This window comes from Callithrix jacchus, chromosome 1, assembly GCF_049354715.1.
Source record: "Callithrix jacchus isolate 240 chromosome 1, calJac240_pri, whole genome shotgun sequence".
Taxonomy (NCBI): Eukaryota; Metazoa; Chordata; class Mammalia; order Primates; family Cebidae; genus Callithrix; species Callithrix jacchus.
The window spans coordinates 192,646,505-192,783,224 of NC_133502.1; the positions used below are offsets into that span (position 1 = coordinate 192,646,505).

The 136,720-nt window shown below is 51.4% G+C and overlaps 10 protein-coding genes across 42 annotated transcripts; 7 read left to right on the forward strand and 3 right to left on the reverse strand.

Annotated features, from left to right (window-relative positions):
- Positions 1-6,723: 6,723 nt before the first annotated feature.
- DERL3 (derlin 3) lies at positions 6,724-11,001 on the forward strand. 4 transcript variants are annotated; one of them, XM_002763482.5, is made up of 7 exons: positions 6,724-6,835; positions 6,953-7,018; positions 7,092-7,165; positions 7,282-7,375; positions 7,865-8,060; positions 8,590-8,680; positions 8,783-11,001. In XM_002763482.5, exons 1-7 carry the CDS (start codon positions 6,743-6,745, stop codon positions 8,874-8,876), a joined length of 708 nt encoding a protein of 235 aa, XP_002763528.1. In that variant the 5' UTR covers positions 6,724-6,742; the 3' UTR covers positions 8,877-11,001. The 4 variants fall into 4 exon arrangements, with proteins under 4 accessions (XP_002763528.1, XP_035161335.1, XP_008988449.1 ...); XM_035305444.3 differs by having other exon boundaries at positions 10,181-11,001; XM_008990201.5 differs by having other exon boundaries at positions 10,629-11,001.
- A 2-nt stretch (positions 11,002-11,003) lies between these two features.
- SMARCB1 (SWI/SNF related BAF chromatin remodeling complex subunit B1) lies at positions 11,004-55,027 on the reverse strand. 4 transcript variants are annotated; one of them, XM_078335379.1, is made up of 10 exons: positions 54,729-55,027; positions 52,966-53,158; positions 50,928-51,039; positions 49,072-49,201; positions 42,902-43,039; positions 41,410-41,537; positions 29,628-29,794; positions 19,309-19,499; positions 11,786-11,917; positions 11,004-11,352 (listed from the first exon to the last, which is right to left on the reverse strand). In XM_078335379.1, the coding sequence occupies exons 3-10, from the start codon at positions 51,019-51,021 to the stop codon at positions 11,313-11,315; spliced, it is 1,020 nt and encodes a 339-aa protein (XP_078191505.1). In that variant the 5' UTR covers positions 51,022-51,039; positions 52,966-53,158; positions 54,729-55,027; the 3' UTR covers positions 11,004-11,312. The 4 variants fall into 4 exon arrangements, with proteins under 4 accessions (XP_078191505.1, XP_078191499.1, XP_002763526.1 ...); XM_078335373.1 differs by having other exon boundaries at positions 50,901-51,039; XM_002763480.7 differs by lacking the exon at positions 52,966-53,158.
- LOC128929697 (uncharacterized) lies at positions 54,639-67,240 on the forward strand. 3 transcript variants are annotated; one of them, XM_078335769.1, is made up of 6 exons: positions 54,639-56,745; positions 58,218-58,861; positions 58,951-59,125; positions 59,940-60,061; positions 62,244-62,340; positions 63,508-65,763. In XM_078335769.1, the coding sequence occupies exons 3-6, from the start codon at positions 59,074-59,076 to the stop codon at positions 63,588-63,590; spliced, it is 354 nt and encodes a 117-aa protein (XP_078191895.1). In that variant the 5' UTR covers positions 54,639-56,745; positions 58,218-58,861; positions 58,951-59,073; the 3' UTR covers positions 63,591-65,763. The 3 variants fall into 3 exon arrangements, with proteins under 3 accessions (XP_078191895.1, XP_078191894.1, XP_078191893.1); XM_078335768.1 differs by adding an exon at positions 65,826-67,240 and having other exon boundaries at positions 54,639-59,125; positions 63,508-63,603; XM_078335767.1 differs by having other exon boundaries at positions 54,639-59,125.
- MMP11 (matrix metallopeptidase 11) lies at positions 56,599-67,375 on the reverse strand. Of its 3 annotated transcripts, XM_035301636.3 has the most exons (8): positions 67,234-67,375; positions 61,506-61,735; positions 60,660-60,803; positions 60,447-60,580; positions 59,748-59,989; positions 59,440-59,656; positions 58,383-58,640; positions 56,599-57,487 (listed from the first exon to the last, which is right to left on the reverse strand). In XM_035301636.3, exons 1-8 carry the CDS (start codon positions 67,351-67,353, stop codon positions 57,354-57,356), a joined length of 1,479 nt encoding a protein of 492 aa, XP_035157527.2. In that variant the 5' UTR covers positions 67,354-67,375; the 3' UTR covers positions 56,599-57,353. The 3 variants fall into 3 exon arrangements, with proteins under 3 accessions (XP_035157527.2, XP_035157564.2, XP_035157468.2); XM_035301673.3 differs by lacking the exon at positions 58,383-58,640; XM_035301577.3 differs by having other exon boundaries at positions 56,599-58,640.
- Positions 67,376-71,921: 4,546 nt separating this feature from the next.
- Positions 71,922-73,713, forward strand: CHCHD10 (coiled-coil-helix-coiled-coil-helix domain containing 10). The gene is made up of 4 exons (XM_002763479.7): positions 71,922-72,020; positions 72,262-72,481; positions 73,270-73,417; positions 73,520-73,713. The coding sequence occupies exons 1-4, from the start codon at positions 71,980-71,982 to the stop codon at positions 73,537-73,539; spliced, it is 429 nt and encodes a 142-aa protein (XP_002763525.1). The 5' UTR covers positions 71,922-71,979; the 3' UTR covers positions 73,540-73,713.
- On the forward strand, positions 73,553-83,916 carry VPREB3 (V-set pre-B cell surrogate light chain 3). The gene is made up of 2 exons (XM_054245360.2): positions 73,553-82,651; positions 83,461-83,916. Exons 1-2 carry the CDS (start codon positions 82,603-82,605, stop codon positions 83,781-83,783), a joined length of 372 nt encoding a protein of 123 aa, XP_054101335.1. The 5' UTR covers positions 73,553-82,602; the 3' UTR covers positions 83,784-83,916.
- Positions 73,684-76,652, reverse strand: C1H22orf15 (chromosome 1 C22orf15 homolog). 18 transcript variants are annotated; one of them, XM_035304805.3, is made up of 8 exons: positions 76,328-76,652; positions 75,993-76,028; positions 75,535-75,621; positions 75,314-75,472; positions 75,001-75,075; positions 74,812-74,921; positions 74,264-74,343; positions 73,684-73,939 (listed from the first exon to the last, which is right to left on the reverse strand). In XM_035304805.3, the coding sequence occupies exons 1-8, from the start codon at positions 76,350-76,352 to the stop codon at positions 73,819-73,821; spliced, it is 693 nt and encodes a 230-aa protein (XP_035160696.1). In that variant the 5' UTR covers positions 76,353-76,652; the 3' UTR covers positions 73,684-73,818. The 18 variants fall into 18 exon arrangements, with proteins under 18 accessions (XP_035160696.1, XP_035160892.1, XP_035160454.1 ...); XM_035305001.3 differs by lacking the exon at positions 75,993-76,028 and having other exon boundaries at positions 75,314-75,451; XM_035304563.3 differs by having other exon boundaries at positions 74,812-75,075; positions 75,309-75,451.
- A 1,385-nt stretch (positions 83,917-85,301) lies between the features above and the next one.
- On the forward strand, positions 85,302-97,200 carry ZNF70 (zinc finger protein 70). 6 transcript variants are annotated; one of them, XR_013521368.1, is made up of 4 exons: positions 85,302-85,419; positions 90,660-92,539; positions 93,333-93,548; positions 94,433-97,200. XR_013521368.1 is itself a non-coding variant. In XM_008990185.5 (2 exons), the coding sequence occupies exon 2, from the start codon at positions 90,736-90,738 to the stop codon at positions 92,071-92,073; it is 1,338 nt and encodes a 445-aa protein (XP_008988433.1). In that variant the 5' UTR covers positions 85,302-85,689; positions 90,660-90,735; the 3' UTR covers positions 92,074-97,200. The 6 variants fall into 6 exon arrangements, 3 of the variants coding, with proteins under 3 accessions (XP_008988433.1, XP_008988435.1, XP_008988434.1); XR_008476444.2 differs by having other exon boundaries at positions 90,660-93,548; XR_004743756.3 differs by having other exon boundaries at positions 93,333-97,200.
- A 15,502-nt stretch (positions 97,201-112,702) lies between these two features.
- On the forward strand, positions 112,703-113,425 carry LOC103794241 (eukaryotic translation initiation factor 1A, X-chromosomal-like). Its single transcript, XM_009000360.4, has one exon. The coding sequence runs from the start codon at positions 112,894-112,896 to the stop codon at positions 113,326-113,328; it is 435 nt and encodes a 144-aa protein (XP_008998608.1). The 5' UTR covers positions 112,703-112,893; the 3' UTR covers positions 113,329-113,425.
- Positions 113,426-116,518: 3,093 nt separating this feature from the next.
- Positions 116,519-125,539, forward strand: IGLL1 (immunoglobulin lambda like polypeptide 1). Its single transcript, XM_035251077.3, has 3 exons — positions 116,519-116,855; positions 123,573-123,691; positions 125,080-125,539. Exons 1-3 carry the CDS (start codon positions 116,650-116,652, stop codon positions 125,397-125,399), a joined length of 645 nt encoding a protein of 214 aa, XP_035106968.1. The 5' UTR covers positions 116,519-116,649; the 3' UTR covers positions 125,400-125,539.
- The last annotated feature ends 11,181 nt before the right edge of the window (positions 125,540-136,720 follow it).

A 136,720-nucleotide genomic window follows, 5' to 3' on the forward strand; every position in this document is an offset into this window, starting at 1 on the left:
GAGCTCCTGGCTGAGAGGAGACAGCGAGGAACAGATCCAGCACAGAGGACTGGCAGAGGCCCTCCAGGTTCCTCCGTTGGTGTGTTCTTGCTCGCAGGCATTCACGCATTTGTAGCAGAGATGGGCCTTGGATGGGGAAGCCAGCCGTGTCTGTTACAGGAAGGGGCTTCCACCCAGAAATCTCTGACACCCCTATCATAGATCAGAGTACAACCTCAGAGCTGAAAGAGACACTACACATGGACCCTTCTGACCCCCATCTCACAGACAAGGACACTGAGAACCGGAGAGGGAAGGGAGTGGCCAGGTCACAATGCCAGCCCCGAGGCTGCAGTTCCAGCCCTGGAGGCCAGGTCTCTGTCTTCACAAGTTTCCCTGTTTACCAAGCCCCCTGCCTGTGCCCACCCTGCAGCAGACACTAGAGCTAGCGGGCATTGTGTGGACAACTGCAGCCCTTCTGCACGAAGCAGGCATGGCCAGGGCCACGGAAGGGAAGGAGCTGGGAGGACTGGGCCAGAGAGGGCTTCCACCCCACAGCACTTCAAGCTCACCTCCCTCCCTTACCCAGTAAGGACTCACTGTCCCCCAAGCTGGGTAGGCCAGGAGTCCTCCTACCTTCACCCCCATTGCCAAGCATTCACTAAGGCCTGTGGCTTCAGCCATCCTGAACCTTCTGCTCCCTTGCTGTTACTGCGAGCCACTGCAGGCCACCGCCCTCCTCCTCTGCTCATTTAATTAGGACAGAGACCACAGCCAACACACCCCTGCCTGGCCTGGCCCCGCTCCTCCCTCCCGTCACAAGCAACTCTTCTTCCTTGCCCCCTTCACCTTCTCTCCTCTGCTCTCTCTGCCTCTCTCCTGCCTACCTCAGGGCCTTTGCACTTATCCTGGCCTGGCTAGTGCAATTCATCCTCTGCCGCAATCTGCTTCCTCCTTCCCCAGTCCCACCCAGAGACCGGCTTATTCCTGGAAAGTGCAGATTCTGCTACCAGGTTCGGAGGGCCAGGCCCAGGCCGCTCCCTCTGCAGCCTGACACGACCTACCTGGATGCTTTGTTGTTCTTGTGCTCCGGCCACAGCAGCTGCTGCTGTGTGGGTTCCCGATTCAGTGCTAAAAATAGCCCGTGGCCCAGACAGGAAGGGCCAAGGGGGACACAGCTGCTTCTGCGAGGGATTGGCTGGAAACCTACTCACAGCACTTGCAGGGTCCCTGTGCTGGAAGGGGGTGGGCCCCATGCTCACAGTCCCTGTGGAAAGTCCCCTGATGGACAAGTGCTCAGGGCCCACAAGAGGCACTGTGTGTCATCAAGAAGAAAATACAGCTGTACCAGCAGATTCCCAAACATTTCTGATTCTTGTGGTTAGTTATGACAGGCATGGACTTCCTTCAGAATAAAATATATTTAAAACATTAAGTGATCAGGATTCTGATAAAAGACAGGTGAGCTCTGTCCCTTTGAAGGTGATCAGGGAGGCTTCCTGGAGTAGGGGGCACTTTTGCCCTCTTCTCTTCCTCTTTTTTTTTTAAAAAATTTTTATTTGTTTTGCTTTTAAGAAACATATTTATTTTATTTTTTTATTTTTTAGAGACAGAGTATTGTTCTGTCACCCAGGCTGGAGTGCAATGGCTCGATCTTGGCTCACTGTAACCTCCACCCCTGGGGTTCAGGCGATTCTCCTGCCTCAGCCTCCTGAGTAGCTGGGATTACAGGCATGCTCCACCATGCCCAGCTAATTTTTTTTTTGTATTTTTAGTAGAGATGGGGTTTCACCATGTTGACCAGGATGGTCTGGATCTCTTGACCTCGTGACCTCTCTCTCTTTTTTTAAAGTATTTTATTTAATTTAATTAATTAATTAATTTATTTATTTTGAGACTCGAGTTTTGCTCTTGTTTCCCAGGCTGGAGTACAGTGGGTCAATCTCAGCTCACTGCAACCTCCACCTTCCGGTTTCAAGTGATTCTCCTGCCTAAGCCTACCAAGCAGCTGGGATTACAGAAGCCTGCCACCAGGCCTGGCTAATTTTTGTATTTTTAGTAGAGACAATGTTTCACCATGTTGGCCAGGCTAGTCTTAAACTCCTGACCTTGTGATCTGCCCACTTCAGCCTCCCAAGGTACTGGGATTACAAGCGTGAGCCACCTCGCCCAGGTTCAAGGGAGACTCCTGCCTCAGCCTCCGGAGTAGCTGGGACTACAGGTATGTGCCACCATGCCCAGCTAATTTTGTATTTTTAGTAGAGACAGGTTTTCTCCATGTTGTTCAGGCTGGTATCAAACTCCCAACCTCAGGTGATCCGCCTGCCTCAGCCTCCCAAAGTGCTGGAATTACATGCATGAGTCACCATGCCCGGTCTTCCTCTTTCTAACAGAATGAATAGTCCAGAGAGCTGGGACAATATTAGATGAGAGAACCTGAGGCCTGGATCAGAGTTAGTGGTGGTAGTGAGGCACAGGAGAAAAGGGAAAGGACGAGAGTTCCGTGGGAGCATCAAGTGTGGCACAGGGGGCCAGGCGCAGTGGCTCATGCCTGTAATCCCAGGGCTTTGGGAGTCCAAGGGAGGGTTGCTCTAGGACAGGAGTTTGAGACCAGCCTGGGCAACACAGTGAGACGCCATCTCTACAAAAAATTAATAATTAGTGGGGCGTGGTGGCATACGCCTGTCATCCCAGCTACTCAGGAGGCTGAGGTGGGAGGATCACTTGAGCCCAAGAGGTTGAGGCTGCAGTGAGCTGTGATCACACCACTACTCTGGGCAACAGAGCAAGACCCTGTCTCTAGGGCAAAAAAAAGTGCAACATGGGGCTGTGGGTACAGAGCCTGAGTCCAGGCTTGGGGGCTGAGGATGGCCCTCCTAGTGTGTGAGGCTGGTGAGGGGGAAAGCTCATGCCGAGGCTGCTATCCTGCCTACAGGCAAACAGATCTAGGGGTCCTCTGTCAGCTGCAAGGGTCACAATTCCAGGGAGGTGGCATGGGGAGCAGAGCCCATTGTCCCCTTCCTGAGGGACCACCGCCCACCCACTGTCCTCAACACAGGAGAAAGAAGGCTGGCTCAGCCGGTGGGTCTGCCACCCTGATGTTAGTGTAAGGCACAGCCTGCCTCTCTAGGACCTGGGAACTTGGGATGCCCAGGGCTTCTCTATAGAAAGAATTATCTGGAGGGGCTTAAGGGTCCAAGGAGAAGTGGACCTGGTGTTTCCAGGGCAACCTGTGCTGGGCCTCAGACTGAACAAGAAAGAATGGAGGTCTGCCCCAGGCACTGTTTTGTGTCCTTACGTGCCTCAGTTTCCCCATCTGAGGCTATCCTGGGGCGCTGGAAAGGGAGCCTCTGCAGTGGACCCAGCCGCTGCTCCCTGATTGTCCCGCCAGGCTCCCTCCCAGCACTGGCCTCCCAGGAATGTGCTTCTCAGCCCCCAATCTGGGCGCCTGCCTTATCGGCCCCCAATCGAAGGGGAGACAGACACCCCTGTCAACAGTGGCAGCCCCTCCTGTTAGCCCCAGCCTGACCCTGAGTTGAGGGCCAGCCAGCGCCTGCTAAGTGCCTGGAGGAGGAATACCTCCCCTTCCCCATGCTGACATGAAATCCGACCTCCTGCACTGGCTCCTTTGTGCCCGCCAGGCGCCCGCCCTGGCGTCAGAGGCCCTGAGTCCCCGCCCTGCTGCACACTGCGGCTGCCAGGGTGGGATCTGCTCTGCCTGGCCTGCTTCCAACATGACCTTAGCCTGCTTTGTTGGAAAATGTAGGCTGTCTGTGGGGGTCCACTCAGCCTGCCCCCAGCCCCCAACCCCTGAGCGTCTCGGCTCAACCCCTGCCGTATGAGGCCAGACCTTCTCCTCACTTCTGAAGGAAATGCCCATCCCTCCAGCACTCCAGGCTCTCCCCATCCCCGCCAGAGCAGGGAGGAAGGCTCCTGAACCCACTCTCATCAGGTGCTGGTCTCACCCCACTCCCTAGGGAACCCCTCTCCACGCCCTGTGGGACCCTCACACTCTTGGGATGCACCTGAGAACCTTTTCAGCCAGTCCTCCCTCTTGGCCAGTTCGTCTCCTCGGGGCACCTCAGGGCCCTGTCCAGAGCATCCCTTGGCCTCCACGCTTCCCTCCAAGGCTGCACTCCCCTTGCTTGTGAAGGCTCATCCATTTGCATGCCTGCCTCTCCCTCCTGCCTGCCATTATCCTGGTTACCAGGAGCCTTGGCATAGCTGCAACTCACAGTCCCTTCCCCGGCCATGTCTCCCTTGATTCTCACTGCCTGGTTCCTGAAGCCCTTTCCTGGCTCAGCCTCCCTGGGCCTCCCCAGCTGGGGCTGCCTTCTCTCCCTAGCTACTGCATCAGGCTACCCAGGCCTGGCCTCTTTTCTCCATTGGCCCTTGAGCATCTCACACATGCCCAAAGCTACAAATGCCATTGATCTACTACTGATTTGGACTGTCTGCTCCAACCTCTACCCCAGCATCACACTCAGATTTTTCCAAGCAATGGCATGCAGATGCCTCAAATTCAATGAGGCCATAACAGTACCCTCCATCCCCCTCACCTTCTCCCATGAGCTCAACTCAAAAAGACCACCACCATCCATCCACTCTGTGGCTCAGGCCTCTGAATCCACTTAGCCACCCCTCTCACAACCCTGTCCCATCTGTAGGCAAACCCACATCCCATCCCTCCTCATCCTGCAGGTTCTGCCCTCCCCAAGTCATCACTGTCCGTTGAAGCCTCCCCCTGCTCATGGAGTCTTCTGGCAATCTACCCTAACAGCAGACACAGACTTTTTTTTAAGTTTAGTAACATACACAACATAAAATTTGTCCAAACTATTTTTAAGTGTTCAGTTCAGTGGTATTAAACATTCTTATGCAACCATCGCCAACATCCACCTCCAGAACTTTTTCATTTTCTCAAACTGAAACTGCACTCATTAAACAGTAATTACCCTGTTCCCCTCTCATATACGTGGAGCCATACAGTATTTGTCTTTTTGTGACTTTTTTTTTCTTTTGAGACAGTCTCACTTGTCGCCCAGGATGGAATACAATGGCATGATCTCAGCTCACCGCAACCTCTGCCTCCCAGGTTCAAGTGATTCTCCTGCCTCAACTTCCCGTACATGGGAGAGGCCTTATGTAGTCCTCAGTAGCTGGGATTACAGGCGTACGCCACCACGTCTGGCTAATTTTTGTATTTTTAGTAGAGACGGGGTTTCACCATGTTAGCCAGACTGGTCTTGAACTTCCGACCTTGTGATCCACCCGCCTTGGCCTCCCAAAATGCTGGGATTACCGGTGCGAGCCACTGCGTACAGCCTTGTGACTGGTGTTGTCACTGAGCATAATGTCTTCAAGGGTCATCCATGCTGCATCATAGACCAGAATTTCACTCCTTTAAGGTTGATTAGTATTGTATTGCATGTATTCGCCACATTTTGCCTATCACATCAGCGGGTGAACATGTGAGCTGCTTCTGCCTTTTGGCTACTGTGAATAATGGGGCCATGAACATGGTTGTATGAATATCTGTCCAAGTCCCTGCTGTTTACTCTTTGGATATGTACCCACAGGTAGCATTGCTGGATCATACAATAATTGTATTTTTAACTTTTTGAGTAATGGTCATATTGTTTTGCACAGCAGATTAACCATCTTATATTCCCACCAACCGTGCACCAGGGTTCCAATTTCTCCATATCCTCACCAACACTTACTTTATTGTTTTGCTTTTCAGTCACCAGCCTAATGGCCACAGGGATCCTTGTAAAGGTACAAACTTCACATCTTCCCAGAGGCATCCCAGGTCGCCCCACCTAGCACTGCAGACCCCCACGTGGCCCCACCCCTCACTTGGGAATATTTTCATCTAGTGTCAGCACTAGCTCCTTGTATTGACTGCCTCCTGGCTGGACCCTAAGAGACAGTGACTTTTGCTGGATGCCGTATCCCCAGCATCTAGAACAGTGATGGACGTAGAGTTGTTTAGTAAACTGTTGAATAAATGAATGAAACTTCTCTTTCCCACGAAAATATTGAGGCCCTCTCCTGCCTGTCCACTTCCTCCGGTGCCTTTCAACCGTGGAGCCCCACCTGGGGTTTCAATTCCCCAGTCCAGCCTCTCCTTCCGTGGGCTTCCGGGAAGACCCCTGACAGGAGCCGGCACATTTGAGTGGGGCCTTGGACGTCTGGGGAGGTTTGGACACGTTCCCGAACGCCTCCCTGCTGTGGGTTAGGGGGAGCCTGTCTTGGGTTCGCAGCAAGGAGAACGTGGCTAGGTCGTTAGTGAGCTGGAGGTGGGCCAGCACTGTCAGCGCCGCGCCACTCCCTGCCCCGCCCCCGCCCCCGCCCCCGCCCCCACACCCAACCCTTCCGGTTTTGCCTCGCCTGCTCCGGTCTTTGCACCGTAGAATCTTAGCCCCGCCCCCAGGGTGTCGTGGATCCTCACTATTGGTCTTCTCCTAGAAAGCCGCGAAGCGACCAATTCCTCATTGGCCACACGTTCTCCCGCGCCGCCACCGCAGCCACAACAATCGCCACGTGCTCAATCTTGGCGCCTGCCCATTGGCCACCAGCCTTTACCCGCCCACTCTCCCTCTCCGCCCCTAACTTCCCTCTTCCTCCTTCCATTGGCTCAAGGGCTCTCTTTTCAGACTGAGGCACGCAGCGTTTTGGACGCGGATTGGCCGAAGGCGGGGCCGGGAGGCGGGTTAAAGACCGGGTTGCCGGCCAGACCACGCGTGCTTGAGAAGGTTCAATGGCGTGGCAGGGACTGGCGGCCGAGTTTCTACAGGTGCCGGCGGTGACGCGGGCCTACACAGCAGCCTGCGTCCTCACCACCGCTGCGGTGGTAAGCGGGCCGGGCGGACGGGACGTCGTCTTAGTTACAGCCTCTGGAGGGGGGTGAGGGTCGCCATGGTTACAGCGTGGCTCCCGGGCAGCTCTTGACTGACCCCTGGTTCCACAGCAACTGGAGCTCCTCAGCCCCTTCCAACTCTACTTCAACCCGCACCTCGTGTTTCGGAAGTTCCAGGTGAGACCGCCCCGCGCCGCGCACCTGTGGGCTCAGCCCGCCCACCCCGCACCTGACCGCCCATCCCACGCAGGTCTGGAGGCTCGTGACCAACTTCCTCTTCTTCGGGCCCCTGGGATTCAGTTTCTTCTTCAACATGCTCTTCGTGTATCCTGCGCCCCACGGACACGGGCTGGGTGGAGGGCAGGCAAGCCGGGCTGGGAGAGGCCGAGGCGGGGAAACTGAGGCCCCACCTGTTGCCACTTCCTATACCGACGCCGTAGTTTCCGCTACTGCCGCATGCTGGAAGAGGGGTCCTTCCGCGGCCGCACGGCCGACTTTGTCTTCATGTTTCTCTTCGGAGGCGTCGTTATGACCGTATCCTTCCTGCGGGCTCTGGAGCCTCGGGCCTCGAGGTTCCGGCCTGTGTTGGTCCTGGGGCCTGACATGAACAGCCATGCCAGGAAGGGACAGAGTCGCTTTCTCCAGCTTAGTATGCGTTGAGGGTCCACCGTGTGCTCAGCTGCAGCTGCCAGGGCTAGATCTTCAGAGCTGTATGCAAAATACAAGGCGATGCACAGACAGCCAAGTGGGGTGACAGCCATTAGCTGAGCCCTGAATGCGAGCAGCCAGAGAAACTGGGGCAGGTACAAGCAGTGGTTGAGCCCTGGGATGAGGCTGTAGGTGTGCAGGGCAGATATCGTGGGACCTGAAGCTGCAGAGTGTCGCCTTTATTGGGCAGGCTCATCTTGATGAGGGAATGGCACATAGGGGCAATGAGGAAGGGAATTCCAGGGGCTTCGGAAATCAGAGGGGACCCTGGGCATGGGCTGAGGCCTGCACTGGAGCACCTTGACTTTGGCCCAGCTGCTGGGACTCCTGGGCAGCCTGTTCTTCCTGGGCCAGGCCCTCGTGGCCATGCTGGTGTACGTGTGGAGCCGCCGCAGCCCTCGGGTGAGGGTCAACTTCTTCGGCCTGGTCACTTTCCAGGCACCGTTCCTGCCTTGGGCGCTCATGGGCTTCTCACTGCTGCTGGGCAACTCCATCCTCGTGGACCTGCTGGGTGAGCCTCCCTGTACATCCAGTCTGCCCCAGGCTGGCCACTCCCCTCAGGACACACTGCTTATGCCCTGGGGTCCCCTCTCCTTTCTGTGCTGGACCTCTCCTCACAGCTGAACCTCTCAGCCCCATCTTCCTGCCCTCGCAGCTGCTGTGCTCTTACAGCCCCTCAAACGGCCCACAGGATTTGCATCTTCAGGGCTGACCTGCTGATGACTGCCTGGACCTGATGGGGGTGGGGATGGGCGGGTCACGGCTCCTGCCCCATAGTTCCCACTCCGCCAACATTCTCAAGCCCTCCCTCCCCTGGGTCCTGACTGTTTCTGGGCCATTTAAGCTTGTCCTTCAGGGCCAACCCTGGCCGGCCCTGGGCTGGCACTCTGCAAGACTTTGGGGCATTCATGCTCTGGGGTCTGCAGGGCCTATGGGCCTGACAGGGCCTCCAGGCTGTGGATGAGGGCCTAGGGCAGGCTCTGCTGGTCTAGGACTCTGGGCTGTGGAGAGTGACCCCGCAGTCCATGGCTGTCTCACAGGGATTGCCGTGGGCCACATCTACTACTTCCTGGAGGATGTCTTCCCCAACCAGCCTGGAGGCAAGAGGCTCCTGCTGACCCCTGGTTTCCTGTGAGTGTTGAGAGCCCTCCCTCCCTCCCCCCACCCTCAGATGGTTCCCCCACCCATGGGGACCTCTGCTGGCCTCTGCTCAGCATGGGCCCCTCCCCACAGAAAGCTGCTCCTGGATGCCCCTGCGGAAGACCCCAATTACCTGCCCCTCCCTGAGGAACAGCCAGGACCCCATCTGCCACCCCCGCAGCAGTGACCCCACCCAGGGCCAGGCCTAAGAGGCTTCTGGCAGCTTCTATCCTACCTGTGACCCCTACTTGGGGCAGAAAACCCGTCCTAAAGGCTGGGCCCATTCAAGGACCCACCCGAATAAACAGAATGACCTGCAGCCTCTTGGCCCACGGCACTGGTTCCCCACCTCACCCAGCCACATCCTTCTATGCCTCCCGTCCTCACTCAGTGTGGCCTCTCAGCCCAACTGTAGGTGGTGGGATAGGGGTGCCCATGGTTGCTCGGCGGAGTTTTGAGCTCATAGGAGACAGGCTCATGGTTCTCGTTCTGGCCCAACCAGGGCCTTGGGGAAGTCCTGCCCACCACAGGTCTCTGCTCCCTGCCAGTCAGTGGGGAAGTTCACCAGATTTTGGCTGCCAGGACCAGGACAGGCCTCTCCTAGGTTGTGCTGAGCCAGCCTACAGGTGTCCCTGCCCATAGTGCCTTCAGGCTGATGCTGATCTAGCCTCTCCTGTCCCTCATCAGCCACCTGACAGGTGGGCCTATGCCTAATATTTCATCTGGTAACACCAAGACCCCAGAGTCAGGTGCAGAGGAGGGCCAGGACTGGGTCTTCTGCCCCTTCTATGACCCCAGAGCCTTGGTGTTTTCACCTTAGCAGAGTCCTGAGACTGGGTGAAGCAGGGACTTCTGGAAGGTTCTGTTCCTGCCCTTTTTAGCTGAGGACCTTTGTGAGCCTTATCCAAACCCTGCAGCTCACTTTTCTCTTCTGACCTGGCAGCTTTTCTTGTTACTCTAGGCCTGTCTGTATGGTTTATGTCTGGATGCTTGGTGGCATGGGGGCTCCTCTAGCTACAGGTTATCATTTTCATGGTAACAACACTGTTCTGTTGAGTCTGCCCTCCATGTTGTAGCCAGACCTTGTGGAGCAGCAGCTGACTCTGGCATTGTGCGCTGGCAGTCAGGGGTGAGGGCCCAGCCTCCCAGGCACCTCCCAGCCAGGTGGGCCTGCCTGACCTGTGGGGTGAAGCCACCAAGGTTCCTTCCATCCCATCAGTTGTGGGGACACAAGACTGCTTCACCCTTTCATTAACAAGGTTCCTGCCCCATGGACGAAAGGAATAAATATCTCAGCAATGAAACCTGTTCATGTCCATGGAAGATTCCCCTTTGTTCAAGGGCCTTCCAGTAAGACCCAGCTGTCCCTTGCTGGGGGCTCTGGGGAGTTCCATTCTTTGATGGAGGGCAGAGGCCCTGAGTGCAAACTTCCTGGGAAGAGTCCCATGCTAAGCCTTGCTCAAAGGAGCCCCCATCTTACCTACATTCCAGTGACCAAGAACCCCAATCCCTAATCGGAGCTGTTCCTGCCCCACATGGGCCCCACTTCCAAGGAGCACAGCAGTCTCTGACCCTAGCCCTGCCCTGGCAGCAAGGGACCTGCCAACAGCTGAGGGCGGCCTGTGCCCATTCTCTTCAGTAAGGCTGGAGCTGCGAGCCAGTTTGCTGCCCTCCTAGATCTTATGTCCATTTTAAAGAATGGGGACACCTCCATATTACAGATGAGAACACGGGGGACACGAACTCCTTGGAGACAGAGCTGGGAAGGGGCCCCAGGCTGTGTCTCCTCCCTGCACCCTGACAACCCCCAAGAGCTGGCACCAGGCCACAGCGCCTGCTGGGGTGGGGAAAGGGCCCCAGTACTATGGGCACCACTGGAGCTAGAACAGCCACCTGTACCCAGGCTGGCAACAGCCCAGCAGTGCTCACACAGGACCAGGCCTTCTGCCAGGGACTCCAGAACAGCAAGGCCCCAACTGGCAGCAGCCTGATCATCTGGACACAGCAGAAGAGCTCACAGCTCCTTCCTGAAGATGAGCAAGGGGAGCAGGGCTGTTGCTGAAAGGCAGGAAGCCCCTGCCCTGAGCCCCACAGCCATTCTTCTCAGCTTTCTGGGTCTGGAAGGAGAACATGCTGAGAGGACTGAGGTGCTACCAGGAGCCCCATTCACCCCCAACACCCCAACCTGGGAATCTGAGGCAGAGGGGAGAGAGGCCTGCCAGCCTATTCACATGCCACCTTTGTCCCTCCGGGCCCCAGCCCCACTCCTGGCTCTCATTATTTTTATGCTAAAACTTTAAAGAAATTGAACATGACCTGTTGTTGCCTTTTATTTAAAAACTGTAACTAGCCCTGCCTGGGGCTCCTATACAAAAACAAAACACAACCCAAAATCAGGTTTCCTCCAGACCCCAGGGACTGGGGAGGGGTGGGGGCACAGGACTGGGGCTCAGCAAATGGAATGTGTGCCGGGGAAGGCCACCTGGAAGCCCCCACTCCACCCCCGCCCCAATCCTCAGGATGGTGCTGGGCTGTCCCCTCGCCTCTGTCCTTGCCAGAAGATGGAGGAGAGGTGGCCCGGTCTTCTGAGATGCTCCGTGGGAGCCGCATGCCGATGGGCTGGTTACCAGGCCGGGGCCGTGTTGGCGAGACGCCTCATCCGCCTGGAGAAGGAGTTGGGGAGGGCAGTGAGCAGGGCCGGCTTCCAACCTGGGCACTGCCCTTCCTAAGGCTCTCCAGGGTAGCCAGGTGTGGGGGTAGGAACAGAGGCAGGATGTAGGCCCCCAGCAGGGTTGGACCCAGCCTTCTCTCAGCCTCACCTGTCTGCTGCTCAGACCCTACCCATCACTCCAGGGATCCTGAAGCCTGGATCTGGGCTGTGGTCAGATCCAGCCTGAGGAATTATGTTTATTCCCTGCAGGGAAACATACCCTGGGGCCTGGATGGGGCCTCATCACCCAGGAGACTGCCTGCCTCTAGCAACACTAGAGGTACTCTCTTCCAGAGACCATGGGAGACTGGGAAAGGCAATGGCCCTGTCCCTGGCAGGAAAGCCAGGTGACTATGGGCAGAGCCGGACCACAGTGCCAGGGGTACCTTGTGTTCCTGTCCTGGTCGCGGATCTTCTTCTCCATCTCAGCATCTGTCAGAGTCTCCAGCAGTGGGCACCACTGGTCTGCATCGCCCGTGTTCCGGATGGCAATCTCCACCGTGGGTAGAGGGTTCTCACTACAGGGAGGGGAGGCAGTGAGAGGAATAACTTTTCCAGCTATAGATGAAGAGTCCTCAGAAAGCTCTGGCCAGGGGACTCTGGCCCCTGTCTGTGCCCTGCCTCTCCCAGCAGCACTGCTGGCACCCAGGGATGCTCCTGTCACCTGAACCTCAAGGGAGCTGCTGGAGGTGCCAGGCTGTCCCCAGAACAGTGCTGCCACCATGACCCCATGGGCTTCCCTTCAAAGTGAACTTTCAACAGGCCCTTTGTGCCTAGCGTCTGTCTGTCTCTGAGATGGGGGAGGGGCCACTGGCTGTGGAGGAGGTCTTCCTTGACAGGACAGCACAGGCTGGGCCACGCTGATGGGCCAGGCTGATGCCACTGGGCCTCGGTCAGGAGGGCTGTCTGCTCCACCCAGTGTCCAGAGCCAGGGCCCGCTGATCAGAGAAAAGGGATGGATGGCAAATGGGAGCAAAAGAGTCTCCCATAAGTCCCCAGTGCCCCACTACTGAGGCCACTGCACAGCCTGCTCCTGCTTGTTCCACACGCTTGCCCCTCAGCCCACCTCCTGACCCAACCAAACCTCTGAGAGGCTGGTGTGTGCCTAGGGTCAGACAGCTGGCTGGCAGGGAGCTGGACTGAAGCCATATCTCTGGACCACACTCTGCCCTGGGTCTCACAAAGACCACCCAACTCTGCCCCCAGGTACCCTCCCCTTGCCAAGAGGACACAGCGGAGGAGGGGGGCAGCACGGGCAGAGGCTACACAGGCATGGGGTGGGCGCAGGAGCACTGGAGGGTGGCTGGCTGTCACCTTTGGGCCTTGATTTGCAAGTCAGTGTGACGGGATGCTAAGGAGACTACAGCTGTGGATGCCACAGCGCCCATGTGCCTCCCACGTGCAGTGGCTCCTGTCACTCCCACCTCTGAGAGAACAGCTTTGGGTGCTGTTTCCCAGTTGAGTGACACCAAACCCCTGGCCTGGCAGAAAGCCTCAATGTGAGGTCCTAATCACGACTCTCCTGCTTCCCCTCCCCTCTCGTGGTCCTTTCCTTTCTCCTCCACTTGGCACTTGCTCAGTTCCCTGGGAGAAGGCCACCCTGCTCTCCCTCAGCCTGCGACCCTGCAAAACACCGTGAGCTCGGAGGAGCAAGGGCAGGCTGGGTTCAGGGGAGGTGCCAGGCAGACACTGACGGAGTAGAAGACAGGTCCCTGCAGACCTCACCTGGAATATGGAAACATTTACTGCTGTGAAAGGCTGTTGAAGGATGTTACTAAAGAAGCCAATACACACCCACTGAGGGAGCTTTCTAGGGCCAGGGACCTCTCACAGCTTCCCTGTAGCCAGTGCTTGAGGTTGTGGGACCCATCAGCTGCAGAGGTCAGCCTGCAGAGCTCTGGCTCCCCACACCCACACCAGTGCACACACACCCAACACCAGAAGCCTCAAGCCCTTTCCAGGTCAGGCTCAGTGCTGCTCTCCTCAGCCTGAGGTCTCAGGGACTGTAAGCATGCAGGGCACTGGCTGCGGCTGGCTCTCCCTGCAGCAGGCCTGACCCTCACAGCTGAAGCTCAGACCACCAGGTCCAGGCCCATGAAGCCCAGAAGCTCGAGCTCATGCTGGTGACGCAGAGACCAGGACCAGAGACAGTGCTGGCGCCCCACCCCTGTGGCCCTCTGGGGCTGACCCATCATCAGCAGCTCCTGACAGCTGTTCCTCAGCCAGCACTGGGTGGTTTAGCAAGCTAGGGACTGCCCCAGCCTCAAACCCCAAACCTCATTCCTCACTGTGGGGGCTCCCAGCAGCGTTCCTTGGAAGGCAGACATGAAAGGCAGCAAGCCCACACCAAGGGGAGCAAAACGTTTTCCTCTTAACTTAAACAAGAGCTGACGAGTGGGTCCCAGAGGCCCCTTTGTTTACCTCCCCGTGGCTCTGGGAAGATTCCACTCCAATGGGTTTGTTCTAAAATAAGAACTGTTCGAACCAACCATGTAAGAATGAGCCTGGAGCCAGCACTAGCCTGCCTTGGGTTTTGGGGCATGTGGGCAGGGAGACGCCGTCCTGAGTCCCAAAGGGTGTTGGGGGCCCTGGGAGCCACCCTGCTCCTGCTCCCCACTCCTCCCAGTGAATTCTGATTCATGGGCTTCAAGGCCACCAGGGACTCTAGACCTTCCTACCACCCAAAGGGTCCAGGTGTGGACAAAGATACCTAGGCAGGGGATGGTCAAGTCTGAGGTGACAGGAAGCCAGGACTGATGCCAGTGGAGTATCTTGAGGTTTACTTTTTTTCTTTCTTTTTTTTTTTGAGATGGAGTCTTGCTCTGTCACCAGGCTGGAGTGCAGTGGTGCGATCTCAGCTCACTGCAACCTCCGTCTCCCAGGATCAAATGATTCCCCTGCCTCAGCCTCCTGAGTAACTGGGACTACAGGCACGTGCCACCATGCCTGGCTAATTTTTTGTATTTTAATAGAGATAGGGTTTCACTATGGCCAGGCTGGTCTCGATCTCCTGACCTCATGATCCTCCCACCTCCCAAAGTGCTGGGATTACAGGCTTGAATCACCTCACCCATCCGATGTTTACTTTCAATGTGATCTCACTTTCATAACCTCATGTGATACAACAGACAAGTATTATCACCATGTTACAAATGACAGAATGTAGACTTTGAGGGAAAACAACTTGCCCAAAGCCACTCAACCAGGAAGCGGGGATGCCAAAACTTGGTGTCACCTTATGTTTGCAATCAACACCTCTGAGGCTACAGGGAGCCTCAACTGATTTTTACAAGGGTGCCAAGTCCACTCAATGGAGAAAGAGCAGTTTTCATCATGGTGCTGGGACAACATGACTCTGGATTGACAATGGATTCTTAGGTATGAAACTAAAAGCACTAACAACAAACTCAAAAAAAAAACTTGGACTGCATCAAAATGAAAACTTTTGTGCTTCCAAAGGCACTATCAAGAAAGTGAAAAGGCAATCCCCCAAATAGGAGAAAATATCTGCAAATCATGTATCTGATGAGGGACTTGTAGCCAGAATATATAAAGAAGGAGAAAATATCTGCAAATCATATATCTGATGAGGGACTTGTAGCCAGAATATATAAAGAACAATTACAACTCAACAATAAAAAGACAACACAATTAAGAAACTGACAAAGCACTTTCTCCAAAGAAGATAAACAGCCAGAAATATATGCAAAGATGCCCAATATCATCAGTCATTAGAAAAATGCAAATCAAGCCAGGCATGGTGGCTCACACCTGTGATCCCAGCACTTTGGGAGGCCAAGGTGGGTGGATCACAAGGTCAGAAGTTCAAGACCAGCATGGCCAATACGATGAAACCCCCATCTCTATTAAATAGAGAAAAATTAGCTGGGCTTGGTGGTGGATGCCTGTAGTCCCTGCTACTCGGGAGGCTGAGGCAGGAGAATCGCTTGAACCCAGGAGGCGTAGGTTGCAGTGAGCTGAGATTGTGCCACTGCATTTCACCCTGGGTGACAGAGGGAGACTCTGTCTCAACAACAACAACAAAAGACCACATATTAGGTGGTTCCATTTCTATGAAGTACCCAGAATAGGCAAATCTACAGATACAAAGTGGGTGAGTGGATGCTTAGGGCTGAGAGGTGGCATGGAGCTTCCTTTTGAGGTGATGGAAAAGTCCTAATATTGACAGCGCTGACAGTTACACAGCTCTGTGAATATATCAGAAGCCGCCGAACTGTATACTTTACATATGTGAATTGTATGGTTTATTAATTATATTGCAATAAAGCTGTTAAAAAAATAAGTAAAACCTGGCATCAGGCCAGGGCTGGCAGGCAGAGCTTAGGGAGGAACCTCTGAGGTTCATACTCAACCAGCCCAATGTATCCCTGGTATACTCCAATTTAATTCCTGATGCTGTGCCATCAGAGGGACACTGCCTGTCTGTCCCTCACGCAGGCCCAGCTGCCAAGCTCCCTGACCCTTAGTCTCTCTTCATCCCCACCCCGTACATGTAGGGCTGCTGGTGTGCAGAGACCCCCAGGGCAGACACGCTGCCTGATCCACAGGCCATGCAGAAACGGGCAGGCCCCACCTTCCTTCTCGAGCACCTGCCTGTCCCTGGCCTCTCCTGGGTCCTTCCTGCTTGCTGCAGTCCCCCGTCAGCACCTGCCCTGGCTATCCTCACCCCAAGTTCTATGCCCCCCACTGCCCTTTCTCATGCCCACAGCCTCCAGTGCTTTCTGTGGTGATGGCACACTGATGGCTCTGCACATGAACCTGTCTCCTCTAGTCCCTGGCCAGGAACACAGGGTTGGCCCAGGGGAGGTGCCAGTAACTACAGGAGCAGCTCTCCTCAGAGGCTTCGCCTAGCCCAGGCTCCTTCCCTGTAAGCCGTCTTCCTCCTGTCACTGGCCCTCCATCCCATTCCACTGGCTCTGGGGCGTCTGTGTCATTCTGGTCCCAGTCTGTCCTCTAGGAGCCTCGGGCTTCTGAGTGAGTTTGTCACACGCCCCTGTTTCCTATTCATGCTTGTCTCCTGTCTGTCCCACTGCCAAAGGGAGCAGCCTATTCTCTCCCCTGGTTCCCCTGACGTGGGCATAGTGGCCTTGAGCACACGTGTCCCATGGCCAGCAGCTCGCCACTGTGCTGTGGATCCAGTGTCCCCATTGCGGAGGAGGGTATGGCAGCCAGGACTGGGCTCTGGCTGGGAGAGACGGAGGTACTGGCTTGGCTCTTGGGCAATCAAGAGTGCTTCCATTATGGGGTCACCTAGGCCTTTAGCTGAAAACCCTACTTGGGAAGTCATGTGACACAGCCGTTGCCAAGCTTTGTGCGTGGCACAGAGACCAGGCCAGGACTCCTGGTCTAGCTCTCTGTGGGCTGACTGGCCCCTGGCCCAGGGAACTGAGGCCCATCATTTCCCCAGGCAGGACTGACACTCGTCTCCCTGGGGACAGAGTTAAAAAAAAAAGTCCCTCCTAAGATCCCATGGGGTGGGGTGGTGCAGTGGAGGGAACGTGGATTGGAGTCAAGGATGAGCCAGCCCATCCCTAAGGTCCTGTCCTGTCCTGTCCTGTCCTTGCAGCTGTCTTCTAGTGCGGGGAGTGGGAAGACACACGCAGCCCTCCTAATGCTAAGAGGCCACTCAGGACACTTCCCAGGTCCCCAAGCCCCTCCCACCCGGCTGCTGTGATGGGGACATGTGCTCACCCTGGTCTCAGCAGGGTGGCCTTGCCTTCAACCTCAAAGATTTGAAAACTGCACAATCAGCATGAGAGACAACAGCGGGCAGGGTCTATGATGTCTTCAAGCTCCACAATTGGAACTCATTAGGTGGTAGCTAAGATAAAGAGGGCATCTGCCTATAAGTCCTGACCTGCCACCACCAGGGACTCCCCAAGGGACCTGCTCTGAAGCCATTCTGCAAACTGCAGAGGGCCTGGAGCTTGGCAAGGAATTTGGGCTCAGGGCACCTTCAGTTCAGAGCAGGAGGGATGGTGCTATGGTGGCTGAAGGAAAGAATGCTCTGAGGACCTGTCAAGAGGCCCTGGGGAATTCAGCTCCTGAGCCCACACTGTGGGCACTGTCTGCAGCTGCAGGGCTGGGTGAGGGTCGACACCGTCAGCGCCTGGATGCTGGGAGCTGCTAGTCTGCCACCCGCACCTTCGAGCCCAGAATGAGGGTTCCGACTGGATCGGCCTCTGGGGGAGGAGGTGCTCAGTGTCGACGTGGGCAACATCACTGTCTCCCGGGACCGCAGAGTCAACTCTCGTGGAGTGAGGCCACCCTACTGGCTCTCCGGCCACAGGGCATGGCTCCATGCAGGGTGAATGGACACTAAAGCTGTATTCCCAGGCGGCACCCAGAGGGAAGAGGGAGGTATCAGACACCAGCCCCCCAGCCGCCTCTCAGGGCTGCCCTATCTGTGAAACAGAACCATGTGATTGGCAGGGCTGCTGGGGGCAGGTCACAGGATCTCAAAACCACTGGCGCTTAGGCAGGGGCCCAGCTGTTTCTCAGGCCCAGGGCTCTTGAGCCTCGTGGGTGGCTCTCATTCCTTCTTCCTTGCTCAGATTTACAGGAAGTCACAGAAAGCTGTCTCTCGGGATGTCTGGGAAAACAAGCCAGACGCAATCCCAATAAGCCCCATTAATTGCCATGGCTTTGCAAAACAGACCTTCCTATTTGTTCCTCAGTGTAGCATTTTAAGCTGTCATCCCTACGTGGTGACTGCAGATGTGGATGATGATAGTCTGATGAGCGGACTAAATCTGAACATCCTGTTTTGATGTAGGGATACTCACTGCACCCCCAACCCAACACAGAGGACAGGGTTAGGAACCACAGGGCTTCCCAGTCCTGGAGTCCTGCTGAGCCAGGACAGCTCAGCTTTGCTTTTGTTTTGTTTTTTGAAGACTCAACCCTGTTACCCAGGCTTGAGTGCAGTGGCATGATCTTGGCTCACCGCAGCCTCGACCTACTGAGCTCAGGTGATCCCACCTCAGCCTCCTGAGTAGCTGACACTACAGGCATGCGCCAACATGCCTGGCTCATTCTGGTATTTTTTATATAGAGATGGGGTCTCACCATGTTTCCCAGGCTGGTCTTAAACTCCTGGGTTCTGGAGATCCACCTCAGCTCCCCAAAGTGCTGGGATTGCAAGTGTGAGTCACCGCAGTGGGCCTTGACCTCGCTTTTAACTCTGACTCCTACCTCCTACCAGGAACAGGAGGGCCTCCCCTGGGTCCATCCCCACCCTTGCACAGAGGACACTGGACTGGAATGTTCTGTCTGCACCTCCACCATCTCAGCCAGCCCAAATGCTACAGGCAGGGATCAAGGTGACCTGTCTCTATCTTCCAGGGCAGCCAGGATGGGGTCCAGTCCAGCATGGTACTCACCAAATGCTCTCTGACTGACCGAAGGCAGAGACACTGCAGTAAGAAGGAGCTGCTAGGGGACCCCTGACTCTCCAGAGCTGGGGCGGGCCTTTGTGTTTAAGATAGAATTCAAGTTCAACAGATGAAGAATCCTGGGCAGGGGCCATCCTGACCAAATAACAGTCTGGGCAAGAGCAGAGAGAGGGTGTGAGGCAGGATGGCTGAATGGTGGATGGCAAGGGTGGGCCCAGGGCTCCCTGGAGGTGAGGACTTGAGATTCACCCTGACAGAGCTTCAAGTCTTTGCCAGCTATTGTGTTAGGTGCTTCCAACCCTACTTGGCAGAGCAGAGTACTGGTGAGACACACAGGGTGACGGAGGACAGAGCAAACACACAGACCCCAGCAAGATGGTGCTGCAAAGCTTGAGAAAGCCTCGAAGGCGTCACCACTCACACAGACAAGTCCTTCTCAAAACACTTTTGCAGGGAGATGAGGGAGGGAAGGAGAGACTCGTGCATGATCCTACCTGAAGGCGTAGGTCTTCTGATGCCAACTCAGCTGTCCCCGGATGCTGTATGCGATGGTGGTGACAAACTCCCCACCCAACCCCAACTCCGAGCAGAGCTTCAGGGCAAACTTCTCCGGTGAGTTCTCCTTCTCTGACATGTCCCACTCAAACTGGTCCACCAGGGAAATGTTTCCCACATGGATGTTCAGCTGAGGCAACAACCAAAGGACACAAGTTAGAGCTTTCAGGACTGTCCCCAGCCCAGGGAGGCCACAAGGGTAGGGGAGCCTGCCAGACCAGGGATGTGCCCTGCCCACCAGGATCCACCAGCTGATAACTGCAGGTAGCCCTTGTCCTTCCAGTTCCTCACCCCCAAAACAGGGCTGACCCCACAGGCCTCCTGCCTGCCACAAGGGGCTCTGGCTTCAGGGCCCAGCATGGTCACCCTCGAGAGGCCCCAAAGTGGCCCCAGGAGCACCTGAGTCCCACCTTACCTTCATCCCATCCCCGCTGTGCCCCATGCTGGCGGGGACCTTCCTTTCTGCCCTTCACTCCTGCTGCCATCGGTCTTACATGACTACACTGGCCAAGCAGGGTTCAGCTAAGGCAATCCTAAGCCCTCTCTTAAGCCAAAGTCTATGCCCTTCACAGACCTTGCCCCTCTCAGAAAACCCTGCCTAGCATATTCACAGATGCACTCCACCCTGGGCCAACATGGTGAGGCAGCAGGGCAGCCTGCGGGGAGCGCAGTGCTGAGTCAGCTGCTCCCACACTCCCCAGAGGACTCCTGCGGCACATGACTCACAGCCAGAGGGCCCAGGCCCCGCATGTGCAGTCAGGGATTTTTCATAAGTGGACACCTGGGAAGCCAGCACCCAGCCAGAGAGAACAGACTGTACCCTAGGATCTCCCACCTACACCTGCCCCACTGAGGCAGCACCATCTTGACTTCGCTCCCCCTGAGTAAGTATGGCTGTTCTGAATAGGATGGACCCTGGGGTCCAGTTTCATTCCCTCTGTGTATGCCTGCAAAGCTCCTCCCATTAGAGTGTAGGGCTGGAGTCATCCCTCACTGCTGTCCAGTGCCCCACGGGGCAAGGAGGCCATGGTGCACCTTCCCATTCACTGTTGGCCCTTAGCTTTGAAGTCGAGGATCAGGGTGGGCAGTTGCATGGAGAACTCGCCACTGCCTCGGAGCCCAGCCCTTCTGAGGACTTCTGCCTCCTTTTAGAGAAATGAGGGCACCCCAATCCCCGATCATGTTCATAAAGCCCTGTGCCTCTGAGCCCTGAACACCACCACTTGCTAGAATGTTCTTCCCCTCACCTGGCAGGACCAGCCTCTTCTTAGCATCCTGGTCTAAGCCAAAGTGCCGGCTCCGGAGAACTCCCCTCTCACCAGCGCCTTTCCACACCCTTCTCTCCATTTTCTCCCCCGTTTGAAGAAAGGATCTCACTCTGTCACCCAGACTGGAGTGCAATGGCATGATCATGACTCACTAAAGCCCTGAACTCCTGGGTTCAAGAGACCCTTCCACCCCAGCCTCCTGAGTAGCTTGGACTATCATGTCCACACGCTACCATGTCCAGCTAATTTTTTTTTTTTTTTTTGGTAGAGACAAGGTTTCTGTAAGGCCCAGGCAATACATCAAGTGTTCTGCATGGAGAAAAGACCTGTGGCTGAGCCCTCTGCTCTCTGCTGCCTCTGTGTGTTGCCAGGACTGGCCTCAAAAGATCCTCCCTTGACGGTCTCCTGAGTAGTCTGGGACTATATGCTTGGGCCACCATGCATGGCCCCTCTCCTATTTTCTTCACAGCACTTAGGACTGTCTGTTTTGTTTTGATTTGAGACAGAGTCTTGCTCTGTCGCCCAGGCTGGAGCGCAGTGGTGTGATCTTGGTTCACTGTAACCTCTGCCTCCCAGGTTCAAGTGTTTTTCCTGCCTCAGCCTCCCAAGTAGCAGGGATTATACGCGTGCGCCACCATGCCCAGCTAGTTTTTTTGTATTTTTAGTAGAGACAAGGTTTCTCCATGTTGGTCAGGCTGGTCTCGAACTCCCGACCTCAAGTGATCCGCCCACCTCGGCCTCCCAAAGTGCTAAGATTACAGGCATGAGCCACCATGCCCAGCCAGTACTGTCCAAAACAATCTAAATCATTTGTCTCCAGGAATCCTAGCACAGGCAGGGTGGTATTTGTTCTGGGAATCAAGGAATCCTCACGCATAGGGAGGAAGCCAAGGGGCAGAGCTGCAGCACCCTGCACATGGCACACTGCCAGGCAATGGGGCTGCAGTCGAGCCCCCATGTCCTTTGTTGTCTCCACGTACACCCATGCCTGGTGATGAATGGAACTGGAGGCACTGGCCCTTCCAACTGGAATCTAATGCCAAGCAAACCACGTGGGTGCTGGGTTCAGAAAGAAAGCACAGCAGCCGACAGCCCACGGACACACCCACCAGGATCCCAGAGGACCATGGGCACATGGTTCCCACCCAGCAAGCCATTCCTACCCTGGGCTCATGCATGGGGTTGCCTGTCCCCTGCCATTCAGTCACTAACACATTTATTTATTCTAAAGTCTAGACTGTGTATCTACCAAGGAGAGCCACAGGAGAGACAAATCTTCAAAAGGCTGCTCTGAGAAAGCTGAGGTGGTGCAACGCCTGTAGTCTCAGTTACTCGGGAGGCTGAGGTGGGAGGATCACTGGAGCTCAGGTGTTCAAGTCCAGCCTGGGCAACACAGCGAGACTCTGTCTCAAAAAAAAAAAAAAGAAAGCCATGGTGGGGGCAGTGACAGACACTAAGCAGGTTAAGTGAGCACATGGGAGTCAGACAGCACGGGAGTGCCAGGGAGGAAAGGGAGGAAGGGATATAAAGTCCAGGCTGGCCCTAGAAGTCAGGAAGCCACGAAGGCTTCCAGAAAGGTGGTCTTTAGGAAGAAATGAATGTGCCCAGAGATCAGGAATGTGGCTGCCTGGGGGAGAACAGTCCCAGGTGGGGAACACAGTGATATAAAAGAAGCCAAGGTCTGGCACGTGGGTTGGCCCAGTGAGGGGAGAAAGGGAGATGAGGGTGGTGAGAAACTGCAGCAGAGGGCAGTTAGGCCCTGAAGCCTTTGGATGGGCCTGGCTTCCACAGAGGGATGTGGGAAGCTTCTGGAGTGTTTTAGTCAGAGAAGAGACACGCTGAGACCTCTACTGGAAGGCGAGGAGGGAGGGAGCCATCTGGCAGTGGCCTTGATGGGGTAGTGAGGAGCGCTGGACTCCAGGTGGACTCACAGAGCCAAGGCAGGGCCAGGACTCCCAAGCGGGCACACAGCAGGGCCAGGCCCCTGCCCACCTTCCCAGTCTCAACTCACATCTCACCCCAGGCACTCTCCGGACAGGGCCTGGACAGTGCCACAGGGTCTGATGGCTCAAATCTCAGCAGTGTCATGTCCCCAACTTCCTCCCTTGTCCCCAGCCCCTGCTGGAACTGGTCAAAGTCGACCTGGGCCAGGTCCTCTGGCAAGGGCAGCCAGACCTGGGCTTTGGTCCCAGCATTGCCAAGACTATCTGTAAGAAGCCGCTCCAACCGAAGGTGCTCTTTCTGAGCAGAGAGACACTCCTCACGTGCCATGGCTTCATAGACTCCTGTTTTCCTTCAGCTGTGTTCCAGACAAAGAAAGATGTCCTTACAGAAACACCCAGCTCTGGCCAGGCATGGCAGTTCATGTCTGTAATCCCAGCAGTTCGGAAGGCCAAGGTGGCAGGTTTGCTCGAGCCCAGGAGTTCGAGACCAGCCTGGGAAACATAGTGAGACTCCATTTTCTTTCTTTTTTTTTTTTTTGAGACAGATCAGTGGGATAGGAAGAGCCTGTCACCCAGACTGGAGTGCAGTGGCATGATCTTGGCTCACTGCAACCTCTACCTCCCTGGTTCAAGCAATTCTCATGCCTCAGCCTCTGGAGTAGCTGAGATTACAGGCACCCACCACTACACCCAGCCAATTTTTTGTATTTTCAGTAGAGATGGAGTTTCGACATGTTGCCCAGACTGGTCTCGAACTCCTGAGCTCTGCCCGCCTCAGCTCTCGAAAGTATTCGGATTACAGACGTGAGCCACAGCGCCTGGCCAAGACTCCATTTTCTACACAAAATTTAAAAATTAGTCAGGCATGGTGGTATGTGCTTATATTTCCAACTACTCAGGAGGCCAAGATGGGAGGATAACTTGAGTCTAGGAGATCAACGCATGGAAAAAAAAAGAAAGGTAGAAGAAAGAAATACCCAGCTCTTTTGAGTCCAAGTTATAGATGGGAAACCTTGGGTGTGACCTTCTGTTCTTCACAGGCAGGACAGGACACTGTTTTCAGGGTCATGGTACCCAGGATGCCTCTGGCCTGATACATGCAGACTGTCCCACATAACACAGGCTTTCCTGGGCCCGCTGTGTCCACGCTATGATACCTGGTCTGACCCAAAGGTCAGAGCAGGAAACCTGGCTGGGGACGGTCTCTCAACTTGCCAGCTGCCACCATCCCCCAGGTGGGAATCACAGGTAAGTCAGAGGGTCACTGAGGAAGCCTCTGCTGATGGAGCAAGGCACAGCCCCAGGAAAATTCCAGCTGCTAGGAACATCTTGCATGGCTCTTCCTCAGGCCCCGTCAAGATAACAACAAAAATGGCCTAAATTCTGAGAAAAACGTCAGGGAAGCTGCTGGTCAGGCTCATGAGGACCCTGTGTGTGGCCAATCCCAGTCATTTCAACCCACATGACGGGGTGGGTTAGCCCACATGGCCTCATCCTCACCATGTTCATGTTTACCAGACAAAGAGCAGCACAGAGCAGATCTCTCAGGGCTGCCCTCCAGAGCCAGCAGACCATACCCAGGACACAGGCCAGGTACCTGCTTCTGCTCCCACCCCCATCCCACTGCTCTCCTACCATCATCCCCTTCTTTTCCTGCTAGCTGGCCACAATGTGAAATTGAAACAGGTTATGGGGAACAAATTTGTATTCTTCTCAAAATGAAGGTATTAACAAGTAAAAAGACTGAATCAATAACCAAAAAATCTCCTGACAAAGAAAAGCCTTAGACCTGATGGCTTCACTGGTGAATTCTACCTTACATTTAAATAGGAGCTAACGCACCAATCCTTCTCAAACTACTCTTTTATTTTTTTTTTTTGAGATGGAGTCTTGTTCTGTCACCCAGGCTGGAGTGCAATGGCGTGATCTTGACTCACTGCAACCTCCGCCTCCTAAGATCAAGCGATTCTCCTGCCTCAGCCTCCCAAGTAGCTGGAACTACAGGCACATGACACCATGCCTGGCTAATTTTTTGTATTTTTAGTAGAGATGGGGTTCATCGTGTTAGCTAGAATGGTCTCCATTTCCTGACTTTGTGATCTGCCTGCCTCAGCCTCCGAAAGTGCTGGGATTACAGGTGTGAGCCACTGCGCCCAGCCTCAAACTATTCTTTAACTCACTGCCCTAATATTTAAGTCAGGCAAAAAATACTACAAGAAAGAAAACTAAAGACCAATACTCCTTATGAAGGTTGATGAAAAAAATCCTCAAAAAAATACTGGCAAACCAAATTCAGCAGCATATTCCATGGTATGGGATTCCATACCAGGACCAAGTGTGATTCACTCCTGCAGTGCAAGGTTCAATATACAAAAATTGATCAGTGTAATATACTACATTAACAGAATAAATGACAAAATCCAGGATCAAAAATAAAACAATCATCTTAATTGATACATAAAAAATATCTGACAGGCCAGGCACAGTGGCTCACATCTGTAATCCCACTTCGGGAGGCTGAGGCAGGTGGATCACCAGGTGACGAGTTTGAGACCAGCCTGGCCAGTATGGTGAAACCCCATCTCTATTAAAAATACAGAAATTAGCTGGGTGTGGTGGCAGGTGACTGTAGTCCCAGCTCCTCGGGAGGCTGAGGCAGGAGAATCGCTTGAACCTGGGAAGCAGAGGTTGTAGTGAGCCAAGATTGCGCCACTGAGCAAGACTCTGTCTTGAAAAAAAAAAAAGCATTTGACAAATTCATTACCTTTCTCATGACAAAAATACTCAACAAACTAAATAAATAAAAGCCAGAAATGGAAAACCCACAGTAACATCATACTTAGTGGTGAAAGGCTGAAATGAAAGCTTTTCGTCTAAGATAAGGAATAGACAAGGATGCCCTCTTATATATATTCAACATAGTATTGGACACTCTACCCAGTGCAATTAGAAAAGAAAAAGAAATCAAAGGCATTTAAATAGGAAATAAAAAAGTAAAGTTATCCCTAATCAGAGATGATATAAACTTATATGTAGAACCTCAAAGATTTCAAAAAAAACCTCTCAGAACTAATAAACAAATTCAGAAGAGTAGCAGGATACAAAATTAACACATAAAAATTAGTTGCATTTCTATATGCCAATAATGAACAATCTGGAAATTAATAAATAATCCAATTTAAAATAGCATCAAAAAGAATAAAACAGGCCAGGCACAGTGGCTCATGCCTGTAATCCCAGCACTCTGGGAGGCTGAGGCAGGACTCCTTAAAGCCAGGAGAGTTTGATACCAGCCTGGGCAACAAAGCGAGATTTATCTCTACAAAAAAAAAAAAAAGGAATAAAATACATAAGAACTAAGGAGATATGATACTTGTACAACTATAAAACATTGCTGAAAGAAATAAAAGAAGGCATAAATAAGAGATAACCCATGTTCATGGACTTGAAGACAATATTGTTAAGATACCAATACTAACCAAAGCAATCAACAGATACAACGCCAACACCTATCAAAATCTCAATAATGTATCTTGCATTATTTGCAAACACAAAAATCCATCCTAAAATTCATATGGAATTTCTTTTTTTTTTTTTTTTTTTGTCTCACTCCATCATCCAGGCTGGAGTACAGTGGCAGAATCCTGGTTCACTGAAGACTCCACCTCCTGGGCTCAACTAATCTTCCTGCCTCAGCCTCCTGAGTAGCTGCAACTACAAGCACACACCACCACACCCAGCTAATTTTTAAAATTTTTTGGCACAGATGGGGTGTCACTATGATGCCCAAGCTGGTCTTAAACTCCTGGCCTCGGGTGATCCTCCTGCTTCAGCCTCCCAAAATGCTGGGATTTTCAGTGTGACACCATGCCCAGTAGAATTTCAAGGAACCCCAAATAACCAAAGCAATCTTGGAATTTAGAAAAAAGTTGAGGTGGGGGAGTCTCACACTTCCTAATTTCAAAACTTACTACAAAGTTACAGTAATCAAAACAGTGTGGTGCTAGCATAAAGACAACATATAGACCAATGGAACAGAATACAGAGCCCAGGAATAAACCCTTGTACACATGAACAGATATTTCTCCAAAGAAGACATAAGTGGCCAATACACACATGAAAAGACATTCAATGTCACTAATGAATTAAGGAAATGCAAATCAAGAGTACAATGAGATACTACTTTATACCCATTAGAATATCTGTTATCCAAAAAAACAGAAAATAACAAAAGTTGGCTGAGCGTGGTGGCTCATATTTGTAATCCCAGGTTTAGGAAGCCAAGGTGGGTGGATCACTTGAGCTCAGGAGTTAGAGACCAGTCTGGCCAACATGGTGAGATTCTGTCTCTACCAAAAATACAAAACTTAGCCAGGTGTGGTGGCATGCACCTGTAGTCCCAGCTCTTACTCAAGAGGCTTCAGCAGGAGAATCACTTGAACCCAGGAGGTGGAGGTTGCAGGAAGCCAAGATCATACCACTGCACTCCAGCCTGGGTAACAGAGCAAGACTCTGTCTTCCAAAAAAAAGAAAAAGAAACCAACAAGTATCAGTGAGGATCAGGTGAAACTGGAATCTTGTGCTTTGCTGGTAGGAATACAAAAGGGTACAGCCACTGAGAAAAGCAGTATAGCGGTTCCTCAAGAAACTAAACGCAGAATTACCCTACGGTCCAGGAACTCCATCTCTGAGTATACACCCAAAAGAAATGAAACCAGAAGCCAGGTGTGGGGGCTCATGCCTATAATCCCAGAACTTTGGAGGCTGAGGCGGGAGCATCATTTGAGTTTGGGAGGTCAAGGCAGAGTTTGAGACCAGCCTGGCCAACATGGTGAAGCACCATCTCTATTAAAAATCCCAAAAATTTATCTGGGTGTGGTGGCGGGCACCTGTAATCAGCTATTTGGGAAGCTGAAGCAGGAGATCACTTAAACCCACGAGACAAAGGGTGTAGTGAGCCAAGATCGCGCCACTGCACTCCAGCCTGGGCAACAGAGCGAGCCTCCATTTAAATGAATGAATGAATGAAAGCAGGGATGCCAATAGATATTTGCCCACCCAAGTTCACAGCAGCATGGTTCACAATAGCCAAATGTGGAAGCAACCCAAGTGTTTGTCCTTTAGGAATGAATAAATAAAAATGTAATAGAGCCATACAATAGAATATTATTCAGCCTTCATAAGAAAGGAGGCTGGGCACGGTGGCTCACGCCTGTAATCACAGCACTTTGGGAGGCTGAGGTGGGCAGATGGCTTGAGCCCAGGAGTTTGAGACAAGCGTAGGCAACATGGCGAAACCCCATCTCCATAAAAAAACACAAAAAATTAGTGGGGCATGGTGGAATGTGCCTCTAGTCCTAGCTTCCCAACAACTCAGGAGGCTGAACTGGGAGGATTCCTTGAGCCCAGGAGGCAGAGGTTGCAGTGAGCCGTAACTGTGCCATTGCACTTCAGCCTGGGCAAGAGAGTAAGACTCTCTAAAAATACACACATTTTTAAAAGGGAAGGAAGGACATCCTGACATGGTACAACATAAATGAACCTTGAAGACACTCTGCTAAGTGAAATAAGCCAGTCACAAAAGGACAAATACTGCATGATTCCCTTAGGGAATGTACATGAGGCACCTGGAGTAGTCAAATTCATAGAGACAGCAGATGGTGCTTGCCAGGGACTGGGGGAAGGGAAATGGGGAGTTAGTTTTACACGATGATAGAATTCTGGAGATGGATGGTGATGATAACTACACAGCCATGGATGTGAATGTGCTGCCACTGAATTTACTTACACTGAAGTGGTTAAAATGGTAAATTTTATGTTATCAATGTTATCACAATTTTAAAATATTAATAAAGAAAACAAAGTATTTAGGCCAGGCACAGTGCCTCATGCCTATAATCCCAGCACTTTGGGAGGCCGAGCTGGGTGGATCACCTGAGGTCAGGAGTTTGAGACCAGCCTGACCAATATGGTGAAACCCCTATCTCTACTAAAAATACAAAAATTAGCCAGGCATGGTGGCAAGCACCATACTCCCAGCTACTTGGGAGGCTGAGACAGAAGAATTGCCTGAACCTGGAAGGTGGAGGTTAGCATATGTCAAGATCACACCACTGCACTCCAGCCTGGGCGACAGAGTGAGACTCTATCTATAAACAAGTAAGTAAGTAAATAAATAAAGATACGTGGTTGTTCTCTACTTGGGGAAGTTGCTGCTAATTCCCCCACCTTATTTTCCAAAATCTTTGTAAAGTATCACAGAGAAACACAATGGGATGTAGCAGGCCCAGGCTCCATCTGACGGACGGGGCAGAGGCATTCCTCCTCCCAAGGCTCTTCCACTCCAAAGACTATTTTCAGGAACCCTTTGTAACATGGCTTTTATTTTTATACATCAATGTTTTTCTAAAACTGAAACCAAAGGCTCGGCATCAAATCAAACCAAACCCCTGACCTTTTTAGGGTTATCACATGTGCCAATCTCACCTACTTCTCATGTCCTCCTGTTCTCAAAGCTCCCCTCACCCTCAAGACACAGTCCAGCAGTGGCAGCTCAGCACGGCGAGGATTATGCTGCAGGCTCTGCAGGAGGAAGGCCTGCGCCCAATCACCAGCCCTGCCACTTCTCAGCTGGCCAGTCTGTGACTTCAGCAGGTGATCTCAGCTCTCCATGTGCCCACCTCTTCACCTGTAATATGGCCGCTAAGGCAGCATCTTATTGGGTAACTGGACCACCCTGGAGTACTAAGCCTCGCTCAGCCAATCAGCTGCCTTCACCTCCTCTAGACCTCTGGGCTTTGCTCAGAGCCTGGCAGTGCCTCAGAGGCACCCCCTGAATGTGTCCAGAATATAACACTTTACTATGAGAAGTCAGCCTATGCCCTTCCTGGGGGATTGCAGGGAGCAGAACCATGTGCTATGACCTTCCAAAGGACACGGAACCCAAAGAGGGGCTTTTGCTGAGGCCTTGGTATACCCTCAGTGCCCCACGATAACACCCACCCCGAGGACCAGGAAGGCTCCAGTGCTGGGTAAGAAGTCACCCACCTTGATGATGACGCGTTGGTCTGACTGGTCCTCCAGGATGCTGTCCGTGGGGTAGGACTCGATCTGCTGTCTGATGGCAGAGGCGATGGCTGGCACAAATGTCAGCGGGTTCAAATCCAGATCGTCACAGAGGATTTCTGAAAACATCTCAGGCGTCATCAACTTCTCTGAAATCAAGAGAGGGAAGCGATGCCAACAGATTGTACCATGCTTGGGCATGGACCAGCCTCCCCCACCCCTTCTTCTTTGAAGCCAAACATCTCCGGATGCAGGAGACACAAGCAGGGCACTGAGGGTGGCCTTCCTGGAAACTGGAAATGGGAGGAGGAAGCACATGGCTAGCAGGCCCCCAGCCCTCATTCTGCACATACCTCCTGATCCATGCCCTGGGGGTGGTCATGGCCATAAACACTCCCCCGATTAGGGGAACTCACCGTTGGGTAGGCCCATAAGATTATCCAAACTAATGAGAAGCTCTGAGCGGGGCCAGCAAAGGCACCTGGAAGCTTGCGTGCCCATTTCTCTACTTCCCTCTGTGCTGAACTGCTGGCAACATGATGGCGCAGTGGCTGACCCAACACCAGGCCTCAGTGTAAGCAAAACACACTGTGCCAAGCCATAGTGACTTCCAGGCCTGCGACTGCAGTAGCAGCAGTAGGGCCTTAACAAGGTCACAAACATGGAGGTCCCTACAGATCCGGGATCCTGGAAAAGTAACTGCACCAGATGGGAGCTCACAGGGACCATCTGTGGCCAGGCAGACCTCAGCAAGGTCCTGCTCAGTTAACATTCTCTCTGTGCTCTGCCTGGATCTTACAGACAAGACACCTTGCTGGGGTAAGCTGAAAAACCAAAAAAAAAAAAAAAAAAGGAAAAGAAAAGAAAAAAAATCCTTTAGAGCTTTCAGCAGGATTCCAGGATTCCATCATCAAGAAGCATGTCTGCCTAACAGACCACAGCCTCACTATTTCCTCCCTCCCCTAAAGACACACTGGAGACCAGCATCCTAACAGCCCAAGAGGCAGCAACAGCTCCTTTGGCAAGCGAATGTGCTTCTCTGTGGAGACTGCAGCAGGAACCTCCAGTGCATGGGGTAAACACCCTGTGAATACACTGCCCAGAGCATTTTAAAATTAAGCTTTTTATTTTGAATTGTAGATTCCCGTGCAGTTGCAAGAAACAACACAGAGAAATTTCATGCACATTGCATCCAGTTTCCTCCAATAAAGTCAAGATACAGGACATTTCCACTACCACCAGGTCCCCTCCATTGCCTTTTTATGGCCACAGGCACTTCCCTCCCACTCCCATCACCCTCTCCAACCCCTGGAAACTACTAACCATCTCCCTTTCTATAATTTTACCATTTCAAGAATGTTCTAGGCCAGGCACAGTGGCTCACACCTGTCATCCCAGCACATGGGAGGATCATTTGAGCCCAGGAGTTCGAGACCAGCCTGGGTAACACAGTAAGACCTCATCTTTACAAAACAGATGAGCTCATGCCCATAATCCCAGCATTTTGGGAGGCCAAGGCGGGAGGATCATGAGGTCAAGAGATCGAGATCATGAGATCAAGAGATCAAGACCATCCTGGCCAACACAGTGAAACCCTGTCTCTACTAAAAGCACAAAAATTAGCTAGGGTTCACTTTTGCAGCAAAATTACCCAGGGATTCATCCAGTTTGTCACTTATTTTTATTGCCAAGTGACATTCTCTGGTGCAAAGAGGCCATACTTTATTCACCCACTGAAGGCTATCATGTCATCTGCAAATGGAATCTTATTTCTTCCTTTCCAATCCACACTTTTTTTTTGAGACAGAGTCTTGTTTTGTCGCTAGGGTGAGGCTAGATGGCATGATCTTGGCTCACTGCAACCTCTGCCTCCCAGATTGAAGCAATTCTCCTGCCTCAGCCTCCCGAGTAGCTAGGACTACAGGCTCACACCCACGCCAGCTAATTTTTGTATTTTAGTAGAGATGGGGTTTCACTATGTTAGCCAGGATGGTCTTGATCTCTTTACCTCATGATCCACCCGCCTTGGCCTCCCAAAGTGCTGGGATTACAGGCATGAGCCACTGCACCCGGCTCTGCATGTTTTTTATTTCCTTTTCTCGTCTTATTGGATTAGCTAGAACTTCCAGTACTATACTGAATAAGAATAGTGACAACAGACATATTTGGCTTGTTCCTGGTCTCTGGCAGAAAGCATGCAACCTTTCACTATTAAATGTTAGTGACAGGATTTTTTTGTACTAAATAGATGCTCTTTATTAAATGGAGGAAGTTTCCTGCTATCCTTCTTTTTCTGAGCGTTTTTATCATCAGGTGTTGAGTTCTACAAAATGCTTTTTCTTCATTAATCAAACTGATCCTGTGATTTTTCTTCATTAGTGTGTTAATATAGTGGATTACATTGATTGAGCATCAAATATTAACCCAGCCTTCCACCCCTGCAATAAATCCCGCTTTGTCACAGTGTATAATTATTTCTATATATTACTAAATTCTATTTCCCAATATTTTGCTAAGGATTTTGCATATATAAGGGATATTGGTCCATAAAAATTTTCTTTTTATTTTTTGAGAAGTCTCACTCTCTCCCAAGCTGGAGCACAGTGGCACGCTCTCAACTCACCGCAACCTCTGCCTTCCAGTTTCAAGTGATTCTCCTGCCTCAGCCTCCCAAGTAGCTGGGATTACAGGCGTGAGCTACCGTGCCCGGCCTGTATTTTTCCTTTTTTGGTACTGTCTTTAGGTTTGGTATCTGCGTAACACAAGCTTTATAAAACTGATTGGGAAGTGCGCTCTCCTCTTCCGATTTCTAGAAGAGACTGTGTAAGATTGGTGTTAATTCATTTTTCACCATTTGGTAGATAGAATTCTCCAGTGAAATCACCTGGGCCCGGATATATTTTTGGGAGGAATTTTTTTTCCTTTTTAGAACTAATTTTTTATATCTGAAAATTTAATTAGAGATGGGATCCTGCTATGTAGCCCAGGCTGTTCTTGAACTCCTGGCCTCAAGCTATTCTCCCACCTCGGCTTCCCAAAGACCTGGGATTACAGGTTTAAGAGCCACGATGACTGGACACTTTTTAGGGTTTTTAAATAACAAATTCTATTCCCTTAATAGTTATAGGGAAACCCAAATTAGCTATTTGATATTGGATGAGTTGTAGTAATTTGTGTTTTGCAAGGAATTCACTCATTTTGTGTAAGTTGTCAAACAAGTATAGAATTGTTTGCAGTATTCCTTTCCTTTTGATATTTGCAGGGTCTGTGGTGATACCCCATTTCATTCCTGATATTGATAATTTACGTTCTTTTTATCAGCCTTGCTAGAGACTGTCAGTTTTATTCATCTCTCAAAGAACCAGCTAGGTTTCATTAACTTTCTCTGTTGATTGATTTCTGTTTTCAATGTCATTGATTTCTGCTCTTCAAATGTCCTTCCTTCTGCTTGCTTTGGTTTCATTTTTTCTTTCTCTGGTTCTTGAAATAAGAGAGCTTAGATTATGGACTTGAGGAAAGCTTTTCCTGTTTTCTAATGTATGCACTAGTGCTACAGATAATCTGCATAGCACTATTTAGGTTTGTCCCACAAATTCTGATATGCTGCATTTTCATTTTCATTTAGGTCTGCGTATGTTTTTAAATTTCCCTATAGACTTCCTCTTTGAACCACAGAGAAGTCTATTATTTAGCTTACAAGGATTTGAGTCCATTGCAGTTGGAGAACACACTCTGTATGGTTTCAATTCTTTTATTTGTTGAGCCTTGTTTTATGATCCACTATATGGTTTATATGGTATATGTTCTACAGGCACTTGAAAAGAATGTGCATTCAGCTGTGCTGGAGTGTCCTATAAATGTGAACTGGATTCTGTTGATGGTGTTTTTGATCTTTTATCATGTAGCCAATTTTCTGTCCAGTTCCATCAGTTTTTGACAGGGGAATGCTGAGGTCTCCAATATGATTGTGAATTTGTGTATTTCTCCTTTCAGTTCTACCTGACATTGTTTCACCTATTTTCCAGCTCTGTTGTTTGCTACATACACAAATAGGATCGTTCTGTCTTCTTGGTGGATTTATCTTTTTATTATTATTTAATGTCCTTCTCTATCTCTGATCATTTTCTTTGAAGTCTGCCTTACTGATACTAATATTGCCACTCCTGCTTTCCTTTGATTAATGTTTCCTCTTTTTCCATCTTCTTACTTTCAACCTACTTTTTTCTTTTTTTTTTTTTTTAAAGAGACAAAAGACTTTATTACTGAAGACACAGATGACAACATTAGCTTTATAGTTATATCAATTCTCTTTGCTATCCAAGTCCCACGGAGGTTATCCAGAGCAGTTCAGGTAGCCTAGTCTGTGGGTTTGCATTACAAATGCAGAACAGTGTGCTTTGGAAACCGCTATCTTTTTTTTTTTTTTTTTTTGAGTCGGAGTTTCGCTCTTGTTACCCGGGCTGGAGTGCAATGGCGCGATCTCGGCTCACCACAACCTCCGCCCCCTGGGTTCAGGCAATTCTCCTGCCTCAGCCTCCCGAGTAGCCGGGACTACAGGCACACACCACCATGCCCAGCTAATTTTTTGTATTATTAGTAGAGACGGGGTTTCACCATGTTGACCAGGATGGTCTCGATCTCTTGACCTCGTGACCCACCCGCCTCGGCCTCCCAGTGTTGGGATTACAGGCTTGAGCCACCGCGCCCGGCCCAATCAGCCTACTTTTTTCATTATACTTCAAATGACTTTCTTGTAGGTAACACAGAGTTAGGCCTTTCCTTTTTTTTTGAGACAGAGTCTTGCTCTGTGGCCTAGGATGGAGTGCAGTAGTGCAGCAGTGCAGTGCAGTGCCTCAATGTCGGCTCACTGCAACCTCTGCCTCCTGGGTTCAAGCGATTCCTCTGCCTTAGCCTCCCAAGTAGCTGAGATTACAAGCGCATGCCACCATGCCTGGCTAATTTTTTGCATTTTTAGTAGAGACTGGGTTTCACTGCGGTAGCCAGGATGGTCTCAATCTTCTGACTTCGTGATCCGCCCGTCTCGGCCTCCAAAACTGCTGGGATTATAGGAGTGAGCCACTGCACCTCGCCTAGTTAGGTCATTTTTTAAAAACTCCATTCTGCCAATCTCTCTTTTAACTGGTAGTTATTCGCATGATGGAGCTGATGCCTGCCATTTTATTTTTGTTTTCAGGTTTCTTTTGTTTTCTTTTCCATCGTCTTTCTGTGGGTTACTTGAACATTTTTTGAATTCCATTTTTGCTTATCTATAGTATTTTTGAGGGTCACTGTACAGCATTTTTTAGTGGTTGTCAGAGTGTTATATTTTATATGTGTAACCTACTAGTCTATTAGGCTTTTTTATTTTACCAATTCAAGTGAAGATTAGAAACCTTACCAGAGTTTACATCCTTCACCCTTCCCCATTTAGAATATAATTGTCTTAAATCTTTCTATTTTTTAGATTTTTATTTTTATTTATTTATTTTTGAGATGGAGTTTTACTCTTGTCACCCAGGCTGGAGTGCAATGGTGCAATCTCAGCTCACTGCAACCTCCTCCTCCTGGGTTCTAGCAATTCTCCTGCCTCAGACTCTCAACTAGCTTCGATCACAGGTATACACCATTATGATTGGCTAATTTCTAGTTTTTTTAGTAGAGGTGGGGTTTCACCATGTTGCACAGGCAGGTCTCAAACTCCTGAGCTCATAATCAACCTGCTTTGGCCTCCCAAAGTTCTGGGATTACAGGCATGAGCCACCATGCCTGGCCTTCAATCTTTCTACATACATTTACAACCACATCAGACACTGTTACAATTTTTGCTTCAGCTGTCAAACATTTGTTAAACCCAAGAGGAAAGGAAAGTCTACTTTATTTGTCCACATTTTTTGTTTATCATGCTTTCTTTTCTTCCTTCCTGATGTCCCAAAGTTTCTTCTTTTATCATTTCCTTTCTTTTAGACACTCTTTTAGGGAAGCTCTGCAGGTGATAGTTTTCTTTCATCTAAGAATGTCTTAAGTCCCCTTCATTCCTGAATGCTATTTTCACTGGGTAGAGGATTCTAGATGAATAGTTCTTTTCTTTCAGTACTTGATAAATACCATGCTACTTCCTCTAGCCTCCAGTTTCTGATGAGAAATCTACCATCATTCTTACTGTCTTTTCCCTAGGAAGCTGTCCTTTTTCTCTGCTCTCAAGATTTTTTTCTTTGTGTTTAGTTTCCAAAAGTCTAATTATGATGTGTCTTTGCATGGATTGCTTTGGGTTAATCATGTTGGTTACTTGGCTTCTTGAATCTATCATTTGATTTTTTATTTTTAACTTAAAAAAAAAATTTTTCTGAGACAGGGTGTCACTGTTGCCCAGGCTGGAGTGCAGTGGCTCAATCACAGCTCACTGAAGCTTCAATCTCCCGGGCTCAAGTGACTGTCCCACCTCAGTCTCTCAAGCAGCTGGGACCACAGGCACACACCACAACATCTGGTGAATTTTTGTAGAAATGGGGTTTCACTGTGTCACCCAGGCTGATCTTAAATTCCTGGGCTAAAGTGATCTGCCTGCCTCAGCCTCAGGCATGAGCAACTGTGCCCTGCCTCATTTAATTTTTTAGAGGCCCAAACAAGCATGTGGATATAAATCTCTAAAAACTTGCGTCCTATAGCCAAGTATAGACACTCAGGGCCCTAATCACTCCTTTACCTGTGTGCCAAGGCAGATTCCAAACCTCTTCCTGAGGGGATTCCCTTGTTCCCCTTCTGGGCACAGGTGGCATCTATGTCCACATGTGTTCTGGTTAGGCAACTCATCTTTTGTGGAGGATTTTAATACTTCCCTCCCTCAGCTGTTAAGGCAGGTGATACCATACTTCGCCAGTGATTCAGAGAAGCCCTACTTCAAGTCCTCTTCAGAGACGATAACCTCAAACTCATCACAACACCTAGCAGAAAAATCCTGATTCTTCTTTTTTTTTTTGAGATGGAGTCTTGCTCTGTTGCCCAGTCTGGAGTGTAATGGCGGGATCTCAGCTCACTGCAACCTCCACCACCCAATTCAAGTGATTCTCCTGCCTCAGCCTCCTGAGTAGCTGGGATTACAGGCATGTGCCACCATACCTGGCTAATTTTGTATTTTTAGTAGAGATGGCTTTCACCATGTTGGCCAAGATGGTCTTGTACTCCTGACTTTGTGATCCACCCACCTCGGCCTCCCAAAGTGCTGGGATTACAGGTGTGAACCACCTGCCTGGCCTCCTTTTTTTTTGAGACAGTCTCACTCTGTCACCCAGGCTGAAGTGTAACGCCACCTGATCTCAGCTATTTGCAACCTCTGCCTCCTGGGTTCAAGCAATCCTTGTGCCTCAGGCTCCCAAGTTGCAGGGACTACAGGCATGCACGACCATACCCAATTAATTTTTATATTTTTAGTAGAGATGGGTTTCACCATGATGACCAGGCTGGTCTCAAACTCCCGGCCTCAAGTGATTCTCCCTCCTCAGCCTCCCAAAATGCTGGGATTACAGTCCTGAGCTACCGTGCCTGACCAATCCTGATTCCGAAGGTGGCCTGAAGAACATGCAGCTCCTTTTTGCTACTCAAGTAATGCTGCTTCACATACATAATCCCTCTGTATGGGACTCTCATGCCCACCTTTAAGATGATTTGAAATTTCAAAGCACATCAATAGTACTTTTGGCATGGCCTTCTAACCACCAGGTAAGAATCACAGCTCTTACAAACGCCAAATACCACCCAGAGCTGAGGAAGAGTTCACAGAACAACACTATTTTGGTTCTCCACCTGTTAAGACTTTGTTCTAACAGGACACAGTGCCTCACACCTATAATCCCAGCACTGTACGAGGCCGAGGCAGACAGATCGCGAGGTCAGGAGTTTGAGACCAGCCTGACCCGCATGGTAAAACTCTGTCTCTACTAAAAAACACAAAAGCTAGCCGGGCGTGGTGGTGTGTGCCTATAATCCCAGCTACTCAGAAGGCTGAGGCAGGAGAATCACTTGAACCCAGGAGGTGGGGGTTGCAGTGAGCTGAGATTGCAACACTGCACTCCAGAAGCCTAGGCAACAGAGTGAGACTCTGTCTCAAAAAAAAAAAAAGACTGTTCTAAATTACTTTCCATGGGCATTGTATTTTACATGAAGACTCCTAGGAGGAACAGCCCAGTGAAACCCACTGAGGAGTTCACTGGCAATCCTGGTCTTCCTTACTTACTGTAGTACCATGCCCTTTTCCTGAGGGCTGTAGGAAATCTCCGATCCACATGTGATTCTACTTCTTCGGAGCCATAGGGTGCAGCTAACCTAGACCACACTGAGTGTGCAAATGATCTTCGCGTTTCATTCTGCCTGGTTCTAAAAAGGCCCAGAGCAATGCCCAACTCCCAGCAATGTTCACCAAATAAAATCTGAGTTCAAGCTGCCTCTTATACCACCTAACTTCATTTTCCTCTTTATCCAGTTTTTCCTAACCACTCCATTTTCATTTGCTTTAGTCATTTGGGTCCAGTGTCCTTATTGTAAGCTTCCTTACATCCTTTCTGGAACAGGGCAGGGGTATAAACAGGAACTTTCTATGTGTCACTCAAAGAAAGGTAACAAGACAGGGCATGGACTGATCCAATTTGAACAACTAAGTACCTATGCTGGGCTAGATTCTACGCTAACAGAAAAGGCAGCCAGATGCAGTGGCTCACGCCTGTAATGCCAGACCTTTTTTGGAGGCTGAGGAGGGCAAAGCACCTGAGGTCAAGAGTTCGAGACCAGCTTGACCAACATGGTGAAACCCCATCTCTACTAAAAATACAAAATTAGCCAGTCATGGTGGCGCATGCCTGTAATCTCAGCTACTTGGAAGGCTGAGGCAGGAGAATCGCTTGAACCTGGGAGGTGGAGGCTGCAGTGAGCCAAGATTGCATCATTGCATTCCAGCCTGGGCAAAAAGAGCAAAACACCATCTGAAAAAGAAAAGAAAAATGGCAATAAAAAAAACAAGGCCCCTGACCTTAAAGAGTTGAAATGGAGAGGGAGAGACAAGAATTAACAAATAACTATAATGTGAGCCAGCAGAGATAAGTGAGGAGCTCTGCAGAGATAACAGGCGTTATGCAGCACTGGCAGTGGCCTGGTCCCCACGGGCTGTCCTGTCCCTGTGCTAGGGCATGACCAGTGAACTGTACCTGACCCCATCTACACTCAATACAACCTCCTGGAGTCTCTCACCAATGTCCTCTCTCACCCACAGCTCCTCCCACTGGCATCCCCCATCACCAGCTGGCCTGTAAGCCCTAGGGGACAGGCACCTGGGCACATGGCTCTCAGGCCTTCTTCTCAAGGCTGGACAGAAGCCTTTGGACTCAGGCCTAGCATGCTGAGTGCCTGCAGATAACCAAAGGAAGCAGCCTAATCCTTCCAGAAAGCTCAAGGCAGCCACATATCAACAACCACTCATACTCGCCTCCCTGAGGAAATCCCTTCTGAGAGAAAAATGCTGCAACTATGTCACCTGCTGTGGAGACATCCAGAGCAAGGGCCAAACCTCAACTCAAGAGAATATGCCACACCATTTGAAGACTAAAGAAATCAGAGAGAGGCTGGGCACGGTGGCTTACACCTATAATCCCAGCACTTTGGGAGGCCGAGGCAGGCAGATCAAGAGGTCAGGAGTTTGACAGCAGCCTAGCCAAGATGTCTCTACTAAAAATACAAAAAAAATTAGCTGGGGGCCGGGCGCAGTGGCCCAAGCCTGTAATCCCAGCACTTTGGCAGGCCGAGGCGGGTGGATCACGAGGTTGAGAGATCGAGCCAACCTGGTCAACATGGTGAAACCCCGTCTCTACTAAAAATACAAAAAATTAGCTGGGCATGGTGGCGCGTGCCTGTAATCCCAGCTACTCAGGAGGCTGAGGCAGGAGAATTGCCTGAACCCAGGAGGCAGAGGTTGCATGCTGTGAGCCAAGATCGCGCCACTGCACTCCATCCTGGGCAACAGAGTGAGACTCTGTCTCAAAAAAAAAAAAAAAAAAGTAAAATAAAATAAATAAAGATGATATTCACTGCATTTTGTCTGAACAGAAAGAATATGTTAACTATAAAAATGCTTGGCTGGGCGCGGTGGCTCAAGCCTGTAATCCCAGCACTTTGGGAGGCCGAGGCAGGTGGATCACGAGGTCAAGAGATCGAGACCATCCTGGTCAACATGGTGAAACGCTGTCTCTACTAAAAATACAAAAAATTAGCTGGGCATAGTGGCGCGTGCCTGTAATCCCAGCTACTCAGGAAGCTGAGGCAGGAGAATTGCCTGAACCCAGGAGGTGGAGGTTGCAGTGAGCCGAGATCGCGCCATTGCACTCCAGCCTGGGTAACAAGAGCGAAACTCCGTCTCAAAAAAAAAAAAATTATTTCAGGGCCAGGCACAGTGGCTCATGCCTATAATCCCAGCACTTTAGGAGGCCAAGGCGGGCAGATCACAATGTTCAGAGATTGATTCCATCCTGGCCAACATGATAAAACCCAGTCTCTACTAAAAATACAAAAATTAGCTGGGTGTGGTGGCGGGTGCCTGTAGTCCCAGCTACTTGGGAGGCTGAGGCAGGAGAATCGCTTCAACACAGGAGGTGAAGGTTACAATAAGCCAAGATCATGCCACTACAACACTCCAGCCAGGAGACAGAGCAAGATTCCGTCTCAAAAAAAAAAGTTTCAGAGCAGCAGGTGGTAAAAAGAAAAATATGTTCAGCACGATACAGATACTAAGTAAAAAAAAAAATTGGTATGCAGTAAGATCTAAAAAAAAAAAGTAATAATAGCCGGGCGTGGTGGCTCACATCTGTTAATCCTAGCACTTTGGGAGGCCAAGGCAGGAGGATCATGAAGTCAGGAGATTGAAACCCTCCTGGCCAGCATGGTGAAACCCCATCTCTACTAAAAATACAAAAATTAGCTGTGTGTGGTGGTGCTTGCCTGTAATCCCAGCTACTCAGGAGGCTGAGGCACAAGAATCGCTTGAACCCAGGAGGCAGAGGCTGCAGTGACCTGAGAATGTGCCACTGCACTCCATCCTGGCAACAGAGTAAGACTGTATTAAAAAAAAAAAAAAGTAATAAAATAAAATTTAAAAATACATTCTAACAGACTTAGAAAAAAATAGAGAAATAAATGCATGCACAATCCTCCCTCCCAGATGGGATAAGCACTCAAAACACCTGGGATACATATCCTTCTAATCTTGCTGTCCACATTTGCACAAAGACAGAGTTCTTCAGGCTTTGGAAGCTCAGGAAGAGCCAGAAGAGATGGCATTTGACCCAGGACTTAGAGTAAGGATGTCCAAAAAGATGACCAGTTTGGGGAGGAGAGGCACAGGAGCACACATGCAACCTCACACAGCAGAAGCAGGGTGGCAGATAGGACCCAAGGTGGGTGTGTGCAGGGCTTGGGGGCTGAACTGGGTATGAGTGGCACTGTCATCATCATCCATGCTATGCGGACCAAACCCCTCCCATGCCAGGCCCCCTGGGCTACCCAACCTCAACATGGGGAAAGGAGTCCAAGGCTCACATGCCCAATCCACAGTGAACAGCAGCAGAACCAGGACTGAACCCAGACCCCCAGACTCCAGAACTATGCCCTGATGTCCTACATGTCAGGTCCGGCATCTGCCTGACAGGCAGCTGGCAGGAAAGGGGACTGTTCCTATGTAACACACAGGGGCTGCGGCCAGCCCCAGCAGAGCCCGACTGCCTTGTACCATTCATGTTCCAGGTGAAGGCGTCTCGCAGCTTCTGCCCATCAATCTCCATATCCAGCCGGATGGGGACCAGCACCTCAGGCTGAGATGCGTTCTCATGGATCACAGCAGGGTCATGGTCATCAAAGCTGAAAGCAAAATGGCAGCAACAGTCAGTGAGGGTGTCGGGCTCCAGGGATGTGAGTTTTCAGCCTCCCTCTCTGCACAGCAGACCTCTGCAAACCCATCTGGAGAACAAGGCCACTTGTCAGCTAACAGCTGAGGTAGCAGACAAGCCCAACGGGAGTCCTGAGGCCACGGTCTAATGGGGACAGGTGGGACCATAAATGACAAGCACCAGTCTGTCTGCAATAGGATCGACTTGGGCAGTGTTGGAACAAAACCCAGACGTCCTGCGAAGGTATACTGAAGCCTGAAATTCAGTACGACTTTCATAGAAGGCTGTGGGAAAGGAGAAGAACATTTCCAGAGGAAATATTAAAGCAAGGCCAAGGCAGGTGAATGGAGGAACTGCTGAGGATGCACCAACAGACCACAGAGCGCAGATTCCCTGGGGAGCAGTGGTCGGGGATGCTGCAAAGCTAGCGGATGTTGAAGCACCCACAGTTCTCCTCTCAGGCTATGCAAACTGGTGACTGCCGTGAGGGAGTCCCAGGAGGATTCCAAGCAAGGGAGTTGGGTATTTTGGGACGATAAAGAGGGAAGAGTCCAGCAGGCAGGTTGGTAAGATGGAGCTGGAGGACAGAAGAAACCTAAGGGCGTCTGGAAGCATGGAGAAGGCCGAGAAGTGCCCCCAGGGATCTTGGGAAGCAGATGGAAGACACAGAGAGAAATGAGCTGAGGGCCAGGCATGAATGCACTGGGAAACAGACCGGGAAAGGGAGAAGGGTGCTGGAGAAAAGGGGTGGCCACTCTATTGGAGAAGGGGACAGTCAACTAGGGATGGGAAGAAGAGATGGAGGGAAGGAAGAGAGAAGGAAAAGAAGGAGAAAGGAGGATGGGAGGGGAGGAAGGAGGATGGGAGGGAAGGAAGGATGAATGATGGAAGGAAGGAAAGAGGAAAGGAAAGGGGAGGAGGGAGAACGGAGCTGAGCATCAGCAGAGGGAACTGCAGGGCAGGAGATCTAGGCGTTCTGACAGCAGTGAGGGTGTTCTAAGGTCTGAGGCAGGGTGAGAGTGGGGCAGAGTGCGGTGGTGGCAGCACCAGGCCGTGAGAAACTGAGAGCAGAGAAAGGGCCCAAGGACTGTGCCCCTAGAACTCCATTTGAGGGGCCAGGGAGGTGAGGAGGACACGGTAAGGTGACAGCAGGCAGAGCCAGGGAGACTGCAGATGGAAGTAAGGGAAACAGCAGTTCAAAGAGGAGGAGGTACTGCAGCATTATGGGGAGCACAAGGTCAAAGCACAGTGTTTTTCTGGGGAGGAGGGAACTGAAATCTGCTGGAAAACTAAGGTGGAATCAGTATGGAGAGTGAGCCAGCAACATATCCGCACCAAAGGGGGAAGGTTCTCTTCTTGTCCCGGCCCATGCGGTTCCTGTTGATGGTCGTGGAGCATGGCACGGCGTCCAGATGGTGGGAGCTATTGGGCAGGGTGGGCACCCACTGGCTGTTCCTCTTGGCCTTCTGTTCCCTGGGGAGATACAAGAAAAGTCCCCCTATCAGTCTAGGAGCCTGATCCTGCCTACAAGCATCAACTCACGCTCAGAGGATGCCCACTGTACCTCCGTCAGGCTCAAGGCTCCTGTGGGAGTTGTCTGTGCACCTGATTTTGCAGGGGCCTGCTCCCCAAGCTGTCATCAGATGATAGAGGTACATGGGCAAGGGTGAAGGTATGGAGGGGCACCAGACACAGCCCAACATGCAAGTCGGCTGCTACCCCACGACTGTGGTGTGCTGCACTATGAACCGGGCATGGCTCCATGGAAGCACTTCCTGGATGCAGGGAAGTGGCACAAGGAGGAGGCATCCCAGAGGGGTGGACAACAGAGCAGAGCCTTAGACACTGAGTCAGGGTTCCCTTGGGGGAGGGGCATGGGCAGCAGCAGGGAGAGACCGAGGGGCAGTACAGGGAGGAGGATCCCAGGGAGGGGGCCGATCACAGGTCTCACCTGCTCCATAAGATGACTTTACTCAGCAGGTGGCTGGGAATCCTCAGGGTTTTGAAGGAGGAGACGTGATCAGCCTGTGATTTTAGACATGCTGGCCAACCCAAAATACACTAGGCAAGGCCTCTGGCCTCTAAGCTTCCAGAGAAGTGAGAAGATGGGTTGATAAATACCTTCCAGAGGTGACATCCAAAGTAATTTAAATAATACATGTCCCATTAAGAGTTTGATCTTTTCTCCCAAATTCCAGGTTGCTTTTACTACTAAGTATCAAAAGCACCAGGCGCAGTGGCTCACACCAGTAACTCCAGCACTTTGGGAGGTCAAGGTGGGAGGATCACCTGAGATCAAGAGTTTAAAATGGGGCCACGCACGGTGGCTCACACTTGAAATCCCAGCTTTGGGAGCCTGAGGTCAGAAGATCAAAACCTGAGGTCAGAAGATCAAGACCAGCCTAGCCAACATGGTGAAACACCTGTCTCTACTAAAAATACAAAAATTAGCCAGGTGTGGTGGTAGGCACCTGTAATCTCAGCTACTCAGGAGGCTGAGGCAGGAGAATTGCTTGAACCAGGGAGGGGGAAGTTGCAGTGAGCCAAGATGACATCATTGCACTTCAGTGACAAGAGCTGGGTGACAAGAGCGAAACTCCATCTCAAAAAAAAACAAAACAAAACAAAAAAACACAGTTCAATAGCAGCCTGGCCAACATGGTGAAACCTCAACTCTACCAAAAATACAAAAATTAGCCAGGCATGGTGGCACATGTCTGTAATCCAGCTACTCAGGAGGCATGAGAATCACTTGAACCCAGGAGGCAGAGGGTACAGTGAGCCGAGATCATGACACTGCACTCTAACCTGGGAGAGAGAGCAACACCCTATCTTGGGGGCGGGGGGGGGGGGGGGAAGCTATTTTAAACTAAGGCTCCAGGGATGGCTGAGACAAATGAGAGCATTTGGTACCCGCTGTGCTCTGTGAGTTCCTGTTTTCCCTGGCAAGGCTGTGAGCAGGAGCAGGCAGCAACTGTGTATCACTTCCCTGTGTGGCCCCAACACCTGCGCAACCGCTTCTGCGACAACTACTCAACAGTTCAGAGCAAGCGATGACAAACGTTTGACGATGTCCTCTAAAGAGGAACCCCAGAAGACAGCATAAAGGTCCTTCCCCTTTCCAGGGGGTGGGGGAGGGCAGAAGCAATGGCCAAGACCTGCCTGGACTCTGGGCCCTCTGACTCTTTTCCCTTCTAAAGTGGGGGTCACTTACACATCTGATGCTAAGGCCGGGACTAATCATTGATTGCTGGTAGGGAGAGGGAGAGTTTTGTAGTACTCAATTTGGGGAACATGGAATCAGTTTGGGCAGGGACTAAGAGAGGGGACAGCAAGAAAAGGGTCCCCACTATAGCCTATCTGGGTCATGGTTCCTAATCCTGGCCACTCAGATTCAAAGAGCGCAATTTTTTTTTAAAGTTTAATTTTATAGAGATGGGGTCTCACTATGTTGCTCAGGCTGGTCTCAAACTCCTGGTCTCAAGCAATCCTCCCACCTTGGCCTCCCAAAGTGCTGAGAGTACAGGTGTGTGTCACCAAACCTGACCCCAGAATGCAAAAATTTAAGTAGCACATTCCTGAGCCCTACCCAGGTGGAGTGACTTCCCACCTCTGAGGAGGGGCCCAAGAAGACGGGTTCTTTGCTGTAATCCCAGCACTTTGGGAGGCCGAGCTGGGTGGATCACCTGAGGTCAGGAGTTCGAGACCAGCCTGGCCAACGTAGTAAAACCCATCTCTACTAAAACTACAAAAAATGAGCTAGCTGTGGTGGCAGGCATCTGTAATTCCAGCTACTTGGGAGGCTGATGCAGGGAAATGGCTTGAAACTGGGAGGCAGAGGTTGCAGTGAGCTGAGATCCCGCCACTGAACTCCAGCCTGGGTGACAGAGCAAAACTCCAACTAAAAAATTAAATAAATAAACTTTCCTTCCATTGCAATCCCAGGATCCCTGAGAGAGGGCGCCGAGCCTCTGCTCGAATTGCCCAGTGACAGGATGGGGAGGGTGCCAGTCCCCTTACCAGGCTGACTGAGTAGTGTGGAGCCAGCCAAAGCCACTTTCCTCAAACCTCTGCCAGGCCTCACCCGTGGAGACCTGACCTCCAGGGTAACAGGATTCCACTCCTGCAGCTGCTCCTCACATGACATGATCACCATGAAACTGTTTTATCGCCCCATAAAAGATTCCCAGCTGACGTGTGCAGAATTAAAGTGCCGTCCATATGTATACGATTTCCTTCTGCAACTTCCCTGGGAAGGTCAAGCCATTCTTATGTTCTTACCACATCCCTTGGGGGGAAAAAGAATCTGCAAAGCACACATCTATAACACTGGCAAGCCTGGAGGCATGCCACCTTTCTTTGGGGGAAATCATAAAAAAGAAATGATTTTCCATAGCCACATCACTCTGAACAATAATCCTTTTTCTCCCTTAATGCTCCTTCGGCTTTGTGCAGAGAAATGTGTACTTTCTTGAGAGCTGAATGCACAAGGTAGACGGGTACAATCTTGTTTTCTGCACGTCTCACCCACAGGAGCCCTGTCTCGGGTCACTGCAGAATCTACTTAATTACACCATGTATGGGTCACACCTTTGTCCATTGAAGTGGCTGACCATCACTTACCTAGGCTTTCCTTAAGTCTGGATACTTTAGCGACTCCATATTCTCCAGTTATTCACAATGCTACAAATAATCTCTGTATATATAGTGGGTTAATCTCTGTATATACAATCAAGAACCCTCCTGCCTTGACGTCCCAAAGTGCTGAGATTCATTTTGTTCTTTAAAAATGTTTCTTTGGGACAAATTCCCAAAGGTGATATTAATGGGCCATATAACAAAAAAGTTTGACATCAGGATGCTTTATAAAAAGAGCACCCCCGGCAGGGCACGGTGGCTCACACCTGTAATGCCAGCACTTTGGGAGGCTGAGGCAGGCGGGTCATCTGAGGTCTGGAGTTCAAGACCAGCCTAGGCAACATGGTGAAACCCCATCTCTACTAAAAATACAAAAAAATTAGCTGAGCATGGTGGTGTGCGCCTGTAATCCCAGCTTTTCAAGAGGCTGAGGCAGGAGAATTGCTTCAACCCAGGAGGCGGAGGTTGCAGTGAGCCAAGATCGTGCCATTGCACTCCAGCCTGGGTGACAAGAGTGAAAGCTCTGTCTCAAAAAAAAAAAAAAAAACACCCTCAGCACATATGGATGCAACTCTATCACACCTTCCCCAGTTTCTTACATTATCAGTTTTTTGAGTTTTTTTTTTTTTGTTGTTGTTGTTGTTTTTGAGACGCAGTCTTGCTCTGTTACCCAGGCTGAATTGCGGTGGTGCAATCTCAGCTCACTGCAACCTCCACCTCCCGGGTTCAAGCGATTCTTCTGCCTCAGCCTCCTGAGTAGCTGAGACTACAGGCGAGCACCACCAGGCCTGGCTAATTTTTGTATTTTTAGTAGAGATGGGGTTTCACTACATTATAGGCATGAGCTACTGCCTCCCAGCCAGTTTTTTGTTTTATGCTTGGAATTTTTATTTATTTATTTGAGAGACAGGGTGTCATTCTGTTATCCAGGCTAGAGTAGAGTGGTGTGGGCTGGGTACAGTGGATCACACCTGTAATCCCAGCACTTTGGGAGGCCAAGGTGGGCGGATTGTGAGGTCAGGAGTTCAAGACCAGCTGGCCAATATGGTGAAACCCTATCTCTACTAATAATACAAAAATTAGCCAGGCATGGTGGCAAGTGCCTGTAGTCCCAGCTACTCAGGAGGCTGAGGCAGGAAAATAGCTTGATCCGGGAAGTGGAGGCTGCAGTGAGCTGAGATTGCACCACTGCACTCCAGCCTGGGCAACAGAGCAAGATTCCATCTCAAAAAAAAAAAAGAGTAGAGTGGTGTGATCACCACAACCGGCTAGTTTTTTTAACTTTCAGTACAGACAAGGTCTCACTGTGTTGCTCAGGATTGCCTCCTAGGCAACATAGTTAACTCCTGGGTTCAAGTGACCCTCCTGCCTTGACTTCCAAAAGTGCTGAGATTACAGGCATAAGCCACCATGCCCAGTCTTATGCTTGAGATTTTTGATATTACACATGAATGCAAATTCCTCCCATGTTTGCTTGTACTTCAATGTATAGACCATCTTTTACCTCTTTGTTGGGATATCCAAGTTTGTTGCATAAATCGAGATGTACAGATACAACATCATAATTTTCCAATTACTTGTCTTTTTAATTTTTTTTTTTTTTAGATGAAGTTTCGCTGTTGTTACCCAGACTGGAGTGCAATGGTACGATCTTGGCTCACCGCAACCTCCGCCTCCTGGGTTCAGGCAATTCTCCTGCCTCAGCCTCCCGAGTAGCTGGGACTACAGGCATGCACCACCATGCCCAGCTAATTTTTATATTTTTAGTAGAGACGGGGTTTCACCTTGTTGACTAGGATGGTCTTGATCTCTTGACCTCGTGATCCACCCACCTCGGCCTCCCAAAGTGCTGGGATTATAGGCGTGAGCCACCTCGCCTGGCCTTCTCTTTTTAATTATTATGGTAAATACTCTTCTAAAGGTTCTAAGTTTTGTTTGTTGTTGGTGGTTGGTGCTTTGTTTGTTTCTGAGATGGAGTTTCACTCTTGTTGCCCAGGCTGAAGTGCAATGGCACGATCTAGAAGCTTACTGCAACCTCCACCTCCCGGTTTCAAGCGATTCTCCTGCCTCAGCCTCCCAAGTAGCTGGGATTACAGGCATATGCCACCATGCCCGGCTAATTCTGTATTTTTAGTAGAGACAGGGTTTCTTCATGTTGGTCAGGCTGGTCTCAAACTCCCAACCTCAGGTGATCCGCCCACCTTGGCCTCTCAGTGCTGGGATTATAGGCATGCACCAACGCGCCTGGCCAGGTTCTAAGTTTGTATACGTTCAAATCTATTATTTGTTTCTTTTGCGAGTTTATGCAAGCCACTAATTTTTCTGACAAATTATTCCCACTAATTTGTTTTTTAAGAGATGAGGTTTTGCTGTGTTGCCCCAGGCTTGTGAACTCCTGGCCTCAAGCAATGCCTCAGCCTTCCAAAGAGCTGGGATCACAAGCGTGAGCCACTGTGCCCCACGAGTCTCACTTTCCAAGCATTCATAACTGTTTCCAGAATCCAGGACTTGGCTTACATTTCTTAGAAATTTCAATGATACTGAAGAAGCTTATAAACCTGGCTAAGAAAATGCATGAGCACAGAGGAAACTGTTAAAAAGTGTTTCAATACAAAAATTAGCCAGGCATGGTGGCAGGTGCCTGTAATCCCAGCTACTCAGGAGGTTGAAGCAGGAGAACTGCTTGAAGTTGGGATGCAGAAGTGAGCCAAGATCGTGCCACTGCACTCCAGAGACTCCGTCTCAAAAAAAAAAAAAAAAAAAAAAAAAAAAAGGTGTTTTGATTAAACTTCAACCCGAGCAGTTCTTGAGTCTGAGAAAAGACCTCACAGGTGTCCCCAGAGATGCCCTGGCCAGGAACGCATTACCTGAGGTAGGTGGGGGGCTCCGTGCTGATAGACACAGCCTTGTACTTCTCATCGTTGCCATCCAGAATCTCTTCCACTTCCGAGGCTTTTAACAGGGTCACACTGGTGGCTAGGGTTGTGTATCCGTGATCTGTAACAGAGAGACGTCACTGGGTCACTCTGCTGGTGGCGGTGGCACGCAGCAGCCAGCCAAGTGGACGCAGCACATCAAGGTCCTCGCATGCGGGAGGTGGGAAAAGCAAGGTGTCAAACTTACTACTGCCAAATGCGGGCCTCTTCCAAAAGGGCAATCTGGACTGAGTGCTTTACTTCCAAGTCCTACTGGGTAGAGCCTTCAATGGGACTGATCTGGACTAATCTGCCCCAGGACCACTGGCTCAGGGGCATAGGGAAGTGCTCAGGGCAGCACCAACTACTACAATACAGCACAGCCAGCAGGGACACTCGACTCCAGAACATATTCTCTTGGTCCTCACTCAGAGGAAAAGAAAAGCCCCAGAGTAACACCCCAGTGGGAAGAGGTCTGACACCACCACAATCCACAACACGATGCAAGGTGGGGAGATGGAATGGAAGATGGAAGAATACTTTTCTTTTAAAACAAGAGCCCAGAGAGTTGGAAAGAGCTGCTTCACACCAAACACGAATTTCCATCCCCAAGCCGGTCCAGACGTGCTGCCTGGAAAGCAGGACAGATTCTAGGTGGCTAGACCCCTGGCTCTTCTGGGGATCCTCCATCAAGAATTGCTACCTGTTTGCGGACCCAGCCTGGCTTCTCCTGGAGAAATCAATCACTTATGGAGAAGGTATCTCCCAAGACTTAGCCCAGGGACTTGCAGAGGGAGAATCAAAGCTGGGGACTCACTGTTAGCAACTGATGCTCTGCTGGGGGAGGAGGGGGAACAAAAAGGAAACTGTTTTAAGCAAGTGAGTGGAAATGGCATAGCAGCAGATCAAAAAGAAGCTCCGGCTCCTGCATTAAAAGAACCACTACTTTCCCACAGTGGAGAAAACCACAGCAGCACCTACAGACACAAACACACAGGACAGGACAGACTAGGAAGCACTGCACCTACGAAGCATTGCTCACGTGCTCACAGACACACCCAGGTCCAAGGCAGCTCTCTACAAGGTGCCATTGCCATGTGGGAGGCAGTTTCGCCACCTGGCAAAGGGCGTGCTGTGTCCATGCCCCAATGTCTCCATGGGAGTATCTCCCATGGAGCCCCCAGAGTGTCTGAAGCACCCTTTTACCCTGCACAGAGCTGCCGTGACCCAAAGCCCACTTGTTTCACTAGTGTCGGGTGGCTCAACTAGCAAGCCCCAGGCACACGCGGGCCACCAGGAGCAGGGACATGCACATGAGCTCTAGCACACTGGCTGCCAGGATGAAGTGCTATGGGATGGATGTGCTCTAGGGTGCAAGCGTGAAAGCCCCAGAGGGGAGTGGGAGCTGGGGCCACCACCCGCCACTTGGGCTGCATGGAAGATGATTATGGCGACACACCCACGGCAGATGGCAGAGCATCGCAGCATTCCTAAAACGTTTTGAGACCAATATGTCTTCACAGCACCTGCTAGTGTCCTGGCCCCGGCCCACTCACGTACCCACTGGCCCTGCTGGAAATACCTGATGGTGGACCACCAGCAATGGCTCCCTGGAGCTGCTTCCTCACCTGGAGTGCTCACAGGGCGGCCCGCCCCTGGGATGCTCCCTGCCCGACTAAGGCCAAAGCTGCAGTGAAGACACTCTGGAGTGAAAACGTTTTATCTTCATGACATAAGCGAGTGGTTTTGAAACAGGTTTACAAACCCTCGTGAAGACGCACCCTTAGTGTTAGGTTTTGTTTTTTTACCATGTGACGATGCAACTATTTTCTTCCTCTCCTCCACAGTGGCTAGTCGCCTCCAGAGTGAGGGGTATCTCTTGTACAGAGAACCTCGGAACATACGGAGGTAGTTTCCCACCTATGAGTAAAGCAAGAAGGCTCATTATGAGGGTCACAGCGCCACAGGGAAGGGGAGGGTCCTGGCACAGACTGCATCAAGCAACAGACAAACAGGCCTCGAGGTGGCCCCCAGGCGCCAAGTTTTTGGCGGCATTAAACATATTCTGCTGAAGCCTAGGGTTCAAGAGCAGTGCACAGCTGGCCAGCATGTGTGAGCATCCTGACAACAGAACCAAGCTCTGAAAGGTCTGGCCAGATGCCTGAGAGGGAGACCCCCAGAGCTTAGCAAGAAGCCCATAGTGATTTTGATTTTGGACTAAGGATCTCTGGCATTTTCCAGAAATGCAAGGCCTCTGTGACCTTCTTTTATCTTAAGGATGAGACTTTGATATTTTTACAATGTAATAAACACCAAAAGGTCTTTTAATTTTAGACAGATGCCAGATAATTTCCCCCATGGCCTGTGTTGCTTTGTTTAGTAACAAAACCCAAACCAGGGACACCAAAGGAATTTTCCAAAGGGTTTACAAAGCACTTATTGGCAATCACCAGACTGCTATATAAATCATCACTGACCCAAACAATGGCTTCAGTTCGCTTGTACCAATACTGAAAGTGTGACTTCCTTAAGGAAAATAAATCTAGTCCTCAAGTTATTATGAGGGCACCCTATTGTCTCACTGACTTTTCAAGTATGATCACTGCAGAGTCACAGTACAGGGGGGTGACCAGTAGACAGGGTGCCAGGTGCTGGCTCCATCTTTAACCAGGGATCACTTCCTGTTTTCTGGGTCTCTTTACTCATCTGCGAAATGCTCGGCAACCCTGATTTACACCCCATGAAGGACCACTTCTATTATTTTTCCCATTTTATCTACCCAACATAGTATATATTTTTAATTTTTAAATTTATTTTTAACTATCATTATTATTTTCGAGATAGGGTCTTGCTCTGTCACCCAGGCTGGAGTACAGTGGTGCGATCATAGCTCACTGCAGCCTTGAACTCCCCAGCTCAAGCAATCCTCCTGTCTCAGCCTCCTGAGTAGCTGGGACTATAGCTGCGCACCACCATGACCGGCTAATTTTGTACTTTTTGTAGACATGGGGTTTTACCATGTTGCCCAGGCTGGTCTTGAACTCCTGGGCTCATCCTTAGCTTCTTGCTAAGCTCTGGGGGCCATCCATCCACTACTGTACCTGGAGCTACTGATTTCAATAGAGCTCTGACCTTGAACCCTTGCCTAAACTCCAAAGGTCTGATGATTAAGTCAGGCCCAAGAGAACAAACTGCCTCTCCATCTGAGTCTCTCATAGGCTGGGCCTCAGGAAGACTATTCTTACTGGGAAGCCCAGGAGTGAAGGGGGCTGAAAAACAAGACTGTAATTAGCTTTCCAGAAACTAAAATGTGCTTTGGGGAAGATCCTGGAAACCATTTAGTCTAAGCATCACATTTTACACATGAGAAACGTGACACGAAGGCAGAGCAGGGCTGGAACCAGGCCTCCCAAGGTTCTTCCCACTTGGCCACTTACAGCTTCTCAATTTGCTCCAATTAATAAATGAAAGCTTTCTTTTAAAGTGTCACCCACTCTGAGCCAAACTAACTACTTTTATACCCATTAGATCAGGTAAACAACTCGCCTAGTATCACATGATGAAACTCAACACCTTTTGCATCCTGCAGTTAGGCAGGTGTCTACTGGCCAATGAGGACAATGCTGAACTGCGGCACAAGGACAGGCAATGGCTCCATCTCCCCAGCACTGCCATCTTCGAACAGTTGCAATTCAAGTGACAACGTGAAAATTTTATTGCATCCTTCACTTTTTGTTTTATAAAAATTGATGGAGGCCAGCTACAGTGGCTCACACCTATAATCCCAGCACTTTGGGAGGCTGAGGTGGGCAGATCGCTTGAACGTCTGAATTTTTTAAGACCAACCTGGGCAATATGGTGAAACCCGATCTTTACTAAAAATGTAAAAATTAGCCAGGCGTGATGGTGTGTGCCGTAGTCCCAGATGCTTGAGAGACTGAGGTGGGAGGATGGCTTGAGCCCGGGAGGTGGAGGTTGCAGAGAGCTGAGATTGCACCACTCCACTCCAGCCTGAGTGACAGAGTCAGACGTTGTTCCCCTCAAAAAAAAAAAAAAAAAAAAAGGTGGAGAAATGCTAACACTAAAGTTCTGATGCTATTGACCTTACTCTCACCCATGGGACTCAGCGTGACCATCTTGAGGCTTCATTCCTTCATGCTATGCTCAATTGTGAAGGCAAAAACCCACAAGTTTAAAAAGTATGAATGGGCTGAGTGTGAGCGTGGTGGCTCACACCTGAAATTCTGGCACTTTAAGAGGCTGAGGTACAAGGATCACTTGAGCCCAGGAGTTCAAGACCAGCCTGGGCAACACAGCAAAACCCCATCTCTACAAAAAAAACACAAAAATTAGCCGGGCATGGTGATGTACACCTGTAGTCCCAACTACTTGGGAGGCTGAGGCAGGAGGATCACTTGACCCCAGGAAGTCAAGGCTGCAGTGAGCTGAGATGCACCACTGTACCAAAGCCTGGGCAACAGAGTGAGACCTTTTTTCTAAAATAAAGTAAGATAAAAACTATTAATAAGGCCAGGCATAGTGGCTCACTCACGCCTGTAATCCCAGAACTTGGGGAGGCCGGGGCGGGTGGATCATGAGGTCAGGAGTTCCAGACCAGCCTGGCCAACGTGATGAAACCCTGTCTCTACTAAAAACACAAAAACTAGGCGGGCGTGGTTGCAGACGCTTGTAATCCCAGCTACTCAGGAGGCTGAGGCAGGGAACTGCTTGAACCTGGGAAGCGGAGGTTGCAGTGAACCAAGATCGTACCACTGCACTCCATCCTGGTGACAGAGCGAGACTCTGTCTCAAAAATAAATAAACAAATGACAAAAAACAAGAACCTAATATATTTGGCATAAACACCCGTTTAATTGCCAATTGAAGGTTTTTCCAACGTCAGTCAATCAGTTGATGCAACAAAATACTGCCACTCTACTTAAGGATTAAAGATCCTTGTTCTCCTGCCCCTGTAATAATTCAGAATCAGTTCACAGATATGGAAAATGTCAATTGCTTCAGAATTGCTCAAAGAATCAGCTTAGGCATGGGGCCTTTACCCACCCAAAAGCAAACATCTCCCTCCGATCTGTTTCTTCACTAGTAAACAAAGGTCAAAACACCTCTACTGCCCACCTAAGAAGCAACAAACAAACACAATAGGGATGAGCCCTCACTAAGCCCGGGAGTTTTCAGCCTGCCATTTCAGGATCCCACAAGTGGCAATGTGGGGAGGGGTGCACGTGAAATTTACGACATCTAAAAAGAGTCAAAGGCAGCAGTGCGGTCCCCCAAGCGTCTCAGGGGCTAACCCAACATTCCACTTCTTTGAGTCTGGCTGGAAACCAACCCAGCAGGGAACTAATGGAACCACTCGCGGCGCCATAAAGCCCTGGCAGCATTGCAGGCGGCAGACCTCGGCGAAATGGGTAAAGAAACCCAGATAGATGAGGGGGCGGGGCCACGCCCACAGGTCACGCCCCACAGTCCGGAGCGCGCGCGCGCCCGCCCGCCCCGATGAATGGAGACGCCCGCTTTCGGCGCACGGGCCCGCCCTGGGGCTCCCGCGGGGCCGAGCCCGGGGAGGGCGAGGACGCGCCGCAGGCTACCTCGGAGCCGATCATGTAGAACTCGCCGTCATCCTCCAGCTGGAACTTCACGGGCTTCTGCCCGAAGGTCTTGCTCAGCGCCATCATCATCATTGCGGCGGCAGAGACGGGCGGCCGGAGCCGGTCTGCGAGGGATCCGGAGGGCTGGGGTGGGGCCTGGGCGTGGCCGGCGAGTGCCAGGCCAAGGGAAGCCGAAGCCAGAAGGCGAAATGCGCACCGGGCCGGGTACCGGCGCCTCAGCCGGGTTCCTCAGCCGCCGCCACCGCAGACGACGACCAGGCCGCCCTCAGTGCGCAGGCGCTGGCGTTGACGCTGACGCGCGCGCCGCCGCTGAAACAAAAGGCCGGGAGCGCCTCCGCGGACTTCTTAAAGGAGCCACGGCTAATTTCTCTTCCTCCCAGGCTGCCTCCCAAGTCGTGGTGTAGAAAGGAAAGCTTCTCACGGACAAAAATAGCCACTGCTTTCCCAGTCTTACAGCCAGGACTGGAACGGAGCCCAGGGGAAAAGAAACGAAGTGAGGTTTGAAGGAGAAGGACCTAATATCTGGAAGCCTGAGTGGTCTGGGCACGTTTGGACACCAGGCTCGTGCCTTAGCTTCCCAACCCCTGAAACAGGCAATGCAACTGAGCAGATAGGCGGGCCCCTAGGAACAGATATCCCAGTTCCCGGCCTACGGCTGTTTCTGCAGCTGTGGAGGTGGGCAAAATGACAACAGCGGATAAGGACTGGCAATATTCAAAGGCCCAGATGGTATTTGGTTTGGCTGGTGCATCAGATGAGCATGGGAGGGAAGGGACACTTTCCACCTCCATTCCTTTGCTTACCTGAGCCCTGCAGTGGGACGGGAAACCAGGCTCAGTCTCTTGGCTCCTACCGCCCGAAGCTAGTGAAACTAAAAGTCTCAAAGCAATCATGTATCTGATTGAATAATCCAGTGAGTAAAAAAGTGGCCCACCACTGATGATTTCATACGGTTCAGTCTACTGAAATTGCAGCTGTGGTTGGGCACAGTGGCTCATGCCTGTAATCCCAACTCTTTAGGAGGCCAAGGCAGAGAGCATCACTTAAAGCCAGGAGTTTAAAACCAGACTGGACAATACACCAAGTCCCTGTCTCTACAAAAATTTTAAAATAAATAAGCTGGGTGTGGCGTGGTGCTGTGCGCCTGTAGCCCCAGCTGCTTCGGAAGTGGAGAGGGGAAGATCCCTTGAGCCTAGGAGTTCAAGGTTATAGTGAGCTGATTGTACCACTGCACTCCAGCCTGGGCAACAAAGGAAGAACCTGTCTCTCTTTAAAAAAAAAAAAATGCAACTATGATAAATGCTGTTATGAAGACACATGTGGAGTTGGAAGGTAGGAGGCAACCCTCCCAAGTAGCTGAGAAGAGATGGGGTTTCACCATGTTGACTAGGCTGGTCTCAAACTCCTGACCTCAGGTGATCCACCCACCTCGGCCTCCCAAAGAGCTGGGATTTCAGGCACGAGCCACTGCACCTGGCCACATCCTTTTTTTCAACACTTTTTTTCCCACCCGAGATTAGTTGAGTTTATGGATGCAGAAACCACAGCTATGTATGGAAGGCTGACTGTGTTTCACGAGGGGCTGGGCTGTGGCGGGAGCAGATAAAATGACCACCATTCTGGAGGATGAACGGAGGGGACAAGTAGGAAAGTGCGGAGCCAGTTGACAAGCCACTGTAGCAAAATGTGATGTAATGGAGCAAAAGGAGCCCTGAGCACTGTGCCCAGCCCCAAGGGCCAGAGGGTTGGGTTGGGGGACTGTGACCCTGGCTCCCAGGATAGTGCTGGACAGCGGCCATGCCTCCTGATCCTGGCTGAACATTCACAAAAAGAGACCAAGCAGGCAAAGTAGAAAACAACTGTGTTTAATGACAGTCCTCAGTTTAAAAAAAAAAAAAAGGCTTTGTACACACTGTACACATATTTACAATGGCTTTGGAGGATAGCAGTGCTACAATAAGGGCTTCAGGAGGATTCGGCCTGGGACAGGATTGAGGTATGTTGCAGCCTCCAAGGCCCAGGGTCTCCTGCAGGAAGAATCCCCCTCCCCAGTTAACTGTGAACTCTTTGGCCTGGATTCTGGAGAACAGATTTCCAGGATTGTCAGCTAGAAGTCAGACAGATGCAAACACCTACCCAGAGCTGACCTCAGGAAACGGCCCTGCCCTACGGCCCAGTTGCTCGGCCAGGGCTGAAGGCCAGCACCTTGCTTCGGTGCCAGCCCCTGGCAGGAACCTCACAACAGGGATAGAGCAAGGACACTCCAGTGCCCCCAGCCCTGCCATGGTACTACCCTGAGGGACAGGGATAGAGACAGGGCAGCCAGGTTTGCCAGGACCTGCATAACTGGCCCAAGACTGCCCTTCCTCTTAAGTCATGCCAAAGCCTCCCTGCCCAGTCTGAGACGGTCGCTGGCAGGTAACCACGACCTGCGTGGCCCTCCCTGCAGTTGTCATGGTGGTTGTACCCCACCCTATCCCCCCTGAGGAGACATGGGCTCAGTCCCATGTCTGGTGCCTATAGCCGCAAAGATGGCCATGGGTCTCTAGCCTAATATCCGTGGCCTGGCAGGGGTCAGCACCCCTGAGGGCATCCAAGCCATGGTCAGAGGAAAGTGTTGGCAGGCTCGGCACAGCCGAAGAAATCGGGACCCACGAGACGGGGGAAGCCTTCCAGAGCCTTCACCTTCACAGGGTCAAACTTCCAGTAGAGGCGGCCACGCAGGAAGTAGGCATAGCCTGAAAAGAGAATGCAGTCAAGCCTGGGCAAGTGGACACTGGGCCCTACCCCTGCCTGTCAGGCTGTGCCAGGGAAGAGCACTAAGGGAGGGCTGCGTGGGCAGGCCTTGGCCACTGCTGAGTTCCTTGAGGATGGAGAGTCCAGGGCCAACCTTTCAGAATCTCTCTTCCCTCTAGGGAGCCCTTCTGCCTGCCCCAGAGGCTGGGCTAGGTTAGTACTCAGCCTGACAGGTACCCAGAGCCTCAGAGGTCCCACCTCTCAGGAAAGCAAGTCCTGTTGCCCCCACCACCCTCCACATCACGCTCTCCTGCACCCACTAGCCAGGCTATTGATGGGCATCCTGGAGTCCTGGAGCTGGAGGCTACCCTAGGATAGCTCTCCCAGCGGGTCTGATGTGGGAGAAGGAAGACAGAAGAGGGGCCCAGCAGCAGAGGGAGTACTGGACTTTGAGTCCTGGCCCTCTGTGGTTGTGGGAGACTGGGTGGGTAAGTGGTTAGGAGCAGGGACCACCAGGGTGGAAGGCCAGGTTAGGTGCCTCAGGGCCTAAGCCTATTTGCGCCTCCAGAAACTGAGTTGACAACAGGTATCACATCAGAGGGCTGTTCTAGGAACTGGATGAGACCACTAAGGAGCTTAGAGCATTGTTGGCCCTCAGTGCACAGCAGTTGATTGTTCTACTAGCTGTGGCTGAGGAACCAGGGTAAGACCTTGCCCCTCTCTGACCCTCAGTCTCCTCATCTGCAACAAAGAATATAGCACCACCCAGCCACCAAGAGGAGGGCAGATGGCGCTGGACAAAGGACCTGTAATGAAGAGCCGGGCTTCCTGTTGCAGGCATGTGGGACATGAGTCTGCTGCACCCACTTCCCACCAGCTGCCCCTCCCCCAACACACCATCAGCATCCTGGAAGGCAGCGTCAATCTCAGAAGGTACCCCTCGCCAGTCAGTGGCCCTGCGGGGCACAGGACTGTCTACACGCCGGGTGCTGGGGTGGAAACGCCAGTAGTCCCTGCCTCGGAAGAAGTAGATCTTGTTCTTCTCAGGACCCCAGACCAAGGCAGCATGGACCGGGGACCTCACCAGGCCCAGCTCGGTGAGGGGTGCAGGGCCCAGGACTGGCTTCTCACCGTCGTATACCCAGTACTGAGCACCTGCCGAAGAGGGAAGGCTGCAAGGACCTGCCCAGCCACCACTGCCATGCCCAGCCATGGTGGACCTGCTTGGTCACCACCACAGACTCTCCCAGCCTCAGTTTCTTCATTAGTAAAACATGTGGGCCAATAATGCCTGCTCAGCACCCCACCCACGGAGGGAAGTGGGAGGCGTGGGATAAGCTAGGGCAGTGAATGCTCTGTAAATTGTGCACAGAAAGGTAAGGTTCCTCTCTGCCTGGGCTCCTGCTCCTTCCACTGGCATTTGGCTGTGACAAATGCCTGCTGACCACTCTCTGGGCCTCTGCAGGCTGGGCTGCCCTGGAACCCACGCAACTTTCCCATGCTATGCCTTCATTTGTGAAGTCCCTGGCATCTGCAATGCTCTAGGCTCTCTACTCTGCCAGTTGAAGATGGAAATCCCAGCTCTGGGATGACAGACCCGGATCGGTTTCCTGTCCTGCCTCTTCCTAGCTGTACTCTGGGTGAGTCATTTCACTGCCTCTGAGCCCCAGAGGCCTCATCTCTAGAACCCTGCCCCATGGGTAGCTTTGAGGGTTGAATGCACCAACACGCTGCCCCACCTTGCAATCCGTTCCACACTACTAGCTCAAGAGCCGCCTCCGGGAGCCTCCTAGCTGTGCCTGAGGAATGAGCCACACTCTCTCCCTTGGCCCCCAGGGAGGGAACCTCTCCCCGACCACTGTATCCCTGAGAATCCATCTGTCTGTCCCTGCCCTTGGCCATGACATTCCTGGCTCTGGGAAGTCTCTCAAACAGATCCTCAACCCCCACTCACCTTGAAAGAACCAAATGTGGCCCTGGGCATCCTCAAAGGCAGCATCCACAGGGCTGGGCAGTCCCTGCCAGTGGCGAGAGGCCAATGCCGGGTAGCCGGGCTGCAGCTGGCCCCCACGCAGGCGCCACACAAAGCCCGCTTTGAAGAAGAAGAGCTCGCCTCGGATGGTGGCAACCGCGTCAAAGGAGGCTTCACAGGCATCTGGTGGGGCTTCCGGCTGTAGGGGGAGAGAGGAACACATGCCGAGGGCACATGTTACAGCCACAGTGGCCAGCAGAGGAGTGGGGGAACTGCGGACAGGGCCTCACCTCCAGCGGTGCAATCTCATTGGTGTCTATCCCAGCCTGGGGGCCCAGGGCTGGGGTCCTGGAGGAGACAGTGGGCCGGGGCTGGCCATATAGGTGTTGGATGCCCCTGCGGTCATCTGGGCTGAGACTCAGTGGGTAGCGAAAGGTGTAGAAGGCAGACATCAGGGCCTTGGCTTCTTTTGTGTGTTGCAGCCCCAGGACGTGGCCAAATTCATGGGCTGCCACCTGTAGCAGGTCAGTGCCTGGAAAAGGGAGGTGGCTCAGCAACCCCCGAACCTTCTGCTCAGGACAGGACACCCAGCTCCAGGACCTTGGTGAGTCCCCATTCTCTTTTTTAAATTATTTTTATTTTTTGAGTTGGAGTCCCACTCTGTTGCCTAGGCTATAGGGCAGTGGCGCAATCTCGGCTCACTGCAGCCTCCAACTCCTAGGTTCAAGTGATTTTCCTGCCTCAGCCTCCCGATTAGCTGGGACTACAAGTGTTTGCCACTGTGCCCAGCTGATTTTTTGTATTTTTAGTAGAGACGGGGTTTCACCACGTTAGCCAGGATGGTCCCAATCTCCTGACCTCGTGATCCACCCGCCTCGCCCTCACAGAGTGCTGGGATTACAGGCGTGAGCCACCGTGTCCGGCTGGCAAGTCCCCAATATCTATGATCTTCTGTTGCCCCATCTGGAAAAGGGGTCCCCAGCCCATACCCTGGTCATCCCCGATAGTCCAGGTCTCATCATAGTCGAAGTGGACGTCCCCTTCTCTGTGGGTCTTAGGGAAGAAGGCATGGGCCAGGATGCCCCCAGGCCCGTCAAACGGCAGGTTGTCCCCATGCCAGTACCTACAGATGGGTGGGGGCGGGGTCAGTGACTGCTGGCAGGTGGGGCTGTTCCTGGAGGGGTCCCAGGCTGCCCATTCACCTGGCAAAGTCAATCATGATGTCAGCATGGCCCTCATGAACCTCAGTGAAGGTGAGTGGTGTCACGTCGCTCCACACCCTTAGGGCCTCTGCCATCGTCTGCCGCACCTGCTCCTGCACCAGCTGCCATGGAAACCGGAGGATCCTGGAGGGAGATGGAGGGGCCTGGGCCTCAGGGCAGGAATAGACCCTCATGGCTGAGGCATCAGGATGCTTGGTGGGTGTGTGAACACTTGGGACACAGGCCAGGTGTGCTCTGGGCCTCAGCTTCAGTGCACTGGTCTCCCTGGCCACAGAGGCACATGTGTATGTGGTTTGCTCATACTCAGGCAGTGTCTGCATTCAGTGGAAAGAACCAGGACCAGGGGTCCCGAGACCCCCATCCTAGACCTGACAGTGCCACTCACTGTGGGGAGACCTTGGCTCCTTAAGCCTCCATTGGTTCCCAGGCCCCCACCTAGGAAATTCTGAAGACCCCAGTCTCAGCTCCAGTGCTATGTGACACCAACCCATTCTTCACTCCCAGGCTGGGTCCCTACCCACAAGATGTGTGAGACCCGGATTCCCCATCACCTGCCCAGGGTCCTCTCAAGTCACCCAATGACATGCCCACTTTTGCATGATGACAGAGGCACTGCCCCTCTGCTGAGGGAGGGTCTCCGTAGGTGTGTGTGTCTGAGTTGGGGCTTCAGGGTGTTTGCCCATAGATGGCCTCCCTGGGGTTCAGCAGGCACACAGTTCTGTTAGACATGAAGATCTAGCCCTGGTCTGTGTCTCAAGTGGCAGCTGTCCGGCTCACCCGCGGGCACACAGCTTGCATCCTAGTGTCCTGCTCCCAGGCCCCTACCTGTAGGTGAGGTCCGTCTTCTCCCAGTGCCCGCCAGACAGCACAAACCTCTTCTGTCGGTTGCGGGCACTCAGCCCATCGGGTTGGTCAGGCACACCGCAGCGGGGAGGCCTATGGCTGCTGGCAGGCCGGGAGGCCTCCTGCATGGCAGGAGCAAGTGCCAGACTACTGGACAGGGCTGCATGCCAGGGCTGCAGCCCCCTCCTCTCAGCATGGCGGTGGTGGGCATTCTAGAGAGGAGAGATGACATGAGGGTCTGGTCAGGGCTAAGGTTCGCATGGCCCACAGTTAGAGGCGTGGCCCGTCAGCACACCCACATGCAACCCCCGCCCACTGTGTGGCTGGGCAAATGGGGAGGGAAGGGGCCCCGGCACGTGGCAGGGCCCTTTGGCATCTGGCTGGCTCTCTGGTTTCCTGGCACCTTGTTCCAAGGCGTTAAGCTGTCCCCCACCTCCTGGAGGGCCCTGGGCTGCCTGTCACCTACTCTAGCTACTTAGGCCAATGAGGTCTGGGGTGGGGGCACACTGGGACTGGCTATGAGCCACACACTCCAGGAATGGGCCTCAAAAAGCTTCCTCCAAGGGAACACCAGGCGAGCTCCTCCTGCTCCCCACAGAAACTTGCTTCCAGCTCCCTTTCTTCCTGTGTCTGCTAAGTTCAGATACACCTGGGTCACCCCCCATGCTGCTGTCCCTGGTCCCCGTCATGTGAACAGGCTCCACCCTCTCTCCTGCCCAGGATTCCCCTACTTCCTCCCCATCATGGAGCGAGCAGTGTGGCCTAAGTCGGTATGACCTGACTGCTGGGGATGACACTGATTTGTGGACTGGACAAGGTGAGGCATATACAGCACCTAGCACAGGCCCAGCACCCAGGAGGGCACCTGGCCACTGAGGCCTGGCTTCTAGCAGAGGCGGTTTTGCTCACACCCCACCAGGGCTAGGAGTATGGTATGAGCTGGATCTGTGATCTGCCTGCCCTCTTCAAGTGGGGAGGGTGGGGACAGTTACTAGACAGTTACTAAACTGTCCCCACCCGCCAAAGCCCCTGGACCTCAGATGATGATTCAGACCTGAGCTACATCCTCCTACCCTCTGTAAGTCTCCAGGGCAGAAGTTATAGCTCTTGTGCATGAGAAAAGCAGAAGCTCAGCGAGGTTGGGAGACCCTGCAAAGTCACCCAGCAAGGTGTGGCAAGGCAAGGCCAGGACCCTGGCAGCCCAGACCTAAGCCTAAGGCCTGGCTCTGGACACAGCACAGAGGCCAAGTCTCCTTCCTGCACTGGAGGAGAGGGATGGAGCTGTACTGTTTGCTGAGAGGCTCAGCACCTGGCTGGGCTGGGCCACTGCAGCCTCCCGACAGCCATATTTGGGCCAGGAGCTTGGCCACTCAGGCCCCGCCTCACCCTCAGCCTTTGGCAACAGTCCCAGACTCCAGACACCCCAGGGATCTGATCAGCATCCCAGCACTCCCTGCTCCCAACCCCAGAGCTGGGGAGTCAAGAACACCCCACCATGAAGGGGAGCCTTCTGAACATGGAGGCTATGGAACTACTAAGGGGGTGAGGCCTGCAGCAGCTGCCCCCTCAGTTTCCGAGCTTGCTTATTGCATAGTTACCTGCCAGAGCGCAGTCTCACTGAGTCATGGGTTCCGGCTGATTCTGGCCTTATCGTTTTTTTTGTTGTTGTTGTTTTGTTTTTTTGAGACAGAGTTTCGCTCTTGTTGCCCAGGCTGGAGTGCAGTGGCACGATCTTGGCTCACCGCAAACTCCATCTCCCCGGTTCAAGCGATTTTTCAGCCTCTGCCTCCCAAGTAACTGGGATGCCTGGCTAACTTTTGTATTTTTAGTAGAGATGGGGTTTTGCCATGTTGGTCAGGCTGGTCTTGAACTCCTGAACTCAGGTGATCCACTTGTCTCAGCCTCCCAAAGTGTTGCGATTACAGCCGTGAGCCACTGCAGCTGGCCTGGGCCTATTATTAATAAGTACTTATCACTGTTTCAGGCGACAACCTTGGCAACAGCTCCATGGACTTGCTCTTAGCCAACTCCACCATCATCAACCCCAATGGGCCTCGGAGGAGTTAAGCAGCTTGTTCAGGTAACAGCTGGCAGGCAGCAGACTGTGCTCACAGCCCACCCGGCTCCCTTCTCCCTCTGCTCTGCTTTGCAGGGGTTGAGACACCCTTCCCCCTGGAGCAGGGACCCAGGCTGGCCTCACCTTGGGGACAGAAGAGAAGGAACTCAAAATTATTCAGCACCTGCTACCTCCTGAGCACTTGGCAGGCAGGTTCATTGTGCTTCCAATACCCACCAGGGAGGTGGAGATGCTACATATCCAAGTTCTCCTATGGAGGACATGGGCTGACACATGGGCCTGCCCCCTCCTCCTGACCACACTGCCCCCTTGACCTACAGAAGAAACAGATGCCTTTCCCCAGCTTGGCAGGGGTATGAAGACCCTCCCTGGAAAGGGCAGAGCTGTACTGTCCCCTGGCAGCTCCAAACAGCCTAGAGCCCAGCCTGCCAGCTCTGTCTACGCCCATGGCCATAAATCTCCTCTCTCCTCTTCCCTCCAGTGAGGCCTGGTACAGACAGCCATGGAGGGAATGACATGGACATGCCCCACCCCCTCCACTGTCCCTTCCTATCCTTCCCCCATGAGGTACCCAGTCCATGCCCAAAGCCCTAGATCATAACAGACTTAGCGTAGCAAAAAGAGCCAGCCACTGAGCTTCAGAGGGCCTCGTTCTATGCCATGGAGACTCTAGACAAGTCACCTTCCTCTCTCGGCCTCAATTTTCCTATCTGTCAAATGGGGATGGTGTTGCAGCAAAGGACTACATGACATTCTTCTGAAATGCCTGTTGCAGCGGCTGGCACAGAGAAGCACCTCTTACCTGGCCCTGTTCCTTGTCCCCTCCCATGCTTGGGAATCTATGCTTGCCAGTCCTATTGCTACCATCACCCACCCGCCCTCCCGCTCCCCAGCAAAATCTCTGGGCTTTAAATGGTAGAACAGAAGTCAAAGCTAGAAGAGAGCTTTCAGGCCTTGAGAAGAAAAGTGCCTTGTGCAGGGTCTTCTGGCATATCAAGGCCTCTTCTCCATGTCCATGTCTCGTTCATTAAATTCATAGAAAGTGAGTGAGCAGGAGAGGCTAGAAACGAGGCCTCTAGCTAGTGAGGTTGTTTTTAGAGCCCATGAGCTCTTGGCCTCAGTTTCTCCATGGCTGGGATGGGACACACACTCTTTGCCTCATGCCAGATGCCCTAACTACAAGGCCTGGCGTGAAGTAGCTTGCTACTTGTGAGACAGGTGAGCTTGGTCTTCCCGGGGCTCGGGATTCAGTGAGGTCAGCTGGCAGATATAGGCCACTCCTGGCCTCATCTACACCTCTGGGGAGTTTGCGAACAGGCAGCTCCCCCATTTCCCAGAGGATGAGACAGAGCCCAGAGAGGTCAAGGACTTTGCCCAGGATCACACAGCAAGTCATGCAAGAACTGGGCCTAGATCTGGGGCTCATGCCTCCCACCTCCAGAGCTTCCTCCTGTCTCCCTAGCTCTTGGCTTTTCTCCAAAACCCACTTTCCCAAGAAGCATTTCTGCTTTAGTGCATTCCCTCTGTCTCGGCCAGTAGCCTCCCTTTGCTTGCCCTGTGGTGGGTTCTTAGCTTACTCGGCCCCACCCTCCTCTGGCAGGCACCAAACCTCAGCCTCAGACACAGTCAAGGAATTTCTCAGCTGACCCAGTGTCCTGGCAGAGCTGAGACTCAGAGTCACCCCCACCCTGGGGGTCAACTTGCAATCCCGAATATGGGAGGCACCAGATAGAGGGGAGATAAGGGAGGACTCCAGGCTGCCAGGAAGGCACTGGGGAAGGCCGGACTAGCTGTGCCCTTTTCTGGGTCTCAGTTTGCAGGCGGTCCAGTGAGTATAATTAATCATAGTTATGCCTTCTGATGTCAGTGGGAGGCGGGCCTTCAAAGAGGGCACTTGTTAGGCTACGGAGGAAAGTGAGAGCATCACCATGCAGGTATGTAGCATCACACCCCTGTGAGGCTCAGAGAGGTCAAGAAACCTGCCCAACTCACACAGCCAGTTGGCAAGCAGGGAGATCTCCCTGAAGCTTCCACCTAATCTTCCTATTCTCACCCCTCTCCTGCTGGCTCCAGAAGGGACGGTCGATGGAGCTGCAGGGCTTCCATCAACCCTGAAAGCTGGGAACTGGGCTGAATAAATATTTACAGAGCTCTCTGGCCCGCTGAAGGCAGCCTAGCAATAAATATATCAGAGGTGACCCCAAATGCTCCCTGCATGTTTGCAGAGTGACAGACCACAGTCCAGCTCAGACCCCACCCCAAGCTGGCCCCCAGCTCCAGCGCTGACTGTGCACAAGTGTCAAAGTGGCAGCTACAGATGGCAGTGTCTCCAGTGTGCCTGGCATCACCTCATTGCTCAGCAGTGGGCACAGCAGTAGGTACTGTTGCCCCCTCCTACCCTCACCCCCATTAGAGATGGAGTGGGTGAGATTCTGAGGCACAGGAGGGTTCACCCAGGGTCACATGGTTCAAACCCACATCTCTCCAGTTTCCAAACCTGTGGGTTCAACGGCTACCCACAGTGATTCCTGACTCTGTCCCAAGTCCTAGGGGACCAAGAGGGGCAGGTAAAGAGGCAGGACTCCAGACTGAAATGGTCCCATCCACTCTACCCCACCCATCCCATCCCTTTCTGCACCCATAGCCAGCATAGGACAAGGCTGCCCAGGGCAGAGCCGGAGTGGCTGGACAGAGGGTCCCAGCATGGCCAGGCCTCCCTCCTCACCAGACCGGTCCCAAGACTTCTGCCGGTCACCCCCTCCTGTTCCCTTCCCTGCAGGAGCTGTCTGGATGCCTCCACTGTGGGGTGGAGCTGCCCAGGCACCCAAGGAGCTGTGGACCCACATTGGCCCAGGCTGGGACTGGTGCCCAGAGGTGCCCCAGAGTAGGGGCAACTTTTGGGACACATGCAAGCTGTCAGGCACACTCCATGGTAGTCCCTGCTCTCCTCACTCTGCTGTCCTCTCTTACCTGGGCTTTCTTCTCTCCTAAGCACATATTTTTTCCCTTTCCTTTCCCTGCTTCTTTCTGACAGCCACCTCTCAGTCACACACACACTGCACTTACACTATTTCATACTCGTGTGCTCCTGGCTCCAAGCCTCCCGAAGCTGCTGCCGGCAAGTGCCCGCGGGGGACAGCTCCAGGCTCGGACCCCATTTCCCAGAGCACAGCGCCGCCCTCCCCAGCTCTCCCTTTGTCCTCCATCCCATCGCACACCTGGAGGTGTGCTAACTGCGGCCACACACCTGCAGGCTGACACCTGCCTGGGATCTGCTCGGCTTTGTCCCTGCGATGCATAGGGGCCCCTGTAACCACTCCCTCTGCTACCTCCCCCAACGCATACTCCAGCACCCGCAGCTGGAGCTCGAGGGGCAGATCCCCACGCTGGGAGCAAGCGTGAGTCCAGCGTGGAGTCCCCACCGGCCCAAGCGATGCGGGCGCCGACTCTCTACACCCCCAGGGAACGGAAGCTCGCTGTCTGTCACGCCCACAGGGAACCAGAAAGTGTTTCGGGTACCGGGCGCAAGAGTCCACCCGGGGCGCCCCCTTGGGTCCAGATCCGCCGCTGGGCCCAGCCCGCGTGCCCGGCGCCCCCTCGGCGAGGAGCGGCCGGCGGGTGGCGGGCACTCACCAGCGGCCGAGCCCGGGCCAGCAGCAGCGGCGGCTGGAGCAGCAGCAGCAGCAGCAGCAGCAGCAACGGGAGCAGGAGGGCGCGCGAGGTCGCGCTGCGGTGCCAGGAGGCCGGAGCCATCCGCCCCGGGGCTGCTGGGCTTGCTGGGACGCACGGGGCCACCGCCCCTTATAGCCTCCGCCCCAACCCCCGGCCCGCCCCGGCCCCGCCCCACCCCCCCCACCCCCCGCCGCCTTTTGTTCTAAACTCTCCTAGCAGTCCCGGCCGGGGTGAGGGAGGTGGACAGGGAGGGCACAGACCGGCGGGGTCGATAGCCTGAGGCAGGGTCCTGCCCCAGGTCTGGCCAAGTCCCTGTCTGGTGCTGGGTGACCCTGGCCAAACCCGTGCTGCTCCAGGCCTCAGTTTCTCCGCTGGGTGGTGGGCGTCCAAAGCCTTAGACTTGGCTAGAGTCTGACAGGAGTCGGGTTTCAAGGGTCCCATCCCTACCCTCACCTTTGGAAAGCACATCCCACTGAATCTCCTTGGTGGCCTGACCTCTGACCTCTGCTACAGGTGGTCCTACCCACAAGCAAATTATCCCACCCCTCAGAGCCTCAACGGATTTTCTGTAAGATGACACCATAGACCCTGTGAGGAAAGGGATATTTTATTTATTGTTATTATTATTATTATTTTTGAGACACTGTCCCGCTCTGTCTCCCAGGCTAGAGTGCAGTGGCAGGATCTCCACTCACTGCAACCTCCGCTTCCCAGGTTCAAGAGATTCTCCTGCCTCAGCCTTCCATGTGCCATCATGCCTGGCTAATTTTTGTATTTTTAGTAGAGACAGGGTTTCTCCATGTTGCCCAGGCTGGTCTCGAACTCCTGACCTCGAGTGATCTGCCTGCGTTGGCCTCCCAAAGTGCTGGGATTACAGGCGTGAGCCACCGTGCTCGACCAGGAAAGGGATGTCAAAATGTACCCCAGGGGAAAGTGTGGCACATGGCAGGGACTGGCCAGTCCTTCAGTTTGGGGCAGACCAAAGTTTACAGATAGGGAACTGAGGCTCCAGAAGGGAGGGGCCAGGCTTCTCCATACCAGCAGGCAAATGGAGGGGTCAGGAGGTCCTCTAGCTGGTTAGCTGGGGGGAAGATGCCATCAGAAGGCTGTGGGAGGTGTCTGAGTGGAGTACTGGGCCCCTAGGGTGTCCCCTGGTCAGGGCCTCAGAAGCCCTTGCAGACCCGAGACTTAAAGAAAGGAGGTAAGAATCAACGGAGGGAGTGTGTCCACATTCTGGAAGGGATCCTCCAGTCTCATCCCTGATTTTTGGCGTTACCCAATCCTGCTGTACACCCCCTGAAACGATGAAGGGCCTCACCACCTCACCAGGTGATCTGCTCCATCATGGGTGGCCCTGCAGAACCAAGATCTAGGCAGTGGCTCCCATCCTGGCAGACAGGGCTCTGAGCTACTCTAAGGTGAGGCTGTTATCAGGAAGCCTGAGCCAAGAAAGGGAAGCAGGTGGGGAAACGCTTCACAGTTTATCCAAGAAGACTCCATAGAGACTCCTAGAGGACGGGGAGAAGTAAGACAGCAGTGATTTTTACAGCTTACTGTTAGGCTGCTGGCAATCTTTTCTTTCTTTCTCCTTTTTTTGAGACAGAGTTCCACTCTTGTTATCCAGGCTGAAGTGCAATGGTGCGATCTTGGCTCACTGCAACCTCTGCCTCCTGGGTTCAAGCGGTTCTCCAGCCTCAGCCTCCCAAGTAGCTGGGATTACTACAGATGTCCACACCAACACCCAGTTAATTTTTGTATTTTTAGTAGAGACGGGGTTTCACCATGTTGGCCAGGCTGATCTTGAACTCCTGGACTCAAGCAATATATGCCCGCCTGGGCCTCCCAAAGTTCTGGGATATAGACATGAGCCACTGTTCCCTGCTACAGTGACTACTTTTAAAAAGTAGGCCTTTTGCCAGGTGTGGTGGCTTACGCCTGTAATCCCAGCACTTTGGGAGACTGAGGCAGGCAGATCATTTGAGGTCAGGAGTTTGAGACCAGCCTGACCAACATGGTGAAACCCTGTCTCAACTAAAAATACAAAAATTAGCTGGTCATGGTGGTGTATGCCTGTAGTCCTATCTAGCTACTTGGGAGGCTGAGACAGGAGAATCACTTGAACCTGGGAGGCAGAGGTTGCAGTGAGCTGAGATTGAGCCACGGCATTCCAGTTTGGGTGACAGAGTGAGACTCCATTAAAAAAAAAGTAGTAAGAGACTTAGACTCCCGCATAATAATAGTGGGAGACTTTAACACTACATTGTCAATATTAGACAGATCAACGAGACAGAAAATTAACAGGGATATCCAGGACTTGAATTCAGACCTGGAATAAGTAAACATTTACAGAACTCCCCACCCAAAAAAAAAAAAAAAGTAGGCATTTCAATGGGTACTTCAGTCTCATCCTTTCAGCCTCATTTTCATTTGTGTAACCCACTTAAATGGTCTTGGGTGCCTCTGAGGTGCAAGGCCATGCCTTGTAGAACCTGCAGTCCATCAGCCATGGGAGCTGAAGTAACAACTGTCTGCAGTTTAGGCCCAGGGGATCACTAAGACAAGAGAGTGTTCAGTTTGTTTGGTTTGGCAAACAGGAACCAGGTGGGCAGGGACTGCATGAGCAAGGGAGGCTGGACCAGTTCTGGTGAGTCTGCCAGGAAAGAATGGCCCACCCTTTGTGTGCTCACCTCACTGGGAGGCCACCCTCAAGGTGGGTAGTCACCCCCCTTCAGAGAGGAGAAACTGAAGACAGGCCAGGGAAGAGCCCTGTTCACAGGCTGGCTGAACGGACGGCAGTGTGTGAGAACACAGGGCTGCACATGGCTTCCATGTAGAGCATGCATGGCTGGGGACAGCTGTGCACACACAGAACTGAGCATTCCAGGCAGGGCCAAACGCCCCAGCCACCGCTCCACTTGCCCCTCGAGCTCCTCCTTCCTTACAGAAGGGCCTCCTGTCTTGTGTGGTGACCCACAACCCTACTTGTGGGTGCTTTTGCTCTTGGTAGTTGCACCCTGCCCACAATCCCGGTGCCAGGAGTCCTCTGCCAGCAAACAGTAAACAGTAATGAGGGACAGTCCCTGCCTTCCCCCACCTAAGAGTAATAATAAAACCACTACAAAGTCACCCAGAAAAGTCTATAAAAACCTCAAGTTTGGCCAGGCACGGTGGCTTACGCCTGTAATCCCAGCACTTTGGGAGGCTGACGTGGGTGGATCACGAGGTCAGGAGTTCGAGACCAGCCTGGCTAATATGGTGAAACCTCATCTCTACTAAAAATAAAAAAATTAGGCCGGGCACGGTGGCTCAAGCCTGTAATCCCAGCACTTTGGGAGGCCGAGGCAGGTGGATCACGAGGTCGAGAGATCGAGACCAACCTGGTCAACATGGTGAAACCCCGTCTCTACTAAAAATACAAAAAATTAGCTGGGCATGGTGGCGCGTGCCTGTAATCCCAGCTACTCAGGAGGCTGAGGCAGGAGAATTGCCTGAACTCCAGAGGCGGAGGTTGCGGTGAGCCGAGATCGCGCCATTGCACTCCAGCCTGGGTAACAAGAGCGAAACTCTGTCTCAAAAAAAAAAAAAAAAATTAGCTGGGTGTGGTGGCGGGCGCCGGTAGTCCCAGCTACTCAGGAGGCTGAGGCAGGAGAATCGCTTGAATCCGGGAGGCAGAGGTTGCAGTGAGCTGAGATGGCACCATTGCACTCCAGCCTGGGCAACAGAGCAAGACTGTCTCAAAAAAAGAAATAAATAAAAATTAAAACCTCAAGTTCCCGAAGAGCAAGAAAGCGTTCTAAATCCGTGCTCCAGTTCACCTTCTTGGCCTAGAACCAAGGTGCTAAAATTGCAAGGCCGCAGGATTCAAACTTGTGCTAGGTTTGACCGAGCCAGGCAAATGATTCTAGGCCTTTGATGTCTCGTAAAGGCCGTCAGTGTCCAGGGCTGCACCCGCGGGGCCTGGAACTAGGTGGGGTGGGCCGGCCCGGGGGTCAGGTAGGGTTGAGCGACGCGCGGGGGGGCCTCAACTCATCCCCCCCAGGCGCTACGCGAGGCTGCCGGCGCCAGCAGCGCAGTTTGGCCTGGAGAGTCGAAGACGGATTGGGACGCCCCCTCGTGGGGGTTCTGGGGATGGGTCGCTCCAGGCCTTCCCCAGGGCCGCGCTTTTCAGCTCTAGGCCACCCTAGCCCCCGAGGTCACGCGGTGGTCAGCAGACCCTGTCTGGTAGGAGGGGGCAGAGGGCGGAGCCCGGCCTGGAGCCTCGCGTGCCCTCCCCGGCTGGCCCTAGCCCGTCGCCTCCCCGTCTCCTCTCCCCTCCAGGGATCGCAAAACCCCCAACTCCGCTCCCTGCGCTCTGCAGTGGTCCTAACAGAAGGAACTGTCGCTCTCTTTAAGCCCTTGGCGCTTTGCGGCACTGGCCCGTGGTCCCCAGAACCCGCACAGCCTGCCAGGCGTAGGGAAGTAACAGGGTCCCATTTCCAGCCGAGACGGGCGCGGAGATCCAGAGGGGCTGGAAGGGAGAGGTCCGGAGGACGCAAGAAGGGCGACAGGCTAGTGGGCAGGGCCTCCCGCTGGGGGCGTATCCCTGAAGCCCCGCCCAGGCCCCGCCTTTTTGCGCCGGCAGTGACAATCGCTGCGGCGTTTATCCCCGCGACAGAACCGCTGCCGCCGCCGCTGTCTCTAGATCGCCCGGGTCCCACCGCCGCCACCATGCCTCGGGGAAGCCGCAGTGCGGCCGCCCGGCCAGTCAGGTGTGAGGGGGATAAGGGCCCGGTGGGAAGGGGGTTAGGGAAGCGTCGGCACTCCCCCAAGGGCGTCCGCAGAGTGACCTTGAGTGCTGCTGCGCCATCTTAGCAGGGGGAGGGGAAGGGGGTGCAGCACCCACGTGTGGCGACAGGGGTCGTCCACCTCTCCGGGGGTCGTTTCCAGGAGCTGCAGCCCCCCGGCCTGGGGTCTGGCCAGGATTAACCCTGCTTCCTCTCACCTCCACAGCCGCCCCGCCGCGCCCTCTGCCCACCCGCCCGCGCACCCACCGCCCTCTGCAGCAGCCCCGGCTCCCGCCCCTTCGGGCCAGCCGGGCCTCATGGCTCAGATGGCATCCACGGCCGCAGGGGTAGCCGTGGGCTCGGCTGTGGGACATGTCATGGGCAGCGCCCTGACCGGAGCCTTCAGCGGGGGGAGCTCGGAGCCGGCCCAGCCTGCCGCCCAGCAGGTGAGCAGCAGGTCCCAGAGAAACTGAGGCAGGATTCTCTGCAGGCCATACAGGGAGCTGCCCAAGTGTCCAGTGAGGAACGTCCAGTGTGTTCACTGTTGTCTCAGCCCAGGACTCTTTGCCCAAGAAGGGTCCTCATCCTCTGATCTTGAGTTTATTGTCACTTAAAGGCGGGCTTCCCAGCTCCTCCTTTGAGGCCACAGTCCCTAAGCTCCCAGGGAGAAACACTAACCAATCCTTTAAAGATGGGAAACCCAGGTTCTGGGGGCTTAGAGACTCGAGCAAGGTCACCTCACCCTAGCAGAAGGGAGGGATGTTGGATTTCCTGAGCCCGTTCTCCCTACACCCAGGTCTGGACACCATGACCGCTGGGCCCACGGGCGAAGGTCAGCCACTTCGCTGATGACCTTTCCCCAACTGGGGACCCAACCGGCCCTAAGCCAAATGCGCTCTGTGGCCAGGTCAGGGGTCATGAGGATTAGTGTGGCTGAACCAGGAAGGTGCTGGAACTTGTGGGGGTGGGGCCCATACTCTGAGAGCACAGGCAGAGTTCTGGGCTTTTCTAGAGCCTTCTCCTCCCTCCCCTGCCCCCGCCCAACATGCCCATTAGAAGGCACAGAAACATGCTGTCTATGACCACCTCTGCTGCTGAGTCACTCAGCCTGCCTAGGACCCTTGGGACACTCAGGCTGGGGATGTAGGGAGGAGCAGGTGGTCCCCAGCTTTGAAACCCACCTCCAGGTACCAACTCCAAGCTGATCCTGCACCCTCTTGCATTGTACCCCCAGGCTCCCACCCATGCTGCCTCCCAGCCCCTGCAGATGGGGCCCTGCGCCTATGAGATCAGGCAGTTCCTGGACTGTTCCACCACTCAGAGTGACCTGTCCCTGTGTGAGGGCTTCAGCGAGGTCCTGAAGCAGTGCAAGTACAACCACGGTGAGTGAGTGGACCCCGACCCAGGCGGGGAGGGGGGAGAGGCGGACCCTCCTCTTGTACCTGCAGGCTGACCACCAGCCTGTGCTGCCCTTCCCTCCACAGGTCTGAGCTCCCTGCCCTGAAGATGTGGGTGCACTCGGGCTAGCCCTGCATCGACCTCTGCCCCTGGTCAACAGCTAGACCACAACACTAGATGGTATGCAGATAGCTGGGATTGCAAGTGAGGAGGAGGCTTCTCACTCCACAGTTAACCCAAGACACAAATGTGCAATTAAAAGGATTTATTTTAGACCACATCTTGCTGTGTGCCTCTCTCAATGGCCGGTCTTCGGAGAGCTCCTTGGCTGATGAGGTGGGGTCAGGATGGATATCTCACTACAGTGTGCAGTCCGTCACCTTAATCAGGGATGGGGAGGAGGAGCCCTGTTGCCATCTGCACCGTAGGTAGCACAGGACAGATGCCTTGGACAGTCCAGAGTGGTGTGGAGAGGCATTAGCAGGTAATCCCAAGTGTACCTGATTCTGAAGGTGTAATCCCAGGATGAACCCATCATCTCCCCCTTTTCAGAAATGCCTGCCACCTCTACCCCCTTTTTCTTTTTTTTTTTTTTGAGACGGAGTCTCGTTCTGTCACCCAGGCTGAAGCAGCACAATCTCAGCTCACTGCAAACTCCGCCTCCCGGGTTCAAGCGATTCCCCTGCCTCAGCCTCTTGAGTAGCTGAGACAACAGTCTCGAGCTACCATGCCTGGCTAATTTAACCTCTACCCTTCTTGTCTCTGCTTCTGCATCCTATTCTCTGTACCCACAGCTTCGGGGCCCCCAGCGTCCTCACATCCTGTCTGACCTTGCCCTCTTGCTGATGCAACTTCTCAGCATTTCCAGATTCTGAAAGAGGAGTCCTGCTGGGTTGCTGTCTGTTTGCATCTGATCACACGAGACAGAGGTCATGGCTAACCCCCTTGGGTCTGAGTCCAACTTGGCTAGCTGGCAGTAGTGTGCCAGGTCCCCGGGCTTGCCAGAACAGAGGAACAGGACCTTCAAACCCAGTGCAGGCCGTGCCATCACACACATGCTGCCACCTTCATTGAGTTCGTCCAGCAGTCGTGCACTGAGCTCCTACTGTGTGCCAGGCACTACGCCACATCAGCCTGAGGACATTGCTGCCCTTCATGTGCTGGCACTCCAGTGGGGTGGTGGGGACCTGTTTCAGGGTACAGTGTGTCCCATCTCGGGGCATATGTGCATGGAGTTGGTCTGGAGGGTCTGCCTCTCATCATATGTGTTTGGCCCGCAGGTAGGGGTCCCATTCTGGGTGTCTCCCTGGGTGTCCATATCTCCTCCATACCTGGCTCCTGGTCCCAGCTAGCAACTCCTGGGTGACAGGGAGCTCACCTTTCTGGACCTTGAAGCAGGGCTTTGCTCATGGTGGCCGTGCCGAGTGCCCATGCGCTTCCTCCAGTCATAGCCCACAGAGGAGAGGCCTGACAGCCTGCGCAGTTCCTCTGGAAGGCCCGAGAAGTCCTGCTGGTAGGGGCTGGGGAGAAGTTGTGCCCTCCCCCTGCGCTGTGCCCTGACACTCACCTCCCAGCTCTGGGTAGTGGTCATCCAGGTTCTCCAGTAGGGACTCATAGCGGGTGGGGGCCATGCCCTCTCCCTCTGTGGCATGTGGAGAAAGGATGAAGGATACCTGACTGGCCTGATGGTCCCTACTCTGCCTCTCACTCTGGAACTGTTGCTAGTCCAGGCTGGGGCAGGGCATTGGGTGGGGATGGATTGGGGCTAGGTCCCCAGCCAAGGTGGGAGGCTGGGCAGGGTCTTGGGTGGTCTCTGGTCTGCTACCCCCACTCTTACATTCTAACATAGCTGCAGGGGAGAGAGCCTTGGGCCACCTTACTGATGATCCGAACAAGGACAAAGGTGGCTCGCTCCTTCAGCAGTGAGCTGCCTATGGTGAGGGCGCCGGAAGCCGCTTCCTTCAGGTCCTCCTCCAGGCTCACGAGGTTGCCGTCCTCAGCCAGGAGAGCAAGGGTCACTGGGAGGCCATGGAGAGAGGCTGGGCAGGGCTGGCACCCCTGCCTGGGACCCCTCAGCCCCTCCTTCTCTCTGCCTTCTCACCATCTGGGAGCAATCCTGCTTTCTGCCTCAGGTGGGCGGTGAGGTTCACCAGCCTACAGGAGGTGTTCACCAGCACGGAGCTGCCAGCTGTGGAGGAGGGGCAGAGGTGAGTGTGTGGGATCCCAGACTTTCCTGGAAATCTGGGGTCCTCTGTCTCTCCCTCCCATCTCTCCCTTTCCCAGAGTTGCAACTGGGCTTATGGGGCTAGGACTGCCCCAGGCACAACAGCTCCGACATCTGTGGCTTAAACTGCCTTGGAGAGACCCCTCCATCCATCTCCCAAGTGTTGCGTGTCTTGGGGCCTGCAAAGCATGAAGTGCGCACCAGCCCAGCCTCCCCGCGGGCCCCGCCCCCACGGGATCCGGCCCGGCCCCGCCCTCCGCACCCTCAGGTTCCCCTCTTTCCCTCCGCTGCTCCTGCACTGGACCGACCCGCCTCCAACCAGAGGGACGGGGAACCTGCAACTGGCGAGAGTTTCAGGTGTCCGATGCACGCTGAAGTTTGAGGATCACGGATTGAATGGCAAACAGATTGTGCGGTTTAAAAACCTGCTGCAGGACGGTGCGGCGGGAGCCCTCGTGAATGGGCAGGCAAACTCAGCTCGGGTTTTCTCTGCAAGGAACTCGCTCCAGGTGCTCGCTTTGCCTCCTCACAGAGTCGCTTCCCCGATCCCTGCCATCTGCACCCCTCTTTCCCGCCATTGCCTCTCCACCCTCCCCAAGGGTGGAAGGAAGCTCGTCTCTGAGTGTGCTCATCCCCTTACCCGCCTGCCAAGACAGGGGCCCCCACTTACCCCCAAACATCACCTTGATAAACATAGCTGCGGTGGGGAAGAGCGATGTGAGGGGCTTTGATCCCCCAAATTCCGATTCCCCAACTAAGGAAAAACCTGGAGCTGAGACCTGCTCCAGAGCGGGGCTCTGGAGAGAGAAGTGGATGTGTGAGCGTGGATGGCTGGGTGGTCCCAGGGCCAGGCCCCTGCTCAGCCACCTCTGTGGTTCTGCTGCATCAGCCTAGCTCAAACCCTGCAGCTAGTCCAAGACTCCTGGCCTTCTCTTCCCACTGCGCCCTGGGCCACAGCAACTCCCCTAAGCTTCCAGGCTGGTCTCCATGGCACTGGGGGCGGAGACAACTAGGCAGGAAATGCCTTCCTCCCTGTATCCGTTAATGGAATACTGGGGCCGAGTGGGACGGGTGGGAAGGAGAAGCGGGGGCTGGCATTCCCTGCCGAAGGGATTGGAGCCTGGCCCCCAGGGCGGTTTCTCCAGCGGCACCACCCACTCTCTGTGTGTGGTCTCTACCCACTCAAGTTCCCTTCCCCTGCTGGTTTCCTTTCTCTCTCCACCTTCCTCCTCACTCCCAGCCATTCCCCTTTTCTTCTCTACTTGTTTCTTTTTCTCTTCTTGCTAGGCAGGTTTATTGAGGTATATTTATTTTGTTTCATTTCAAATTTGTACTTTTTTTTTTTAGGGAGAGTCTCCCTATGTTGCCTAGGCTGGTCTCGAACTTCTGGGCTCAAGCAATTCTCCTGCCTCAGCCTCCCAAAGTGCTAGGATTGCAGATAGGAGCTACCTCCCTCCAACTGAAGTATAATTTACATACAGTACAGTAAAGTTCACCCTTTCTGGTGCTTGCAAGTTTTGCCAACTCTCATATAACCACCACCACAGTCAAGATACAGAACATTTCCATCGCCCCCAAATTCCTTTGCCCCATTCATAGTCAGCCCTAGTTGGTTCCAGGTCCATAGCAGGTCCTTGTTAGCCCTCACCACTAGCTAGTCCCTCACACCAGTTCTCACCGTCATTTCCTGTCTTTTATTTATTTATTTATGTATTTTTATTTATTTTTTCGACACAGACTCTCCAGCTAAGCTAGAGTACAGTGGCATGATCTTGGCTCACTGCAACCTCCACCTCCTGAGTTCAAGCAATTCTCTTGCCTCAGCCTCCCCAGTAGCTGGGACTAAAGGCGTGCACCACCACACCCAGCTTATTTTTTGTATTTTTAGTAGAGATGGGGTTTCACCATGTTGGACAGGCTGCTCTGGAACTCCTGACCTCAAGTGCTGCCTGCCTTGGCCTCCAAAAGTGCTGGGATTACTTTTGGAGTAATGAGCCACCACACGCGGCCATTTCCCATCTTTTACATTTTTCTGCTTCTCGCAGTCTCTCCCCTTCTAGTTCCCCTCCTCTCTGTCTTCCTCTTCTTTCTGTCTAGGTTTCACACTCCCCGTCCCTTTCTTTCCCTTCATTCCCCACTCCTTCCCTCCCTCCATCTTACTCTCTCTCTCCTTTCTCTTTCCTTCCTTCGTTCTTCCTTTTCTCCTTCCTTTTGTAAGACCCTGTCTTTTTTTTTTGAGATGGAGTTTTGCTCTTGTTACCCAAGCTGGAGTGCAATGGTGCGATCTCGGCTCACAGCAACCTCCACCTCCTGGGTTCAGGCAATTCTCCTGCCTCAGCCTCATGAGTAGCTGGGATTACAGGCACGCGCCACCATGCCCAGCTAATTTTTTGTATTTTTAGTAGAGACGGGGTTTCACCATGTTGACCAGCATGGTCTCGATCTCTTGACCTTGTGATCCACCCGCCTCGACCTCCCAAAGTGCTGGGATTACAGGCTTGAGCCACCGCGCCCGGCCCAAGACCCTGTCTTTACGAAAAAAAAATTTCGAAGAATTAGCCGGCCATCGTGGCTCACATCTGTAGTCCTAGCTACTTAGAAGCCTGAGGTGGGAGGATCACTTGAGCACAAAAGTTCGAAGCTGCAAGTGAGCTATGATCACACCACTCTACTCCACCCTGGGCAACAGAGCGAGTCTCAAAATAAGTACGTCAATTAAATAAAAACAAAGAATTAGCCAGGCATGGTGGCATGCACCTGTAGTCCTAGCTATTCGGGAGGCTAAGGTGAGAGGACTGCTTGAGCCCAGGAGTTCAAAGCTGCAGTGAACTATGATCAAGCCGCTGCATTTCAGCCTGGGCGACAGAGTGAGACCTCGTCTCAAAAAAAAGGAAAGAAAAAAGAGAAGAAAAGAAAGGGAAGTGTAAGGAGGTAGAAGGGAGGGGAGGGGAGGGGAGGGCAGAGGAGGGGAGGGCAGAAAAGGGGAGAGAAAGCAGGGGAGGGGAGAGTAGGGGAGGGGAGGGGCGAAAAGTGCCATTGGAAAGATAGTTTGTGGCCAGATGGTGGCTCACACCTATAATCCCAGCACTTTGGGACACGGAGGCAGGTGGATCCCCAGAGGTCAGAATTTTGAGACCATTCTGACCAACATGGTGAAACCCTGTCTTTACTAAAAACACAAAAGAGTTAGCTGGGCATGCTGGTGAGTGCGCCTGTAATCCTAGGTAGTCAGGAGGCTGAGACAGGAGAATCGCTTGAAGCTGGGAGGTGGAGGTTGCAGTGAGCTGAGATTGTGCCACTTGTACTCTAGCCTGGACAACAGAGCGAGACTGTCTCAAAAAAAAAAGAAAAGAAAAGATAGTTTGAAGCCAGGCGCAGTGGCTCACGCCTGTAATCCTAGCACTTTGGGAGGCCAAGGTGGGTGGATCACCTGAGGCCAGGAGTTCAAGACCAGTCTGGCCATCATGGTGAAACCCCATCTTTAAAAAAAAAGAAAAAGAAAAGAAAAGATAGTTTGTTACTCAAATTTCCCCAAAAAAGGGAGTACACTTCCACACAGGAAGCACCCACAGTTGATGGGCAGGCAGAGGGGGAGGGAGGAGCTGTGGGCGAGGGCCTCTATTGTGGTTTCCAAGGCTGGGCAGGCCAGGATTAGGAATGAATAATTAAAGTGGATTCTGGGGCACAGGCTGTCCCTAGTTGTCTGATACATGGCCCTGGAGAGATTAGGGAGTAGAAGAGCAGAATAAAGAATGGGGTTGAGGGGTTTGGGATTAGTTGGCTTGAGTTTGAAAAGCATGCTTTTGCTGGTCAGGTGCGGTGGGTGGTGGCTCACCCCTGTAACGTCAGCACTTTGGGAGGCCAAGACAAGCAGATCACGATGTCAGGAGATGAAGACCATCCTGGCTAACACAATGAAACCCCATCTCTACTAAAACCACAAAAAATTAACCAGGCATGGTGGCACGCACCTGTAGTCCCAGATACTCAGGAGGCTGAGGCAGGAGAATTGCTTGAACTCAGGGGGCAGAGGTTGCAGTGAGCCACTGTACTCCAGCCTGAACGACAGAATGAGACTCCTCCATCTCAAAAAAAAAAACAAACAAAAAACAAAAACCCAACAAAACAAAAAAAGCATGCTTTCAGAAGAGTTATTTACTATCATGGCTGGGTGAGGTGGCTCATGCTTTCATCCCAGCACTTTGGGAGGCTGAGTCTGGTGGATCATTTGACATCAGGAGATGCAGACCAGCTCAGTCAACATGGTGAAATCCCACCTCTACTAAAAATACAAAAAGAATTAGCCAGTCATGGTGGCACATACCTATAATCCCAGCTACTCAGGATGCTGAGGCAGGAAAATCGCTTGAACTTAGGAGGCAGAGGTCGCAGTGAGTGGAGATGGTGCCATTGCACTCCAGGCTGGGCGACAAGAGAGACTCTGTCTCAAAAAAATAGAGTTATTTACTATTTATAGGGACTGGGTAACCCTGGGAGGGTGAGTCCCTCAATGGTCGACACGGCCCCAGATTACAGAGCATTGGAATGCAGAAAATAAATGACACGGTTAATCTACCCTCTGCGGCCAGCACTGAGCAAACAGGTGTCATCTTTGCATTTTCACAATCCTCAGGCCGACTATGCTTAACTTCAAGTTCCAGATAAGAAAACCGAGGCACAGTTGGGGGAAGTAACTTGGCTGAAGTCATGCAGTTAAGAAGAGCAGGAGCTGGGATTCAAACCCAAGTTCAAAACCACCTCAGTGGCAGGGTGCGGCGGCTCACACCTGTAATCCCAGCACTTTGGGAGGCCAAGGTGGGTGGATCACAAGGTCAAGAGATCGAGACCATCCTGGTCAACAAGGTGAAACCCCGTCTTTACTAAAAATACAAAAATTAGCTGGGCATGGTGGCTCGTGCCTATAGTCCCAGCTACTCGGGAGGCTGAGGCAGGAGAATTGCCTGAACCAAGGAGGCGGAGGTTGCAGTGAGCTGAGATCGTGCCATTGCACTCCAGCCTGGGTAACAAGAGTGAAACTCCATCTCAAAAAAAAAAAAAAAAAAAACCACCTCAGCTACTTGGAATCCTGGCAAATTAAAAAGGTTGTGACAATGTCAATTCCTGGTGAGGATGCGAAGTCACTGTAAACTCTCTTAATCTGCTGGTGGAAGCGTAGATTGGTACAAACACATGGGGAACCCTGGAAGACTTAGTAAAGCTAAATGTATTGTTTCCTTGCCATCCGGCAGCTCCATTCCTGGGTGTCTATCCAGCACAAATAGACCGAAAGACATTGACAGAGACGTTCACAGAAGTTTTATTTGTAATGGCCAAAGACTGGAGAGCATCCAAATGTCTAATAATAGGAGAATGGAGAAACTGATTATGATGCATTTACACAATGGATTACACACAGCTATGGCCGTGAATGAAATATTGCTGCACACACATGGATCACTCTCATAATGTTCAACAAAAGAAACAGGCACAGAAGAGGACACAGTTGAAGTTCTAGAGCAGGCAAAAACTAGTTAACGTGATAGAAGTCAGAATGATGATTCCCTTCAGGGTGCGGATCGTTGTTAACTGAGGGGATCTCAGGGGAGATGGAGGTGTTTTTTTTTTTTTTTTTTTTTTTTTTTGAGACGGAGTTTCCCTCTTGTTACCCAGGCTGGAGTGTGCAATGGCGCAATCTCAGCTCACCACAACCTCCACCTCCTGGGTTCAGGCAATTCTCCTGCCTCAGCCTTCCAAGTAGCTGCGACTACAGGCGTGCGCCACCATGCCCAGCTAATTTTTTTGTATTTTTAGTAGACACAGGGTTTCACCATGTTGACCAAGATGGTCTCCATCTCTTGACCTTGTGATCCACCCACCTCAGCCTCCCAAAGTGCTGGGATTACAGGCTTGAGCCACCGTGCCCTGCCGGAGATGTTCTTTTTTTGAGGTGGAGTCTCGCTCTTTCACCCAGGCTGGAGTGCAGTGGTGAGATATTGGCTTACTGCAACCTCTGCCTCCTGGGTTCAAGTGATTCTCCTGACTTAGCCTCTCCAGTAGTTGGGACTACAGGGACACATCACCAGCCTCAGCTAATTTTTGTATTTTTAGTAGAGATGGGGTTTCACCATGTCAGCCAGGCTGGTCTCAAACTCCTGACAGGTGATCCACCTGCCTTGGCCTCCCAAAGTGTTGGGATTACAGGCATGAGCCACTGAGCTCAGCCGAGATGTTCTAAATCTTGATCTGGGTGGAGGTTGCAGAGGTCTGTGTGTCTGTGTACTTGCATGTGCAGGGGCATACGTATGTATACATAAAATCACCAAGCTTGGCTAGGCGCGGTGGCTCACGCCTATAATCCCAGCACTTTGGGAGGCTGAGGCGGGTGGATCACGAGGTCAAGAGATCGAGACCATCCTGGTCAACAAGGTGAAACCCCATCTCTACTAAAAATACAAAAATTATCTGGGCATGGTGGTGCGCGCCTATAGTCCCAGCTACTTGGGAGGCTGAGGCAGGAGAATTGCTTGAACCCAGAAGGCGGAGGTTTCGGTGAGCTGAGATCGTGCCATTGCACCCCAGTCTGGGTAACAACAGCGAAACTCTGTTTCAGAAAAAAAAAAAAAAAAAATCACCAAGCTATACACTTAAGATTTATGTACTTTATTGTATGCTACTTGTGCCTCAATAAAAAAGTATATTTCTACCTGCTGTACCTGCATGTGAAGACGTCTGGGCTCCTGTTCTCAGATGGCCTTGTGGAGCCAGGACCCTGATATTTGGGAAGATAGGGCCTAGCCATTGGCCCCAGTTCCGCCCCTCCTTCCTCAGTCATTAGGCTGATTTGCATGCTCTGTTGTGGTCCAGTGGCCTTCCCAGCCCTGTGCCCCAAAGCGCCTGGAGCATATAGCTTTGCAGAACTCCTTGCCTGCCTCCCTGCCTCTGGCCATGGCCTGCTGGTGCCTCAGCCTCCTTCTGATGGGGACTTTAATGTCAGGTGAATCCTCCGTGGGCCTCACTCACCTGGGTGTAGGGTGGGGAACCATACTGGCCCCAGAAGACCCCTTCACGGAGGCAAATCGATGGGGACAGTAGCGCAGGTCCTGGGAGGGATATTAAGGTAGAGGGGAGACCTGGCTTCAGGCAGCTCTGCCCTTGACCTGGGGCAAATCACTTCCCTGTGTGGGCCTTGGTTTTCCTATTTGTGAACGACCAGACCACTAGAGCCCCCGACTCTGATTTTGGGGTCTCCTTCTTAGTTTTTCACAGGGGAAGCTATTGCGGGCTGCTCTGTACCCCACAGGGCCTGAGGCAATCTTACCTCCCTGAGAAGGTCCCTGCAGCCAGTTGCCTGAGGCTGAGTTGATGTGTGGGACAGCCCAGGAGGTTCCTAGGCCTGGTTAGTCTGTGTTCAGGGTTTGGAAGAGCTGGAGTGAAGGGGGTGGGGGGGAGGGGGGTGCAATTCTACAGAGAAACATGGGTAGGTAGCAGAGGGACCTAGAGGTTACTAGTCCAACCCTCAGCTCCGGGCCTTTAACTGAACATGGATCTTTGGGGATGTGGCACTAATGGGGACTTGGGGGCTGCTAAATCCAAACCCCTTACTCAAAAAGGCAGATGGAGGCCCAGAGAGGGCACCCTAAGACACACAGAGCTAGGCCTCCTGCACCCAGTTCATTGCTAATCCCATGGCACTGGGCTGTGAGCCCTTTGGGAGAATCTCCTTGGAGTCCAACCAACCCTTCATAGGGCAGGGGTGGGAGGGAAGAGGCTCAGGCTGGGCCTGAGTGGGTTTGTGTCTCTCAGCTTCCCAGCCAGTCCTGGCCCAGCCGGATGCACTGCTGGTCTTCCCAGGCCAAGTGGCTCAACTCTCTTGCACGCTCAGCCCCCAGCACGTCACCATCGAGGACTACGGTGTGTCCTGGTACCAGCAGCGGGCAGGCAGTGCCCCTCGATATCTCCTCTACTACCGCTCAGAGGAGGATCACCACCGGCCCACTGACATCCCTGACCGATTCTCAGCAGCCAAGGATGAAGCCCACAATGCCTGTGTCCTCACCATCAGCCCTGTGCAGCCGGAGGATGACGCAGATTACTACTGCTCTGTTGGCTACGGCTCTGGTCCCTAGGGGTGGGGTGTGAGACGAGTGCCTCCCGTCTGCCTCCCATTTCTGTCCCTGACCTTGGGCCCCTTTTTAACTTTCTGCGAGCCTTGCTTCCCCTCTGTAAAATGGGTTAATAACATTTAACATGTCAGCAACAGCTATGTGAGGGCCACGAGATTCTGGCTGAAAAAAGTGACTGCGGTGGGTCCGGGAGTCAAAGACCCACTCCTGGGGTCGGGGGGGTGCAGTGTTGGGGGGAATGGGGATTCTGGGGACTATTGTCAAAGAGGAAGCACCTGAGACCCTTGGGGCATGGCCCAGACTCCCCCCAGCCCCCTGGGGACACTAACTGGTGGCCTGACCTTTATGTGACCTGAGCAGCTGGAAGGAGAAAAAGGAACCAGGCCTTGCCTCCCCCAGCACTGCAAGGCTGGTTGTGGTCCAAGGCTCAGGGGTCTAGGGTGGCTGGTCCCCATGGAGCTCAGGCTGTTGGTTTGGGGAGGGGCAGCCACTGCCTACCCCTTGGAATCTGTGCCCAAGGCCCAACTCCATAGCATTGATGGGGCAGGAAGGCAGATGTGTGTGGGCAGCATGAGGGGCACTCGAGTGCCAGGGCTGAAGGTGCTGAAGGCGGGTGGGTAGATGGCTGGGGCGGAACCCCTTTCCCCAGGGACAATGTGTTCTCCTGATGTCCTGTGATTGGGCCAAGGTCTGCAGAGGGAGGCTCTCCCACAAGCTGGGCAGCTGCACCTGAGCTGGGATGGCGGGGGGTGGGGATGGGGGGCGGCCACGGGCGGAACATTCGGTGGAGGGGCCAGTCTTGCCATCAGCCCCAAGGAGGGGGCAGAGATTTCAGTACATTACTCTTCCCTCCCGGTGCCCCAGAGAGGTGCTTCTTGTGGAAGTCAGCCCTAGGATGCACACAGCTGGGCGGCTTAAGGTCCTGGGATGGTCCCGAAAACACTCTTGGGTCTTCGCCGGCTCCTCCTTCTTATCTTTTTCTGTGGGGGCGAGGAGGGGAGGCAGGACCAGGGCTACCCTTGAAGCAGGTGGAGGGAGGGGGATCCTAAAGGACCCTGGGGCCTGTGCAGAGTGACAGGGTCGACAGCTCTGGGGCTCCACTCTAATTCCCCTGAAGACCCCAACCGCCTCAGTGGCTTCCGGCTTGCACCCGGCCCCAGCGCAGGTGCCCCGAGTGCCGGCGGCTCTAGGTCCGCCCGCCCGTCCCGATCTGTTTCCTCCTCTGCTTTCCTGCCAACGCCTGCCCACCCCTGTTTCCCTCACGGCCAGCATGCGCCTCGGGGACAGCCAGAGCCACCACGCCGACCGGAGAGACTCTCCTGACTCGGGTCCTTGTGTCCCGGGGCCCGGGACGCTAAGCGCAGGGACACCCGGCACGGTGGGACCACCGAGACGCCGGGACCACCGAGACGCCGGGACCTCCGCGCGGCCTAGAGTAGTCCCGGAAGTGCCTGCGGGCCGGGGGCGGGGCTCTGGGCGCTCGGGCGGCCGCGGGCTCCGCGTCAGCAGCTGCCGCGGAGCGAGACCGCGTCGGCCGCGTCGGCCGCGTCGGCCGCGGGTTGGAGCAGCTCAGGTGCGGCCCCGCCCCGCCCGCCTGCGGCCCCGCCCCGGCCAGGTGAACTGCCCCGCCCTGGCCCAGGTGAGTGGCCCAGCGTCCGCCGGTGTGACCCGAGTCCGCCTGACCACCTGTCCCTCCGGTGGCTCTGGGCGTGTGTGTGCCCAGTTGCGGGGAAACCTGTAGGGGCGCCACGTCGCCGCCTGGGCAGCGTGTGCGGGTCCGTGGCCACTCTTGGGCCCCCAGCCAGGAAACCTTGACTGCACTAAGGGTTTGCCCGGCGCCCAGGTCCTGGGGACTTTCTAAAGGATGGGATGACAGATGCTGAAGATTATGGGGAAGGCCCGGAGAGAGGTGGGAAGCATGGAGTTCCAGACCTTTGCATTTTCGGTCCAAAAACACTTAACATGTTGTGGGGGAACAGATAAAGAATTGCCAACTTTTAATCCTGAATGGAGACTTCAGCGTGTAAGGGCTACACAGTGGGAATGGAAAGCTTCTACGGAGGGAAGCTTGGGAACACCAGGATTTAACAGGTGGGTGGAGGAAGAGTTGCAATCTAAGGATACCAAGAAAGAGAACTTGGAAGGCGTGAAAATTGGGAAGAAAGCTGTCAGCAACCAAGGGAAGAAAGCGAGGGTGGGGATGGGGTTGAGGGGTAGCTCAAAGCTTTCATGCACCCAGGTAGGCAGTATGGGCAGGTGAAGGGATATTGTCACATCTTCGTTTTTAAGAGAAAGCCAGAAACCTACTGAGTTTTCAGTATTGGCAACTAAGGAAAATGAACAGGAAAAGCCGAACTCTTCGAGAGCCAAACATAACGTAGCAGGATCTCCAGGCTGCCAATTTGCAACCTCGGAAATGAAGGGTTTTGAGAAGGAGGTATTGGAGAGCAGTGCCAGACGGGGTGGGAAGGTGAGGACTGAGAAGAGAGGGACTTGGCAATAAGGAAGTCATCGGATGCCAGAGCTGAGGTCGCAGCTGAAATCGGAAACTTGAAATTTGTCGTGGTGCCATACATAGTTGTATGATTGTTCTTGGCAACATTGAACAGCTTAGGAGGAATTGGCAGAGAAGGCTGGGACTTAGCGGCTGTGGTTGCCGCCGACTAGGAGGTGAGGAGCATGGCGCTGCGGTGTGAGAGTTGAAGTGACGCGAATAGTTAGACTTACTATGGATAGGGAGGGTCTAAGCTGGATGGAGAGGGGGTGAAACTGGAAGAGGAGAGCTAGGGTAAAAATGGGGGCTTGGATTTCATGAGGGTGAAAGCACAAACTGAGTGAGAGAGCTGGAAGGGTTGGAGATTATGGATTGCTGAAGAGAAGGGGGAGGGGGAGGGGGAGGAGTTGAACAAAGAGTGTTTGAAACACTTTAGGGCTGGACAAGGGGGCTCCTGTCTATAATACCAGCACTTTGGGAGGCTGAGATGGGTGGATCAGATGAGCTCAGGAATTCAAGACCAGCCTGGGCAGCATTTCGAAACCCCATCTCTACAAAAAATACAAAGATTAGCGAGGTGTGGTGGCACATGCCTGTAGTCCCAGCTTCTTAAGAGGCTGAGATAGGAGAATCACTTGAGCCCGGGGAGCCAGAGGTTGCAGTGAGCTGTAATCACACCCCTGCACTCCATCCTGGAAAAAGAAAATACTTTAGTTCAGTGCTTTTTTTCATAGCCAGTCTTTCTATTGGCTGAAAAATCATTTTAAAAAATTATTCCTGGGCCGGGTGCCGTGGCTCATGCCTGTAATCCCAGCACTTTGGGAGGCTCCAGTAGGCAAATCACTTGAGGTCAGGAGTTAGAGACCAGCTTGGCCAACATGGTGACAGATAGACCAGCTTGGCCCTATCTCTACTAAAAATACAAAAATTAGCCAGGCATGATAGAGGGTGCTTTTCAGGAGGCTGAGGCAGGAGAATCACTTGAACCCAGGAGGCGGAGGTTGTACTCCAGCCTGGGTGACAAGAGCGAAACTTCATCTCAAAAAAAAAAAAATCATTTCTGCTGGGAGTGGTGACTCATGCCTGTAATCCAGCACTTTGGGAGGCGGAGATGGGAGGATTGCTTGAGCCCAGGAGTTCAAGACCAGCCTGGACAACATAATATTATCTCATCTCTACAGAAAAATTAAAAAATTAACCCAGTATGGTGAGATGCCCCTGTAGTTCCAGCTACTTGAGAGACTGAGGTGGGAGGATCAGTTGAGCTGGGGAGGTCAAGGCTGCAGTGATCTGTGATTCCACTTCTGCACTCCAGCCTGGGTGACAGAGTGAGACCCTGTCTCAAAAAAAAAAAGTTTTTTTCCCAAGTAGAAATGAGTTCTGTTATGACTATTCTGATTAATTTGGTTTTCCTCTTTTTTTTTTTTTGAGGCAGTTACTAGATTCAGTGTAAAGTATTCAGTATAAAGATTCATTATAAAGTATTCAGTATAAAGATTCAGTATAGGCCGGGCGCGGTGGCTCAAGCCTGTAATCCCAGCACTTTGGGAGGCCGAGGCGGGTGGATCACTAGGTCAAGAGATCGAGATCAACCTGGTCAACATGGTGAAACCCCGTCTCTACTAAAATACAAAAAATTAGCTGGGCATGGTGGCGCGTGCCTGTAATCCCAGCTACTCAGGAGGCTGAGGCAGGAGAATTGCCTGAACCTAGGAGGCGGAGGTTGCAGTGAGCCGAGATCACGCCATTGCACCCCAGCCTGGGTAACAAGAGCAGAACTCCGTCTCAAAAAAAAAAAAGATTCAGTATAAAGTACTGGGCGCCCAGCCCAGTGGCTCACGCCTGTAATCCCCAAACTTTAGGAGGCCGAGGCAGGCGGATCACAGGGTCAAGAGATCGAGACCATCCCGGGCAACACAGCAAAACCCCATCTCTACTAAAAATACAAAAATTAGTTGGGCGTGGTGGCACACGCCTGTAATCCCAGCTACTTGGGAAGCTGAAGCAGGAGTGTCGCCTGAACCCAGGAGGCAGAGGTTGCAGTGAGCCAAGATCACGCCTCTGCACTCCAGCCTGGCGACAGAGCGAGACTCTGTCTAAAAAAAAAAAAGAAAAAGATAATAGTACCTTTGTATAGAGCTCTGAGGATTAAATGAGATGCCACGAAGGACCTATTAGTGCCTAGCACATACTAGGTGCTCAGTGAATATGCACTGTTGCTTTCATGATTGTGTCACCTGAGGACTTTGCCTTTACCTAGCACAGAAGTTTCTGAATAGGGCTCTGCGGGGCTTCCTCAGGGGCCACAGCTGGGGGGAGGGGTGCTGAGTGGGCTGTTCTAGCTTCCTTCCTTGTCCCTGCTAAAGCACCCTCCTTTGACTGGGGCAACTCTGCTTTTGTCTGTTTTATTTATTTATATCTCCTAGTGGTCTCCAACGGTTTTGGCATCGGACCAGTTTTTGCAGAAGACGATTTTTCTATGAATGGGTAGGACATGGGGGATGGTTTTGAGATGAAGCTGTTCTACCTCAGATCATCAGGCATTAGATTCTAATAAGGAATGCACAACCTAGATCCCTCGCATGCGCAGTTTACAATAGGGTTCAAGTTCTGAGAATCTAATGCCACTGCTGATCTGACAGTAGGCAGAGCTCGGGCTATAATGCTCACAAACCTACTGCTCGACTTCCTGGTATGCAGCCCGGTCCCTACCAGGCCACAGACTGGTGCCCGTCCCCTGCCCCGGAAGTTGGGGATCCCTGTCCTAGTCAGCTGACTTATTTGAATAAAGTATTCTTTGACCAGAACAGATGACAGTTCTGGCACAGAAACAAATGGCTTTTCCTCCATTTGATCATTTATTCAACAACTGTGTACACTGGGATTGTGCTTTTGTGCTGGGGGCTGGATTATTCTGAAATGAAGGAGCATAGTATTTGCCGTTAGGGAATTTTCAAGCTAACGGCGGCGGCCTGAGATGGTCAAGAACCTGAGGGTGCAGAGAAAAGGGAACATTTGGACAAGTCCTGAAGGATGAGCAAGTGGCAGTCTGAGAATGGCAGAAGGACCTGTTAGGACCAGACAACAACAGTGCAAATTAGTCACCAAGCTGGGAAATTAGAAGTGCTGGGGGGACGAGCCTGGGCAATACAGTGAGACCTCGTCTCTACAAAAGGAAAAAAAAAAAGAAAATTAAGAAAATTAGCAGAGCGTGGTGGCACACACCTGTAGTCCTAGCTACTCAGGAGGCTGAGGTGGGAGGGTTACTGGAGCCTGGGAGGCAGAGGTTGCAGTGAGCCAAGATCACACCACTACACTCCAGCCTAGGCAACAGGTTAAGAGGCTATCTCAAAAAAAAAAAAGAAGTGTATGGAAAGACAGGTGGGAGGTGGATTGGAAGGACCAGGTGTGAAGGAGTTGGGCTGTCACAAGATTCTAAGAAGGGAACCACCATAATCAGGCTTGTGTTTTGAATATTTGACTCTAGTGTTAGTGTAGGGCATGCATCAGAGGGAGAAGTAGAAGCCAGGGGTCAGCAGCTAGTTTGGAGGCCAGCACTGAAAAGATCCCAGGAGGTAACACTGAAGTCTGAGCTGCAGAGTGACAGTGAGGACTGAGAGGCAGAGATGCCGTCCGTGCAACCTCAGGAAGTAGGATGGGACCAGTCGGGTGAGAATAAGAGTGGCTATGCTGACTCCCAGGCTGGGGCACCTGGCTAGAGGGAGTGCGGCTGACCTAGTGTAGAGGGAAGAGCTCTCTTTCTCTTTCCCAGTGAAACCTAACCCCCGATGTCACCCAGTAGCTAGAGTCTTGCTCCTTTTCTGCAGTCCACTTCCTGGTTTTTGTTGTTGTTTGAGACAGTCTCACTCTGAGCCCACGTTGGAGTGCAGTGGCATGATCTCTGCTCACTGCAACCTCTGCCTCCCATGTTTAAGCAATTCTCCTGTCTCAGCCTCCCTAGTAGCTGGGATTACAGGCACCCACCACCACACCTGGCTAATGGTGGAAATGGGGTTTCACCATACAACCAGGCTGGTTTTGAACTCCTGACCTCAAGTCATCTGCCCACTTCAGCCTCCCAAAGTGCTAGGATTATATGCATGAGCCACCATACCTAGCCCTCACTTCCTGTTTTAGCTCACCTTTCTGAACATCTTCAGCCCATAGAGTCTAGACACCATGATGTGGCACTTGATTATGTCTGTCTGGCCTTCAGTTGTCTCTGGTAAGCAAAACTTGCCTCTAACTCATTTGGGACCATCTTAAGGGCAAGATTGTGTCTTAGGTGTATTTGGTTGTTTCCACCATAGATTCTAGGACAGGAAGCAGGTGCATATGAGCTGCTTGACTCCCTGACTTGACAGCGTTCCCCGTTTTCTTTTCAGATTGTGAAAACAGTGAGCGTGGCCCAAAGAAGAACATTTTTAAAGAGATACAACCATTGGGGGTGATAGACTCACAATGGAGGTTCCCCCAGCAACCAAGTTTGGCGAAACCTTTGCATTTGAGAACAGGTTAGAGTCACAACAAGGACTTTTCCCAGGGGATGACCTGGGGGACCCTTTTCTTCAGGAAAGAGGTTTGGAGCAAATGGCTGTGATCTACAAGGAGATCCCTCTTGGTGAGCAAGGCGAGGAACATGGTGATTACGAGGGCAATTTCAGTCTGTGCTCAAGCCCTGTTCAGCATCAAAGTATCCCCCCAGGAACCAGAGCCCAGGATGATGAGCTGTTTGGCCAGACCTTCCTCCAGAAATCCGACCTCAGCGTGTGTCAGATAATCCACGGTGAGGAACCCAGCCCACTTGATTATGCAGAAACAGACAGGGGGGACTCAGGACCTAATGTGCCTCACAGAACCCAACCAGCCAAGCCCTACGCATGTCGAGAGTGCGGGAAGGCCTTCAGCCAGAGTTCACACCTGCTCCGACACCTGGTGATCCACACCGGGGAGAAGCCCTATGAGTGCAGCGAGTGCGGGAAGGCCTTCAGCCAGAGCTCCCACCTGCTCAGGCACCAAGTCATCCACACCGGGGAGAAGCCCTACGAGTGCCAGGAGTGCGGGAAGGCCTTCCGCCAGAGCTCCGCCCTCACGCAGCACCAAAAGATCCACACCGGAAAGAGGCCCTACGAGTGCAGGGAATGCGGGAAAGATTTCAGCCGCAGCTCCAGCCTCAGAAAACACGAGAGGATTCATACAGGAGAGAGACCTTATCAATGTAAGGAATGTGGGAAGTCCTTCAACCAGAGCTCGGGCCTAAGCCAGCACCGGAAGATCCACACCTTAAAGAAACCTCACGAGTGTGATCTCTGTGGGAAAGCCTTTTGTCACAGGTCACACCTCATCCGACACCAGCGGATCCACACCGGGAAGAAACCTTACAAGTGCGATGAGTGCGGGAAGGCCTTCAGCCAGAGCTCCAACCTCATTGAGCATCGCAAGACCCACACCGGCGAGAAGCCCTACAAATGCCAGAAGTGCGGGAAAGCCTTCAGCCAGAGCTCCTCCCTCATTGAGCACCAGCGCATCCACACCGGCGAGAAGCCGTACGAGTGCTGTCAGTGCGGCAAGGCCTTCTGCCACAGCTCCGCGCTCATCCAGCACCAGAGAATCCACACCGGCAAGAAGCCCTACACCTGCGAGTGCGGCAAAGCCTTCCGGCACAGGTCAGCCCTCATCGAGCACTACAAAACCCACACTCGAGAGAAGCCCTACGTGTGCAATCTGTGCGGCAAGTCCTTCCGGGGCAGCTCGCACCTGATTCGGCATCAGAAGATCCATTCTGGGGAGAAGTTGTAGAAGGAGGAGCCTATACAAGGCTTGAAAGCCTGTGCCAGATGGAGCCCTTATCCACATCACATGGTCTCTAGACCCCACCTACCTCCCTGATGCTGAATGGAAACCCTCCGACCTAAGCGCTCCTGAACCTCACGCTAGCAGGAAGGCCCCGTGTGTCCCCTGCCAAGACTGCCAGCTCTCAGCAGGTTTCCTGCATGCAAGGGAAGGCAGGGCAATAGGGAGGGCAGCCGGAAAAGAGCTGGCCTTCAGTTTCTCCTTGCATTGGACTCCCAAGCCTGCAGGATTCCATTTTGTCCTGGCTTCACTTTTCCCAGAATCCAGAAGAATAAATGCCAAGAGGGAGAAAGTCGAGTTAAACCCAGGAAAATATCAGATGAACTCTTTAAATCAGGCTGCAGTCTGGCACTTTCAGAAGACAGAAACCACACTCACAGTCCAAATCAGTGGAAGAAAGATGAATTCAAAAGTAGATATGTCCACAGCAAAGTGGAATTTTCCTACTGGGTTGGGCATCGGTAGGGATGACACAAACAGGTCAACAGAGCAAAGGCAGGTCTAGAGGGTGGGTCTTGGGAGTGGAGGTGAGGGTGGCGAGTCCCTGGGCGTGGTTTCTTAACCCTCTCCTTAGCCCGAGGTCAGTTTCCCTCAGACAGCTCCGTTACAGGAGGGTAGAGGTTTGGTCCTGTTGGCCAAAGGATGTTCGACACCTGGCTGTGACTCAGCCTGGGCACCGGACATGACTGCCCTCCAGGAATAATCTCTCTGAGATGCAGTGTCCCCAAGACCACAGTGTGCCTTGGACATCAGCAGGGCTGGGTCTGGTCTGGTCTGGTCTGGCAGTGGTGCAGCCCTTCTGTCCCAGTGTCAGGGGAACTGGGAAGCTGGCTGGCTTGTTGGAGGAGGCCGTGGTCCAATCAGAAGGTCTGGGTTCAAGTCCCAGTCCCACCCACTCCTTCCTACCTGTGTGAACTTGAACAAGTCCTGTAACCTCCCCAGGCTCCATTTCCCTATCCAAGAGTTGGGTAATGGGACCCAGCCATGTGCCTCTAAGGGTTGGTGCCAGGCTGTCATTTAGAACTCGGCCACATGTGAAAGTGCTTTGGCAACTATGAGCAGTCATGGTGACTGAGGACAGAGACCCAGAGTGACCCCTGCCACACCCCTGTGCATTTCTGCAGACTGGAGAGATGTTCCCATTTGGTGTCTGAGCAGTGGGACCTCTTACTGAACAGGGCTTTCCCTCCCTCTGCCCCTTACAGCCTGGGCTGTGTACGCCCTCAGATGCTGAGGACACTTCCTCTTGGACGCCGTCCTGAGCCTCCTATAGTAGCAGCATCATTCTGCACTTCCACATTCTCTGTCCTCCCTGTCTGCCAACTGGAGTTCACGTGGGGCTTGTTTAAACAGTACCATTGCCTGTTTCACCCGGACCAGTTCAGTCAGCCCTGATGGTGGCATGTTTGAAAGCTCCCCAGGTGATTATAGTGATTATAACTTCCTAGTGTGTGGCCAGGCTGTGGGCCCTGTGCTGGGCTTTTTTTTTTTTTTGAGACAGAGTGTTGCTCTGTTGCCAGCCTGGAGTGCAGTGGTGGGATCTTGGCTCACTGCAACCCTGCCTCCTGGGTTCAAGCAATTCCCCTGCCTCAACCTCCCAAGTAGCTGCGACTACAGACATGCACCACCTCGCCTGACTAATTTTTTATATTTTAGTAGAGGCCAGGTTTCACCATGTTGGCCACAATGGTCTCAATCTACTGACCTTGTGATCTGCCTGCCTCAGTCTCCCGAGGTGCTGGGATTACAGGCATGAGCCACCATGCCCGGCCGTGCTGGGCTTTCATGCATCCCCTGACAGCTTCCAATGTCAGCCTGCTGGCTTTGGATGAGCAGAGCTTGAAGGCTCTGTCTCAGTGCCCCCATTCCTAACTCCACCAACCCGGAGCCTCAGAGATAGGCTCAGGCAGTGCTGGTCAGCTGGGCGCTTGGAAAGTGTGTGTCCCAGGCCTCGGGGATCTCTTTAGTTCTGGCTTCCCTCGGGCTCAGAGCTAGTAGAGAAGGAGGCAGTCTAGGCTGTTTTGAAGTTCCCTAAACATTTATGGCTGGGCTAACATAGACTTATCATGGTAGCAGCGGCTATTTCAGCTGATCAGAAGCTCAGCATGGCCATTATGCCTAGTTTTGATTAATAAATATGGGAACGCCATAACTGTTACTAAGTGGGGCTTGATAGGCCAGAGATTTCCAAATGACGGAAATGATGGGCTGGAGAGGTCATGGTAAGAGTTCTGGCCATGCCTCTGTCTAGCCCCTGTCTTTGCTACATATGTGAAACATTTAATCAGCACTCTATTTCCACCAGAACCCTCTGCATGACCAGCTGGACCGACTGGGTGGTGCCCTGGGCATTGCCTGCAAGTGGCCTGTCTCTATCAAGTGTGAAGAGAAAACGCTAGGATGCAGTTGGGACAGCAGGCGGCACAAGGCAGGGGCCTCTGAAAGATCTACCTCCTCTTTACCCTACCCGCTCTCCCACCGCTATCATCGGGCAAATGTCTGTTACCTACCTTTGGTCTCTCCCTCCCCATCCTTCCTGCACACCCCAGCCAAATTGATTTTTAAAGCATCACTTTGCACAAGTCACCACACTCCTTAAAACCAACTTTCAGGAGTTTTTCTGCACGTAAACCCTCATTTCAGCTAGCCTGGTTTCCCCCACTCTGAGCAAGCCACATGGAGTTCAGGCTGCCCCTGCTCACTCCAGCGCTACTCCCACCTCATGATTCTGTGCCGTTCTCGCATTTCAAAACATGCACTTTCTCCTCTCCCTCCCTCCCTCTCTTCTTCTTTTTGTGTAACAGGGAGATGATGATCCCCCTCTCCCCCAAGGGTTAACAGATAAACATGATAAAACCAAGTACTTTTCTGTTTTGGAAGTATGAGCAGAGCCTCGTTCCTTCTGTTCAAATTATTTCCTTGTTTTATTTTATATGTATATAATTTTTTTTTTTTTTTTTTTGAGACAGAGTCTCGCTCTGTCGCCCAGGCTGGAGTGCAGTGGCAGGATCTCGGCTCACCGCAACCTCCGCCTCCTGGGTTCAAGCAGTTCTCCTGCCTCAGCCTCCTGAGTAGCTGGATTACACGATGCCCGGCTAATTTTTGCATTTTTAATAGAGATGGGGTTTCACCATGTTGGTCAGGCTGGTCTTGAACTTCTGACCTTGTAATCCGCCTGACTAGGCCTCCCAAAGTGCTGGGATTATAGGCATGAGCTACTGTGCCTGGCCAGCTTACTGGATATTTTTAAAAACCCTCTCATTCTATTTAGATTCTCAAACAATGTAAAGTTATACAAGCTCATCCCTGCTGATATTTTAATCAGTTATCTTTTAATTTCATTGTTGTTTTTTCTTTCTCTGGCAGTGGTTTACTTAGATGTCATTATGACAAAATTTCAGCTCTTGCTTTTCTTTACTAATCTTGTTGTTTTGTCTGCATATATGTATTCTCCTTTTTGTTTGGCTTATTACCTTATAATTCTAAAATCACTTAGATATAATTAATCATATTTTAAATATTTCTAGTATGTAGGAACTTTGGTCTCTATTTTTTTCTTCTTCTTAGAGTTACAGCTTTGTCTACATTTCGTAAGTTTTGCCATGTGGTGTTTTCTGTTACAGTATTAAGAATTTCCTTTTGGCCCAAGTGTGATTATTTAAGAATATTTCTAAATGATGACTGCTTAGGGTATTGCTGCTTAGTTCTTACTGTACTGTGGTGTCAACATTTCTAAGAGTCCATAGGACTTCTTTGGGCCTGAATATATTATCAATTTTTATAAAAGCATTTGTATAATCTCAAAATGTGTTTTTTTCTACCAGTTCTATTTGTTAACTCAATTTTTTCATTATTTTATACAAATCCATACATTCTCTGGCTTTCATTTACTTTAGAGTTCTCAACTCAGGGTCCATGGCCTACCTAGGAGTCTTGAGCCTGCAGGGGTTTGTCACAGACCCCTAGGGATCAAACAAAGCTGGGTACGTGCAGGAAGACATTTTGCTGAGACAGGGATCTGTAGTATTTGCCATATTTTTAAATGCCTCTGTGGGCTGGGCGTGGTGGCTCACGCCTATAATCCCAGCACTTTGGGAGGCCAAGGCGGGTGGATCACGAGGTAGAGATCGAGACCATCCTGGTCAACAAGGTGAAACCTCATCTCTACTAAAAATACAAAAATTAGCTGGGCATGGTGGCGCGTGCCTGTACTCCCAGCTACTCAGGAGGCTGAGGCAGGAGAATTGCCTGAACCCAGGAGGTGGAGGTTGCGGTGAGCTGAGATCGTGCCATTGCACTCCAGCCTGGGTGACAAGAGCAAAACTCCGTCTCAAACAAACAAGCAAAATGCCTCTGTGACACCAAAACCATTCAGAATACTCATTTACTTGATGTAATCATAGTTTGATTTTTGTGTTTTTTCCTTATATATTCCTGTTTCACTTTTTTTTTTTTTTTTTTGAGACAGAGTTCCACTTTTGTTGCCCAGGCTGGAGTGCAATGATCTCAACTCACCGCAACCTCCACCTCCTGGGTTCAAGCAATTCTCCTGCCTCAGCCTCTGCTGGGATTAGGGCATGCACCACCATGCTGGCTAAATTTGTATTTTTAGTAGAGATGGGGTTTCTCCATGTTGGTCAGGCTGGTCTGGAACTCCTGACCTCAGGTGATCTGCCCTCCTCAGCCTCCCAAAGTGCTGGGATTACAGGCGTGAGCCACCACTCCCCACCTCCTGTTTCACTTTTAGTTTCTGTTTATCTTTATGTGTATTGTCCCTATGTTGTGCAGTTTTCTCAAGTCCTTTTTGAGAAACAGGCAGGGTATAAATTATCAGTAAGTATTGTGTTGGGGCATATATATTTAATAGTGATATTTTGAAAAACTATGCCTTTTAGTACCCTCTTTGTCTCTTTTACTATTTCTAGCCTTAACTTCTCTCTTCCAAATATTATAATTAAAACCTCTTTCTTCTCTTGAATTTGCATGGTAGAGTTTAGCTTAGCATTTTATTTTTAAATTTGTGTATATATTTTGCTATACATCTGTACATAAACAGCAAATTGTTAGACTTTGTTTTCTGGTTCTTTCTGTCAGATTCTTTTTCTGGCTATTCAAGAAGATCTATCAACAATACTATTGTTAAACAAGGCACAATTTATTTTCATTTTAATATTTTAATATATATTAACTAACCCATAAAGGCCATGCTTATCCCTCAGCCCTATGTCTATGAGTTATTAACCACATGTAGAGTGGCATTTCTGGATAGACTAGAGGTCTGCCATTGGGCCCACCTGCCACTCTTCTTGTCATATTTGGGTTCAGTGTTGGGATGTGACCTAGTCCATTCCTCAAGTTACAGCCTCTGACTTCAGGGTTCTCAGCTATAACATGGGGGAATGATGCCACCTCACAGCCTTGGGGGGCTCAGAGGTGGATGAAATGCAAATATGCTTAGCAAACTATGAGGTGCAGTTGATTATTGCATCATTAGTATTTTGAAGTATTTCTTTTCTTTTTTTGAGATGGAGTCTTGCTCTGTAGCCAGGCTGGAGTGTATTGTTACAATCTTGGCTCACTGCAACCTCCACTTCCCAGGTTCAAGCAATTCCCCTGCCTTCACCTCCCAAGTAGCTGGGACCACAGGCACGTGCCGCCACACCTGGTTAATTTTTTGTATTTTAGTAGAGATAGGGTTTCACCATGTTGGCCAGAGGCCTTCCAAAGTGCTGGAATTATAGGTGTGAGCCATTGTGCCTGTCCTTTTTTTTTTTTTTTTTTTTTTTTTAATTTTTTTGTGATGAAGTCTTGCTCTTGTCATCCAGGCTGGAGTGCAATGGTGAGATCTTGGCTCACTGCAACCTCCACCTACTGGGTTCAAGTGATTCTCCTGCCCCAGCCTCTGAGTAGCTAGGCTTACAGGCACCTGCCACCAAGCCTGGCTAATTTTTTTTGTATTTTTAGTAGAGATGGGGTTTTGCCATGTTGGTCAGGCTGGTCTCGAATTCCTGACCTCAGGTGATCCACTTACCTCGGCCTCCCAAAGTGCTGGGGATTACAGTTGTGAGCCACCGCACCCAGCCTTTTTTTTTTTTGAGATGAAATCTTGCTCTGTAGCCCAAACTGGAGTGCAGTGGTGTGATCTCAGCTCACTGCAACCTCTACCTCCCAGGTTCAAGCAATGCTCCTGCCTTAGCCTCCTGAGTAATTGGGATTACAGACCTGCACCACCATGCCTGGCTAATTTTTTTTGTATTTTTAGTAGAGATGGGGTTTTGCCATGTTGGTCAGGCTGGTCTCGAATTCCTGACCTCAGGTGATCCACTTACCTCGGCCTCCCAAAGTGCTGGGGATTACAGTTGTGAGCCACCGCACCCAGCCTTTTTTTTTTTTGAGATGAAATCTTGCTCTGTAGCCCAAACTGGAGTGCAGTGGTGTGATCTCAGCTCACTGCAACCTCTACCTCCCAGGTTCAAGCAATGCTCCTGCCTTAGCCTCCTGAGTAATTGGGATTACAGACCTGCACCACCATACCTGGCTAATTTTTTTGTATTTTTAGTAGAAATGGGCTTTAACCATGTTGATAACGCTGGTCTTGAACTCCTGACCTCAGGTGATCCTCTGGCCTCAGCCTCCCAAAGTGCTAGGATTACAGGCATGAGCCACCTCTCCCAGCTGAAGTATTTCTTTAACTTTCTGTTTTTTGTTTTGTTTTGTTTTGTTTTTTTGAGATGGAGTTTCGCTGTTGTTACCCAGGCTGGAGTGCAATGGCACAATCTCGGCTCACCGCAACCTCCGCCTTCTGGGTTCAAGCAATTCTCCTGCCTCAGCCTCCTGAGTAGCTGGAACTACAGGCGCACACCACCATGCCCAGCTAATTTTTGTATTTTTAGTAGAGACAGGGTTTCACCTTGTTGACCAGGATGGTCTCGATCTCTTGAGCTCATGATCCACCCGCCTTGGCCTCCCAAAGTGCTGGGATTATAGACGTGAGCCACCACGCCCGGCCTCAACTTTCTGTTTTTAATCCCAACGTTCTTTCAACATAACATAGAGCATTACATTATATTTTACGTTTTAGAAAACACTGCCAGAGCCAGGCATGATGGCTCACACCTGCAATCCCTGCACTTTGGGAGGCCGAGGTGGGTGGATCACCTGAGGTCAGGAGTTCCAGACCAACCTGGCCAACATGATGAAACCCTGTCTCTACTAAAAATACAAAACATTAGCCAGGCATAGTGGCAGGCGCCAGTAATCCAAGGCTACTTGGGAGGCCTGAGGCAGGAGAATCACTTGAACTGGGGAGGCGGTGGTTACAGTGAGCTGAGATAGTGCCACTGCACTCCAGCCTGGGCAACAAGAGTGAAACTCCGTCTCAAAAAACAACAACAAAAAAACACTGCCGGATATAGCAGAGAACTAAACATCACAGATCTGTCCCACCCTCCCTGAGTGAACCCATATAGTCATTTGAAGAGAGGGGGGCCCTGATCTCATCCTCCCATCCCCATCAGCTGTCTGTCCCTGGTCATGCCTCCCCTGCGTGCTAGTCCTACCCTCTGCAGGGTACTACCATCTACCCCAGAGAGAGAAGGGAGACACTGTCCCAGCTGCAAAGGCTTGAGAAGATGGTCACTTCTGGCTGCTCCTGATGCATATGGGAAAGCAGGCTGTTGTTTTACTCAAGGTGTGGGGTGAGTTAGTGGCAGATCTACCTAGCAGCCATCAGGAAGAACAATTCTGGATGTTATGCTGGGGCCCTGGCCAGTTGCTACCGGGACTAACCAGTGGCAGCATGTTTGTTTAGCCACCATGGGCCAAGGTAAAAACCAAATGGCCTTGGTTCATTTGGAGTTGCTTGACCCTTGGGGACGAGAGGACATTTACTGACATCATGCAAGGTGGATGTATTTGCCAGCATGCCAATGCATCCATTTAATGGGGGTAGGGAAAGAGAAACCCTCTTCTTGTAGGAAAACTACACAATTTTCAGTATCTAATAATGTGGGAAACCAAGTCAGAAGGTTGCCTAGTGAGTGTAGAATTGGGGCGAAAGGTGATGGAGGATCTTGACCCAAGATGCCGTGTGTGGTCCATCCCTTCCACACCACGGAGGCCAAACACTTGCCTGCCCATCAGAATGCTGGTGAGGGGCGTGTGCTAGAAAAACCTTCAGTGTTGGCCACATTTGCTTTCTGCTGTGGTGGGTACACTGCTGCCTCCCGCTGGTGGTTCACCACCCTCTGATGGAGGCTAACAAGCATGTGAAATGTGCTAAAGAGATCTCCCCAAACCCAAAAGGGTCTTGGCTTTAAATCCAAACTTCCCCTTGCCACCACCCTCAGTCAGGCAAACTCTCCTTCCACTAGAAATGGCAGGAGGCACCTCTGCTTCTCCCCACTGTACCTCACTTTAGGTCTTCCAGCTCCTGGGTGGGACTCCAGAAGTGAGAGGGCGTCACAAGTAGTCAAGTGGTAATGTGCTCCCAGCTTAATCCTTACATAGTCTCATCTACAGGAAAAGGGAGAGGCACCTGGTGCTTCTGGATTGGTCTTCTGCCAGGACCACAGCCCCTCAAAATTGAAGAGCTATCCTGGGATCACAGTTGGGGAAGGCCAGGGAGTACAGGGCCCCTCTTGCGGGGGGACTTTCTCCTTGTCTTATACAAGGGAGTTTGTTTGTTTTTTGTTTTTTTGTTGAGATGGAGTTTTGCTCTTGTCATCCAGGCTGGAGTGCGGTAGTGCAATTTTGGCTCACTGCAACCTCTGCCTCCTGGGTTCAAGCGATTCTCCTGCCTCAGCCTCCCAAGTAGCTGGGATTACAGGTGCATGTCGCCATACCTGGCTAATTTTTTGTTGTTGTTGTTTTTTGAGATAGAGTTTCACTCTTGTTGCCCAGGCTGGAGTGCAATGGCGCGATCCAACTCACCGCAACCTCTGCCTCCCAGGTTCAAGCGATTCTCTTGCCTCAGCGTCCTGAGTAGCTAGGATTACAGGCATGCGCCACCACATCCAGCTAATTTTTGTATTTTTAGTAGAGACGGGATTTCATTATGTTGTCCAGGCTGGTCTTAAACTCCTGACCTCATGATCTGCCTGCCTTGGCCTCCCAAAGGGTTGAGATTACAGATGTGAGCCACTCTGCCCGGCCTTCTTTGTTTTTTTGTGTTTCTTTTTTTGAGATGGAGTCTTGCTCTGTTGCCAGGCTGGAGTACAGTGGTGCAATCTCGGCTCATTGCAAGCTCTGCCTACCAGGTTCAAGCTATCCGCCTGCCTCAGCCTCCTGAGTAGCTGGGACTACAGGTGTGCACCATCATGCCCAGCTAATTTTTTTTTTTTTTTTTTGTAGTTTTAGTAGAGGTGGGGTTTCACAGTGTTGGCCAGGTTGGTCTTGATCTCCTGACCTCATGATCTCCCTGCCTCGGCCTCCCAAAGTGCTGGGATTACTGGTGTGAGCCACTGCACCTGGCCTTTTTTGTAGTTTTAATAGAGACGGAGTTTCACCATGTTGGCCAGGCTTGTCTTGAACTCCTGACCTCAGGTGATCCACCCACCTCAGCCTTCCAAAGTGCTGGGATTATAGTGAGCCACTGCATCCGGCTGGCCGTCTTACTTAAAGCTTGAAGCCTCTCCCTTCTATCAACAGCCTGCCCCAGAGGTGCCCAATATCAGCCTCTCTCTGCCCATCTTCCTTTCCCACTATACAGACTGGGCCCTGGAGGGGTGGGCTCTGCCCCTGAGGAGGCTGTGGAGTAGGCCTCCCAGTAGCACTTGCTGTGTGAACAAGTGACCTTCTGTTGCCTGTTGTGCATACTGATGGTGCTTCTCAGCCCTCTCTACTTCCTGTCCTTCCCTCCTCCTAAACCTGGAATCAAATGCCCACTTCCTCTACCTTCTAATTCACAGAGCCACTCAAGTCCTGCTCCTTGATATCACTGGATGCCACTTCCTCTGATCACTCTGCCTTACCTGAGGCTGCTGCCATCCCTCTGTTGGCCCAGTGCACAGCCTCCTGACCTGACTGCCCTCCCATCCATTCTGCCTTCGGCAGCCAGAGTGCTTTCTACCCTGCTAGTCTGATGGGGTCACTCTCTTCCTCAAACACCCCCACTGAGTCCCCTGTAAACCAGAGTGTCAAGGCCAGCCTGCAGGCCCTTCCTGATCTGGCTCCCCATCTTTGGAACCTCTGTGCTCCAGTCCCATTGAATTCCTGTGTTCCCTGAACATGTCTTCCACCGGAGGGAAGGAGGTCCCTTGGGAAACGCCCATCCCATAGCTGCAGAAGGAGCCTGGGCTGGAGGTTCAGGGGAGTCCTATTCCCATGTTAGTTTCTCTGAGGGGGCTTGCTCCCCCTCCATGCCCGTCCCCAGCCCTGTGCTGTATCTGGGTGTCAGGTGCAGCTGAACCAGGGAAGAAGGCCAAATTTGGGGTCAGAGCCAGCCCTTTGGTTAGTGAAAGAGAAAACAGGCTCCAACCATAACTCTTTTCTTCTTGCATCTCACTGTTACGTTTTCGTGTCACCTTAACGCCTGGCATATTTATGTATTTCCTAACAATGATTTCACAAGTACCCCGGCCATAATTTTCCCTGAGCCCATGCTCCACAACCTAACTCCTGACCAGGAACCTCCAGGCTTCGGACAGACCCTCACAATGGCTGAGGCTCAGCCTGCCCTTGGTTTCTTCCCCGTTTCATGGATGGGGTCAGCAGAAATGCTGAGGGAAGCTCAGTTCACAGAAGAGTGAAGTGGGAAGCGCTTGGAGTGTTCCAAGATCACAACAGGAGGCCTTGCCATTTCACGTTCTCAGACAGCAAGAAGGCTGGCAGGAGCCCATTTCCTTTTCAGTGGAGAAAGGGAGTCACCGGGAGGGAGAGGAAGAGACCTACCTGACTGATTCAGCAAGAACAGGGCCTGGGAACAGCACTCACCTTGTCTGAAGCTCCAGTGCAGTCCTTGAGGATGTAAGTGTATGATCTGCAGCAGGAGGCCACCAGGGGGCGCTGTGAGACTGGCCCAGGCTGAGCTGGGGGAGGAGGACCCCACATCTCTGCCTGGGGCTCAGTGTCTTTTTCTTCCGTTTGCTTCAACCATTCTGAAGGCCAGAACTGTCTTGGAGAGCCCCGTTCCAACTGTGGGACTCCTATAGATGTAGAGGTACTCCCAGATTCTTATACATCTCTGTAATTGTGGAATAAGTGGGCCGTGAGAGAAAGGCTGGTGCAGGGTTGAGGAAGACTGTAGACAGCCTTATGCCATTGAGCAGAGCACACCCCGAGCGCAGGATGCATTCTTTGCAAGCAGACATGGAACAAAAGTGCACATATAGCAGCCTATAAAGAATGCGTCCCCAAATATCAAAAGGCTGGCTGGGCATAGTCTCACACCTGTAATCCCAGCACTTTGGTAGGCCGAGGGAGGCAGATCACTTTGAGCTCAGGAGTTTGAGACCAGTGTGGGCAACATGGCGAAACCCCATCTCTACCAAAACTACAAAAATTAGCTGGGTGTGGTTGTGCATGCCTGTAATCCCAGCTCCTTGGGAGGCTGAGGCAAGAGAATTGCTTGAACCCAAGAGGTGGAGGTTGCAGTGAGCCGAGATCACACCACTGTACTCCAGCATGGGTGGCAGAGCAAACACTCCATCTCAAAAAAAAAAAAAAAAGGAAAGAAAAAGAAATCAAAGGGCTGAATTACAGGTTGCACTTTTCTAGTACAATGCAGTTGATGCTAGAAATCACTAAAATGCAACCAGAACGCCATTATGTGGCATCATTTCACCCCTAGCCAGGATTCATGGCTCTGGAAATCCACAAGCAAAGATGCTTCCAATCCACACAGCTCTGGGCTCTGCTGCTTTAGAGGCTTTAATTCCCAAGAGACAAACTCTTCCACCAACTCCACAAGAGGCTGCCCCCCGGCCACTGTGAGCTCCTTATGCCAGAGAAAACAGACACAGGGGGATTGAACCAAACTATGAGGGTATTGGGGTGCTGCTACACAGAGAGGGATGAGGTGGGGGTATGTCTGCAACACTGAGAGCCTCGGGGTCCCTTCATGTCCTATGGTAACGGTTACTGCAAACTACAGCCACATAATTCAGGCAGTAGTGTGAATGACCCAGATCCTCAGGAATAAAGGTTTGAGTCACCCCACGAGAGAGGTAATACCGAGGTACCTGCTGAGGGCACAGAGAATACACAATGGGTACTGGAAACAATAACCACCAGCTGCCACCGTGTGAGAGGACAGAAAGGACTGTCATAGGATGTTTCTTCTTTGTTTTGCTATGATCGTATTTGCATTTATAGTAACACTAGTAACACTGTCTTTCTCCCCCTTACTTCCCTATGCTTAATATATCTTATGTTAACGAGTAACCTGCTTTTAATTTTTTTTTTTTTTTGAGATGGAGTCTGGTTCTGTTGCCAGGTTGGAGTGCAGTGGTGCAATTTTGGCTCACTGCAGACTCCACCTCCCAGGTTCAAGCAATTCTTCTGCCTCAGCCACCTGAGTAGCTGAGACTACAGGTGTGTACCACCACACCCAGCTAATTTTTGTATTTTTAGTAGAGGCAAGGTTTCACCATGTTGGCCAGGATGGTCTTGATCTCCTGACCTTGTGATCCACCTGACTCGGCCTCCCAAAGTGTTGAGATTACAGGTATGAGCCACCGTGCCTGGCCAAAATGTTTTTATTATATATAAACAATTACATATTTTTTACTATATATATATATATATATGTTTTGGGGTTCTTTTTTTGTGAGACACCGTCTTGCTGTCACCCAGGCTGGAGTGCAGTGGTGCCATCATAGCACACTGTAGCTTTGAGCTCCTGGGCTCAGGTGATTCTCCCACCTCAGCCTCCCAAGTACCTGGGACTACAGGTGCAGGCCACCACGCCCAGCTAAGTTTTGTATTTTTTTTTGTAGAAACAAAGTTTCACCATGTTGCCCAGGCTGGTTTTGAACTCCTGGGCTCAAGAGATCTGCCCACCTTGGCCTCCCAAAGTGCTGGGATTGTAGGCGTGAGCCATCTTGCCTGGCTGGTAACCTATTTTGATACCTTTTTTTTTTTGAGATGTAGTTTCACTCTTTGCCATGGCTGGAATGCAGTGGCATCATCTCAGCTCACAGCAAACTCCGTCTCCCAGGTTCAAGTGATTCTCCTGTCTCAGCCTCCCAAGTAGCTGGGATTACAGGCACCTGCCACCACGTCAGGCTAATTTTTCTGTATTATTAGTAGAGATGGGGTTTCATTATGTTGGCCAGGCTGGTATTGAACTCCTGACCTCAATTGATCCACCCACCTCGGCCTCCCAAAGTGCTGGGATTACAGGCATGAGCCACCACACCTGGCCACCTATTTTGATATCTAAGTTACAGAATATCAAAGGGGTGTGTGTGTGTGTGTGTGTGTGTGTGTGTGTGTGAATCAGCTGGAGGATTAATAAAAGTCACCTGACGGTGGATGAAGTGGTCTGTAGACCTGAGTCTCTGGGGGAGGGTTAGCCTGTGTTGGTTATATGAGCGTAGTTGCATCACAGGCAGAAGCACGGTGCTGCTATTGGCTTTATTTGGAGGTTAATATGGTTAGAGGAGGTGTGCAGAAATGCCACAATGACAAAGGTGGGCTGGAGTGGTTTTGCCCTGTGTCCCCCTGGCTAAACTAGAACTAAGTTTCCCACAATCCCCTCCTCCATATGATTTGCGGTTAGAATTGGCTAAAAAAGAAATTTGTGAGATATCTGGTAGCAGAAAGGAAGCGACAGCCATCACAAAACATCACAGACATCTGGCCATCAGAGGCCCGATGCACAGGTGCTGGGGCTGCCCAGGACCAGGGTAAGGGGAGCAGGCACCTGTGTGAGTGCAGGGTCAGCACCTGAGAGTGAGCACCCTCTTAGATGGTGGCCCTAGGCACCTGCTGGGCACACAGTAGGGCGCCCTGCCTGGAAGCTCTCTTGGTTCTCAGGAGGAGGGCAGCTCAGGTGTGACCTGTAAGAAGGAAGAGCTTCTCAACAGACTTCTCCATTGTGGGCTGAACCCTCCCACTGAGTGCCTTCCCAGTTGTTATAGAAAACCAGAGCTGAGGCCAAGCGCTGTGGCTCACGCCTGTAATCCCAGCACTTTGGGAAGCCAAGGTATGTGGATCCCTGAGGTCAGGAGTTTGAGACCAGCCTGGCCAACAGTTTTAGTAAAACTCCGTCTCTACTAAAAATACGAAAAAACCAGCCAGGCGTGGTGGTGGGTGCCTATAATTTCAGCTACTTGGGAAACTGAGGGAGGAGAATTGCTTGAATCCAGGAGGGGGAGGTTGAGGTGAGCCAAGATTGCACCACTGCACTCCAGCCTGGGCAACTGAGCCAGACTCTGTCTCAAAAAATAAAAATAAAATAAAAAAAGAAAAGAAAGACCAGAGCTGGAGAGTAGCAAAAGGGTCAAAACAGATGGTATCTGGAACTACTGCAGTGGGGAAGAGGTCCCGGTTTGAGGCCGGGCTCCATGCGAATACAGCATGGGCAAGTGGAGATTTATAGCCCTGGAGTAGGGTTGGGGGAGTGGGTGGAAATGGCTGAGAGGAAGCATCTCAGGGCTAAGTGGGGTTCCAGCTAACCCGACCTCCCGGGATTCCTCGGAACGCAGCCAGGCTGATCAGACATCACCTGGGGGACTGGGAATTTGATCAGATAGGGAAGGTGATCAGACGTTGAGGTTAGGTGACTGTGGCTAAACCCATGTAGCAAGAATCTTGCTAACACTGTGCAGTGTAGACCCAACTAAGGAGGTCACTGAAGCTCTAGGTCAAAGCCTAGTTGATAAGGCTTAGAGGAGCCTGGCTCAAGATTTTTCAAGGAGAGAGTCTCTGTCACACTGCATGCCCAGGTGTGGAGACCCCTGGATTTCTGTGAGTCCTGACATCAGAGGCCTTGCGCCTGGTTCCTGCTGTCCCTTCCTGAGTTCCACCAAGTGTGTCCCACTTGCTGGATTGTTAGTTGGTTCTCAGGCTGTCCCTGGCCTGGATGTGGGGAGAGGAGGGTGGTGGTCAGCTGCCTGTCCTAGGCATGAGGGCTCCACCACTCCATCCCCGTGCTGTGCCCCAAGGAAGGCAGTCAGACTTGGGCCCTGGTCCTGGTCATCAGGGATGGGCCCCTCTGCATGGTTGATGGAGAAGGCCTCTCTGTATCCCTGGGCTTCTGGTCTGATAAGGCTTCCCATGAGTAATCCAGCCAGCTGTGGAAAAAGGGCAGGGAGAAACCCAGAGAAATGGGACCAGGGCTCTGGGATCGGGTGACCCTAGGCACCCCACGTCTGGATTCCCGGTTATGCCAGGCAATAACTCCCTCCTTGTCTGAGGCCATTTAAGTTGGGTTTCTGGGACCTGAAGGATGGCTCTGTGCCATGGTCTGTAAGAGACACTGCACATGTGCTCTGGAATCATGGTGGGAGAGGCACCTGGCAATGCTATCCCAGACCCGATACTGCACAGAAAAGGCCTAGCAATCCCATCATAGAGATGCAACTAAACTCGGAAATGCAAGAAGAACAGACACGACACTTGCACAATATAAGGGCACATTTAAGTCTTTTAGAGAAGAGCTCCCACGTGCAAGTATGGGGGGCTAGGATAGAGAATGGCTGAAAGTAAACAGATGGAGAAAGATACATGAAATTCCTACTCAAAAGAAAACTGGTGTAGTTATATAGATATCAGATAGAAGAAAATTTAAGGTAAAAGGTATCATCTGGAATCAATAGGGCTATTTAATGCTAATAAAAGTTTTATTTCGACTGGGCACGGTAGCTCACGCCTGTAATCCCAGCACTTTGGGAAGCCAAGGCAGTTGGATCACATGGTTAGGAGTTCGAGATTAGCCTGGCCAACATGGCAAAAGGCCATCTCTACTAAAAATGCAAAAATTAGCTGGATGTGGTGGTGGGTGCCTGTAATCCCAGCTACTTGGGAGGCTGAGGCAGGAGAATCATTTGAACGTGGGAGGCAGAGGTTGCAGTGAGCCAAGATCACACCATTGCACTCCAGCCTGGGCAACAGGGTAAGATTCTGTCTCAAAAAAAAAAAAAAATTATTTTGGCTGGGTGTGGTAGGTCATGCCTGTAATCCCAGCACTTTGGAAGGCTGAGATGAGTGGATCACCTGAGGTCAAGAGTTCAAGACGAACCTGGCCAATATGGTGAAATCCCGTTTCTACTAAAAATACAATAATTAGCCGGGTGTGGTGGCACTTGCCTGTAATCCCGGCTACTCTGGAGGCTGAGGCAGGAGAATCGCTTGAGCCTGGGAGGTGGAGGTTGCAGTGAGCCAAGAATGTGCCATTGCACTCCAGCCTGGGCGACATGAGCGAAACTCAGTCTCATAAAGAAAAGAAGAAAAGATTTACCTCATCAGGAGGTCATAAGTATTTTTTGGTTTTGTTTTGAGACAAGGTCCCACTCTGTTGCCCAGGCTGGAGTGCAGTGGTGTGATCATGGCTCATCGCAGGCTAGACCTGGGCTCAGGTGATCCTCCCACCTCAGCCTCCCAAGCAGCTGGGACTACAGGTGCAAGCCACCATACCTAACTAGTTTTTAATTTTAACTAGGTTTCACCCTGCTTCCCAGGCTGGTTTCAAACTTCTGGGCTCAAGTGATCCTCCTGCCTTGGCCTCACAAAATGATCGAATTATAGGCATAAGCCACCAACCAGACCAACAGTTTTAAATCTGTATACACCTAAAATGTAGTTTCAGAAAACATGAAACCAAAAACTATCGAGCTACGGGGACAAATAAAGAAATTCACAGTCCCTGACAGAGATGATCGCCTTCTCAGAATACAAAACAAATAAACTAACCCTAAAAAGAAAAAGTAAGAGAAGGTTGAAAGACAATAGTGAGTACCTAGTATGGAAACAACGCATTCAAGAGTTAGAGTATATACTCTCTTCAAAGACAAACACAGACGAGAATCATTGACACAAATTAACTAAATATCCAGTTATAAAACAAGTCTCCATAAGGCAAATTTCAAAGTCCTAAAATTATTCAGAGCATGTGCCCTAAACACATACAGTTAAACTAGAAATCGATAACATAGATATGGCCAGGCACGCAGTGGCTCATCCCTGCCATCCCAGAACTTTAGGAGGCCAAGGAAGGAGGATCATTTGAAACCAGAAGTTTGAGACCAGCCTGGGCAACATAGTGAGAACCTGTCTTTATAAAAAGTAAAAAAAGAAAGTAGCTGGATGTGGTGGCATGTGCCTGTAGTCCTAGCTACTCGGGAGGCTGAGGTGGGAGGACAGCTTGAGCCTAGGAGTTGGAGGCTGCAGTGAGCCATGATCACACTACTGCACTCTAGCCTGGGTGATAGTGAGACTGTCTCAAAAAAAAAAAAAAAAATCCACAAAATATCTCCCTAAACCAAATATATAACTAGAACATCCTCATATATTTGGAAATTAAGAAAGCTGCAGCTAGGCTGGGCATGGTGGCTGTAATCCCAGCACTTCCAAAGGCCAAGGCAGGTGGATCACTTGAGTTCAGGAGCTTGAGACCAGCCTGGGCAACATAGCAAGACCCTATCCCTTAGCAAAACATTTAACAAAATTTAGCCAGGTGTGGGGCCATGTACCTCTAGTCCCAGCTACTTGGGAGGCTGAAGTGGGAAGACTGCTTGAGCCTAGGAGTTGGAGGCTGCAGTCAGCTCTCATCGCACCTCTGCACTCCAGCTTGGCTGAGAGCGCAAGACCATGTCTCTAAAACAGAAAGAAGGGAAGGGGAGGGGAGGAGAGGGGAGAGGAGGGGTGGAGAGGGGAAGGGGAGTAGGGGGAAGAAGAAAGAGCCCCAAGGGGGAGGAGGAGGGAGAGGGAAGAGAAGGAAAGGAAAGGGGAAAGGAGAGAGAAGGGAAGCAAAGGAGGGGAGAGAGAGAAAGAGAGGGAAGGGGGGAGGGAGGAAAGAAACTGCTAAATTAGCCAACAGTTGGAAAATTCAAAAATACAAAATTAGGTAACTTTTTTTTTTTTTTTTTTTTTGAGACGGAGTCTTGCTCTGTCACCCAGGCTGGAGTGCAGTGGTGTGATCTCGGCTGGCTGCAATCTCCACTTCCCAGGTTCAGGCAATTTTCCTGCCTCAGCCTCCCGAGTAGTTGGGATTACAGGTGCCTGCCAGCACACCTGGCTAATTTTTGTATTTTTAGTAGAGACAGGGTTTCTCCAGATTGGTCAGGCTGGTCTCGTGAACTGCCCGCCTTGGCCTCACAGAGTGTTGGGATTACAGGCGTGAGCCACCACACCTGGCCAAAATTAGGTAACATTTAAAACTCAACAATGATGAGCCCACCACCTAGAGGTAATTGGTGGATGTGGCACTCACCTGTGCTCTGAGAGAGGCGGGCCAGGCAGGACACAGAGGGCTCTGCAGAGGCACCAGGAACCCTAAAAAAGGGAGGCCACTGAGCAGGACAGCAGGACGCAGCCTCCCCTGCCCAGACCTGCATCGAGCCCTCACAGGTCTCAGTGCAGGAAGGGGTGAGGTGGACCTGGGGGGTTAGAGCTGCAGCTGTGCCTGCTGGAGAGGCCCCGCCCAGCCCTCAAGGGTTCCCAGTATCAGCCAGACCCAGATTTCCCACCACAGAAATATGTGGTCTGAGGCTGCCTCTGTCTAGAGGCCGTAGCAGGTGCAGGGTCAGGCGGGGGCCGAAAGGGAGCAGCGGGACACTATATTTAAAAACAGTCCCTTCTCCCAAGACCTGGGGCTGTCCTTGGGGGAACCACAGTTTCTGAGTCCCGGGCAATGATGAGCGTCACACTCAAGAGGCGTGCTGGGGAGGGAGCAGCTTCAGCCCAGCCCCAGGGTAGATGCTGCTCCAGCCCTCAAGGTGAGAGGAGCCAGAGTCAGGGGCAGTGGTGGGCCAACCCTCCCAACCAGCGAGAAGCTGGGCTGGATCAGGGGTCTCCCCTGTACCTGCATCAGTGTTTCTTGGCATCCACATGCCATTACTGCTCAGCACCTTGCCCATCTCCCCAAGACCGTGAGCTCTCTGGGATGCAGCCTTTGGCCCTCAGGGGACTCTCAGTGTTTGTGGGATGCTGGGATCTGAACATCAGTCCATACAGCCTGACCTCACTGTGGCTCTCATGATCTCCATGAGATAAGGTGAAGTCTTCCTGTCTGTCTGTCTGTTTGTCTCTTATGGCATTCCACAACCATGGCTGGCCAGATACCAAGGGGATGTGCAAGATGGCCCAACTCCAGGACGAGCATGTGGCACCCAGGAAACTCAACTTGGGGGAAGCGGCCAGGCACAGTGGCTCACACCTGTTATCCCAGCACTTTGGGAGGCCAAGGTGGGTGGATCACCTGAGGTCAGGAGTTCGAGACCAGACTGACCAACATGGCGAAACCCTGTCTCTACTAAAAATACAAAAAAAATTAGCTCAGACCAGGATAATCACTCGAAGGTTGCAGTTGACAACCTGGGGAGGCGAAGGTTGCAGTTAGCTGAGATTGCGCCACTGCACTCTAGCCTGGGTGACAGAGCGAGACTCCGTCTCAAAAAATAAAAATAAAAAGTAAAAAAGCAAAACTATTGGCCAGGCACGGTGGCTCATGCCTGTAATCCCAGCACTTTGGGAGGCCAAGGTGGGTGGATCACAAGGTCAGGAGTTCGAGACCAGCCTGACCAACACGGCAAAACCCCGTCTTTACTAAAAATACAAAAATTAGCCAGGTGTGGTATCGGGCACCTGTAATCCCAGCTACGTGGAAGCTGAGGCAAGAGAATTGCTTGAACCCCGGAGGCAGAGGGTGCAGTGAGCCAAAATCATGCCATTGCACTCCAGCCTGGGTGACAAGAGCAAGTCTCTGTCAAAAAAAAAAAAAAAAAACTTGGGGGGAAGCTGGGGAGAGCCTGACAGAGCTGGACAAGCAATCAGATGGCACTGTCCCCAGGGACACACCTGGTGGTGCGGACAGGGATACAGAGGACCTAAGGGAAAGGGTGGCTTCAAACGTGACAGCAGATCAGCCACTGGGGAAGTGCAAGAGGGGATTTGACAACTGGGCCACATGTCCCAGGACAGCATTTTTCAAAAGATTTTCCATCCAAACTTCTAGCAAGAAGTAGATCTTCCATCATTACCCAGAGCATATCTATGCATTTAGATAACTGAAGCAACATTCCAGGAACCCTCACCATCCCTCCCCTTGAACGGCTCACTCTCCAGCTGGAGTCGGCTCTAGGCTGCCTCACTTCAATAGCTGGTTGCAGCTGTTGGAATGAATTTCACACCCTTTATGAGCTGCCATGCAAAATGTGAAGAGTGGCCGTTGAAGCTCAGTATCATCAAGGATTTATTTATTTCATGATGATTAACACCCTTTTCCAGGCCACACCAGCTGCGCCAGCTGGTAATGATCATGAAAATGATAATGATAATCGGCTGTGTGGTGGCTCACGCCTGTAATTCCAGCACTTTAGGAGGCTGAGATGGGCAGATTGCCTGAGGTCAAAAGTTTGAGACCAGCCTGGTCAACATGGTGAAAGCCCATCTCTATTAAAAATCCAAAAAATTGATTTTGCTGCTGCTGAGCGTGGACGCGGGCGGTTAAGACCTAGGTCGCGAGCTTCTCGCGCGCACGCTGCCTGGCCTCCATCACCTGCTTCATCCTGCGCTCTCTCTCGTGTCGCCCTTCGGAGCAGCAGCCGCCGCGACCGCCGCCACCCGGAAAGAAGTCAGAGACGCTGCGAGGTCGCTGCCACCGCCATGCCCAAGAATAAAGGTAAAGGAGGTAAAAACAGACGTAGAGGTAAGAATGAGAATGAATCTGAAAAAAGAGAACTAGTATTCAAAGAAGATGGTCAGGAGTATGCTCAGGTGATCAAAATGTTGGGAAATGGACGGCTAGAAGCAATGTGTTTCGATGGTGTAAAGAGGTTATGTCACATCAGAGGAAAATTGAGAAAAAAGGTTTGGATAAATACCTCCGACATAATATTGGTTGGTCTCCGAGACTACCAGGATAACAAAGCGGATGTAATTTTAAAATACAATGCAGACGAAGCCAGAAGTCTGAAGGCATATGGCGAGCTTCCAGAGCATGCTAAAGTCAATGAAACGGATACATTTGGTCCGGGAGATGATGATGAAATTCAGTTCGATGACATTGGAGATGATGATGAAGATATTGACGACATCTAAACTGAACTCAAGATTTCACATTCCATCTTTTCTCAAGATTGCCCTACAATTTGGATTTTGGCCATGACAAAGAAGATTAAAATTTCATTAGCATGAATACAGTTTGTTAAAACAGACTGATTTGTTCCTAAGGTATTTTTATTTCTTTTAAAACTGGTAATGCTGAATTATCTTAAGTGAGATGTTAAGCCCACTTCGCTCTTTTAATATAGTGGAGCTTATGGGTAGAAGACCACGTCTACTAATTAAAAAAAAAAAATAGATTGCTGCTTTTCCTACCACTTCCAATAAGAAAATGGATGTTTTAAAGAAATAATTTGCCTTGTCCTCGTTATGGAATATGATTAAGCCTGGCCTCTTGATTGTATAGAGCATTGTGTATATTCCAATTACCTAGGTATTCCCTTTAGATTTTGATACAATTTGAGGGAGGCAGAAATGTGCATTTGAAGTAAAAAATAAGTCTTGTCATATTTAAGTAGTCTGTGGCTATTTTTATACTGATTTTGATATCGTATTCTTTTCAAAATCGTATTTTGCCACCATAATCATGTCAAAAAAGTGCATTTTTTTGACATGCATTTCCAAAATGCAGTTTTCAGAACTTGGGTTTTAATAGCAATTAATTTGTAAGCTTAGTAGTTACAGAAATTGAACACTAGGTGGCACTCAGTTATCTAAACATGCGAAAGTAGATAAAATTGTTTTTACTATGTGTAAGAAATATCCCAAACATGAAAAGATTGCGTTGATCATATGCACATATGTAGAAAATTTTTACAGAGTGGAAAGATTGTTAAAAGTGTGATTTTTATTTTCAGAAGTCATATACATGTAAGCTACAATTTTGAGTGCTTTATAAACACTTGAGATATATAAATGAAATTTTAATTTCATAACAACTTGTAAAAATAAAAAAAAAACTTGTTGAAAACCCTTTTTCAACATATCCCTAAGCTCTAGGGGAAGAGGAGGGACTAACAACTCAATGAAAAGACAGTCTCCAATTTCTGAATGGAAAAGCTACAGCTAAGAAATCAAATAAAATGTCATGGTTAAAAAAAAAAAAAAAATCCAAAAAAATTAGCCAAGCATGATGGGAGGCACCTGTAGATCCCCCTGGCCGGGAGGCTGAGGCAGGAGAATCACTCGAACCCAGGAGGCAGAAGCTGAAGTGAGCCGAGATTGTGCCATTGCTTTCTAGCCTGGGCAACAAGAGTGAAACTGCCTCAAAAAAAGAAGTGAATGATCTGGAGATGGATGGTGGTGATAGCTGCATGACACTGTGAATGGAGTTAATACTGCTGAACTGTGCACTTAAAAACGGTCAAGATGGGCTGGGCATGGTGGCTCATGACTGTAATCCCAGCACTTTGGGAGGCGGAGGCAGGAGGATCACCTGAGGTCGAGAGTTCAAGACCAGCCTGATCAACATGGAGAAACCCTGTCTCTACTAAAAATACAAGATTAGCCGGGTGTGGTGGTATGTGCCTGTAATCCCAGTTACTTGGGAGGCTGAGGTGGGCGGATCACTTGAGGTTGGGAGTTCGAGATCAGCCTGACCAACATGGAGAAAACTTGTCTCTACTAAAAGTACAAAAAATCATCTGGGGGTGGTGGCACACTTCTGTAATCCCAGCTACTTGGGAGGCTGAGGCAGGAGAATCACTTGAACCCGGGAGGCAGAGTTTGTGGTGAGCCAAGATTGCACCATTGCACTCCAGCCCTGGCAACAAGAGTGAAACTCCATCTCCAAAAAAAAAAAAAATACAAAAATTAGCTGGGCATGGTGGCCCGCGCCTGTAGTCCCAGCTATTCGAGAGGCTGAGGCAGGAGAATCACTTGAAGCAGGGAGGCAGAGGTTGCAGTGAGCTGAGATCATGCCACTGCACTCCAGTCTGGCGACACAGCAAGACTCCATCTCAAAAAAAAATAAACCAATAAATAATAATAATAATGTATTATACGCTGGAAAATTGCTAAGATTAGATCTTCCATGTTCTCACTACAAAAGCACAAGTCTGTGAGGTGACAGATGTGGGAATCAGCTTGATTTAATAATTTTACAGTGTGACAAAACGTCACATTGTAGATGGTAAATATATACAATTTTATTTGTCGATTATACCTTTAGAAGGGCGAGTGGTGTTTCTGTTTGTAATGTGTTTCTGTGTGTGTCTGTGTGTGTGTCTCCGTGTCTCTGTGTGTCTCTGTGTTTGTGTGTCTCTTTGTATGTGTGTCTCTGTGTGTGTGTCTCTGTGTGTGTGTCTCTATGTTTGTGTGTCTCTGTGTTTGTGTGTCTCTGTGTCTCTGTATGTGTGTCTGTGTGTGTGTTTGTCTGTGTCTCTGTGTGTGTCTGTGTGTGTGTCTCTGTGTGTGTCTGTGTGTGTGTCTCTGTGTGTGTCTCTGTGTATGTGTGTCTCTGTGTCTCTGTGTGTGTGTCTGTGTGTGTCTGTGTGTGTGTGTCTCTGTGTGTCTCTGTGTATGTGTGTCTCCGTGTGTTTCTCTGTGTGTGTGTGTTTCTCTGTGTTTGTGTGTCTCTGTATGTGTGTCTCTGTGTGTCTGTGTCTGTGTGTGTGTGTTTGTGTGTCTGTGTGATGTGAGGTGTGAGGTGCTGAACATGGTGCCTTAACCATCATTTTCATTCTTACCTCCTGATTCCTTGACTTGAATCGTGAGTGACTTCTGGCTAAACTCAAACTGTTTCCTCCTCTCTCACCACCCCTCCCTCCAGGGCTGGTTGGAAGAGCCCACCCAGGCCCCCTGAGTTCAAGCCCTGGGGGACTCCTACAGGGCAGGTCTCTGGACCCCAAGGAGGATGTTCCACAGACCCAGGACGCCCTAGAGGAAGTGGGGAAGGAGGAAAGTCAGGTGCATCACCTCCTGGGACCGGGACCCAAGCCCATCCAGGGTGCAGGTGCCTCCAAAGGAAAGGCCTAGGGGAGGGTCTTGGGGGGCCATGGTGCAGCCCACTTCCCTGTGTGACCTCAGCCTTTGCCGCCACTCTGCCTCTGGTGGGAGGTCCCTGAACAAAGCACCCAGGGCCCCAGGGGCAAGGCCAAGCTGACAGCTGTGGTGAGGGGCAGTTGAGCCCTGGATCCGACCACAGCAGGGCGGTTGGCAGATGTGCCTCTGTACGCAGGGGCAACGGCCATGGACCCTGGAAGGGGCTGGTCTGGGGGCAGGGATCAGAGGATTCGGACGGGGCCACATGGGCTGGGTGCACTGGGACAGCTGCTGCCAGCAAAAGGAACCAGGGCACCACTCTCCAGGGAGGCCACGCTGCAAGTCAGGCCACAGGGCCTCTGACCCTGAGGGCCGATGAGGCCTGGGACAGGCCAGAGGGGCCATGAGGCCCCTGGTGAGCCAGGCGCCGACCCCAGGCAGCGCTGGCCCCTGCTGTTGCTGGGTCTGGCTGTGGTAAGCCATGGCCTGCTGCACCCAATGGCTGCACTGCAGAGCCGGGCCCTGGGCCCTGGAGCCCCTGGAGGAAGCAGCCGGTCCAGCCTGAGGAGCCGGTGGGGCAGGTAAGAGGCGAGAAATTCCAGGGGATGTTGGGGGACAGGAAAGGGTGACCAAGGAGAGACAAGCCAGAGAGGTGAGGAGGAAGGTTAACCCCTGGAGGGGAGCCAGAGAGACATTTGCCTTTTATTTTTTTTTGAGATGGAGCTTTGATCTTGTTGCCCAGGCTGGAGTGCGATGATGCCATCTGCAATGGCTCACTGCAACCTCCACCTCCCCAGTTGAAGTGATTCTCCTCCCTCAGCCTCCTGAGTAGCTGGGATTGCAGGCATGCACCTCCACGCCCCGCTAATTTTGTATTTTTAGTAGACACAGATTATCTCCATGTTGGTCAGTCTGGTCTCAAACTCCCAACTTTAGGTGATCCACCCACCTTGGCCTCCCAAAGTGCTGGGATTACAGTCATAAGCCACCATGCCCAGCCTGACACTGGCTTTAACTAAAGGGTTGATATTTTGTCCATGATGGATTTCTTTTAACTAATTTTTATTGCTTAATGTTATATTAAAATATTATGTCTTGATTCATGAGATTTCTGTGTGCTCCCCTCCCCCACTTACATTTGGCACCAAGACCAATATCTCTCTCACCTCCTCCTAGTCCTTGGGGTAGGGCAAGAATGGAGGCAGGGGCAGGATGTCCACAGCGGATGGTGGCCGCTGTCCTTGAAGGGTGCCCAGATGTACTCCCCACCTCCTCCTTTCTCCCTCCTCTTTTCCCCCTGGCCTATGTCACCTGTGCACTCCCACCCTCACCGGGCAGGGCCACTCCCTGAAGCTCCAGCTGATGTGTGTGGGGCCTTTCCTGGAGTCCCTGGGTCACTAGAACTCAGCCAGCATTGCCTTCTGGGACCAGCCCCTAGGAGATCCAAGCTTCTCCAGGGTGCAGGTGCCTCCAAAGGAAAAGCCCAGGGGAGGGTCTGGGGATGCCATATCTCCCCGTGTGACCTCAGCCCTTGCCGCCTCTTCGTGTGGTGGGAGGTCCCTGCCACCCAGGTCCTTGGGACAAACCACCAAGCATCTGGGTTCATTTATGACCATCTGGGACACAACAACTTGTTCATCACTGGTCCATGTTTTTTTTGAGACGGAGTTTCGCTCTTGTTACCCAGGCAGGAGTGCAATGGCGCCATCTCGGTTCACCGCAACCTCCGCCTCCTGGGTTCAGGCAATTCTCCTGCCTCAGCCTCCTGAGTAGCTGGGATTACAGGCACATGCCACCATGCCCAGCTAATTTTTTGTGTTTTTAGTAGAGACGGGGTTTCACCATGTTGACCAGGATGGTCTCGATCTCTTGACCTCATGATCCACCCACCTTGGCCTCCCAAAGTGCTGGGATTACAGGCGTGAGCCACCGTGCCCAGCCATCACTGGTGCATGTTATACCGCACAGGCGATCATTATTTTAGAGGCAGAACCCCCGTCTCTGTGGCCCGATAGGCAGGTCCTGCTGTGATCCCCACTGTGCAGACGGGGATAGAGGCCAGAGAGGCAAGGCGACCTGCTCGAGTCACTCTGCCCATGGGCACAGATTCTAAGGCCCAAGCTGGACGGCCTCCAGCTCTCCCCTGTCCCATCCTCTAAGCTGATGGGGCTGATGTATGCAACTCTGGAGCCTGAGTTTCCCTTTTTTTCCTCCCTTAAGACAGAGTATCACTCTTGTTACCAAAGCGGGGGTGCATTGGTGTGATTTCGGCTCACTGCAACCTCCGACGCCTGGGTTCAAGGGATGCTCCTGCCTGTGCCTACCGAGTGGCTGGGATTACAGGCACCTGCCACCACACCAGGCTAATTTTTCATACTTTTTTATTAGAGATGGGATTTCACCATGTTGGCCAGGCTGGTCTCGAACTCATGACTTCAGGCGATCCACCCCCTCGGCCTCCCAAAGTGCTGGGATTACAGGCATGAGTCACCACGCCTGACCTGAGTTTCCCCTTCTGCAAACTGAGGGGTCCTGATTGGTGAGGGCCTTCAGCCTCTCACTCGCCCAGAGGATGCTAGGGTGGCCTTGGTGAGAGTGCCAGCAGCGGGAGCTGACCTGACCCACACCAGGAGCCCGTGTCCTGCAGGGACTTCTGGGCAAGGAGTTTCTGTCAGAGTCAGGCTCTTGCTGGGGCTGAGGTCCCAGAGGACAGAGGATCTAGACTCAACCCAATTCAAGTGCACAAGGATCGGGGACCGGGTGAGGCAACAGCCACCTGCAGGGTGATGCCTGCAGCACAGGGACCGGGTTGGGGAAGCCGAGGGGTCCCCACGAGGGGCGGTGACAGATGGAGGGGACACAGATAATAAAAATGGTGTTATGTTGGGGGATATTAATATAAGTTTTATATTATAATCTTTAGAAATATATATTTTTTTGAGACTGAGTTTCACTCTTGTTGCCCAGGCTGGAGTGCAGTGGCGTGATCTTGGCTCACCGCAATCTCCGCCTTCCCGGGTTCAAGTAATTTTCCTGCCTCAGCCTCTCAAGTAGCTGGGATTACAGGCAGGTGCAATCACGCCCAGCTAATTTTGTATGTTTAGTGGAGACGGGGTTTCTTCATATCAGTCAGGCTGGTCTCAAACTCCTGACCTTAGGTGGTCCGCCCTCCTCAGCATCCCAAAGTGCTGGGATTACAGGCGTGAGCCACCACCTCACCTGCCAATTTTTAGATGTCTTATAGAAATACTATGGGTGGGGCACAGTGGCTCATGCTTGTAATACTACAACTTTGGGAGACTGAGGTAGGACTGTTTGAGCCCAGGAGTTTGAGATCAGCCTGAGCAACATAGCAAGACCCCATTTCTAAAAAATATATACAAATTAGCTAATCATGGTGGCACTTGCCTATAGTCCCAGCTTAGAAGCCTGAGGTGAGATGTTTGCTTAAGCCTGGGAGGTTGAGGTTGCAGTGAGCTGAGATCCCACCACTGCACTCCAGCCTGGGTGACAGAGGGAGACCCTGTCTTGAAAAAATTAAAAAGACTGATTATGGTCACACTCTGGTAAGAATCTCCTATCAAGTAAGTATCTCTCTATTCATAGCTTATTAAAAGATATTTTCATTGTTTTTAAGAAATAGATTGTGTACCACTTTTTATATTTCATTTTAAATTTATTTTATTTTTTTTAGCGATGGGGGGGGTCTCTCCATGTTGCCCAGGCTGACCTCCAACTCCTGGGCTCAGGTAATATCCCTGCCTCAGCATCCCAACTAGCTGGGACTATAAGCATGCTCTACCACAGCTGGGTAATTTTTGTAGAGATGGGGTTTCGCCATGTTGCCCAGACTGGTCTTGAGAACCCCTGGGCTCAAGTCATCCACCCACCTTAGGCTCCCAAAATGCTGGAATTCCAGGGCTGTGCCTGGCCTGTACTACTTTTAGTAGGTCTTAACAGTTTTGTTTTTTTTGAGATGGAGTCTTGCTCTTGTTGCCCAGGCTGGAGTGCAGCTCATTGCAACCTCTGCCTCCCGGGTTCAAGTGATTCTCCTGCCTCAGCTGGGATTACAGGTGCCTCCCACTACCCCCAGCTAATTTTTGTATTTTTAGTAGAGACAGGGGTTTCACCATGTTAGCCAGGTTGGTCTCTCGCTCCTGACCTCAGGTGATCCAATCACCTTGGCCTCCCAAAGTGCTGGGTTTACAAGTGTGAGTCACCTCGCCCAGCCAATAGGTTTTAATTGTTAATTATCTTTAAATTAATTTCAAAAATCTTCTACAACATGGATGAAACCTGAAGACATTATGCTAGGTGAAATAAGCCAGACACAAAAGGACAAATGCCATTTGATTCCACTTTTATGAGGTACCTAGAAGAGGCAAACTCAGACAGACAAAAAGTAGATCTGAAATCAGCAGGGGGAGGGGGAGGGAAGAATGAGGGCTGTAGCTTAATGGGTATAGAGTTTCTGTTTGGGAAGATGAGAGTCCTGGAGACGGATGGTGGTGATGGTGGCACAACAGCGTGAATGTACTTAGTGCCACAGAGTTGAACGTTTAAAAATGGTTAAAGTGGAAATGTTCGTGCTATGTAAGTTTGACCACAATTATAAAAAAGGAAATGGGGCTCTATGTAGATGTAGCAGTAGCAGGAGAGAGAGGGAGAGATCAATATTATACTTCTCTTTTTTGTTTTTTGAGACAGAGTCTCGCTCTGTCGCCCAGGCTGGAGTGCAGTGGCTCAATCTTGGCTCACTGCAGCCTCCGCCTCCCGGGTTCAAGCGATTCTCCTGCCTCAGCCTCCTGAGTAGCTGGAATTACAGGCACCCGCCACCACACACAGCTAAGTTTTGTATTTTTAGAGACAATGTTTCGCCATTTGGGCCAGGCTGATCTTGAACTCTTGACCTCATGATCCACTCACCTCGGCCTCCGAAAGTGCTGGGATTACAGGCATGAGCCACTGCCTCCAACTATTGTTTCTTAATTATGTTGAGCCTTTTTGTTTGTTTGTTTTTATTTTGTTTTTGAGATGAAGTCTTTTGTCCTCCAGGCTGGAGTGCAATAGCTCGATCTTGGCTCACTGCAATCTCTGCCTCCCGGGTTCAAAGCGAAGTGCTGGAATTTCATGTATGAGCCACCACGGCCAATGCTGAGCCTTCTTTTAGCTTTAAAAGGAATGTCACCAGGCACTGTGGCTCACACCTCTAATCTCAGCACTCTGGGAGGCGGAGGTGGGTGGATCACCTAAGGTCAGGAGTTTGAGACCAGCCTGGCCAACATGGTAAAATCTCATCTCTACCCAAAATACAAAATTAAGGGCTGGGCACGGTGGCTCATGCCTATAATCCCAGCACTTTGAGAGTCCGAGGCAGGCGAATCATGAGGCAGGAGATCGAGACCATCCTGGCTAATGTGGTGAAACCCTGTCTCTACTAAAAATACAAAACTTAGCAAGGCGTGGTGGCACGTGCCTGTCGTCTCAGCTACTAGGGAGGCTGAGACAGGAGAATCACATGAACCCATGATCAGGTTGTAGTGAGGCGAGATTGTGTCACTGCACTCCAGCCTGGGTGACAGAGCAAGACTCTGTCTCAAAAAAAAAAAAAGTTAGGGCTGGGCGTGGTGGCTTAGGCCTGTAAGCAAACCTTTGGGAGGCCGAGGTGGGCAGATCACGAGGTCAGGCAATAGGGTGAAACCTGTCTCTACTAAAAAACACAAAAATTAGCCGCATGTGTTGGCACATGCCTGTAGTCCCAGCTACTTGGGAGGCTGACGCAGGAGAATCCCTGGAACCAAGGGGGCGGAGGTTGAAGTGAGCGGAGATCGCGCCACTGCACTCCAGCCTGGGTGACAGAGCGAGACTCCATCTCAAAAAAAAGAAAAAGAAAAAGAAATTAGCCGGTTGTGGTGGTAATCCCAGCTATCCAGCTACTCCGGAGGCTGAGACGGAAGAATCGCCTAGAACCCGGAAGGCAGAGGTTGCAGTGTACCGAGATCGTGCCAGCCTGGGTGACAGGCCAAGACTGTCTCCAAGAAAAGGAATGTCTAGATGTAGTGTCTAAGAATGAAGTACACAGAAGCCATTTCAGTGTTGGATGCGAGGTGACTGAGTCCAGTGACTCCAGGTTTCTGGCTGAGGGATTGAGAGCGCCCATGGTCACGGTGATAAGACGAAGACGGAAAACGAGCTGGGCTGGGGAAGGTGATCATTTCCTCTGGAGGGAATAGTTTGAGACTCCTGTTGGGTAGCCCACTGGGCATGGTCAGCAGGCAACTGAGGTGGAGCTGAGACGGTTTGGAGCTGGGATAGGCTCCAGCCATACCACGTGGGCAGTAGTAGGGTCCACAGAGTGTGAAGATAGCCAAGAAAGAGGTTGGGGGGGGGTCTGGGGAGTCAGCAGCCAGGCATGGGCCATGGAGAAATGGATGCCAGGGGAGGAGGAAAGGGGAGTCTTTTCCCCCAATGGGTCACTGGAAAGAGAGTCACTGGAAAGAGGGGCCAGCCCCATGTCACATCCAGCAGAGACACAGGTACAGCAGAAGGACCTTGGACATGACCATGAGGAGGGCCTTGTTGGCCAAGATGTGGGAGAGATGAGTGTGAGAGCCTGGGGGACCATACCATGTTCCCAGCACACAAAACAGTGCCTGGCAGACAGGATGGATTTGTGATGGACAGACAGACGGATGGATGGATAAACAGATGATAGATGGATGCAAAGATAGATGTCTAGATGCATAGATGGACAGATGAATGGATGGATGGACAGATGATAGATGGATGCAAAGACAGATGAATAGATGGACAGATGGATGGATGGACAGACAGAGTGAATGATCTGAGAGATTGGAAAGGGTTCACGAACAAAGTGAGACTGAGCTGCATCTCCACGGGACTCTCCTCCTGAGTCAGGAATGACCCAGTGTCCTGGTCCAGGGAGGAAGTCAGCCTGGCTTGACTGGCGACACTTATGGTGAATTTCAGAGTCCCTTAAAATGCGGCCAAGTGAGGTTGGGCAGTTCCGAGCCAGTTCAGGTCTCCTCAGCCACACCACACAGCTGTCTGAGGGGATGTGTCACTCAGGGAGTTGCTGGAAGCTACCGGGCCCAGTGTTGCCATCAGCACCAACAGCTTCAGAGAAGGGAACATACACTAGGATGACCCCAAGGCTGTGGGCAGCACCTGCCTCAGACAGGGGACAGGCACAGAGACACCACTGGGAGGCTGGCCACCACCTGCCCTGTGCCCAGGTCACAGCCTGCACACGGCAGCCCTGTGCCCCTCACACCCAGCAGGTTCCTGCTCCAGCATGGCTCCTGGGCTGGCCCCAGGTGTTGGCCTCGGGATGTTCAATCCAGGCAGAATTCACTGAGGCATGTGTTTGGCAGCGGGACCCAGCTCAGCGTTTTAGGTGAGTGGCATCCACAACCTTCCCCAGCCTGTCCCCACTTCTCCTGTCTCTGGAAAATCTGTGTTCTCTCTCTGGGGCTTCTTCCCCTCTGCCCTCCCAGCCTTAAGCACTGAACCCTTCCTTTCTCCATGTGGTCTGGGGGAAGTAGGCTAGTCTCAGGGTAACTGGCGGGAAGGGCCCCACAGTGGGAGCAGACACCTTCAGGTTTCCAACAGCTGGATGCAGCCTGGACGCGGGGCCTGGGCTGGGATTAGGCAGGGTCAGGCTCCTCCCCTCTTCCAGGCCAGATGTCTGATTAAGGGACAGAGGCCGGTTCTAATAAGGGCCCTGCAGTGGCCTTAGAGACAGTCCCTGGGACCCCAGGGTCTAGGCTAAGGGCTGGATGCCCATCCAGCCTGTGAAGGCCACACAGGGGTCTGGGGACACAGAGGTCACCCCAAGGGGAGACCAATGGAGGGCACAGAGACGGCTCTGGGTCTAGGTTGCAGCTCTCTGGCCTGTGCTGGGTTATGAGGACACAGGGACACATAGGGATGGATGAGACTGGGTGAGGTCCCAGAGCCCAGCCCTCCTAGGACAGCCACCAGAAATGAGAGGGTCTCTTAGGGCAGAGATGTGTCTGTCTCTGGAGCCCCGTCACCCGGGGGGCCCGGAGTTTCTCTGTTCACGGGTCGGCCTCCCACCTTCATTTGAGGAAGGGCACCTTAGAACCAGGAGGGAACTAGGGGGAGTAAACGGGGTGCAGAGAACTCCACAGCCTCCAGGTGAAGTCCAGGGACATCAGAAGCTGCTGGGGTGGGCATGGAGGCTGCAGTGTCCCAAAGTCTGGGGGAGCAGCCTCAAGAACACAGCCAATGTGAAGGGTCCTGTGGTTGGGCTGGGGGGCACAGGGGAGACGGCAGAGCCCCAGGGCCTGTGTGTGTGGAGCCCACGCTTCACCAGCAGAGCTGAGTAGGCCAAGCTGGAACACAGCCTGGTGTCCCAGGGGACGGGAAGCTCCTGGCCATGCCAGGCTGGGCCCCCCCCCCACCCTGACAAATGGTTTTCTGTGCTGTGGGGGGGACCCCTAGATTCCAAACTCAGACTCCAGAAACCAGGAAGGAGGGAGCAGCCTGCCCTGAGTACACATGGGGAAGCCAAGGCTGCAGAGGAAGGGCTGGGCCAGGGCACAAGGGAAAGGTGACTTGGGAAGGGCTCCTAGGAAGGGTCAGGGCTGTCTGCTCTCCAGAGGGCTCCAGTGGAAAGGAGGGGGTTCAGGAGGGAAGGAGAGGCCCAGGGTGGACCCGACGGCCCCACCGTGAACCCTCCCAGAGACTTCAGATGGAGAGACGTGCTCCATGACGCCCCACACTCCCTCTGCCCTCTCTCCCTCAACTCTGTCCACACAGGTCAGCCCAAGGCCACCCCCTGGGTCACTCTGTTCCCGCCCTCCTCTGAGGAGCTCCAAGCCAACAAGGCCACACTGGTGTGTCTCATGAATGACTTCTATCCAGGAATCTTGACGGTGATCTGGAAGGCAGATGGCACCCCCATCACCCAGGGTGTGGAGACCACCACGCCCTCCAAACAGAGCAACAACAGGTATGCGGCCAGCAGCTACCTGAGCCTGACGCCCGAGCAGTGGAGGTCCCGCAGCAGCTACAGCTGCCACGTTATACACGAGGGGTGCACCGTGGAGAAGACAGTGGCCACTGCAGGATGTCCTTAGGCCCCTAACCCTCACCCCACCCACAGGGGCGTGGAGCTGCAGGTTCCCAGGGAAGGGGTCTCTCCCTGCATCCCAAGCCATCCACGCTTCTTCCTGTACCCAGTAAACCCTCAATAAATGTTCTCTTTGTCCACCAGAAAGCCTGCTCTCTCCTGCATTTCTTATCTCTCATATAATTTGATGCTTCTCCCGGATTCTCAGTGTGGAGTTGGGGGCATCCTGGCACCAGTGGGAAAGTAGCCTGGGGGAGAGGATCACAGCCTCCAAGTGGTGTCTCCTGGGGAAATAGGCCAGGATAGGAGTCTGCTCACTCAACACCAGTCCCTCCATTCTCTCCCTCCTCCCCTCCCTCTTTGCAGCTCAACCCCCAACTCGCTGCCTGCTTTCTGGAGGGAGCTATTTCTGTTTGAGCCTCCAGATACGCCCTCTGGACCCTCTACCCACCCACGGCCTCCCTTTCCTCAGCCTAGAAATCCTACTCTAGGCCTGAAGCCCCCTGCTTCTGGCCCTGGCCCCTGGAATGTTCTCCTTCCTTTCTGCCCACCTCCCCACCACTGAGAGCTAGACTGTCCAGGACACTCCAAACACCATCAGATTCATATGCTCTTAAATTCTGGGCCCACCTTGATTTTTCATCTGACAGCAGGTTCAGAGGAGTGAGGAAAAATAGGAAGAAGCCAGGAAGGAAACATACATAAAAGGCCTACAAGAGGCTCACGACACTTGTGAAAAAGATAGGCTCTGAGCTACCCAGGAACCAGTGCAAGAAGGGTAATAGGCGCTCCATCATTTCTAAGCGGTTAAACAAGTCTTTTCTCAAGGGAAGTTGGTGTTCTCCATGCTGAGGGCTGAGGCCAGGCATCTCATCGTAATTAAAAGTGGGGATGTGTTTTACCCAAGGCCTCACTATCGATGGGATTTGGGCTCCAACATGCGCACAGGTATCTGCCTGGCAGCCCTAGGACATGGAGATTTTCTCAGATGCTTGGCACAGAATGTCACTGTCACTGGCCATCTTTTCTTTGGAGGAAGCGTCCTTTTTTTTTTTTTAATTGTACTTTGGGCTCTGGGGTACATGTGCACATCCTGCATCCTGCAGGATTACTGCATAGGTACATACATGCCATGGTGGTTTGCTGTCTCCATCCCCTCCACTGGCCCCTACATCAGGCATTTCTCCTGGTGTTATCCCTCCCCATCCTATCCGCCCCCCAACCCTGATGTCCCATCCCGTCCCTCCCCTCCCCTCCCACCTAGCCCAGCTGTGAGTGTTGTTCCCTGGGGGAAGCATCCTTTTTGGGAAACACTTCTCCATTGGATCCTGGGCCTCAGGTGGAAAACCAGGTCCTGCATTGAGACTTTCTCTGTGAGGCTCCCTGGGTCTAGGGCTCCAGCTGCTCCATGAGAGAAAGGTGTCGGGGAGAGAACACAGCCCAGCCCCTCCTGCATGGTTCCTGCTCAGCAGGGGGTTGGGGGGGAACCAGCAGTGGTCAGGCCTGTGTCTTCGTGGGTGGAGCCAGGGAGGGGTCCTCCAGGCATTTTGGGGAGTCTCTCCCACGGCTCCTGCTTGACTTTCCGGTGGCTGCTGTCACAAATCACCCCTAAGTTAGTGGCTTAAAACATCACACAGATTCTCTCCCAGGTCTGAAGGTCAGAAGTCCAAAATGAACCCTAAAGTGCTAAAGTCAGGGCGCCAGCAGGGGTGGCCTCCTTCTGAGGGCTCTGGCGAAAATCCACTTCCAGGATGTTTTCAGCTTCTAGAGGAGGCCCTGGGCTTCCCGCCCCTTCCTCCACCTTCAGTGCCAGAGCAGCATCTTCAAATCTCTCTCCCACTCTCTCTCCCGTCCCCACTGTCTTCTCTCATCCTCCCTCCTCTCCCTTTCTTTCCCTCCACCCTTCTCTCACTCTGACCCCCCTACCTCCCTCTTTCCCTTATGAAAACCCCGCCTTGGACCCATGCAGATAACCCAGGATCATCTTCCACCCCGGGCTCCTTAACACCGTCACATCCACAAAGTCCCTGGGGCCACACAACACAGCACATGGACAGGTCCTGGGACTGCAACGCAGGCACCCCTGGAGATCCTAACTCAGCCGACCACAGCTTCTTTCCCTCCTTCCTCTCTCCTTCTCAAAGTATGAGAAGGGAACGCACAGCGGCTGGTCAATGAATGCGCACAGATTCAGCGAATGTGTTCTAATGTTGGATAGCAGAGTAGAGTGGCTGTAGTTAGCAACAATGTATTTGCACTGGTTCCTGAGGAGCTGAGAGCCTGTCTTTCACAAGTGTCCTGAGCCTCTTCCAGGCCTCTCATGTATATTTCCTTCCTGGCTTCCTCCTGGCCTTGGCCTCCCTAAGTATGTTTCAAAATAGCTACAAGAGAGGACTTGAAATATACTCAACACATAGAAATGGTGAATACTCAAGGCCACACCCCAGATACCCTGACTTGATGACATGCGCTGAACCAAACATTACATGTACCTCGTAGGTAGGTCCAATATTATGTATCAGTATAATATTTTCTATTAATAAGAAAGGTCAAAAAAAGAACTTAAGCAGCATAAAGTAGCCATTTGACCTAGGAATCCCAGCCCTAGAAATTTATCCAGAAGAAATAAAAGCATGTGTTCAAAAAAGACGTGTAGGCCGGTCACAGTGGCTCACACATGTAATCCCAGCACGTTGCAGGGTGGAGGAGGGTGGATCATGAGGTCAGGAGATCGAGACCATCCTGGCTAACACGGTGAAATTCCGTCTCTACTAAAATACAAAAAATTAGTCAGTCGTGGTGGCGCACGCATGTAGTTCTTGCTACTCGGGAGGCTGAAGCAAGAGAATCACTTGAACAACCTGGGAGGCAGAGGTTGCAACGAGCCAAGATGGCGCCACTGCACTCCAGCCTGGGCGACAGTGAGATTCGGTCTCAAAAAAAACAAAACAGCAAAAAACTTGTCCCCAGCTGGGTGAGGTGGCTCACACCTGTAATCCCAGCACTTTAGGAGGCCAAGGCAGGCGGATCACTTGAGGTCAGGAGTTCCAGATCAGCCTGGCCAACACGGGGAAACTCTGTCTCTACAAAATATATTTATGTAAAAAAGCCGGATGTGGTGGCGGGCCCCTGCATCCCAGCTACTCAGGAGGCTGAGGCAGGTGAATCACTTGAACCCTAGAGGCAGAGGTTGCAGTGAGCCGAGATCGCGCCACTGCACTCCAGCCTGGGCGACAGAACAAGATTTGGTCTCATAAAAAAAAAAAAAAAGACATTTACATAAATGTTCCCAGCAGTCTCATTCACTACAGCCAACAAGTGGAAACAACCCAAGTGTCTATCAGCTGGAGAATGGATAGACCCAGGTGGTATAACCGTACCTGAGTGCTGCTCAGTTATACAAAGGAAAAACTAGGTAGGGATGAACTTCAAAAACATTATAGTAAGCAAAAGAAGTAACATTCCACGAGGGAAGTTGGTGGGTATGAAAATACTGAACTGGCAAAATTTTACTCTGTTCATTGCAGTATTAGGTATTGAGTACCTACTGACCAGGTGCTGTTAGGTGCGGCCGCTGCAGAAATGAGAGGCAGACGCCATCTTCATTCTGATGACACTCACCAAATCAGCTGTTTCTGATGAACATTCAGGTACCTTGACTCTCACTCCTCAGATTTTTAGGCTTTACTTAATAACACTTAAATCACCCTGTTACCCAAGTCTCCTTTCTTCTTCTTCTTCTTCTTCTTCTTTTCTCTTTTTTATTGAGACAGAGTCTTGCTCTGTTGCCTATGCTGGAGTGCACTGGTGCCACCATGGCCCACTGTAACCTCCATCTCCTGGGTTCAAGTGGTTCTCCTGCCTCAGCCTCCCGAATAGCTGGGATTACAGGCATGCTCCACCACACCCAACTAATTTCGTATTTTTAGTAGAGACGGGGTTTCTCCATGTTGTCAGGCTGGTCTAAAACTCCTGATCTCAGGTGATCTGCCTGCCTCGACCTCCCAAAGTGCTGGGAATATAGACATGAGCTACTGTGCCTGGACTTTTAAATTTTTATTTATTTATTTTTATCTCTTTTTTTCTTTTAATTTTTTTTTAGGGAGAAAGAGAAAGAAAAAGAGGGAAAAAGAGGAAAAAAGGGAAAAAGAGAAAAAGAGGGAAAAAGAAATATTAGTTCATTCCTAAAATGGGTATCAATAATGGCCGATCAATATTTTGTGTGTTTAAAGTGGATAATGTATATTTTGTGTGTTTAAAATGGAGAGCTCTATTGAGTTTATTTGTTCTGGTTCTGAGTTCAAATCCTGGATGTCGTTATCAATTTTCTGTCTCGTTGAATCTAAATCTCATTATGAGTCTTATGTATCTGGGTGTTAAGATCTCTTATTATTACATTAATCCTTTTACCCTTGTATCCTTGTAGCTTTGAAATCTATTTTATTAATTGTGAGAATTGCAACTCCTGCTTTTTATTTATTTATTTTTGCTCTCCATTTGGTTGGTAAGTTTTTTTCTAACCCTTTGAGTCTTTGTATATCTTTAGATATACCGTTAGATTTTGTCTGTATCTTTTGATTGGGGGATTTAGTCAATTTAAATTTAGGGTTACTGCCATTTGATATTAACTGGCTATTTTATCCTTTAGTTGATGTAAATTCTTCTTTATGTTAATGTTCTTTACTTTTTGGTGTATTTTTAGAAAGGCTCATACTGGTTGTTCCTTTCTATTCATAATACTTCTTTTAGAAGTTCTTGTAAAGCAGGCCTGGTGGTAGTAAAATCTCTAAGTACTTGCTTGTTCCTAAAAGATTTTATTTTTCCTTCAATTGTAAAGCTTAAATTGGCAGGATATGAAATTCTGGGCTGAAAGTTCTGTTCTTTAAGTATATTGAATATTGGCCCCCACTCTCTTCTAGCTTGTAGGGTTTCTGCTGAGAGATCTGCTGTAAGCCTGATAGGCTTCCCTTTATGGGTAACCTGATCTTTCCCTCTGGCTGCCCTTAATATTTTCTCCTTCGTTTCGACCCTGGTGAATCTAACGATTATGTGCCTTGGGGTTGGTCTTCTTGAGGAATATCTTTGTGGTGTTCTCTGTATTGCCTGGGGTTGAATAGTGTCCTGCTTTGCTAAGTTGGGAAAATTTTCCTGGATAATGTCCTGAAAAGTATTTTCCAGCTTGAATTCATTCTGTCTGTCACATTCAGGTACACCAATCAAGCGTATATTAGGTCTTTTCACATAGTCCCATATTTCTTAGAGACTTTGCTCATTCCTTTTTATCCTTTTTTCTCTATTCTTGTCTTGTCATTTTATTTCATTAAGTTGGTCTTCGACCTCTGATATCCTTTCTTCTGCTTGATCCATTCGGCTATTTAAGCTTATACATATTTCACTAAGTTCTCATGTTGTATTTTTCAACTCCATAAGTTCATTTGTATTTCTCTCTATATTGTCTATTCTTTTCATCATTTCATCGAACCTTTTTTCCAAGTTCTTAGTTTCTTTACATTGGGTTAGAACAAGTTCCTTTAACTCCCAGAAGTTTCTTATCATCCACCTTTTAAAGCCTACTTCAGATAATGGAACACAGTCCTTTTCCATCAGGGCTTGTTCCGTTACTGATGAGTCCTTTTCCATCAGGGTTTGTTCCGTTGCTGATGGGTTCTGATTTGGGGTGTACTCAGCCTTCTTAGGCTGTTTTTTTCCCTTCATTGTAGATGAACCGCCTTTCTAATTAGTTTTCTGAGTCGACGCCCGACTTATTGATTCCCAGTGCTGGGATCCGAGCAACCCACTGTGGCGGCCTAAATAGCAGCGATAAGACTGATGGTGCTCTTCTGCCCGGGAATCTCTGGTCTGGCTTCCCTCTTGAGTCCGCAACAAGCGGCTCTGACTTCCCGGAGCTCCAAACTCTGGTCAGTAGGGGAAGCAGTCCCGTTGGCTCTGCATGAAGAGCTGCTGCACCAAGACGCCGGCAAAACCTCTGCGGCGGCCGCAAGAGTCGCACTGGCGACCTGTGGGGCTCCTCCACTGGGAATCAGCTGATCCGTGAGTGACGAAACTTCGTCTAAAAGTGTGGCGTCGTCTCGTTCTCTGGGAGCTACAATCCCGAGCTGCTAGTGATCGGCCATCTTGGATTGACCTCTAAATTTTTATTTATTTATTTGAGACAGAATCTCTCTGTCACCCAGGCTGGAGTGCAAGCTCTATCTCAGCTCACTGCAACCTCCACCTCCACCTCCCTGGTTCACATTCTTCTACTTCAGCCTCCTGAGTAGATGGGATTACAGGGCTCGCCACCATGCTAGGCTAAGTTTTGTATTTTGGTAGAGAGGGGGTTTAGCCAAGTTGGCCAGGCTGGTCTTGAACTCCTGACCTCAATGATTCACCCACCTTGGCCTCCTAACACAATGCCTCTCTTTATTTATTTATTTTTGAGACACAGACACTGTCACCAGGCTAGAGTGCAGTGGCACGATCTCGGCTCGCTGCAACCTCCATCTCCTGGGTTCAAGTGGTTCTCCTGCCTCAGTCTCCCAAGTAGCTGGGATTATTTGAGACATATACAAATTCATAAGAGTTTTAGGATTATCTTTTCCATTTCTGCACAAATGGCTATTACCAGTTTGATAGTAGTTGTTGTGAGTCTGTAGATCATTTGTGTAGTATTGTATATTAGTCAGGTATAGTCTTTTCTTTTCTTTTTTCTTTTTTGAGATGGAGTTTCACTCTTGTTACCCAGGCTGGAGTGCAATGGCGCGATCTTGGCTCACTGCAACTTCCGCCTCTTGGGTTCAAGCAATTCTCCTGCCTCAGCCGCCATACCCAGCTAATTTTTGTATTTTTAGTAGAGATGGGATTTCACCATGTTGACCAGGATGGTCTCTAGCTCTTGATCTCATGATCTACCCACCTCAGCCTCCCAAAGTGCTGGGATTACAGGCTTGAGCCACCGTGCCCGGCCGAGTCTTGCACCTTTTAAAGTCTAATCAGACACATTTATCATCTATTCTCTCTGAAGCCTCCTGTCTGGAGGCTTCAGCAGCATAGTAAGAACCGTGATCTTCACCAGCCCTTACGTTAACCCAGACATTCCTTTCTATTGATTCCTGGTGTTTAGATAATATCTCTTTCAACCAATTGCCAATGAGAAAATCTTTGACTCCATCTATAACCTGGAAGCCGCCACTTTGAGTTGTCCTGCCTTTCTGGACCAAATCAATGTATACCTTACATGTAGTGATTGATGACATGTATGATTGATGACATGGATTGATTGATGACATGGATTGGTTGATGACATGGATTGGTTGATGACATGGATTGATTGATGACATGTATGATTGATGACATGTATTGATTGATGACATGTATGATTGATGACATGGATTGATTGATGACATGGATTGATTGATGACATGTATGATTGATGACATGTATGATTGAGAACATGGATTGATTGATGTCTCCCTTTAACTTCCATCCTCCTAAAATGTACAAAATCAAACTACAACCCAACCACCTGGACACATGTTCTCAGGACCTCCTCGGGCTGTGTCACGGGCTTCGGTCACTCATATTTGGCTAGGAACAAACCTCCTTGGATATTTTACAGAGTCAGACTCTTGTCATTGACACAAGTATAAGTCAATAAACAAGGGAAAAAATACTGTCACCATCCAGGAAGATGGTCACAGCGTTCTCAAAGCAAAGCTGTCTGCCAGGATTCCTATTACTGGGTCAATAACAACTGCAATTAATAATGAATTTCACCTCTTGACTTTTTCTTGTGGAATTTTGATTGACCATAGAAGATAATCCATAACTCTTTATTCGACTTATAAGAAAAAAGAGAGTGAGAGCCACATGCAATGTGATGCTTGCAGGACAGAGACTGGGACAGGGAAGGCCTGAGGGGGTCTCCACAGAGGATGGGTGACTGGTGCAGGGGATACCAGGCAGGGGACTCCCAGGCACAGAGCATCAGGAAGCTCCAGGTGGCCCACAGGGCCGGAGCAAGTGAGTCCTGGGCCAAGGTGGTCTGAGAGCAGGCTGGACAGGTGGCAGACCCAGACCCAGAGACTCATCCCTGGAGGACAGACTCATCTGGGGAGTCCTGGGGGCTGCTTGCAGGGAAGCAACGGAACCAGACTTGGATGGGTGGGCAGGGGTGGGAACCCAGAACTAGAGACACCCCAGGGAGCGTGTTATGGTGACCCGGGCAGTTTGACTGATATAAGGACAGATTCAGGAGAAGGGGGAACAGGATAGGGAGGAGCAAGGACAACCTCGGGCTTTTCTCATGAACAGTTAAGAGAACACTGACCACGTCAGAGCACGTCCTGTATTTTCAACAAAATGCCCAAGGGAAGTGGTGGTCTGCAAAGCATCCCGAGAAGACAGTGAGGGCTTGGCTTGGCTCCCCCAAGGCTATCCACTCACCAACTTGTTCATAAAGGCTTATTGTGGGCCCAGCTCGTGGACACAGGGAGGGTGGGTCAAACCAAGGGGGGCTGTCCAGTTGGGAGGACAACAGACTCATGGCCCATTTTTGGAGCAATAACGGGGGAGGGGGTCCTCTCTCGGGAGTGGGGGGATGCTCATACTGATCTCACAGATCGAGAGGCACTGTCTATTGATGGTCACCCCTCAAAGGCAGCACTGCCAGGGGAGAGGAGACCTCAGGCTGTGTCGGGGAGTTCCCGGAGGAGAGGGAGAGAGAGGCTGATAGACCACAGAGTTCGTGTGGCCCGCCTTTATCCTCAGATCCAGGAGGAGTCTTTGGAAGGATCTGGGCAGGAGACAGATCATCAGATTTGTGTTTCTGGAAAAATTGGTTCTGGTCAGAGGCTGGTGTAGACCAGATCAGAGGAGGGAGGCCCAGGGCAGAGAGTGGGGGTAGCCAGGTCTGGGGGAGGTGAGAGTATGGAGGAGGCACAGGTTCAAGAGCCCAGGGGCCCAGATTGCTGTGAAATGGGTGGGAGAAGCTGAATTGGGGTCACCAGAGGCTGATGGGGAGTAGCGGGCATTCTTGGGGGCTGCCCGAGGGAGACTGGATTTCAGAAAGACATATGAAGAATCATAAAAATGTACATTTCCTTTAATCAAGTAATTCCACTTCTAGAGATTTGTCTTGGAGAGAGAAAACTTCAGCTAAAAATTGTTCATGTGTGGGAGATTGAGGCAGGAGAATCGCTTGAACCTGGGAGGCAGAGGTTACAGTGAGCCAAGATTGTGCCACTTCACTCCAGCCTCAGCGAGAGTGTGAGACTCCATCTCAATGTGTGTGTGTGTGTGTGTGTGTGTTCATGGGGGAAAGTGGAAACACCCTAAGTGTCAAACAGTAGGGGAAGGTAAAACTATGTTCCATCCATCATAGGGAACAGTAAACATTCAGTATGTTTTTGACAAATGTAATGACATAATAAACATTTTAAAACGTTTCTATTTTAATTTACAGTACAGTTTACTCTTTTGGTGTAGCAAAAAAAACAACAACAAACTAGTGTAATTTTAAAAAAAAGTCATTGACTCGTGTAACTATCAGAACTGAAATACAGAATATTTTCACCCCCCTAAATTTCCCTAAGCACCCCTTTTTTTGAGACACAGTCTCACTCTGTCACCCAGGCTGGTATGCAGGGGTGCAATCTCAGCTCACTGCAATCTCTGCCTTCTGGGTTCAAGCAATTCTCTTGCTTCAGCCTCTCGAGTAGCTGAAATTTCATGTGTGTGTAACCACACTCGGGTAATTTTTTAATAGAGACAGGGTTTTCCCATGTTGGCCAGGCAGGTCTCAAATTCCTGCCCCCAGGTGACCCATCTGCCTCAGCCTCCCACAGTGCTGGGATTACAGGGGTGAGCTGTGCCTCTCAGCCTTTATGTTCCTTTTATAGTTAAACCCTTTCTGTACTCCAACCATGGCAACCACTGATCTCTTTCTGACCCAATACTTTTGCTTTTTCAGTATCTCATAGAAATGCAAATGTAAAGGATGTGACCTTTTTTAAAATTAAACTTTTTGGCTGGGCAGGGTGGCTCTCGCCTGTAATCCCAGCACTTTGGGAGGCCGAGATGGGCAGATCACGAGGTCAAGAGATCGAGACCGTCCTGGGCAACATGGTGAAACCCTGTATCTACTAAAAAATACAAAAATTAGCTGGGCATGGTGGCGCACGCCTGTAGTCCCGGCTACTCGGGAGGCTGAGGCAGGAGAATTGCTTGAACCTAGGAGGCGGAGATTGCAGTGAGCCGAGATCGCACCATTGCATTCCAGTCTGGTGCCTGGCGACAGAGCAAGACTCTGTCTCAAAAAAAAAAAAATAATAATAATAAACTTTTTATTTTGAGATAATTGTAGCTTCTCATGCAGTTTTGAGAAATACAGAGGGATCCTAGGTACTCTGACCAGCTTCTTCAAGGGTAACACACTGCAGCTTCAGTAACAGATCACAGCCAGGATATTGACATCGATACATCAAGGAACAGGAAGTATTCCTCCCAGACTTCCCTCATGTTGCCCTTTCCCGGAAACGCTGGCTTCCCACTGTGCCAAACCCCTCCTTAGCCCCTGGCAACTACGAATTTGGTCTGCACTTGTATCATTTTGTTATTTCGAGAATGTTTTGGTCATGGAATCAAACAGTATGTGACCTCTGGGGGACAGGTTTTCACTCAGAATCGTTTTCTGGATGTTCTTCCAGGCGGCTAGGTTGCAACATATTTTGTTCCTTTTTAAGTCTGAGTAGGAGTCTAAGTATGTAACCTTCTGAGTCTGGCTTCCTAAGCTCAGTGTAACAATGTTGCCATTCATTCCAGCTGCCTTATTGATCAAGTTTGTTCCCTGTTACTGCCAAGTAGGATTCCATTTCTGAAGGTATCACAATTTGTTTAGCCACTCACCCGTTGAATGAGAATTGGGTTGTTTGCACGCACACGTGTGTGTGTGTGTGTGTGTGTGTGTGTTGGATCAAACCAGACATTTCTGCTTTTTGCCAATGGTGAGTAAAACCAGCACAAATATTTACATAGAAATTTTTGTTGGAATGAAAATTTTCATTCTAATTGGATAAAAACCTAGGAGTAGGGTTTGCTTGATATGCATAAGCATATAAGAAATTGCCAAATGGTTTTCAGAGGGGAGGCTGCTGAGGGTGGGGTCATGGGGGTAGGGGAGGCTTTGGTTATGCCAGAGGCAGAAGCTAATGAAGCTTCTGCCAGTCTAGCTGGAAATCAGGCCTGTGTCCCAGCACCAAGGTGCTCAAGTCCTGTGCCCAAACCTGAGCTAGACAGGGTCTCAGGATCACACTTAATCAAGAGTCAGAA

Excerpts from the sequence above, each read along its gene's own strand:
- CHCHD10 (XM_002763479.7), top strand. The coding sequence starts at position 71,980 with ATGCCTCGGGGAAGCCGCAGTGCGGCCGCCCGGCCAGTCAG. Across the intron at positions 72,021-72,261 it reads GCGGCCGCCCGGCCAGTCAG|CCGCCCCGCCGCGCCCTCTG; the intron begins GTGTGAGGGGGA and ends TCACCTCCACAG. Across the intron at positions 73,418-73,519 it reads GCAGTGCAAGTACAACCACG|GTCTGAGCTCCCTGCCCTGA; the intron begins GTGAGTGAGTGG and ends TTCCCTCCACAG.
- DERL3 (XM_035305444.3), top strand. The coding sequence starts at position 6,743 with ATGGCGTGGCAGGGACTGGCGGCCGAGTTTCTACAGGTGCCGGCGGTG. Across the intron at positions 7,166-7,281 it reads TTCTTCAACATGCTCTTCGT|TTTCCGCTACTGCCGCATGC; the intron begins GTATCCTGCGCC and ends CCGACGCCGTAG. Across the intron at positions 8,061-8,589 it reads CATCCTCGTGGACCTGCTGG|GGATTGCCGTGGGCCACATC; the intron begins GTGAGCCTCCCT and ends GCTGTCTCACAG.
- C1H22orf15 (XM_035304536.3), bottom strand. The coding sequence starts at position 76,352 with ATGTTTATCAAGGTGATGTTTGGGG. Across the intron at positions 75,622-75,992 it reads GAAACTCTCGCCAGTTGCAG|CTGGCAGCTCCGTGCTGGTG; the intron begins GTTCCCCGTCCC and ends CCTCCTCCACAG. Across the intron at positions 75,473-75,534 it reads AGCAGGATTGCTCCCAGATG|CCTCTCTCCATGGCCTCCCA; the intron begins GTGAGAAGGCAG and ends AGCCCTGCCCAG.
- ZNF70 (XM_008990185.5), top strand. The coding sequence starts at position 90,736 with ATGGAGGTTCCCCCAGCAACCAAGTTTGGCGAAACCTTTGCATTTGAG.
- SMARCB1 (XM_002763481.7), bottom strand. The coding sequence starts at position 54,821 with ATGATGATGATGGCGCTGAGCAAGACCTTCGGGCAGAAGCCCGTGAAG. Across the intron at positions 43,040-49,071 it reads GAGCCCCCCACCTACCTCAG|GGAACAGAAGGCCAAGAGGA; the intron begins GTAATGCGTTCC and ends GTATCTCCCCAG. Across the intron at positions 29,795-41,409 it reads CTTCACCTGGAACATGAATG|AGAAGTTGATGACGCCTGAG; the intron begins GTACAAGGCAGT and ends TCTTGATTTCAG.
- LOC103794241 (XM_009000360.4), top strand. The coding sequence starts at position 112,894 with ATGCCCAAGAATAAAGGTAAAGGAGGTAAAAACAGACGTAGAGGTAAG.
- VPREB3 (XM_054245360.2), top strand. The coding sequence starts at position 82,603 with ATGGCCTGCTGGTGCCTCAGCCTCCTTCTGATGGGGACTTTAATGTCA. Across the intron at positions 82,652-83,460 it reads GATGGGGACTTTAATGTCAG|CTTCCCAGCCAGTCCTGGCC; the intron begins GTGAATCCTCCG and ends TGTGTCTCTCAG.
- LOC128929697 (XM_078335768.1), top strand. The coding sequence starts at position 59,074 with ATGACAGACCCGGATCGGTTTCCTGTCCTGCCTCTTCCTAGCTGTACT. Across the intron at positions 59,126-59,939 it reads TCTTCCTAGCTGTACTCTGG|CCCCAGGACGTGGCCAAATT; the intron begins GTGAGTCATTTC and ends TGTGTGTTGCAG. Across the intron at positions 62,341-63,507 it reads TGATTTGTGGACTGGACAAG|GCGACAACCTTGGCAACAGC; the intron begins GTGAGGCATATA and ends TCACTGTTTCAG.
- IGLL1 (XM_035251077.3), top strand. The coding sequence starts at position 116,650 with ATGAGGCCTGGGACAGGCCAGAGGGGCCATGAGGCCCCTGGTGAGCCA. Across the intron at positions 116,856-123,572 it reads CTGAGGAGCCGGTGGGGCAG|CAGGTTCCTGCTCCAGCATG; the intron begins GTAAGAGGCGAG and ends CCTCACACCCAG. Across the intron at positions 123,692-125,079 it reads GACCCAGCTCAGCGTTTTAG|GTCAGCCCAAGGCCACCCCC; the intron begins GTGAGTGGCATC and ends CTGTCCACACAG.
- MMP11 (XM_035301577.3), bottom strand. The coding sequence starts at position 67,353 with ATGGCTCCGGCCTCCTGGCACCGCAGCGCGACCTCGCGCGCCCTCCTG. Across the intron at positions 61,736-67,233 it reads TGGCCCGGGCTCGGCCGCTG|AATGCCCACCACCGCCATGC; the intron begins GTGAGTGCCCGC and ends TCTCCTCTCTAG. Across the intron at positions 58,641-59,439 it reads CCACATTTGGTTCTTTCAAG|GTGCTCAGTACTGGGTATAC; the intron begins GTGAGTGGGGGT and ends CCTCTTCGGCAG.